Raw genomic sequence first — 144,179 nt, forward strand, 5'->3', positions numbered from 1 at the left:
ACCTTACCTGGAAGGATGGGATTTAATCGGAGAACATGTGATCTGGAGGGACGGGATTTAATCGGGGAGTAGCCAATCCAGTGGGACGAGTCTTAATCAGAGAGTAGCTGATCTGGTGGGACGATATTTAACCGGAGATTGGTTGATCCAGTGGCGACGTGTTTTAATTTGATTGCAGCTGATCATGTGGGATAGGATTAAATCGCGGTGTAGCTAATCCGTTGGGAGAGTATTTTATTGGAGTGCAGCTAATCCGGAGTGACGGGATTTAATCAGAGAGTAGCTGAGCCAATGGGATGGGATTTAATCAGAGAGTAGCTGATGAGGTGCGACGGGATTTTATCGGATTGCAGCTGATCCGAACGGACATTATTTAATCGGTGAGTAGCTGATCCTGAAGAATGGGATTAAATCGGAAAGTAGCTGAACCAGAGGGACGGGACATAATTGGAGAGAACATGATCCTGTGGGACGGGATTCAATCGAAGAGTAGCTGCTCCGGAGGGGCAGGATTTAATTTGAGATTAGCTGATCCGGTGAGACAGGATTTAATCGAAGAGTAGCTGATCCAATGGGATGGGATTTAATCGGAGAGTAGCTGATCCAGTGGGATGGGATTTTCTCAGAGTGAAGCTGATCCGGAGTGACGGGATTTAATCGGAGCGTAGCTGAGCCAGTGGGATGGGATTTAATCAGAGGGTAGCTGATCAGGTGCGATGGGATTTAATCGGAGTGTAGCTGATCCAGAGGGGTGGCTTTTATTCGGACAGTAGCTGATCCGGTGAGACTGGATTTAATCAGATACTAGCTGATCCGGTGAGACTGGATTTAATCGGAGATTTTGATCTGCTTGGATGGGATTTAATCACAGAGTAGCAGATCCGGAGGGACGGGATTTAGTTGGAGAGTAGCTGATCCGGTGGGACACTATTTAACAGGAGGGTAGCTGATCTGCTGGCGACAGGATTTAATTTGATTGCAGCTGATGAGGAGTGACGGGATTTAATCGGAGAGTAGATTTTCCAGAGGGTTTGGTTTGAATCTGGGACTATCTGATCAGGAGGGATGGAATTTAATCACAGTGTAGCTGATCCGGAGGGAGGGAATTAATTGAAGTGCAGCTGATCCGGAGGGATGGGATTTAATCGGAGAGTAGCTGATCAGGTGCGACGGGATTTAATTGGAGTGCAGCTGATCCGGAGGGACGGGATTTAATTGGAGTGCTGCTGTGCCGGAGGGACGGTATTGAATCGGAGAGTAGCTGATCCAGTGGGACGGGATTTATACGGAGAGTAGCTGATCTGGTGGGACAGGATTTCACCAGAGAGTAGCTGATCCGGTGGTGACGGGATTTAAATTATGTGCAGCTGATCGGGAGGGACGGGATTTAATCGCAGATGAACTGTTCCGGTGGTACTGGATTTTATGGGAGTGCAGCTGATCAGGAGGGACGGGATTTTATCAGAGTGCAGCTGATCCAGAGAGTCCAGATTTAATTGGAGAGTAGCTGATACAAAGGGACGGGTTTTATTCTGAGTGTAGCAGATCCGGAGGGATCGGATTTAATCGGAGAGTAGCTGATGCTTAGGAACGGTGTTTAACTGGAGACTAGCTTATCTGGATGGTTGGGATTTAATCGGAGGATATGTGATCCGGAGGGATGGGATTTAATTGGAGACTAGCTGATCCGGTGGGACTGGATTTAATCGGAGATTAGATTATCCGGAGGTTTTGGTTTGAATCGGAGTGTATCTGATCAGGAGGGATGGGATTTATTCGCATTGTAGCTGATCTGGTGGGTCGGGATTTGTTCAGAATGTAGCGACAGGATTGAACCGGAGTGCAGCTGATCCGGTGGGACAGTAATTAATCGGAGAGTAGCAGATCCAGAAGGATGGGATTCAATCGGAGTGTAGCTCAACTGGAGGGACGGGACATCATCAGAGAGAACATGATCCGGAGGGATGAGATTCAATCAGAGATTAGATGATCTGTTGCGTTGGGACTTAACCGGAGAGTAGCTGATCTGGTGGCAAAGGGATTTTATAAGATTGCAGCTGATCCAGAGAGGCGGGATTTAACCGTAGAGAAGATCAGCCGGTCGGATGGGATTGAATCAGAGAGTAGCAGATCCGGAAGGACGGGATTTAATTGGAGTGCAGCTGTTCCAAAGGGACCGGATTTAATTGAACAGTAGCTGATCCGGTGGGACACTATTTAACAGGAGGGTAGCTGATCTGCAGACGACAGGATTTAATTTGATTGCAGCTGATGAGGAGTGACGGCATTTAATCGGAGATTAGATTTTCTAGAGGGCTGGTTTGAATCGGAGTGTATCTGATCAGGAGGGATGCACTTAATTACAGTGTAGCTGATCCGGAGGGACAGGAATTAATTGGAGTGCAGCTCATCCGGAGGGACGGGATTTTATTGGAGAGTAGCTGAGCCAGTGGAATGGGATTTAATCAGAGGGTAGCTGATCAGGTGCGATGGGATTTAATCGGAGTGTAGCTGATCCGGAGGGGCGGCTTTTATTCGGACAGTAGCTGATCTGGTGAGACTGGATTTAATCGGATACTAGCTGATCCGGTGAGACTGGATTTAATCAGAGATTTGTGATCCGCTTGGATGGGATTTAATCAGAGAGTAGCAGATCCAGAGGGACGGAATTTAATTGGAGAGAAGCTGATCCGGTGGGACACTATTTAACAGGTGGGTAGCTGATCTGCTGGCGACAGGATTTAATTTGATTGCAGCTGATGAGGAGTGACGGTATTTAATCGGAGAGTAGATTTTCCAGAGGGTTTGGTTTGAATCTGGGAGTATCTGATCAGGAGGGATGGAATTTAATCACAGTGTAGCTGATCCGGAGCGAGGGGAATTAATTGGAGTGCAGCTGATCCGGAGGGATGGGATTTAATCGGAGAGTAGCTGATCAGGTGCGACGGGATTTAATTGGAATGCAGCTGATCCGGAGGGACGGGATTTAATTGGAGTGCTGCTGTTCCAGAGGGACGGGATTTAATTGGAGAGTAGCTGATCCAGTGGGACGGGATTTGTTTGGAGAGTAGCTGATCTGGTGGGACAGGATTGCACCAGAGAGTAGCTGATCCGGTAGTGACGGGATTTAAATTGAGTGCAGCTGATCGGGAGGGACGGGATTTATTCACAGATGAACTGATCCAGTCGTACTGGATTTTATGGGAGTGCAGCTGATCAGGAGGGACGGGATTTTATCAGAGGGATGAGATTCAATCAGAGATTAGCTGATCTGTTGATTTGGGACTTAACCGGAGAGTAGCTGTTCTGGTGGCGAAGGGATTTTATAGGATTGCAGCTGATCCACAGAGGCGGGATTTAATCATAGAGAAGATCAGCCGGTCGGATGGGAATGAATCAGAGAGTAGCAGATCCAGAAGGACGGGATTTAATTGGAGTGCAGCTGTTCCAGAGGGACCGGATTTAATTGAACAGTAGCTGATCCGGTGGGACACTATTTAACAGGAGGGTAGCTAATGTGCTGGTGATGGGATTTAATTGGATTGCAGCTAATGAGGAGTGACGGGATTTAATCGAAGAGTAGACTTTCGAGAGGGTATGGTTTGAATCGGAGTGTATCTGATTAGGAGGGATCGAATTTAATCACAGTGTAGCTGATCCAGAGGGACGTGAATTAATTGGAGTGCAGCTGATCCAGAGGGAGGGGATTTAATCGGAGAGTAGCTGATCCTATGGGATAGGATTTAATCAGAGAGTAGCTGATCTGGTGGGATGGGATTTAATGGGAGAGTAGATTATCCGGAGGGTTCGATTTGAATCGGAATGTATCTAATCCGGAGTGACGGGATTTATTCAGATAGCAACTGATCTGGAGGATCCGGCTTTATTCGGATAGTAGCTGAACCGGAGGGATGTGTTTTCATCGGAGAGTAGCAGACCCAGAGAGACTGGAATTAATCGGAGAGTAGCTGATCCTTAGGGAAATTGTTTAACTGGAGAATACCTTACCTGGAAGGATGGGATTGAATCAGAGAATATGAGATCTGGAAGGACGGGATTTAATCGGGGAGCAGCTGATACAGTGGGACGGGATTTAATTGGAGAGTAGCTGATCCGATGGGACGGGTCTTAATCAGAGAGTAGCTGATCTGGTGGGAAGAGATTTAACTGGAGATTAGTTGATCCAGTGGTGACGTGTTTTAATTTGAGTGCAGCTGATCGTGTGGGACGGGATTAAATCGCAGAGTAGCTGATCCGGTGGGACGGTATTTTATTGGAGTGCAGCTAATCCATAGTGACGGGATTTAATATGAGAGTCGCTGAGCCAATGGGATGGGATTTAATCAGAGAGTAGCAGATCCGGAGGGACGGGATTTAATTGGAGTGCAGCTATTCCAGAGAGACTGGATTTAATTGAACAGTAGCTGATCCGTTTGGACACTTTTTAACAGGAGGGTAGCTGATGTGCTGGCGACGGGATTTAATTGGATTGCAGCTGATGAAGAGTGATGGGATTTAATCGAAGAGTAGAATTTCGAGAGCGTGTTGTTTGAATCGGAGTGTATCTGATCAGGAGGGATGGAATTTAATCACAGTGTAGCTGATCAGGAGTTGGGAATTAATCGGAGGTTAGCTGATCTGGAGGGACGCAATTCAATCAGAGAGCAGCTGATCCAAATGGGAAGGTATTCAATCAGAGAGAAGCTGATCCAGAAGGACCAGATTTATTCGGAGAGTAGCTGATCAGGATGCACCAAATTGAATCCGGGTGCGGCTGATTCAGAGGGACTGGTTACAATCAGAGAGTAGCTGATCCGGAGGGAAGGGATTCAATCAGATAGTTGCTGATCAGGATGGAAGAGATTTAATCAGAGAGTAGTTGATCCAGAGGGATGGAATTTAATCAGCGTGCAAGTTATCTGGAGGGGGAGGATTTACTCAGAAAGTTGCTGATCAGGAGGGATGAAACTCAATCGGGGAGCAGCTGATCCATACGGGAAGGTATTCAAACTGAGATTAGCTGATCCAGAAGGACGGGATTTATTCGGAGAGTATCTGATCAGGATGTGCCAAATTTATTCTGGGTGCAGATGATTTGGAGGGACGGGCTTTAATCGGAGAGTAGCTGATCTGAAGGGAATGGATTCCATCAGATAGTAGCTGATCAGGATGGAAGGGATTTAATCAGAGAGTAGCTGATCCGGAGTGATGGGAATTAATCCATGAGTAGATGATCTGGATGGGTTTGAATCAGAGAGCAACTGATCAGGAGGGAATTAACTTAACCGGAGTGCCGCTGATTCGGATCGGAGATTAGCTGATCCGGATGGCACGAGATTCAATCAGAGCGTAGCTGATCCAGAGGTACAGTAGGTAATCGTAGTGTAGCTGATCCGAAGGTAGAGGATTCAATGGAGTGTAGCTGATCCAGAGAGATGGGCTTGAATCGGAGAGTAGCTGATCAGGAGGGACGGAGATTAATCAGATTGTAACTTATCTCGATGGAGGGGATTTACTCAGAGAGTAGCTGATCTGGAGGGATGAGACTCAATTAGAGAGCAGCTGCTCCAGACGGGAAGGTATTCAAACAGAGAGTGGCTGATCCAGAAGAACAGGATTTATTCGGAGAGTATCTGATCAGGATGTGCCAAATTTAATCTGGGTGCAGATGATTTGGAGGGATGGTTTTCAATCAGAACGTAGCTGATCTGGAGGGTACAGAATCAATCAGACAGTAGCTGATCAGATTTGAAGGGACTTAATCAGGGAGTAGATGATCTAGAGCGATGGGATTTATTTCGTGAGTAGCTGATCCGGAGGAATGGGTTTGAATCGGAGAGTAGCTGATCAGGAGGGATGGAATTTAATCAGAGTGTAACTTATCTGGAGGGAGGGGATTTACTCAGAGAGCAGCTGATCCGAAGGGAAGAGATTCAATTAGAGAGCAGCTGGTCCAGACGGGAAGATATTCAAACAGAGAGTAGCTGATCCAGAAGGACGGGATTTATTCGGAGACTATCTGATCAGGATGTGCCAAATTTAATCTGGGTGCAGATAATTTGGAGGGATGGGTTTCAATCGGGGAGTAGCTGATCTGGAGGGACTGGATTCCATCTGATAGTAGCTGATCAGGATGGAAGGGATTTAATCAGAGAGTAGCTGATCCAGAGCGATGGGATTTAATTCATGAGAAGCTGATCCGGAGGAATGGGTTTGAATCGGAGAGTAACTGATCAGGAGTGATGGTATTTAATCACAATGTAGCTGATCTGGAGGGAAGGGACTTATATGGAGAATAGGTGTTTCGGAGGGATGGGTTTCAATTGGAAAGCAGCTGGTCCAGAGGGAAGGGTTTCAATCAGAGAGTAGCTGATCAGGAGGGATGGGAGTCAATTGGCGAGTGGGTGATCCAGAAGGACGGGATTTAATCGGAGAGTAGCTGATCCAGAGAGGTGTGATTCAGTTGGAGAGCAGCTGATCCGGAGGGACGTGATTCAATCGGAGATTAGCTGATCCGGATGGCACTGGATTCAATCAGAGCGTCGCTGATCCAGAGGTACAGTATGTAATCGGAGTGTAGCTGATCCGAAGGTAGAGGATTCAGTGGAGAGTGGCTGATCTGGAGGGATGGGTTTGAATTGGAGAGTAGCTGATCAGGAGGGAAGGAATTTAATTGGAGTGCAATCGGGACTTTAATTGGGATTCAATCGGAGCGTAGCTGATCCAGAGGGCGAATTTTAAATCAGAGAGCTGGTCAGGGGGATGAGAATTTAATGAGAATCTAGCTGATCCAGAGGTATGGGATGCAATCGGACTGTAGGTGATCCAGAGGATGGGATTTAATCAGAGAGTAGCTGCTCCGGAGGTATGGGATTTAATCGGAGAATAGCTGATCCTGAGGGAACAGATTCAATCAGAGAGTAGCTGATCAAGAGGGTTGGGAATTAATCGGAGAGTAGCTGATCCAGAGGGATGGGATATAAACAGGGAGTAGCTGATCTGGAGGGACGGGTTTCAATTGGAGATTAGCTGATCCGGAGGGATGGGATTCAATCAGATAGTTGTTTATCCGGATGGATATGACTTAATCCGAGAGTACCTGCTCCAGAGGGATCAGCTGATTCGGAGGGATTGGTTGCAATCAGAGAGTAGCTGATCCGGAGGGAAGGGTTTCAATCAGATAGTAGCTGATCAGGATGGAAGGGATTTAATCAAAGAGTAGCTGATCCAGACTGATGGGATTTAATTCGTGAGTAGATGATCCAGAGGAATGGGTTTGAATCGGAGAGCAACAGACCAGGAGGGATTGTATTTAATCTGAGTGTAGCTGATCTGGAGGGATGGGATTTAAATGTAGAATAGCTGTTCCAGAGTGTTGTGTTTCAATCGGAGAGCAGCTAGTCCAAAAGGAAGGGATACAATCAGAGAGTAGCTGATCAGGAGCGATGGAATTTAATCAGAGTGCAACTTATCTGGAGGGAGGGGATTTAGTCAGAGAGTTGCTAATCCGGTGGGATGAAACTCAATCGGAGAGCAGCTGATCCAGACGGGAAGTTATTCAAACAGAGAGTAGCTGATCCAGAAGGATGGGATTTATTCGGAGAGTATATGATCAGGATGTGCCAAATTTAATCTGGGTGCTGATGATTTGGAGGGACGGGCTTCAATCGGAGAGTAGCTGATCCAGAGGCAATGGATTCAATCAGATAGTAGCTGATCAGGATTGAAGGGATTTAATCAGAGAGTAGCTGATCCGGAGTGATGGGATTTAATTCATGAGTAGATGATGCGGAGGAATTGGTTTGAATCGGAGAGTAACTGATCAGGAGGGATGGTATTTAATCAGAGTGTAGCTGATCTGGAGGGATGGGATTTAATTGAGTGTTAATAATCTGGAAGGAGGGGATTTAATCAGTGAGCAGCTGATCCGGAGGGATGAGACTCATTCGGAGAGCAGCTGATCCAGACTGGAATGTATTCAAACAGAGTAGCTGATGCAGAAGGATGGGATTTATTCGGAGAGTATCTGATCAGGCTGTGCCAAATTTAATCTGGGTGCAGATGACTAGGAGGGACGGGTTTCAATCTGAGAGTAGCTGATCCAGAGGGAACGGATTCAATCAGATAGTAGCTGATCAGGATGGAAGGGACTTAATCAGAGAGTAGCTGATCTGGAGTGATGGGATTTAATCCGTGAGTAGATGATCCGGATGGGTTTGAAACAGAGAGTAACTGATCAGGAGGGACGTAACTTGATTGGAGTGCTGCTGATTCGGATGGATGTGATTAAATGAGAAAGTAGCTGATCCGGAGGGTCTGCTTTCAGTTGGATTGTAGTTGAACCGGAGCGATGGGATTTAATTCGATGTTAGCTGGAGCAGAGGGACGGGATTCAATCGGAGCGTAGCTGATCCAGAGGGCGAGTTTTAAAGTGGAGAGCAGCTGGTCAGGGGGATGAGAATTTAATTAGAATCTAGCTGATCCAGAGGTATGGGATGCAATCGGACTCTAGGTGATCCAGAGGATGGGATTTAATCAGAGAGTAGCTGCCCAGGAGGGATGGGATTCAATCGGAGATAGGCTGATCCTGAGGGAACAGATTCAATCAGAGAGTAGCTGATCAGGAGGGTTGGGAATTAATCAGAGAGTAGCTGATCCGGAGGGACAGAATTTATTCAGAGAGTTGGTGACCAAAGGGATGAGATTAAATCAGAGAGCAGCTGAACAGGAGGGACGGGATTTAATTGGAGAGTAGCTCACATGTTGTGATGGGATTTTATCAGTGAGTAGGTGATTTGGAGGGATAATATTTAATTGGAGAGTAGTTGATCCGGTGGGATGGGATTCACTCAGAGAGTTTCTGATGTGGAGGGATCGGATTCAATGAGAGAGTAGTTGATCCACAGGGATGGGATTTAATCAGAGACTAGCTGAACTGGAAGGATCAGATTTAATCGGAGAGTAGCTGATCTGGTGGATGCGATTCAATCGGAGAGTAGGTGATCCAGAGGGAGGGAATTCATTCGGCGAGTAGCTGATCTGGAGAGACGGGATTTAATCGGAGAGCAGTTGACCACAAGGATGGGATTTATTCAAAGACTAGCTGAACTGGAGGAAAAGGATTTAATCGGAGCGTAGCCAAACCGGAGGGACAGGATTTAACCATAGAGTAGGTGATCCGGAGGGACGGGATTTAATCAGAGAGTAGCTGACTTGTTGTGATGGGATATAATCAGAGAGTAGTTGATCTGGAGGGATGGTATTTAATCGGACGGGTTTCAATTGGAGATTAGCTGATCCAGAGGAATGGGATTCAATCAGATAGTTGCTTATCCGGATGGATATGACTTAATCCGAGAGTAATTGATCCAGAGGGATCAGCTGATTCGGAGGGACTGGTTACAATCAGAGAGTAGCTGATCCGGAGGGAAGGGTTTCAATCAGAAAGTAGCTGATCAGGATGGAAGCGATTTAATCAGAGAGTATCTGATCCGTAGGGATGGGTTTGAATCGGAGAGTAGCTGATCAGGAGGGACGGAATTTAATCAGAGTGTAACTATTCTGGAGGGAGGGGATTTACTCAGAGAGTAGCTGAGCCGGAGGTAAGGTATTTAATCGGAGAATAGCTGATCTGGAGGGATGAGACTCAATCGGAGAGCAGCTGATCCAGACGGGAAGGTATTCAAACAGAGTATTTGATCCAGAAGGACGGGATTTATTCGGAGAGTATCTGATCAGGATGTGCCAAATTTAATCTGGGTGCAGAAGATTTGGAGGGGTCGGATTCAATCAGATAGTAGCTGATGAGGATGGAAGGGATTTAAGCAGAGAGTAGCTGATCCGGAGTGATGGTATTTATTCCGTGAGTAGATGATCCGGATGGGTTTGAATCGGAGATTAACTGATAAGGAGGCACGGAACTTAATCGGAGTGCTGCTGATTCGGAGGGATGGGATTAAATGAGAAAGTAACGGATCCAGAGGGTCGGGTTTCAATCAGATCCTAGGTGAACCGGAGGGATGGGATTTACTCTGATGTTAGCTGATCCGAAGGGACAAGATTCAATCAGAGAGTAGCTGATCAGGAGGGTTGAGATTTAATCAGAGAGTAGCTGATCCGGAGGGAAGGTATTCAATCAGAGAGTAACTGATCCAGAAGGACAGGATTTATTCGGAGAGTAGCTGATCAGGATGCAACGAATTTAATCTGGTTGCAGCTGATTCAGAAGGACTGAGTACAATCAGAGAGTAGCTGATCTGGAGGGAAGGGATTCAATCAGATAGTAGCTGATCAGGATGGACCGGATTTAATCAGAGCGTAGCTGATCCATAGTGATGGGATTTAATCCGTGAGTAGATGATCTGGAGGGATGGGATTAAATGAGAAAGTAACTGATCCGGAGGGTCGGGTTTCAATCGGATCATAGGTGAACCAGAGGGATGGGATTTACTCGGAGGTTAGCTGATCCAGAGGGATGGGATTCAATCAGAACGTAGCTGATGCAGAGGGCGAGTTTTAAATTGGAGAGTAGCTGATCAGGGGGGTCAGAAATTAATTGGAACCTTGCTGATCCGGAGGTATGGGATGCAATCGGACTTTAGGTGATTCCGAGGATGGGATTGAATCAGAAAGTAGCTGATTAGGAGGATTGGGAATTAATCGAGTAGACGATTCGGATGGATCGCTTTGAATCAGACAGTAACTGATCAGGAGGGACGGAACTTAGTCGGAGTGCTGCTGATCCGGAGGGATGGGATTTAATCAGAGAGGAGCTGATCTGGAGGGATGGGATTTAATGGGAGAATACCTGATCCGGAGGGTTGGGATTCAATCGGATCATAGGTGATCCAGAGGGATGGGATTTACTCATCAGTTAGCTGCTCCGGAGGGAAGGGATTCAATCGGAGCCTAGGTCATCCGGATGGAGGGATTTAAATCGGAGAGTAGCTGATCAGGGGGGTCAGAATTTAATCGGAAGCTTGCTGTTCCAGAGGTATAGGATGCAATCGGAGAGTAGTTTAACCGGGGGATGGGAGTTAGTTGGAGAGCAGCTGATCTGGAGGGACGGGATTTAATCAGAGAGTAGCTGATCCAGAGGGAGGTGATTCAATCAGAGAGCAGCTGATCCAGATGGGAAGGTATTCAGAGAGTAGCTGATCCAGATGGGAAGGGACTTATTCAGAGAGTAGCTGATCAGGATGGAAAGGATTTAAACAGAGAGTAGCTGATCCGGTGTGATGAGATTTAATCCGTGAGTAGATGATCCGAAGGGATGGGTTTGAATCGGAGAATAAGTGATCAGGAGGAACTGAATTTAATCGGAGTGCAGCTGATAGGGAGGGACGGGATTGAATCTGAGACTAGCTGATCCAGAGGGATGTGATTCAATCAGAGATCAGCTGATCCGGATGGCACGAAATTCAATCAGAGCGTAGCTGATCTAGGAGTACAGTATGTAATTGGAGCGTAGCTGCTCCGAAGGGAGTGGATTCAGTGGAGAGTAGCTGATCCAGAGGGCTGGGTTTGAATCGGAGAATAGCTGATCAGGAGGGATGGAATGTAATCGGAGTGTAACTAATCCGGAGGGAGGGGATTTAATCAGAGAGTAGCTCATCTGGAGGGATGGGATTAATCGGAGAGTAGCTGATTGTGAGGCACGAGACTCAATCGGAGAGCAGCTGATTCAGAATGGAAGGTATTCAATGAGAGAGTAGCTGATCAACAAGGACGGGGTTTATTCGGAGAGCATCTGATCAGGATGCTACAAACTTAATCTGGATGCAGCTGATTTAATCAGAGTGTAGCTGATCCAGAGTAATCGGATTTAATCCGTGAGTAGATGATCCGGAGGGATGGGTATGAATCGGAGAGTAACTGATCAGGAGGAACGGTATTTAATCAGAGTGTAGCTGATCTGGAGGGATGGGAGTTAAATGCAGAGTAGCTGATCCAGAGGGAAGGGATTCAATCAGAGAGCAGCTGATCAGGAGCGATGGGAATTAATCAGAGGGTAGCTGATCTAGAGGGATTGGATTTAATCTCTGAGTAGATGATCCGAAGGGATGGGTTTGAATTGGAGAGAAACTGATTAGGAGCACGGAATTTAAGAGAACTTCAGCTGATTCGGTGCGACTGGATTTAATCAGAGAGTGGCTGATCTGGAGGGATGGGATTTAATCGGAGAGTAGCTGATGCAGATGGTCGGGATTCTATCGGATCGTAGGTGATCAAGAGGGTTTTGGAATTAATCGTGGAGTAGCTGATCTGGACGGACAGGATTTAATCGGAGAGTAGGTGATCCAGAGGGACGCGTTTCAATCAGAGATTAGCTGATCCGGATGGCACGCGATTCAATCAGAGCATAGCTGATCCAGAGGTACAGTATTTAATTGGAGTGTAGCTGATCAAGAGGGAGTGGATTCAGTGCAGAGTAGCTGATTCAGAGGGATGGGTTTGAATCGGAGAGTAGCTGATCTGATATAATCCCATCCCTCCTGATCAGCTACCCTCAGTTTAAAAGCCATCCCTCCTGATCAGATATTCACTGATAAAATCCCATCCCTCTGGATCAGCTACTCTCTGTTTAAATCCCATCGCTGCGGATCATCAACTCTCTGACTAAATCCCGTCCCTCCGGGTCAACTACACTCCGATTAAATTCCGTCGCTCCTGATCAGCTACTCACCAATTCAAATCCATTCCTCCAGATCAGCTACTCTCCGATTATATCTCGTCCCATCCGATCAGCTATTCTCAGATTAAATCCCATCACTTCAGATCTTATACTCTACGACTGAATCCCATTCGGCCAGAACAGCTACTCTCCGATTATATCCCATCCCTCTTGATCACCTACTCTCTGATTATATCGCGTCCCTCAGGATCAACTACTCTCCGATTAAATCCCATCCATCTAGATCAAATACTCTCCGATAAAATCCCATCCCTCCGGATCAGCTAGTCTCCGTTTATATCCCAAAGCTGCAGATCATCTACTCTCCGACTAAATCGCGTCCATCCGGATCAACTACACTCCAATTAAATTCTGTCCCTCCTGATCAGTTGCTCTCCAATTCAAATCCATACCTCAGAATCAGCTACTCTCAGATTATATCCCGTCCCTTCCAATCAGCTATTCTCGGATTAAATCCCATCACTTCAGATCTGATAATTTACGATTGAATCCCATTCGGCCGGTACAGCTACTCTCCGATTATATCCCATCCCTCGGGATCACCTACTCTCCGAATAAATCCCATCCCTCAAGATCAGCTCCTCTCCGATTGAATCCCAGTCCTCCGGATCAACAGCACTCCGATTAACTCCCATCCCTCCGGATCAACTACTCTCCGATTAAATCCCGTCCCTCTGGATCAGGTATTCTCTGATTAAATCCCATCCGTCTGGATCAGCTACTCTCTGATTAAATCCCGTCCATCCGGATCAGCTACACTCCGATTAAATTCCTTCCCTCCTGTTCAGGAACTCTCCAAATCAAACCCATCCCTCCAGATCTGCTACTATCTGATTGAATCGCGTCCCTTCAGTGCAGCTATTTCCGATTAAATCCTTTGTTTCCAGATATGCTACACTCCGATTGAATCCCATTCCTCCGGAATAGCTACTCTCCATTTATATCCCATTCCTCTGGATCACCTACTCTCTGATTTAATCCCATCCCTCCAGATTAGCTACTCTCTGATTCAATCCCATTCTACCGGATCAACTAGTCTCCGATTAACTCCCATTAGTCCAAATCAGCATCTCTCCGATTAAGTCCCATTCCTCTGGATCAACTTCTCTCTGATTGAACTCCATTTCTCTGGATCAGCTACTCTCTGATTAAATCCCATTCCTCCGGAATAGCTACTCTCTGATTATATCCCATCGGTCTGAATCAAATACTCTTCGATTGAAACCCGTCCATCCGGATCCACTACTCTCCGTTTAATTCCCGTCCCTCTGAATCAGCTCCTCTCCAATTAAATCACATCCCTCTGGATCAGCTACTCTCCGAGTAATTCACATCCCTCCTGAGCAGCTACTTTCAGATTGAAACCAGTCCCGCCGGATCAGGTAGTCTCCTTTTAAACCCATCCCTCCAGATCAGATACTTCCTCATTAAATCCCGTCCCTCCAGATCAGCTACTGACCATTTAAATTGCATCGCAATGGATCAGCTACTCTTTGCTTAAATCCCAACCCTCCATATCAGCTACTCTCTGATTGATTCCCGTCCCTCCGGATCAGCTACTCTCTGATTATAGCCTGTTGCTCTGGAAAAGCAACTCTACTTTTAATACCCGTCTCTCTGGATCAGATAATCTCTGATTGAATCCTGTTGATGTGGATCAGCTGCTCTCTGATTAAGTCCCCTTCCTCTGGATCAGCTACTCTCTGATTAAATTCCATCCCTATGGATCTGCTACACTCCGATTATAACCCATCCCTACGGATCATCTACTCTCCGTTTACATCTCATCCCCCCGGAACAGCTACCCTCTGGTTAAATCCCATCCCTCTGGATCAGTTACTCTCTGATTAAATCCCGTCACGCCAGATTGGCTACTGTGTGAGTAAATCCCATCCCTCCGGATCTGCTATGCTATGATTAAATTCCCTCTCCCCATAACAGCTTCTCTCTGATTAAGACCCGTCCCTCTGGATCAACTACTTTTCGATTGAAACCCATTTCCTCCGGATCAGCTACTCTCCGTTTACTTCCCGTCCCTCTGAAACAGCTCCTCTCCATTTAAATACTATCCCTCTGGATCAGCTACTCTCTCATTAAATCCCATTCCTCATAATCAGCTACTCTCCGATTAAATGCCGTCCATCCACAGCAGCAACTCTCCGATTATGTCCCATCCATCTGGATCAACTGCTCTCTGATTCAATCCCAGCACTCTGTATCAGCTACTCTCCGATTAAATCCTTTCACTACGGATCATCTGCTCTCCGATAAAATCCCGTCCCTCCAGATCAGCTACTCTCCGATTGAAAGCCGTCACTCCTGATCAGCTATTCTCTGTTTAAAACGCATCCCTCCTGATCAGATATTTTCTGATTAAATCTGTTCCCTCTGGATCATCTACTCTCCATTTAAAACCCATCCCTATGGATCATCTACTTGCTGATTAAATCCCGTCCCTCCCTATCAGCTAGTCTCCGATTAAATGACATTCCACCGGATCAGCTAGTCTCTGATTAAATCTCATCCCTCCGGATCATATACTCTCAGATTGAATTCCATACCTCTGAATCAGCTACTCTCTCATTAAATTCCGTCCCTCAGAACTGCTTCTCTTCGATTAAACCCATCCCTCAGGTTCAGCTATTCTCTGACTTAATACCCTCCCTCCGATCTGCTACTCTCTGATTAAGACCTTTCCATCCGGATCAGATGCTCTCCAATTTTATCCCATCCCTCCAGATCAGCTACTCTTTGATTGAATCCCGTCAATGCGGATCAGCTGCTCTCTGATTAAATCCCAAACCTTCAGATCAGCTGCGCTCCAATTAAATGCCGACCCTCTGGATCAAATACTCTCCAATTAAATCCCATCCTTCCGGATGTGATACTTTCTGATTAAATCCCGCCCATCTGGATCCGCTCTTCTCCATTTAAATCACATCCTTCCGGATCAGCTACTGTCTGATTGTATCCCCTCCCATCTGAATCAGTTATTCTCTGATTAAATCCCGTCGTTCCAGTTCTGCCACTATCCGATAGAATCCCATCCCTCCAGACCAGCAACTCTCCGTTTACATCTCATTTCCCCGGATTGGCTACCTCTTGTTAAATCCGATGCCTCTGCATCAGTTAATCTCTGTCTAAATCCAGTTCCCCCGGTTCAGCTACTCTGCGAGTAAATCCCATCCCTCCAGATCAGCTACTCTCTGAATGAATTCCGTCCCTCCAGATCAGCTACTCGGCGATCAAATCCCGTTTCTCTGGATCAGATACTCTCTGATTAAATCCCAACTCTCTGATTAAATCCTGTCCCTGCAGATCAGCTACTCTCTGAATAATTCACACCCACTTTATCAGCTAATGTCCTATTACATACAGTCCTACTCTTCTGTTCAATCCTGAACCTCTGGAGCAACTACTCTCCGATTAAATCCCATCCCTCCGTTCAGCTTCTTGCTGTTTAAATACCGTCTCTCCGGATAATCTACTCTCTGATTAAATCCCATTCCTCCATCTCAGCTACTCCCTGAGGATTTCCGTCCCTACAGATCAGCAACTCTCCTTTTAAAACGAGCTCTCCGGATCAGATACTCTCTGATTGAATCCCATCCCTCCAGATCCACTAATTTCTGATATAATCCCGTCCTGCAGATCAGCCACTCTCTGATTACATCCCAAGCCTCAGGATCAGCTACTCTCAGATTGAAGCCCGTCTCTCCAGATCAGCTAGTCTCTGAATAAATCCCGTCCCTCTGGACATGCTACTCGCTGATTAAATTCTGTGCGGATCAGTAAATCTCCGATGAAGTCCCATCCATCTGGATGAACTACTGCCAGATTGAATTCCATCACTCTGGATCGGGTACTCTCTGATTTAATCAGAGGTACTGTCTGATTAAAACCCGCCCCTCTGGATCAGATACTCTCCGATTGACACCCATCCTTCTTGATCATCTACTCTCCAAATAAATCCCGTCCCTCCAAATCATCTACTCTCCGATAAAATCCCGGACCACTGGATCAGCTAGTTTTCAATTGAAACCCGTCCATCTGGAGCAATTATTCTTCGATTAAATCCCATCACTCCAGATCTGCGACTCTCCGATTGAATCCCATGCCTCCGGAAGAGCTACTCTCCGATTATATCCCATCCCTCTGGATAAACTACTTTCTGATTAAATCCCATCCATCCAGATCAGCTATTGTCTGATTGATTCCCATTCCTCCGGATGAGCTAGTCTCAGATTAAATCCCGTCCGTCCAATTCAGCAACACTCCGATTATGTCCCATCCATTGGGATCAACTACTCTCCGATTAAAACTCTTCACTATGGATCATCTGCTCACGGATAAAATCCCATCCCTACGGATCAGCTACTCTCCGAAAGAAACTCGTCCCTCCAGATCAGCTACTCTCCAATTAACACCCAAACCTCCTGATCAGAAACTTTCTGATTAAATCCCATTCCTCTGGATCAGCTACTCTCCGTTTAAATCCTATCCCTATGGATCACTTCCTCTCCGATTAAATCCATTCCCTCCAGATCAGCTAGTCTACAAATGAATGCCATTCCTCCGGATCAGCTACTCTCTGATTAAATCCCGTCCCTCTGGATCAACTTCTCTCTGATTAAGTCCTGTCCCTCTGGATCAGATACTCTCCGATTCAATTCAATACCTCCGGATCATCTATTCTCCAATTAAATCCTCTCCCTCTGGTTCTTCTACTCTCTGATTAAATGCCATCCCCGCGGAACAGCTTCTCTCTGATTAAGACACTTCCCTCCGGAGTATACGCTCTCCAATTTTATCCCATCCCTCCGGATCACCTACTCTCCGATTGAATAACATCGATTTGGAGCAGCTGCTCTCTGATTAAATCCCCTCCATCTGGATCAGATGCGCTACGATTAATTGCGGACCCTCTGGATTAGCTACTTACCGATTTAATCGCCTCCCTCCGGATCTGCTACTGTCTGATTAATTCACGTCCCTCCGGAGCAGCTAATCATGGTTTAAATCCCATCCCTCCTGATGTGATACTTTCTGATTAAATCCCGTCCGTCTGGATCAGCTGCTCTCCATTTAAATCCCATCCCTCCGGATCAGCTTCTCTCTGATTAAATGCCATCCCTCTGGATCAGCTAGTATCCAATTAAATCCCGTCGCTCCTGATCAGCGACTCTCCGATTAAATCCCATCCCTATGGATCTGCTACACTCCGATTAAAACCCGTCCCTCCAGATCAGCTACTCTGCATTTACTTCTCATCCCTCCGGATCGGTTACCCTCCAGTTAAATACCATGCCTCTGGATCAGTTACTCTCTGATTAAATCCCGTCCTCCCGGATCAGCTACTCTGCGAGTAGATCCCATCCCTCCGGATCAGCCACTCTGTGAATAAATTCCGTCCCTCCAGATCAGCTACTCTCCGATTAAATCCCGTCTCTCTGGAACACATACTCTTTGATTAAATCACAACTCTCTGATTAAATCCTGTCCATGCAGATCAGCTACTCTCCGAATAATTCAAAACCTCTGCATCAGCTCCTCCCTGATTGAATCGCACCCCTCAATTTCCGCTACTCTCTTAAATCCCGTCCTTACAGATCATCTATTCTCCGATTAAATTGCGTCCCTCCAGATCTGCTAATGTCCTATTAAATACAGTCCTCTGAGTCAGCTACTCTGCTATTGAATCCTGACACTGCGGATCAACTACTCTCAGATTAAATCCTGTCCTTCAATTCAGCTACTCTCCAATTAAATCCCCTCCCTTGGATCAGCTATGCTCCGATTAAATGCCGAACCTATGGATCAGGTAATCCATGTTTAAAGCCCATCCCTCTGAACGTGATAGTTTCTGATTAAATCCCATCCATCTGGATCAGCTACTTTCCAATTGAAACCCGTCCCTGCAGATCAACTACTCTCCTTTTTAAACCCATCACTCCAGATCAGATATTTTCTCATTAAATCCTAACCCTCCAGATTTAAATTGCATCTCACATCAGCTGCTCTTTGATTAAATCCCTTCCCTCCAGATCAGCTACTCTCTGATTGAATCCCGTCCCTCCGGATCAGCTCCGCTCCGATTTAATCCTTTCCTTCTGGATCATCAACTCTCTGATTGAATCCCTTCCCATCCGGATCAGCTATTATCTGAGTGTATCGCTTGCCTCCGGATCAGCTAAACTGCAATTAAATCCCGACCCTACAGATCAGCTACTCTCCGCTTGAATCCCATTCCTCCACATCAGCTAGTCTCTAATTAAATGCCGTCGCTCTGGATCAGCTACTCTCTGTTTACTTCTCATCCGCCCAGATCGGCTACCCTCTGGTTAAATCAAATGTCTCCGGATCAGTTACTCTCTGATTAAGTCCCATCCCCCTGGATCAGCTACTCTGCGAGTAAATCCCATCCCTCTGGATAGCTACACTCTGAATAAATTCCGCCCCTGCAGATCAGCTACTCTCCGCATAATTCACATCCTTTGGATCAGCTACTCCCTGACAGAATCCCACCCCTCTGGTCCAGCTACTCTCTTAATAAATCACGTCCTTACAGATCAGCAACTCTCCTTCTAAAACCAGCTCTCCAGATCAGATACTCTCTGATTGAATCCCATCACTCCGGATCAGCTACTCTCTGATATAGTCCCGTCCTGCAGATCAGCTACTCTCTGATTACGTCCCAAGCCACAGGATCAGCTACTCTCAGATTGAAACCTGTCTCTCCAGATCAGCTAGTCTCTGAATAAATCCCGTCTAACTGGACCTGCTGCTCTCCGATTAAATTCTGTACGGATCAGTAACTCTCCGATAAAGTCCCATCCCTCTGGATGAACTACTGCCAGATTGAATTCCATCACTCTGGATCGGGTACTCTCTGATTTAATCAGAGGTACTCTCTGATTTAAACCCGTCCCTCTGGATCAGATACTCTCCGATTGACACCCATCCTTCTTGATCGTCTACTCTCCAAATAAATCCCGTCCCTCCAAATCATCTACTTTCCGATAAATTCCCGGACCTCTGGATCAGCTAGTTTTCAATTGAAACCCATCCATCCGGATCAATTATTCTTTGATTGAATCCCATCACTCCAGATCTGCAACTCTCTGATTGAATCCCATGCCTCCGGAAGAGCTACTCTCCGATTATATCCCATCCCTCTGGATCAACTACTTTCCGATTAAATCCCATCCATCCAGATCAGCTACTGTCTGATTGATTCCCATTCCTCCGGATGAGCTAGTCTCAGATTAAATCCCGTCCGTCCAATTCAGCAACAGTCCGATCATGTCCCATCCATCGGGATCAACTACTCTCCGATTAAAACCCTTCACTATGGATCATCTGCTCTCCGATAAAATCCCATCCCTACGGATCAGCTTCTCTCCGATTGAAACTCGTCCCTCCAGGTCAGCTACTCTCCAATTAAAACCCAACCCTCCTGATCAGAAACTTTCTGATTAAATCCCATTCTTCTGGATCAGCTGCTCTCCGTTTAAAACCCATCGCTATGGATCACTTCCTCTCCGATTAAATCCATTCCCTCCAGATCAGCTATTCTACGAATGAATGCCATTCCTCCGGATCCGCTACTCTCCGATTAAATCCCAACCCTCTGGATCAACTACTCTCTGATTAAATCCTGTCCCTCCGGATCAGATACTCTCCGATTCAATTCCATACATCCGGATCATCTACTCAGCGATTAAATCCTCTCCCTCTGGTTCTTCTACTCTCTGATTAAATGCCATCCCCGCGGAACAGCTTCTCTCTGATTAAGACACTTCCCTCCGGAACATACGCTCTCCAATTTTATCCCATCCCTCCGGATCAGCTACTCTCCGATTGAATAACGTCGATTTGGAGCAGCTGCTCTCTGATTAAATTATCTCCATCTGGATCAGATGCGCTACGATTAACTGCGGATCCTCCGGATTAACTACTTACCAATTTAATCGCCAACCTCTGGATCAGCTACTCTCTGATTAATTCCCGTCCCTCCGGATCAGCTAATCATGGTTTAAATCCCATCCGTCCTGATGTGATGCTTTCTGATTAAATCCGGTCCATCTGGATCAGCTGCTCTCCATTTAAATCCCATCCCTCCAGATCACCTACTCTCCGATTAATCCCGACCCTGCAGATCAGCTACTCTCCGATTGAATCCCATTCCTCTGCATCAGCTAGTCTCCAATTTAATCCCGTCGCTCCTGATCAGCGACTCTCTGATTAAATCCCATCCCTATGGATCTGCTACACTCCTATTAAAACCCGTCCCTCCAGATCAACTACTCTCCATTTACTTCTCATCCCCCCGGATCGGTCACCCTCCGGTTAAGTACCATGTCTCTGGATCAGTTACTCTCTGATTAAATCCCGTCCTCCCGGATCAGCTACTCTGTGAATAAATTCCGTCCCTCCAGATCAGCTACTCTCCGATAAAATCCCGTCTCTCTGGAACACTTCCTCTCTGATTAAATCCCAACTCTCTGATTAAATCCTGTCCCTGCAGATCAGCTACTCTCCGAATAATTCAAAACCTCTGGATCAGCTCCTCCCTGATTGAATCCCACCCCTCCATTTCAGCTACTCTCTTAAATCCCGTCCTTACAGATCATCTATTCTCCGATTAATTCCCGTCCCTCCAGATCAGCTAATGTCCTATTAAATACAGTACTCTGGATCAGCTACTCTCCTATTGAATCCTGACCCTCTGGATCAACTACTCTCCGATTAAATCCTGTCCCTCCATTCAGCTATTCTCCGATTAAATCCCCTCCCTTGGATCAGCTCTGCTCCGATTAAATGCCAATCGTATGGATCAGGTAATCCATGTTTAAATCCCATCCCTCCGAAAGTGATACTTTCTGATTAAATCCCATCCATCTGGATCAGCTACTTTCAAATTGAAAACCGTCCCTCCAGATCAACTACTCACCTTTTAAAACCCATCACTCCAGATCCGATATTTTCTCATTAAATCCCAACCCTCCAGATTTAAATTTCATCACATTAGCTGCACTTTGATTAAATCCCTTCCCTCCAGATCAGCTACTCTCCGATTGAATCCTGTCCCTCCGGATCAGCTCCTCTCTGATTTAATCCTTTCCTTCTGGATCATCAACTCTCTGATTGCATCCCTTCCTATCCGGATCAGCTATTATCTGATTGTATCGCTTGCCTCCGGATCAGCTAAACTCCAATTAAATCCCGACCGTACAGATCAGCTACTCTCCGCTTGAATCCCATTCCTCCACATCAGCTAGTCTCTAATTAAATCCCATCGCTCTGGATCAGCTACTCTCCGTTTACTTCTCATCCGCCCAGATCGGCTACCCACCGGTTAAATCAAATGTCTCCGGATCAGTTACTCTCTGATTAAGTCCCATCCCCCTGGATCAGCTACTCTGCGAGTAAATCCCATCCCTCTGGATAGCTACACTCCGAATAAATTCCGTCCCTGCAGATGAGCTACTCTCCACATAATTCACATCCTCTGGATCAGCTACTCCCTGACAGAATCCCACCCCTCTGGTCCAGCTACTCTCTTAATAAATCCCGTCCTTACAGATCAGCAACTCTCCGATTAAATCCAGTCCCTCCAGATCAGCTAATGTCCTACTAAATACAGTTCCTCCGGATCAGCTACTCTCCTATTGATACCTGACCCTCCGGATCAAATACTCTCCAATTAAATCCCGTCCCTCCGTTCATCTAGTCTCCGATTAAATACCGTCTCTCCGGATCAGCTACTCTCTGATTGAATCCCATCCCTCCATATCAGCTACTCACTGAATGATTTCCGTCCCCACGTATCAGCAACTCTATGTTTAATACCCTTCTCTCCGGATCAGATAATCTCTCATTGAATCCTGTTGATGTGGATCAGCTGGTCTCTAATTAAATCCCCTTCCTCTCGATCAGCTACGCTCCGATTTAATGCCATCCTGCCGGATCAGCAACTCTCCAATTAAATACCGTCCCTCCGGATCAGCTAATCACCGTTTAAATCCCATCCCTTCGGATGTGATACTTTCTGATTAAATCCCATCCATCTGGAACAGTTCCTCTCCATTTAAATCCCATCTCTCCGGATCAGCTACTCTCTGATTATATCCCATCACTATGGATCCACTACATTCCGTTTAAAACCCGTCCCACCGGATCAACCACTCTCCATTTACTTCTTATACCCCCGCATTGGCTACACTCCAATTAAATCCCATGCCTCTGGATCAGTTACTCTCCAATTAAATCCCTTCCCTCCTGAGCAGCTACTTTGCGATTGAAAACATTCCAGGTCAGCTACTGTACTTTTAAAACCCATCTCTCTGGATGTAATATTTTATCATTAAATCCCATCCCTCCAGATCAGCTACTCTCTGAATGAATTCCATCCCTCCAGATCAGCTACTCTGCGATCAAATCCCGTTTCTCTGGATCAGAAACTCTCTGATTAAATCCCAACTCTCTGATTAAATCCTGTCCCTGCAGATCAGCTACTCTCCGAATAATTCACATCCACTTTATCAGCTAATGTCCTATTAAATACAGTCCTAATCTCCTGTTCAATCCTGAACCTCTGGAGCAACTACTCTCCGATTAAATCCCATCACTCCGTTCAGCTCCTTGCTGTTTAAATACCGTCTCTCCGGATAATCTGCTCTCTGATTAAATCCCATTCCTCCATCTCAGCTACTCCCTGAGGATTTCCGTCCCTACAGATCAGCAACTCTCCTTTTAAAACCAGCTCTCTGGATCAGATACTCTCTGTTTGAATCCCATCCCTCCGGATCCGCTACTCTCTGATATAATCCCGTCCTGCAGATCAGCTAGTCTTTGATTACATCCCAAGCCTCAGGATCAGCTACTCTCAGATTGAAACCTGTCTCTGCAGATCAGCTAGTCTCTGAATAAATCCCGTCCCTCTGGACCTGCTATTCTCCGATTAAATTCTGTACGGATCAGTAACTCTCCAATGATGTCCCATCCCTCTGGATGAACTACTGCCAGATTGAATACCATCACTCTGGATTGGGTACTCTCTGATTTAATCAGAGGTACTGTCTGATTAAAACCCGTCCCTCTGGATCAGATACTCTCCGATTGACACCCATCCTTCTTGATCATCTACTCTCCAAATAAATCCCATCCCTCCAAATCATCTACTCTCCGATAAAATCCCGGACCACTGGATCGGCTAGTTTTCAATTGAAACCCGTCCATCTGGAGCAATTATTCTTCGATTAAATCCCATCACTCCAGATCGGCAACTCTCCGATTGATTCCCATGCCTCTGGAAGAGCTACTCTCCGATTATATCCCATCCCTCTGGATAAACTACTTTCTGATTAAATCCCATCCGTCCAGATCAGCTACTGTCTGATTGATTCCCATTCCTCCGGATGAGCTAGTCTCAGATTAAATCCCCTCCGTCCAATTCAGCAACACTCCGATTATGTCCCATCAATCGGGATCAACTTCTCTCTGATTAAAACCCTTCACTATGGATCATCTGCTCTCTGATAAAATCCCATCCCTATGGATCAGCTACTCTCCGATTGAAACCCATCCCTCTGATCATCTACTCTCCAATTAAAACCCAACCCTCCTGATCAGAAACTTTCTGATTAAATCCCATTCCTCTGGATCAGCTACTCTCCGTTTAAATCCTATCCCTATGGATCACTTCCTCTCCGATTAAATCCATTCCCTCCAGATCAGCTAATCTACGAATGAATGCCATTCCTCCGGATCAGCTACTCTCTGATTAAATCCCATCCCTCTGGATCAACTACTCTCTGCTTAAATCCTGTCCCTCCGGATCAGATACTCTCCGATTCAATTCCATACCTCCGGATCATCTACTCTCCAATTAAATCCTCTCCCTCTGGATCTTCTACTCTCTGATTAAATGCCATCGCCGTGGAACAGCTTCTCTCTAATTAAGACACTTCCGTCCGGAACATACGCTCTCCAATTTTATCCCATCCCTCCGGATCAGCTACTCTCCGATTGAATAACGTCGATTTGGAGCAGCTGCTCTCTGATTAAATCCCCTCCATCTGGATCAGATGCGCTACGATTAATTGCGGGCCCTCCGGATTAGCTACTTACAGATTTAATCGCCTCCCTCTGGGTCAGCTACTCTCTGATTAATTCCCGTCCCACCGGATCAGCTAATCACGGTGTAAATCACATCCCTCCTGATGTGATACTTTCTGATTAAATCCCGTCCATCTGGATCAGCTGCTCTCCATTTAAATCCCATCCCTCCGGATCAGCTTCTCTCTGATTAAATGCCATCCCTCTGGATCAGCTATTCTCCGATAGAATCCCATCCCTCCAGAACACCTACTCTCCGATTAATCCCGACCCTCCAGATCAGCTACTCTCCGATTGAATCCCATTCCTCTGCATCAGCTAGTCTCTAATTAAATCCCGTCGCTCCTGATCAGCTACTCTCCAATTACATCCCATCCCTATGGATCTGCTACACTCCGATTAAAACCCGTCCCTCCAGATCAGCTACTCTCCATTTACTTCTCATCCCCCCGGATCGGTCACCCTCCGATTAAATACCATGCCTCTGGATCAGTCATTCTCTGATTAAATCCCGTCCTCCCGGATCAGCTACTCTGCGAGTAAATCCCATCCCTCCGGATCAGCTACTCTGTGAATAAATTCCGTCCCTCCAGATCAGCTACTCTCCGATTAAATCCCGTCTCTCTGGAACACATACTCTCTGATTAAATCCCAACTCTCTGATTAAATCCTGTCCCTGCAGATCAGCTGCTCTCCGAATAATTCAAAACCTCTGGATCAGCTCCTCCCTGATTGAATCCCACCCCTCCATTTCAGCTACTCTCTTAAATCCCGTCCTTACAGATCATCTATTCTCCGATTAAATCCCGTCCCTCCAGATCAGCTAATGTCCTATTAAGTACAGTCGTCTGGATCAGCTACTCTCCTACTGAATCCTGACCCTCCGGATCAACTACTCTCCGATTAAATCCTGTCCCTCGATTCAGCTACTCTCCGATTAAATCCCCTCCCTTGGATCAGCTATGCTCCGATTAAATGCCGACCATATAGATCAGGTAATCCCTGTTTAAAGCCCATCCCTCCGGACGTGATACTTTCTGATTAAATCCCATCCATCTGGATAAGCTAATTTCCAATTGAAACCCGTCCCTCCAGACCAAGCTACTCACCTTTTAAAACTCATCACTCCAGATCAGATATTTTCTCATTAAATCCCAACCCTCCAGATTTAAATTGCATCACATCAGCTGCTCTTTGATTAAATCCCTTCCCTCCAGATCAGCTATCCTCCGATTGAATCCCGTCCCTCCGGATCAGCTCCTCTCTGATTTAATCCTTTCCTTCTGGATCATCAACTCTCTGATTGAATCCCTTCCCATCCGGATCAGCTATTATCTGATTGTATCGCTTGCCTCCGGATCAGCTAAACTCCAATTCAATCCCGACCCTACAGATCAGCTGCTCTTCGCTTGAATCCTATTCCTCCACATCAGCTAGTCTCTAATTAAATCCCGTCGCTCTGGATCAGCTACTCTCCGTTTACTTCTCATCCGCCCACATCAGCAACCCTCCGGTTAAATCAAATGTCTCCGGATCAGTTATTCTCTGATTAAGTCTCATCCCCCCGGATCAGCTACTCTGCGTGTAAATCCCATCCCTCTGGATAGCTACTCTCTGAATAAAGTCCGTCCCTGCAGATCAACTACTCTCCGCATAATTCACATCCTCTGGATCAGCTACTCCCTGACAGAATCCAACCCCTCTGGTTCAGCTACTGTCTTACAAAATCCCTTCCTTACAGATCAGCTACTCTCCGATTAAATCCAGTCCCTCCAGATCAGCTAATGCCCTATTACATACAGTTCCTCCGGATCAGCTACTCTCCTATTGATACCTGACCCTCCAGATCAAATACTCTCCAATTAAATCCCGTCCCTCCGTTCATTTAGTCTCCGATTAAATACCGTCTCTCCAGATCAGCTACTCTCTGATTGAATCCCATCCCTCCATATCAGCTACTCACTGAATGATTTCCGTCCTCACATTTCAGCAACTCTACGTTTAATATCCGTCTCTCCGGATCAGATAATCTCTCATTGAATCCTGTTGATGTGGATCAGCTGCTCTCTAATTAAATCCCCTTCCTCTGGATCAGCTACGTCCGATTTAATTCCAACCTGCCGGATCAGCGACTCTCCAATTAAATCCTGTCCCTCCGGATCGGCTAATCACCATTTAAATGCCATCCCTTCGGATGTGATACTTTCTGATTAAATCCCGTCCATCTGGAACAGCTCCTCTCCATTTAAATCCCATCTCTCCGGATCAGCTACTCTCTGATTAAATCCCATCCCTCAGGATCATTTACTCTCTGATTAAATCCCATCACTATGGATCCACTACACTCCGTTTAAAACCCGTCCCACCGGATCAACCACTCTCCATTTACTTCTTATACCCCCGCATTGGCTACACTCCAGTTAAATCCCATGCCTCTGGATCAGTTACTCTCCAATTAAATCCCATCACCCCAAGCAGCTACTTTGCGATTGAAAACATCGCAGGTCCTTTTAAAACCCATCTCTCTGGATGTAATATTTTATCATTAAATCCCATCCCTCCAGATCAGCTACTCTCTGAATGAATTCCGTCTGTCCAGATCAGCTACTCTGGGATCAAATCCTGTTTCTCTGGATCAGATACTCTCTGATTGAATCCCAACTCTCTGATTAAATCCTGTCCCAGCAGATCAGCTACTCTCCGAATAATTCACATCCACTTTATCAGCTAATGTCCTATTAAATATAGTCCTACTCTCCTGTTCAATCTTGAACCTCTGGAGCAACTACTCTCCGATTAAATCCCATCCCTCCGTTCAGCTCCTTGCTGTTTAAATACCGTCTCTCCGGATAATCTACTCTCTGATTAAATCCCATTCCTCCATCTCAGCTACTCCCTGAGGATTTCCGTCCCTACAGATCAGCAAATCTCCTTTTAAAACCAGCTCTCCGGATCAGATACTCTCTGATTGAATCCCATCCCTCCGGATCCGCTAATCTCTGATATAATCCCGTCCTGCAGATCAGCTAGTCTCTGATTACATCCCAAGCCTCAGGATCAGCTACTCTCAGATTGAAGCCCGTCTCTCCAGATCAGCTAGTCACTGAATAAATCCCGTCCCTCTGGACCTGCTACTCTCCGATTAAATTCTGTACGGATCAGTAACTCTCCGATGAAGTCCCAATGCTCTGGATGAACTACTGCCAGATTGAATCCAATCACTCTGGATCGGGTACTCTCTGATTTAATCAGAGGTACTCTCTGATTAAAACCCGTCCCTCTGGATCAGATACTCTCCGATTGATACCCATCCTTCTTGATCATCTACTCGCCAAATAAATCCCGTCCCTCCAAATCATCTACTCTCCGATAAAATCCCGGACCTCTGGATCAGCTAGTTTTCAACTGAAACCCATCCATCCGGATCAATTATTCTTCGATTAAATCCCATCACTCCAGATCTGCAACTCTCTGATTGAATCCCATGCCTCCGGAAGAACTACTCTCCGATTATATCCCATCCCTCTGGATCAACTAATTTCCGATTAAATCCCATCTGTCCAGATCAGCTACTGTCTGATTGATTTCCATTCCTCCGGATGAGCTAGACTCAGATTAAATCCCGTCCATCCAATTCAGCAACACTCCGATTATGTCCCATCCATCGGGATCAACTACTCTCTGATTAAAACCCTTCGCTATGGATCATCTGCTCTCCGATAAAATCCCATCCCTACGGATCAGCTACTCTCCGATTGAAACTCGTCCCTCCAGGTCAGCTACTCTCCAATTAACACCCAACCCTCATGATCAGAAACTTTCCGATTAAATCCCATTCCTCTGGATCAGCTACTCTCCATTTAAATCCCAGCCCTATGGATCACTTCCTCTCCGATTAAATCCATTCCCTCCAGATCAGCTAGTCTACGAATGAATACCATTCCTCCGGATCAGCTACTCTCTGATTAAATCCCAACCCTCTGGATCAACTACTCTCTGAATAAATCCTGTCCCTCCGGATCAGATACTCTCCGATTCAATTCCATACCTCCGGATCATCTACTCTCCAATTAAATCCTCTCCCTCTGGATCTTCTACTCTCTGATTAAATACCATCCCCGCGGAACAGCTTCTCTCTCATTAAGACACTTCCCTCCGGAACATACGCTCTCCAATTTTATCCCATCCCTCCGGATCAGCTACTCTCCGATTGAATAACTTCGATCTGGAGCAGCTGCTCTCTGATTAAATCCCCTCCATCTGGATCAGATGCGCTACGATTAATTGCGGGCCCTCTGGATTAGCTACTTACCGATTTAATCGCCTCCCTCCGGATCAGCAACTCTCTGATTAATTCCCGTCCCTCCGGATCAGCTAATCACGGTTTAAATCTCATCCCTCCTGATGTGATACTTTCTGATTAAATCCCGTCCATTTGGATCACCTGCTCTCCATTTAAATCCCATCCCTCCGGATCAGCTTCTCTCTGATTAAATGCCATCCCTCTGGATCAGCTACTCTCCGATAGAATCCCATCCCTCCAGATCACCTACTCTCCGATTAAAACCCGTCCCTCCAGATCAGCTACTCTCCATTTACTTCTCATCCCCCCGGATCGGGCACCCTCTGGTTAAATACCATGCCTCTGGATCAGTTATTCTCTGATTAAATCCCGTCCTCCCGGATCAGCTACTCTGCGAGAAAATCCCATCCCTCCGGATCAGCTACTCTCCAATTTAATCCTGCCCTTCTGGATCATCAACTCTCGGATTGAATCCCTTCCCATCTGGATGAGCTACTATCTGATTGTATCGCTTCCCTCCGCATCAGCTATTCATTGATTAAATCCCCTCACTCCAGATCAGCTACTCTCCGATTAAATCCCATCCCTACGGATCTGCAACACTCCAATTTAAATCCGTCCCTCTGGATCAGCTACTCTCCGTTTACTTCTCATCCCCCCAAATCAGCTACCGTCCGGTTAAATCCCATGTCTCCGGATCAGTTACTCTCTAATTAAATCCCGTCCCCCCGCATCAGCTACTCTGTGTTTAAATCACATCCCTCCGGATTAGCTGCTCTCTGAATAAATTCCGTCCCTCCAGCTCAGCTACTCTCTGATTAAATCCCGTATCTCTGGAACAGATACTCTCTGATTAAATCCCAACTCTCTGATTAAATCCTGTCCCTGCAGATCAGCTACTATCCGAATAGTTCACATCCTCTGGATCAGCTACTCCCTGATTGAATCCCAACCATCCGGTTCAGCTACTCTCGTATTAAATCTCATCCTTACAGATCAGCTACTCTCCGATTAAATCCCGTCCCTCCAGATCAGCTAATTTCCTATTAAATACAGTCCCTCCGGATCAGCTACTCTCTGATCAAATCCCATCCCTCCATATCAGCTAATCACTGAATGATTTCCGTCCTGACAGATCAGCAACTCTGCTTTAAAATCGCGTCTCACTGGATAAGATACTCTCTGATTGAATCCCAATCCTCTGGATCAGCCAATCTCTGATTTAATCCCGTCCCTGCAGATGAGCTACTCTCGGATTACATCCCATGCCTCTGGATCAGCTACTCTCAGACTGAATACTGTGTCTCCAGATCAGCTGGTCTCTGAATAAATCCCATCCCTCTGGATCTACTACTCTATGATTAAATTCCGTCCCGACCAGCAGCTCTCCGATGAAGTCCCATCCATCTGGATGAACTACTCTCTGATTGAATCCCATAACTCTGGATCAAGTACTCTCTGATTAAATTGCATCCCCCCAGATCAGCAACTCTCTGATTAAATCCCGTCCCTCTGGATCAGATAATCTCCAATTGACACCCATCCCGTCTGATCATCTACTGTCCAAATAAATCCCTTCCCTCCCGATCATCTACACTCTGATAAAATCCCGGACCTCTGGATCAGCTAGTTTTCAATTGAAACCCGTCCCTCCTGATCAGTTATTCTCTGATTAAATCCCATCACTCCAGATCTGCCACACTCTGTTTGAATCCCATCCCTCCGGAACAGCTACTCTCCGATTATATCCCATCCTTCTGGATCACCTACTCTCTGATTAAATCCCATCCCTCCAGATCAGCTACTATCTGATTGAATGCCATTCCTCTGGATAAACGTGTCTCCGATTAAATCCCGTCCGTCCGGATCAGCAACACTCTGATTATGTCCCGTCCATCTGGTTCAACTACTCTCTGATTGAATCCCATCACTCTGTATCAGCTACTCTCTGATTAAATCCCATCACTATGGATCATCTGTTCTCCGATAAAATCCCGTCCCTCCAGATCTGCTACTCTACGATTGAAACCCATCCCTCCTGATCAGCTACTCACGGTTTAAAACCCATCCCTCTTGATCAGATACTTTCTGATGAAATCCAATTCATCTGCTCTCTCATTTTATCCCCACCCTCCAGATCAGCTGTGCTCCGATTAAATGCCGACCCTCCGGATTAGCTAATCACCGATTAAATCCCGTCCCCCGGATCAGCTAATCTCTGTTTAAATCGCATCCCTCGGGATGTGACGCTTTATGCTTAAATCCAGTCCCTCTAGATCAGCTGCTATCTGATTAATACCGTCCCTCCGCATCAGCTAATCTCTGATTAAATCCCCTCACTCCGGATCAGCTACTCTCCGATTAAATCCCATCCCTATGTATCTGCTACAGTCCGATTAAAATCCTTCCCTCCGGTTCAGCGTCTCTCTGGATCAGATACTCTCTGAGTAAATCCAAACTCTCTGATTAAATCCTGTCCCTGCGGACCAGTTACTCTCCGAATAATTCACATCCTCTGGATCAGCTATGCTCCGATTGATTTCCATCCCTCCGGTTCAGATACTCTCTGATTAAATCCCGTCCCTCCTAATCAGATAATGTCCTAATTAAAACAGTCCCTCCGGATCAGCTGCTTTGCGATTGAATCGCGACCCTCCGTTCTGCTAATTTCTGATTAAATACCATCTCTCCGGAGCAGCTACTCTCTGAATAAATCCCATCCGTCCATATCAGCTACTCCTGGAATGATTTCCTTCCCTACGGATCAGCAACTCTCTGTTTAAAACACGTCTCTCCGGATCAGATACTCTCTGATTGAATCCCATCCCTCCGATTCAGCTACTCTCTGATTAAATCCTGTCCCTACGGATCCTCTACTCTCTGATTAAATCCCTTCCCTCCAGATCAGCTAATGTCCTAATTAATACAATCCCTCCGGATCAGCTGCTTTCCGATTGAATCGTGCCCCTATATTCCGCTAACTTCCGATTAAGTACTGTCTCTCCGGAGCAGCTACTCTCTGAATAAACCCCATCCCTCCATATCAGCTACTCCTGGAATGATTTCTGTCCATACAGATCAGCAACTTTCTGTTTAAAACCCGTCTCTCCAGATCAGATATTCTCTGATTGAATTCCATCCCTCTGGGTCAGCTAATCTCTGATTTAATCCCGCCCCTGCAGATCAGCTACTCTCTGATTACATCCTGTGCCTCCGGATCAGCTTCTCTCGGATTGAGTCCGGTCTCTCCAGATCAGCTACTCTCCATTTAAATCAAATCACTCCAGATCAGCTGCTCTCTGCTTAAATCCCGTCCCTCCAGATCAGCTACTCTCTGATTGAATCCCCTCCCATCCGGATCAGCTACTATCTGATTAAATGCCGTCCCTCCAGATCTGCTACTCTCCAATAGAAACCCATTCCTCCAGATCACCTAATCTCCGAATAAATCCTGACCGTCCAGATCAGCTACTCTCTGATTGAATCCCATTCCTCCGTATCAGCTAATCCCTGATTAAATCTCGTCGCTCCGGATCAGCTACTCTCTGATTTAATCCCATCCCTATCTTTCTGCTACACTCCGATTAAATTCCATCCCTCCGGATCAGCTACTCTCCGTTTACATCTTATCCCCCCCCCAGATCGGCTACCCTCCAGTTAATCCCATCCCTCCGGATTAGTTACTCTCTGATTAAATCCTGTGACCCCGGATCGGCTACTTTGCGAGTAAATCCCATCCCTCCGGATATGCTAGGCTATGATTAAATCCATTCCCCCCATACAGCTTCTCTCTGATTAAAACCCAACCCTCTGGATTAACCACTCTTCGATTGAAACCAGTCCCTCCAGATCAGCTAGTCTCCGTTTAATTCCCATCCCTCTGAATCAGCTCCTCTCCATTTAAATCCTATCCCTCTGGATCAGCTACTCTCAGTTGAAATCTCATTACTCATAATGTGCTACTCTCCAATTAAATCCCATCCATAAGTATCTGCTACAGTCTGAATAAAACCCTTCACTCCGGATCAGTGACTCTCCATTTACATCTCATCCCCCCGATCAGCTACCCTCCAGTTAAATCCCATCCCTCCAGATCAGTTACTCTCTGAATAAAACCCATCCCCCCGAATCGCCTACTCTGTGAGTGAATCCCTCCCTCCTGATCAGCTTCTCTCTGAATAAATTCCGTCCCTGCAGAACAGCTACACTCCGATTAAATCCTGTCTCTGTGAATCAGATACTCTCTGATTATAACCCAAATCGCTAATTAAATCCTGCCCCTGCAGATCAGCTACTCTACGATTAAATCCTGTCCCTCCAGATAAGCTAATCTCCTATTAAATACAGTCCCTGTGGATCAGCTACTCTACGATTAAATTGCGTCCCTCTGTTCCACTACTCTCTGATTAAATAGCGTCTCTCCGCATAAATGAGATCCTCTGGATCAGCTACTCCCTGATTGTATCCCATCCCTCCAGTTCAGCTACTCTCTGAATGAATCGCGTCCCTCCGGATCAGCAACTCTCTGTTTAAAACCCGTCTCTCCAGATCAGCACTCTCTGATTGAATCCCATCCCTCCCGATCAGCTAATCTCTGAGTTAATCCCGTCCCTGCAGATCAGCTACTCTCTGATTACATCCCGTGCCTCCGGATCAGCTACTCGTGGATTGCATCCCGTCTCTCCAGATCAGCTAGTCTCCGAATAAATCCCGTCCCTCCGATCTGCTACTCTCCGTTTAAATCACATCACTCCAGATCAGCTGCTCTCTGATTAAATCCCGTCCACCCGGATTGGCTACTCAGCGATTAAATCCCATCCCTCCAGATCAGCTACTCTCCGATTAAATCCTGTCACTCTGGATCAGCCACTCTCATTGAATCCCCTCCCATCCGGATCAGCTTCTATCTGATGGAATTGCCTCCCTCCGGATCAGCTATTCTCTGGTTAAATCCAATCCTGCCAGATCTGCTATTCTCCGATAGAATACCCTCCCTCCGGATGACCTACTCTCCGATTAAATCCTGACCCTCCAGATCAGCTACTCTCCGATTGAATCCCATTCCTCCGCATCAGCTAATCTCTGATTAAATCCCGTCGCGCCGGATCAGCTACTCTCCGATTTAATCCCGTCCCTATCTTTCTGCTACAGTCCGATTAAATTCCATCCCTCCGGATCAGCTACTCTCCATTTACATCTCATCCCCCCCAGATCAGCTACCCTCCAGTTAATCCCATTCCTCCGGATTAGTTACTCTCTGAATAAATCCTTCCTCCCGGATTGGCTACTCTGTGAGTAAATCCCATCCCTCCAGATCTGATAGGCTATGATTAAATCCCTTCCCCCCATAACAGCTTCTCTCTGATTAAAACCCAACCCTCTGGATTAACTACTCTTCGATTAAGACCAGTCCCTCCAGATCGGCTACTCTCCATTTAAATCGCATCGCTCCAGATCAGCTGTTCTCTGATTAAATCCCGTCCACCCGTATTGGCTGCTCGGTGATTAAATCCCATCCCTCCGAATCAACTACTCTCCAATTAAATCTGTCACTCTGGATCAGCCACTCTCTGTTTGAATCCCCTCACATCCGGATCAGCTACTATCTGATGGAATTGCGTCCCTCTGGATCAGCTATTCTCTGGTTAAATCCCGTCCTTCCAGATCTGCTATTCTCTGATAGAATCCCCTCCCTCCGGCTGACCTACTTTCCGATTAAATCCTGACCCTCCAGATCAGCTACTTTCCGATTCAATCCCATTCTTCCGCATCAGCTAATCTCTGATTAAATCCCATCACTCCGGATCAGCTACATTCTGATTAAATCCCAACCCTATGTTTCTGCTATACTCCGATTAAATTCCATCCCTCCGGATCTGCTACCCTCCAGTTAAATCCCATCCCTCCGGATTAGTTACTCTATGATTAAATCCCATCCCCCCAGAGCGGATACTCTGTGAGTAAATCCTGTCACTCTGGATCAGCTACTCTCTGTATAAAGTCCGTCTCTCCAGAACAGCTACTCTCCAATTAAATCCTGTCTCTCTGGATCAGATACTTTGAGTAAATCGCAACTATCTGATTAAGTCCTGTCCTTGTGGATCAGTTTCTCTCCGAATAATTCACATCATCTGGATCAGCTACTCTCCGATTCATTCCCATCCCACCGGTTCAGCTACACTCTGATTAAATCCTGTCCCTATGGATCAGCTACCCACCGATTAAACCCCGTCCCTCCAGATCAGCTAATGTCCTATTTAATACATTCCCTCCAGATCAGCTGCTTTCCGATTGAATCGCATCCCTCCATTCCACTAATTTCCGATTAAATACCATCTCTCGGGAGCAGCTACTCTCTGATTAAATCCCATCCATCCATATCAGCTACTCCCAGAATGATTTCCATCCCTACAGATCAGCAACTCTCTGCTTAAAACCCGTGCTTCTGGATCAGCTCCTCTCGGATTGAGTCCTGATTAAATCCTGTCCCTATGAACTACTTTCTGATTGAATCCCCTCCCATCCGAATCAGCTACTATCTGATCGAATCGCGTCCCTCCAGATCAGCTATTTGCTGATTAAATGCCGTCCCTCCAGATCTGCGACTGTTCGATAGAATATCATTCCTCCAGATCAGCTAATGTCCTATTAAATACAGTCACTCCGGATCAGCTACTCACCGCGTCCATCCATTCCACCACTCTCCGATTAAATACCATCTCTCCGATGCAGCTACTTTCTGATTAACTCTCATCCCTCCATATCAGCTACTCCTTGAATGCTTTCCGTCCCTACAGATCAGCAACTCCCCATTTAAAACCCATCTCTCCGGATCAGATACTCTCTGATTTAATCCCGTCCCTGCAGATCAGCAACTCTATGATTACATCCCATGCCTCTGGATCAGCTACGCCCTGATTGAATCCCATCTCTCTGGTTCAGCTACTCCCTGATTCAATCCCATTCCTTCGGATCAGCTACTCTCCGATTAAATCCCTTCCATCCAGATCACCTAATGTCCTATTAAATACAGTCCCTCCAGATCAGCTACTCACCGATTGAATCCCGAGCATCCGGATCAGCTACTCTCCGATTAATTCCTGTCTATCTGGATCAGATACTCCCTGATTAAATCCCAACTCTCTGATTAAATCCTGTCCCTGCAGTTCAGTTACTCTCTGACTCATTCACATCCTCTGCATTAGCTACTCCATGATTGAATCCCATCCCTCTGGTTCAGCTACTCTCTGATTCAATCCCATTCCTTCAGGTCAGCTACTCTCCAATTAATCCCGTCCCTCTGGATCAGCTAATGTCCTATTAAATACAGTCCCTCCAGATCAGCTACTCTCCGATTAAACCACGTCCCTCCATTCCACTACTTTCCGATTAAATACCACCTCTCTGGAGCAGCTACTTCCTGATTAACCCCCATCCCTCCATATCAGCTACTCCTAGAATGATTTCCATCCCTACAGATCAGCAACTCTGTGTTTAAAAACCGGCTCTCCGGATCAGATGCACTTGAATTGAATCCCATTGCTCCGGATCAGCTAATCATTGATTTAATCCCGTCCCTGCAGATCAGCTACTCTCTGATTACATCCTGTGCCTCTGGATCCGCTACTCTCGGATTGGATCCTGACTCTCCAGATCAGCTAGTCTCTGATTAAATCCCGACCCTCTGGATCTGCTACTCTATGATTAAATTCCATCCAGATCAGCAACTCTCGGATGAAGTTCCATACCTCTGGCTGAACTACTCTCAGATTGAATCCCATCACTCTGGATCAGGTACTCTCCGATTAAATTGCATCCCTCCGGATCAGTGACTGTCTGATTAAATACAGTCCCTCCAGATAAGATACTCTCTGATTGAAACCCATTCCTCCGGATCATCTACTCTCCAAATAAATCCTGTCCCTCCCAATCTACTCCAATAAAATTCCCGATCCCCTGGATCAGCTACTCTTTGATTGAAAGTCATCCCTCTGGATCAGCTACTCTCCTTTTAAACACATCTCGCTGGATCAGATATTTGTTCATTAAATCCCGTCCCTCCAGATCAGCTACTCACAATTTAAATTGCATCGCTCCGGATCAGCTACTCTCTGCTTAAATCCCGTCCCTCCATATCAGCTACTCTCCGATTGAATAACTTCCCTCCGTATCAGCTACTCTCCAATTAAATCCTATCCCTCTGGATCAGCTACTCTTTGATTGAATCCCCTCACATCTGGATCAGCTACTATCTGATCGAATCGCATCAGTCCGGATAAGCTACAGTCTGATTGAATCCCATCTCTCTGGATCAGCTACTTTCCGATTTAAACCCGTCCCTCCAGATCAGCTATGCTCCAATCAAATCCTGTCCCTCAGGATCAGCTATACCTCGAGTAAAACACCTCGCTCCAGATCAGCTAATCTCTGATTGAATAACTTGCGCCGGATCACCTAATCTCTGATTAAATCCCAACCCTCCAGATCAGCTACTCCCCGATTAAAACCCATTCCTCTGGATCAGCTAGTCTTCAATTAAATCCTGTCCCTCTGGATCAGCTACTCTCCGTTTGAACCTCATCACCTCCAGATCAGCTACTATACGATTGAATAGCGCCCCTCCGGAACAGCTACTCTCCGGTTAAATTCCGTCCCTCCAGATCAGCTACTCTCCAATTGAATCACATTCCACCAGATCATTTAGTCTCCAACTAAGTCCCGTCCGTCCAGGTCAACAACTCTCCAATTGTTACCCATCCCTCTGGATCAACTAATCTTCGACTGAAACCCGTCCCTCCAGATCTGCTGCTCTCCAATTAAATTCCGTCCGGGTCAGAAACTCTCCAATGAAGTCCCATCCCTCTGGATGAACTACTCTCAGATTGAATCCCATCACTCTGGATCAGGTACGCTCCGATTAAATTGCATCCCTCCGGATCAGATACTTTCTCATTAAACCCCATCCCTCCAGATCAGCTACTCACAATTTAAATCGAATCGCTCCGGATCAACAACACACTGATTAAATACAGTCGCTCCGGATAAGATACCATTCCTCCAGATCATCTAATCTCCGATAAAATCCCGGACCTCTGGATCAGCTACTCTTCGATTGAAAGCCGTCCCTCTGGATCTGCTACTCTCTGTTTAATTCCCATCCCTCTGTATCAGCTACTCTCCGATTAATTCTTATCCCTCCTGAGCAGTTACTTTCCAATTGAAACCCGTCCCTCCAGATCAGCTACTCTCCTTTTAAATATATCCCTCTGGATCAGATACTTTCTAATTAAATCCCATCCCTCCAGATCAGCTACTCACAATTTAATTCGAATCGCTCCGGATCAGCTACTCTCTGCTTAAATCCCCTCCCTCCAGATCAGCTACCCTCCGATTGTATCCCTTCCCTCCAGATCAGCCACTCTCCGATTAAATCCTGTCCTTCAGGATCAGCAACTCTCTGATTGAATTCCCCCCAATATGGATCAGCTACTATCTGATTAAATCGCTTCGATCCGGATCAGCTACTCTCAGCTTAAATCCCGTCCCTCCAGATCAGCTACTCTCCGATTGAATCCCATCCATCCAGATCATCTAAAATCTGATAAAATCCCGGACCTCTGGATCAGCTACTCTTCGATTGAAAGTCGTCCCTTTGGAGCTGCTACTCTCTGTTTAATTCCCGTCCCTCTGAGTCAACCCCTCTCCATTTAAATCCCATCCATCTGGATCAGCTACACTCCAATTAATTCACATCCCTACAGATCAGCTACTATCCGATTAATTCCCATCCCTCCTTAGCAGTTAGTTTCCAATTGAAATACGACCCTCCAGATCAGCTACTTTCCGATTGAATCCCATTCCTCCGGATCACCTACTCTCCGATTAAATCCCACTCCTCCAGATCAGCTACTCTCCAATTGAATCCCATTCCTCAGGATCAGCTACTCTCTGAGTAAATTACATTCCTCTGGATCATCTACACTCTGATTAAATCCCGTCCCTACAGATTAGATACTCTACGATTGAAACCCTTACCTCTGGATCAGCTACTCTCCGAATAAATCCCTTCTGTACGGATTATCCACTCTCCGATAAAATCCCGAAACTCTGCATCAGCTACTCTCCGATTGAAGCCCATTCATCCTGATCAGATATTCTCCATTTAAAACCCATCCCGCCTGATCGGATACTTTCTGACTAAATTCCGTCCCTACGGATCATCTACTCTCCGATTAAATCCTGTCCCTCCGGATCAACTATACTCTGATTAAATTCCACCCCTCCTGATCATCAACTCTCTGATTCAAACCCATACCTCCGGATCAGCTACTTTCCGATTAAAGCCTATCCTTCCGGATCTGCTACTCACCGATTAAATCCTGTCCGTCCAGCTCAGCAGCTCTTCGATTGAAAAGCTCTCTCCGGATCATCTACTCTCTAATTTATTCCCGTCCCTCCTGATCAGCTACACTCCGATTCAAATCCGTCCCTCCTGTTCAGCTACTCTCCCATTCAAACGCATCCCTCCGGATCAGCTGCTATCCAATTGAATTGCGTCCCTTCAGATCATATTTACGAATAAATCCCGTCCCTCCAGACTTGTCACTCTCCGATTGAATCCCATCCCTCTGGAACAGCTATTCTCCGATTACATCCCTTCTCTCTGGATCATCTGCTCTCCAGATTAAATTACCCATCCCTACAGATCAGCTTCTCTCTGATTGAATCCCATTTCTCTGGATCAGCTCATCTCGGATTGAATCCTGTCAGTCCAGATCAGCAACTCACTGATTAAGTCACATCCCTTTGGATCAAAAACTCTCTGACTGAATCCCATCACTCAGGATCAGCAACTCTCCCATTAAATCGCATCCCTCCGGATCAGCTACTCTCTGATTAAATCCCGTCCCTCCCAGATCAGATACGCCCTGGTTGAAACCCATCCCTCCCAATCAGCTACTCGCCCAATAAATCCCTTCCCTACGATCAGCTACTCTCCGATTGAAATTCGTCCCTCCTCATCAGCATTCCTCCGGATCAACTAGTCTCCGATTAAATTCTGTCCCTCCGGATCAGCTACTCTCCAATTGAATACCATCCCTCCGATCTGCTACTCTCCGATTATTTCCCATTCCACTGGATCAACAATTTCTCTGATTAAATCCCATCACTCTGGTTCAGCTACTCTCCGATTAAATTGCATTCCTCCGGATCATCTACTCTCTGATTCAATCCCGTTGCTCCAGATCAGATAATCTCTGACTGAAACTCATCACTCCGGATCAGCTACTCTCCGATTAAATCCCTTCCCAACAGATCAGCTACACTCCGATTGAAACTCGTCCCTCCTCATCAGCTACTCTCCATTTAAAAACCATCCCTCCTGATCAGATACATTCTAATTAAATTCCATCCATCCTGATCATCTACTCTATGATTCAAACCCATTCCTCCAATTAAATCACATTCCTGCGGCTCTGCTACTCTCTAATTAAATCCTGTCCCTCCGGATAAGCCACTGTCTGATTAAGTCCCCTCCCTCTGGATCAACAACTCTCTGATTGAATCCCATCACTCTGGATCAGCTATTCTACGAGTAAATCACATCCCCCTGGATCAGATACTCTCTGAATAAATCCTGGCCCTCCGGAACAGATACTCTATGATTCATACTCATCCCTCCAGATCAGCTACTCTACAATTAAATCCCATCCGTCCGGATCATCTACTCTCTGATACAATCTCGGCACTCTGGATCAGCTACTCTCCGATTTAAAACCGTTCCTCCGGATAGGCTACTCTCTGTTTAATTTCTGTCCCTCTGAATCAGCTCCTCTACATTCACATTCTACCCCTCCGGATCAGCTACTCTCTGATTACATCCCGCCCCTCTGGATCAGCTACTCTCTGATTGAAACCCGTCCCTCCTGATCAGATATTCTGCAGTTAAAACCCATCCCGCCTGATCAGATATTTTCTGACTAAATCCCGTCCCACCTGATCAGCTACTCTCTGATTAAATCCAGTCCCTCTGGATCTGCCACTCACTGACTAAATCTCATCCCTACAGATCAGCTACTCTCCGATTGAATCTCATTCCGCCGGATCAGCTCATTTCGGATTGAATCCTGTCCGTCCAGATGAGCAACTCTCCAATTAAGTCCCATCCCTCTGGATCAAAAAATCTCTGATTGAATCCCATCACTCTGGATCAGTTACTCTCCGATTAAATTGGATCCCTCCTGATCAGCTATTCTCTGATTAAATCGCGTCCCTCCAGATCAGATACTCCCTGATTGAAACCCATCCCTCCAGATCAGATACTTTCTGATTAAATTCTTTCCCTCCTTATCATCTAATCTATGATTCAAAACCATCCCTCCTGATTAGCTAATCTCCAATTGAATCCCATCCATTCCGATCATCTACTCTCGGATTAAAGCCTTCTCCCCAGATCGCCTACTCTCCGATTAAATCCTGTCCCTCCGGATCAGCTACTCTCCGATTGAATACCATCCCCCAGGATCTTGTACCCTCCAATTAATTCCCATTCCTCTGGATCAACAACTCTCGAATTTAATCACAATTTTCTGGATCTTCTACTCTCCGAGTTAATCACATCCCTCCGCATCAGATACTCTCCAATTAATCCCGTCCTTCCTGATCAGCTACTCTCTGATTCAAGCCCATTCCACCAGATTGGCTACTCTCTGTTTAATTCCTGTCCATCTGAATCAGCTCCTCTCCGTTTAAATCTCACCCCTCCGCATCATCTGCTCTCTGATAAAATCTCGGCCCTCTGGATCAGCTACTCTCTGATAAAATCCTGTCCCTCCGCATCAGCTACTCTCCGTTTGAAACCCATCCCACCTGATCAGATAGTTTCTAAGTAAATCCCATCACTCCGGATGTGCTACTCTCTGATTAAATCATGTCCCACTGGATCAGCTACTCTCAGTTTAAATCAAATCCCAACGGATCATCTACGCTCCGATTAAATTCCTTCCCTCTCTGATTCAAACCCATCCCTCTGGATGAGCTACTTTACGATTGAATCTCGTCCCTTTGCATCAGATATAATTGAATTAAATCCTCTCTCTCCAGATCTGCTACTCTACAGCTGAATCCCATCCATCTGGATCAGCTACTTTCCGATTAAATTCCATCCCTGCGGATCACCTACTCTCCAATTAATTCCCGTCCCTCCTGATCATCTACTCTCCGATTCAAACCCATCCCAACGGATTTGCTAGTCTCCGATTAAGTCTCGTCCCATCCGATCAGATATAATCGGATTAAATCCCGTCCCTCCAGATCTGCTACTCTACAATTGAATCCTATCCCTCCTGATAAGCTTCACTCCGATTGAATGCCATTCCTCCGGATCAGCTATTCTCCGATTAAATCCCGTCACTACTGATCAGCTAAGCTCTGATTAAATCCGGTCACTCCGGATATGCTACTCACTGATTAAATCGTGTCCATCTGGATAAGAAGCTCTTCGATTGAAAAGCCTCCCTCCGGATCAGCTCCTCCTCATTTAAAACCCATCCCTCTGCATCAACTACTCTGCGATGAAATCCCATACCTCCTGATCAGCTCCTCTCCGATTGAGACCGATTCCTCCTGATCATCTACTTTTTGATTGAAACCCGTCCCTTCTGATCAGATACTTTCTGATTAAATCCCATCCCTCTGCATCAGATACTTTCTGAGTAATTCCCGTCCCTCCGGATCAGCTACACGCTGATTAAATTCTGTCCCTCCTGTTCAGCTACTCTCCCATTCAAACTCATCCCTCCGGACCAGCTACTATCCATTTGAAGCACATCCCTTCAGATTATCTATTCTCCGAATAAATCCCGTCCCTCCAGATTTGTTACTCTCCACTTGAAACCCATCCCTCCGGAACAGCTGGTCTCTGATTATATCCTGTCCCTCTGGATCAGCTAATCTACGATTGAATACCCTCCCTGCAGATCTGCTACTCTCCGATTAATTCCCATTCCTCCAGATCAACTACTCTCTGATTGAATCCCTATTTTCTGGATCAGCTACTCTCCTGGTAAATCACATCCCTCCGATCAGATACTCTCCAATTAAATCCCGTCCCTCCTGATCAGCTACCCTGCGATTCAAACCCATTCCTCCAGATCAGCTACTCTCTGTTTAATTTCTGTCCCTCTGAATCAGCTCCTCTCCATTTAAATCTCACCCCTCCGCATCGTCTACTTTCCGAAAAAATCATGGCCCTCTGTATCAGCTACTCTCCAATAAAATCCTGTCCCTCCGCATGAGCTGCTCTCCATTTCAAACCAATCCCACCTAATCAGATACTTTCTGAATAAATCCCGTCACTCCGGATGAGATGCTCTCCGACTAAATCCCGTCCATCCGGATCAACTACACTCCAATTAAATTCCGTCTCTCCTGATCAACTACTCTCTGATTCAAACCCATCCCTCTGGATAAGCTACTTTACGATTGAAGCATGTCCCTTCAGATCAGGTATTCTCTGAATAACTCCCTTCCCTCCAGATTTGTCACTCTCCGATTGAAACCCATCCTTCCAGAACAGCTGCTCTCTGATTATATCTCTTCTCTCTGGATCATGTACTCTCCAATTAAATCCCATCACTACAGATCTGCCACTCTCCGATTGAATGCCATTCCTTCGGATTAGCTTGTCTCCGATTAAATCCTGTCCCTCTGGATCAGCTACTCTACAATTGAATACCATCTCTCCAGATCTGCTACTCTCCGATTAATTCCCATTCCTCCGGATCAAGTACTCTCTGATTGAATCCCTATTTTCTGGATCAGCTACTCTCCGAGTAAGTCACATCCCTCCGATCAGATACTTCCAATTAAATCCCGTCCCTCCTGATCAGCGACTCTGCAATTCAAACCCATCCCTTCGGATAAGCTACTCTGTGTAATTCCTGTCCCTCTGAATCAGCTCCTCTCCATTTAAATCTCTCCCCTCCGCATCATCTACTCTCCAATAAAATCACGGCCCTCTGGATCAGCTACTGTCCAATAAAATCCTGTCCCTCCACATCAGCTGCTCTCCGTTTAAAACCCATCCCACCTGATCAGATCCTTTCTGATTAAATCCCGTCCCTCCGGATCAACTACACTCTGATTAAATACCCTCTCTCCTGATCAACTACTATCTGATTCAACCCCATCCCTCTGGATAAGCTACTTTACGATTGAAGCATGTCCCTTCAGATCAGGTATTCTCTGAATAAATCCCTTCCCTCCAGATTTGTCACTCTCCAATTGAAACCTATCCTTCCAGAACAGCTATTCTCTGATTATATCTCTTCTCTCTGGATCACCTGCTCTCCAATTAAATCCCATCCCTAAAGATCAGCTACTCTCCGATTGAATCCCATTCCTCCGGATCAGCTCGTCTCGAATTGAATCCTGTCTATCAGGGTCAGCAACTCCCTGATTAAGTCCCATCCTTCTGGAACAAAAACTCTCTGACTGAATCCCATCAATCTGGATCAGCTACTGTCTGATTAAATCGCATCCCTCCAGATCATCTACTCTCTGATTAAATCCCATCTTTCCAGATCAGATACTCCCTGACTGAATCCCATCCCTCCAGATCAGATACTGTCCAATTAAATCACTTCCCTACGGATCAGCTACTCTCCGACTGAAACCCGTCTCTCCTGATCAGCTACTCTCCGTTTAAAAACCTTCCCTCCTGATCAGATATTTATTGATTAAATCCTGTAACTCCTGATCAGCTACTCTATGATTCAAACCCATCGCACCAGATTAGCTACTCTCCAATTGAATCCAGTCCATTCCGATCAGCTATTCTCGGATTAAAGCCTGTCCCTCTAGATCTGCTACTCTATGAATGAATCCCATCCCTCCGGATCAGCTACTCTCTAATTAAATTCCATCCCGCCGGATCGCCTACTCTCCAATTAAATCCCATCCCTCTAGATCAGCTACTCTCCAATTGAATGCCGTTCCTCCAGATCAACTAGTTCTCGTTTAAATCCCGTCCATCCTGATCAGCTACTCTCCGATTGAATATCGTACCTCCGGATCTACTACTCTCTGACTAATTCACATTCCTCTGGATCAAATACTCACTGATCGAATCCCAAAATTCTGGATCAGATACTCTCCAAAAAAAATCACATCCCTCTGGATCAGATACTCTCCAATTAAATCCCGTCCCTCCAGATCAACTGCACTCCGATTAAATTCTGTCCCTCCTGATCAGCTAGTCTCCGATTCAAATCTGTCCCTCCGGATCATCTACTCTCTGATAAAATCCCAGCCCTGTGGATCAGCTGCTCTCCGACTGAAACCCGTCCCTTCGGATCAGCTACTCTCCATTTTATTTGCGTCCCTCTGAATCAGCTCCTTTCCATATAAATCCCATCCATACAGATGAGTTACTCTCTGATTAAATCCAATTCCTCCGAATCATCTACTCTCTGATTAAACCACATCCCTCCTGATCAGCTACTCTCCGATTGAAACACATCCCTCTGGATCAGCTGTTCTCCATTTAAATCCCATCACTTCAGATCAGATACTTTCTGATTAATCCATTCCCTCCGAATCAGCTGCACTCTGAATTAATACCATCCCTAATGGTCAGCTATTTTCCAATTCAATCTCATCCCTCCGGATCTGCAACTCTCCGATTAAATCCTGTCCCTCTGAATCAGCAACTCCCTGATTGAATCCCAACCCTTCCGGATTAGCTAGTCTCCGCTTAAATACCGTACGTCCAAATCCGCATCTCTCCGATTAAGTGCCATCCATCTGGATCAAATACTCTTCCATTGAGATACTTTCTGATTATTCCTGCCCCTCCGGATCAGCTACACTTCGAATTAATTCCATCCCTTCTGTTCAGCTACTCTCCGATTCAAACTCATCCCTTCAGATTGGCTACTCTCCGTTTTATTCGCGTCCCTCTGAATCAGCTCCTCCCCACATAAATCCCATCCCTCCGGATCAGCTACTCTTTGATTAAATCCAATTCCTCCGGATCAGCTACTCTCCGATTAAATGATATCCCTCCTGATCAGCTACTCTCCGATTGAAACCCGTCCCTCTGGATCAGCTTCTCTCTGATTGAATCCCATCCCTTCCGGATCAACTACTCTCCAAGTAAATCCCCTCCCTCCGGATCAGCTATTCTCAAATTAAATCCTGTCCCTCTGGATCAGCTACTCTCTGCTTGAATCCCATCCCTTCTGGATCAGATACTTTCCGAATGAATCGCGTCCCTCCAGATCAGCTACTCTCCGACTGGATCCCATTCCTCCGGATCAGCTAGGCTCCTTTTAAATACCTTATGTCCGGATCAGCATCTCTCCGATTAAGTCCCATCCATCTGGATCAAGTACTCTTCGATTGAAACCCATCCCTCCGGATTGGCTACTCTCCGTTCAATTCCCGTCCCTCTGAATCAGCTACTCTCTGATTCAAACCCATTCTTCCGGATCCGTTACTCTCCGATTGAATCTCGTCCCTTCCAGTCAGCTCTAATCGGATTAAATCCCGTCCCTCCAGATCTGCTACTCTACGGTTGAATCCCTCCCCTCCAGATAAGCTTCGTTCCAATTGAATGCCATTCCTCCTGATCAGTTAATCTCTGATTAAAGCCTCTCTCTCCGGAACAGTGATTCAAAAATTAAATCCTGTTCGCCCGGATCAGCAACTCTCCTTTTAAATCCCGTCCCTCCGGATCATCTACACTCCGATAAAAACCCTGGCCCTTTGGATCAGCTAACTCTAATTGAAACCCGTCCCTTCGGATTGGCTATTCTCTGTTAAATCCCTTCCCAACGGATCATCTACTCTCCGATTGAAACTTGTCCCTCCTCATCAGCTACTCTCCATTTAAAAAAACATCCCTCCTGATCAGATACTTTCTGATCAAATTCCATCTATCCTGATCAGCTACTCTATGATTCAAACCCATTCCTACGGATCAGCTAGTCTCCGAATAAATCCCGTCCCTGCGGATCTTCTCTCCAATTAAATCCTGTCCCTCCGGATAAGCCACTCTCCAATTATGTCCCATCCCTCTGGATCAACTACTCTGATTAAATCGCATCACTCTGGATCAGCAACTCTACGAGTAAATCACATCCCTCCGGATCAGATACTGTCTGATTAAATCCTGTCCCTCCGGTTCAGATACTATATGATTCAAACTCAGCCATTCAGATCAGGTACTCTACGATTAAATCCCGACCGTCCGGATCATCTACTCTCTGAAAAAATCTCGGCCCTCTGGATCAGCTACTCTCCGATTTAAACCCGTTCCTCTGGATCGGCTACTCTCTGTTTAATTCCTGTCCCTCTGAATCAGCTCCTCTACAATTGAATCTCGTCCCTTGGCATCAGCTATAATCGAATTAAACCCCATCCCTCCAGATCTGCTACTCTACAGGTGAATCCTATCCATCCAGATCAGCTACTCTCCAATTAAATCCCGCCCCTCCTAATCAGCCGCTCTCCGATTCAAACCCATCCCTCTGGATCAGCTAGTCTCCGATTGAGTCTTCTGCCTTCCGATCAGCTATAATCAGATTAAATCCCATCCCTCCAGATCTGCTACTCAACAGCTGAATCCTGTCCCTCCAGATAACCTTCGGTCCGATTGAATGCCATTCCTCCGGATCAGCTAGTCTCCAATTAAATCCAGTCCCTCCACATCAGCTACGTTCCGATTAAAACCCGTCCCTCCTGATCAGCTACTGTCCACTTAAAACCCATCCCTTCTGATCAGATACTTTCTGATTAAATCCCATCTCTCTGGATCAGCTACTCTCCGTTTAAATCCCATCCCACCGGATCATCTATTCTCTGATTAATTCCCGTCCCTCCAGATCAGCTACACTCCGATTAAATTCCGTCCCTCCTGTTCAGCTACTCTCCCATTCAAACCCATCCCTATGGATCAGCTGCTATCCGAATGAAGCACGTCCCTTCAGATCAGCTATTCTCCAAATAAATTCCGTACCTCCATATTTGTCACTCTCCAATTGAATCCCATCCCTCCGGATTCGCTACTCTCCAATTTTATCCCTTCTCTCTGGATCACCTGCTCTCCAGATTAAATCCCATCCCTACAGATCAGCTACTATCCGATTGAATCCCATTCCTCCGGATCAGCTCATTTTGGATTGAATCCTGTCTGTCCATATCTGCAAATTATCTGATTCAGTCACATCCCTCTGGATCAAAAACTCTCTGATTAAATCACGTCCCTCCAGATCAGCTACTCTCCGATTAAATCCCTTCCCTACGGATCAGCTACTCTCCGATTGAAATCCGTCCCTCCTGATCAGCTACTCCCCATTTAAAACCCGTCCCTCCTGATCAGTTACATTCTGATTAAATTCTTTCCGTCCTGATCAGCTACTCTATGATTCAAACCCATCCCTTGAGATTAGCTACTCTCCCATGGAATCCCATCCATTCTATTCTGCTATTCTGGAATTAAAGCCTGTCCATCCAGATCTGCTACTCTATAATTGAATCCCATCCCTCCCGATCAGCTACTATCTAATTAAATTCCATCCCGCCGGATCGCCTACTCTCCGATTAAATCCCGTCGCTCCAGATCAGCTACTCTCTGACTGAATGCCATTCCTCCGGATCAGCTAGCCTCCGATTAAATCCCATCCATCTGGATCAGCTACTCTCCGATTGAATACCACCCCTCTGGATCTGCTACTCGCCGATTAATTCCCATTCCTCTGGTTCAACTACTTTCTGATTGAATCCCAATTTTCTGGATCAGATACTCTCCAATTAAATCCCGTCCCTCCTGATCAGCAACTCTCTGATTCAAACCCATCCCTCCGGATCAGCTACACTCTGTTTAATTCCTGTCCCTCTGAAGCAGCTCCTCTCCATTTAAATCCCACCCCTCCGCATCATCTGCTTTCTATTAAAATCCCGTCCCTCCGCATCAGCTACTCTCCGTTTAAAATCCATCCCACCTGATCAGATACTTTCTGATTAAATCCCATCTCTCCGGATCAGCTAATCTCTGAGTCAAACCCATACCTCCGGATCAGCTACTATCCAATTGAATCTCATCCTTTGCTTCAGCTATAATCGAATTAAATCCCGTCCCTCCAGATCTGCTACTCTACAGTTGAATCCCATCCATCTGAATCTCCTACTCTCCAATTAAATCCCGTCCCTCCTGAGCAGCTACTCTCCAATTCAAACCCATCCCAATGGATCAGCTAGTCTCCGATTGAGTCTCCTCCCTTCCGATCAGCTATAATCGGATTAAATCCCGTCCCTCCAGATCTGCTACACTACAGTTGAATCCTGTCCCTCCAGATAAGCTTCGCTATGATCGAATGCCAATCCTATGGATCAGCTATTCTCCGATTAAATCCTGTCCCTCCGGAACAGCTATTATCTGATTAAATCCAGTCCCTCCGGATCTGCTACTCACCATTTAAATCCTGTCCGTCCGGATCAGCAGCTATTCGATTGACAATTGTCCCTCCAGATCAGCTACTCTCCATTTAAATCCTATCCTTCCGCATCAGCTACTCTGTGATTGAAACCCATCCCCCCTGATCAGCTACTCGCCGATTGAGACCCATCCCCCCTGATCAGCTACTCTCCGATTGAAACCCGTCGCTCCGGATCAGCTACTGTCCATTTAAAACTCATCCCACCTGATCAGATACTTCCTTATTAAATCCCATCTCTCCGGATCACCTAATCTCTGAGTCAAACCCATAACTCCGGATCAGCTACTATCCAATTGAATCTCATCCTTTGCTTCAGCTATAATCGAATTAAATCCCGTCCCTCCAGATCTGCTACTCTACAGTTGAATCCCATCCATCTGAATCACCTACTCTCCAATTAAATCCCGTCCCTCCTGATCAGCTACTCTCCGATTCAAACCCATCCCAATGGATCAGCTAGTCTCCGAATGAGTCTCCTCCCTTCCGATCAGCTATAATCGGATTAAATCCCGTCCCTCCAGATATGCTACACTACAGTTGAATCCTGTCCCTCCAGATAAGCTTCGCTATGATTGAATGCCAATCCTATGGATCAGCTATTCTCCGATTTAATCCTGTCCCTCCGGAACAGCTATTATCTGATTAAATCCAGTCCCTCCGGATCTGCTACTCACCGATTAAATCCTGTCCATCCGGATCAGCAGCTATTCGATTGACAATGGTCCCTCCAGATCAGCTACTCTCCATTTAAATCCTATCCTTCCGCATCAGCTACTCTGCGATTGAAACTCATCCCCCCTGATCAGCTACTCGCCGATTGAGACCCATTCCTCCTGATCAGCTACTCTCCGATTGAAACCCGTCGCTCCGGATCAGCTACTCTCCATTTAAAACTCATCCCTACTGATCAGATACTTTCTTATTAAATCCCATCTCTCTGGATAGGCTACTCTCCAGTTAAATCCCATTCCTCCGGATCAGCTACACTCTGATTAGGTTCCGCCCTCCTGTTCAGCTACTCTCCCATTCAAACCCATCCCTCCGGATCAGCTACTATCCAATTGAAGCGCGTCCCTTCAGATCAGCTATTCTCTGAATAAATCCCTTCGTTCCAGACTTGTCACTCTCCGATTGAAACCTATCCCACCGCAACAGCTGCTCTCTGATTATATCCCTTCTCTCTGGATCACCTACTCTCCAAATAAATCCCATCCGTACAGATCAGCTACGCTCCGATTGCATCCCACTCCTCCAGATCAGCTCATCTCGGATTGAATCCTGTCCATCTGGATCAGCAAGTCTCTGATTAAGTCCCATCCCTCTGGATCAAAAACTCTATGATTCAAACCCATCCCTCTAGATTAGCTACTCTCCAATTGAATCCCTTCCATTCCTATCAGCTATTCTTGGATTAAAGCCTGTCCCTCTAGATCTGCTACTCTACGATTAAATGCCATTCCTACTCTCTAATTAAATTCCATCCCGACGGTTTGCCTACTCTCCGATTAAATACTGTCCTTCAAGATCAGCTACTCTCCAATGGAATGCCATTCCTCCGAATCTGCTACTCTCTGATTAATTCCCATTCCTCTGGATGAAGTACACTCTGATTGAAGCCCAAAATTCTGGCTCAGATACTCTCCGATTAAATCACATCATTCCGGATCAGATACTCTCCAATTAAATCCCGTCCATCTGGATCAGCTACCCTCCGATTGAATACCGTCCGTCCAGATCAGCTACTCTCCAATTCAAACCCACCCCTTCGGATCAGCTACTCTCCAATTCAAACCCAACCCTTCGGATCAGCTACTCTCCAATTCAAACTCACCCCTTCGGATCAGCTACTCTCCAATTCAAACCCACCCCTTCGGATCAGCTACTCTCCAATTCAAACCCACCCCTTCGGATCAGCTACTCTCCAATTCAAACCCACCCCTTCGGATCAGCTACTCTCCAATTCAAACCCACCCCTTCGGATCAGCTACTCTCCAATTCAAACCCACCCCTTCGGATCAGCTACTCTCCAATTCAAACCCACCCCTTCGGATCAGCTACTCTCCAATTCAAACCCACCCCTTCGGATCAGCTACTCTCCAATTCAAACCCAACCCTTCGGATCAGCTACTCTCCAATTCAAACCCACCCCTTCGGATCAGCTACTCTCCAATTCAAACCCACCCCTTCGGATCAGCTACTCTCCAATTCAAACCCACCCCTTCGGATCAGCTACTCTCCAATTCAAACCCACCCCTTCGGATCAGCTACTCTCCAATTCAAACCCACCCCTTCGGATCAGCTACTCTCCAATTCAAACCCACCCCTTCGGATCAGCTACTCTCCAATTCAAACCCACCCCTTCGGATCAGCTACTCTCCAATTCAAACCCACCCCTTCGGATCAGCTACTCTCCAATTCAAACCCACCCCTTCGGATCAGCTACTCTCCAATTCAAACCCACCCCTTCGGATCAGCTACTCTCCAATTCAAATCCACCCCTTCGGATCAGCTACTCTCCAATTCAAACCCACCCCTTCGGATCAGCTACTCTCCAATTCAAACCCACCCCTTCGGATCAGCTACTCTCCAATTCAAACCCACCCCTTCGGATCAGCTACTCTCCAATTCAAACCCACCCCTTCGGATCAGCTACTCTCCAATTCAAACCCACCCCTTCGGATCAGCTACTCTCCAATTCAAACCCACCCCTTCGGATCAGCTACTCTCCAATTCAAACCCACCCCTTCGGATCAGCTACTCTCCAATTCAAACCCAGCCCTTCGGATCAGCTACTCTCCAATTCAAACCCACCCCTTCGGATCAGCTACTCTCCAATTCAAACCCACCCCTTCGGATCAGCTACTCTCCAATTCAAACCCACCCCTTCAGATCAGCTACTCTCCAATTCAAACCCACCCCTTCGGATCAGCTACTCTCCAATTCAAACCCAACCCTTCGGATCAGCTACTCTCCAATTCAAACCCACCCCTTCGGATCAGCTACTCTCCAATTCAAACCCACCCCTTCGGATCAGCTACTCTCCAATTCAAACCCACCCCTTCGGATCAGCTACTCTCCAATTCAAACCCACCCCTTCGGATCAGCTACACTCCAATTCAAACCCACCCCTTCCAGATCAGCGACTCTCCGATTAAATCCCATTCCTCTGCATCGGCTAATCTCCGACTAAATCCCGACCCTCTGTTTCAGCTACTCTGATTAACTCCTGTATCTCCTTCCTCAGTTACTCTCCGAATGAATCCCGTCCATCCAGATCAGCTAATATCCAATTAAGTCCCATCCCAACCCATCAGCTGCTCTCTGATTTCATCACTTCCCTCCGCATCAGCTACTCTCCAATTCAATTCCGTCCATTTGGATCAGTTAATATCTGATTAAATCCCATCCCTCTTGTTCAGCTACTCTCCCATTTAATCCCGTGCCTCTGGTTCTGCTATTCTCCGATATTATACCATCACTCCAGTACAGCTACTCTCTGATTGAATCCCATCCATCTGGTTCAGATATTCTCTGAAAAAAACCCTTCCCTCCGTTTCAGTTACTCTCTGATTAAATACCATCCCTCTGGATCAGATAATTTCCGATTAAGTCCTGTCCCACCTGTTGTGCTAATCTCCGATTGAATCCAATCCCTCTGTATCAGCTACTCTCTTATTTAATCCCTTCCATTCGATTCAGCTCCTGTCTGATTAAATCCCTCTACCCCAGTTTCACTTTTCTGCAATTGAATCCCGTCCCTCCATTTCTGCTACTCACCAAATAAATCACATCCCTCCAGATCAGCTGCTCTTCAATTGAATTGTGTCGCTCCAGTTCTGCTGCTCTCTGAATTAAGGCTATTCCTCTGGATCAGCTACATTCCAATTAATTCCCATCCCTCCGGGTCACCTACTCTCTGATTAAATCCCGTCCCTCCGGATCAGCTACGCGCTGATGAAATCCCAGCCCTCTGTATCAGCATTTATCCGATTAAATCCCATCCCTCCCTTTCAGCCACTCCCTGATTAAATTCCATGAATAATACCCCTCCATCCGGTTCAACAAATCTCTCATTAAATACCGCCTCTCGGGATCAGCTAATCTCCGATTAATTCCCGTCTCTCCAGATCAGCTACTTTCCGATTCAACCTCATTCCTCCGGTTCAGCTGCTCTCCGATTAAATCCCATTCCTCCGGATTCCCTACTCTCTGATTAAATCTCGTCCCTCTGGATCAGCTTCTCTCCGATTAAATCCCATCCCTCTGTTTCAACAATTCTCTTATTAAATTCAATCCCTCGGCAGTAGCTACTCTCAGACTAAGTCCCAAACTAACTCTGGATCAGCGGCTCTCCATATAACTCCCGTCTCTCCAGATCAGCTAATCTCCAATTGAATCCCGTCCCTCTGGATCAGCTATTATCCAATTAAATCCCATTCCGCTGAATCAGCTACTCTCTGATTAAATCCTGTCCCTCCAGATCCGCTACTCCTATTAAATCCCATTCATCCAGATCTGCTAATCTCCAATTGAATCCCGTCCCTCCGGTTCAGCTACTCTCCAATTATATCCCATCCCACTGGATCCGCTACTCTCTCATTTAATCCCTTCCCTCCACATTAGCTACTCTCCGATTCAATCCCATCCATCCGGATCAGATAATCTCGGATTAAATCCCGTCCCTCCATTTCAGCTGCTCTCCGATTGAATCCCGTCGCTCTGGTTCTGCAACTCTCCAATTCTATACCATCACTCTGGATCAGCTACTCTCCAATTGAATCCCATCCAACTGTTTCAGCTATTCTCTGATTAAATCCCGTCCATCCATTTCAGCCACTCACTGATTAAATACCATCCCACCGGATCAGCTACTCTCCGATTGAATCCCGTCTCTCCAGATCAGTTACTCTCTGATTAAATCCCATCCCTCCGGATCTGATAATCTCTAAATAAAGCCCATCCCTCCACTTGAGGTACTCTCCGATTAAATCCAATGCCTCCGGATCAGCTAATATCTGATTAAATCCCCTCCATCCGGATCAGCTACTGTCTGATTAAATCACTCCCGCCAGTTCAGCTACTCTCCGATTGAATCCCATCCCTCTGGTTCTGCTGTTCACTGATTGAAACCCATCCCTCCGGATCATCTGCTCTCCAATTGAATCATGTCCCTCCGGTTCTGCTACTCTCTGAATTAAGCTTATTCCTCCAGAGCAGCAATATTCTGATTAATTCCCATCCCTCTGGATCAGCTACTCTATGATTAATTCCCATCCCTATGGGTCAGTTACTCTCTGATTAAATCCCTTACGTCTGGATCAGCTTCTCTCCTGTTAAATCCCTTTCATCTGTTTCAGCTACTCTCTGATTAAATCCTATTCCTCCGCTTAGCTACTCTCCGACTAAATCCCAAACCTCCAGATCAGCTACTCTCTAATTAACTCCCTTCTCTCCAGATCAGCTACACTCCAATTGAATCCTGTCCCACCGGATCAGTTACTGTCTGATTAATTCCCATTCCTCCAGATCAGATACTCACCGATTAAACCCATCCAGCCGGATCAGCTACTCTCCAATTGAATCCCGTCCGTCTGGATCAGCTACTCTCCGAGTTAATCCCATCTCCGGATCTGCTACTCTCTGACTAATTCACCTCCCTCTGGACCAGCAGTTCTCCGATCAAATCCCGTCCCTCAGTATCATCTGCGCATCGATTAAATCCCTTCCCTGCAGATCAGCTACTCTCCAATTGAATCCCGTCCCTCCAGTTCTGCTACTCACTACATCTCATCTCTCCAGATCAACTAATCTCCATTTAAATCCCATCCCTCCAGCTCCGTTACTCTCTGATTAAATACCATCCCTCAGGATCAGCATTTCTACGATTAAATCCCATGCCTCCGTTTTAGCTACCTCTGATTAAAACCCAACCCTGCGTTTCAGATACTCTATGATTAAGTACCATCCCACCGGATCAGCTACTATCCTATTGAATCCCATCCCTCCGGATCAAACAATCTCTGATTAAATCCCATCCCTCCGGATCAGATAATGTCCGATTAAATCCTGTCCCTCCGCTTGCAATACTCCCCAATTAAATCCAATCCCTCTGGATCAGCTAATCTCTGATTAAATCCCCTTCATCCAGATCAGCTGATCTCTGATTAAATCCCTCCTGCCAGTTCAGCTACTCTCCAATTGAATCCCGTCCCTCCAGTTCTGCTACTCACTAATTGAAACCTGGGTCAGTCACTCTCTGATTAAATCCCTTACGTCTGGATCAGCTTCTCTCCTACTAACACCCTTCCGTCTGTCTCAGCTACTCTCTGATTAAATCCCATTCATCCGGGTCAGCTACTCTCCGATTAAATCCCAGCCCTCCAATCATCCACTCTCCGATTATATCCCGTCTCTCCGGATCCTCTACTCTCTGATTAAGCCTGGTCTCTCCAGATCTGCTACTCTCTGATTAAATACCATCCCTCTGGATCAGTTACTGTCCGAATAAATCGCGTCCCTCTGGATCATCTACAATCCGATTAAGTCCCATCTCTCCGGATCTGCTAATCTCTGATTAAATCATGTCCCTCCAGATCAGCTACTCTCCGATTAAATCCCGACACTCCAGTCAGCTACTCTCCGATTAAATCCCGTACCTCCAGATGAGCTACTCTCCGATTAACTCCCATCCCTCCAGATCAGCTACTCACAGATTAAATTCCCTCTTTCCGCAGCCTCTACTCTCTAATTACGTCCGGTCTCTCCAGATCAGCTATTCACTGATTAAATACTATCCCTCCTGATCAGCTACTCTCCGAATAGATCCCGTCCCTCTGGATCATCTACTCTCTGATTAAATCCCTATGCTCCTGATCAGCTACTCTCTGATTAAATCTCATCTCTCCGGATCCACTACTCTCCGATTGAATCGCATCTATCTGGATCAGCTAGTCTCCTATTCAATCCCCTTCCTCTGAAAACCTACTCTCCAATTACATCCCGCCCCTATGGTCAGCTACTCCAATTAAATCCCCTACCGGCGGATCAGCTACTCTCCGATTTAATCCCATCCCTCCAGATCAGCTATTCTCTGATAAAATCCCGTCTGTCGGATCCTCTACTCTCTAATCTCCGATTAAATCTCATCTCTCCAGATCAGTTACTCTCTGACTGAATCCCGCCCCTCTGGATCAGCTACAATCCATTTGAATCCCATCCCTCTGGATCAGCTACACCCCAACTCAATCTCATGTAACTGGATCAGCTACCCTCCTATTCAATTCCTTCGCTCCTGATCAGCTACTCTCCGATTAAATCTCATCTCACCGGATCAGCTACTCTCTGATTAAGGCCAGTGCCTCCAGGCCAGCTACTCTCTGATCAAATCCCGTCCCTCAGTATCAGCTATGCATCGATTAAATGCCTTCCCTCCAGATCAGCTACTCTCCAATTACATCTCATTTCTCCGGATCAGCTACTCTCTTATTAAATGTGCTCCCTCCGGATAACCTACTCCCCAATTAAATCCCAACACTCCAGTCAGCTACTCTCTGATTAAATCCCGTCTCTCCGGCTCCCCTACTTTCTGATTAAGTCCGGTCTCTCCGGATCAGCTATTCTCGGATTAAATACCATCCCTCCGGGTCAGCTACTCTCCGAATAAATCCCGTCCCTCTGGATCATCTGCTCTCCGATTAAATCCCTACGCTCCTGATCAGCTACTCTCCGATTGAATCTCATCTATCTGGATCAGCTAATTTCCTATTCAATCCCATCCATCCGAAAACCTACTATCCAATTAAATCCCGACCCTCTGGTCAGCTACTCCAATTAAATCGTGTACCGGCGGATCAGCTACTCTCCGATTAAATCCCATCCCTGCAGATCAGCTACTCTCTGATTAAGTCCCAGCCCTCCAGATCAGCTACTCTCTGATTAAATCCTGTCTCTCGGATCCTCTACTCTCTGATTAAGTCCGGTCTCTCCGGATCAGCTACTCTCCGATTTAATACCTCCCTCCGTATCAGCTGCTCTCCGATTAAGTCCCATCTCTCCAGATCTGCTATTCTCTGATTAAATCATGTCCCTCCATATCAGCTACTCTCCGAATAAGTCCCTTCGTGCCTGAACAGCTACCCTCCGATTAAATCTCATCTCTCCGGATCAGCTACTCTCTGATTGAATCCGCCCCGTCTGGATCAGCTACATTCCCTTTGAATCCCATCCCTCCGGATCAGCTACTCTCCGATTGAATCTCATCTACCTGGATCAGCTGCTCTCTGATTTAATCCCGTCCCTCTGATGACCTAATCTCCAATTAAATCCCGACACTCTGGTCAGCTACTCTCCAATTAAATCCCGTACCTCCGGATCAGCTACTCTTCAATTAAATCCCATCCCTCTGGGTCAGCTACTCTCTGATTAAATTCCAACAGTCTGGATCACCTACTCTCCAATTAAATCCCTCCCGCCAGTTCAGCTGGTCTCTGATTAAATCCTATTCCACCAGATCACCTACCCTATGATTAAATCCCGTCCTTCTGGATCAGCTTCTCTCCGATTAAATCCCATCACTCCATTCAGCTACTCTCTGATTAAATCCCATTCCTCGGCATTAGCTACTCTCCAACTAAATCCCGAACCTCCGGATCAGCTATTCACTGAATAACTGCTGTCTCTCCGGAACAGCTACTCTCTGATTAAATCCGATCCAACTGTATAAGCTATTCTCTAATTAAATCCCATTCATCTGGTTCAGCATTTCTCCGAGTAAATCCCATCCCTCCGTTTCAGCTAATCTCCAATCAAATCCCGTCCCTCAGTATCCACTACGCATCGATTAAATGCCTTCCCTCTAGATCAGCTACTCTCCAATTACATCTCATATCTCCAGATCAGCTACTCTCCGATTAAATACGCTCCCTTTGGATAACCTACTCCCCAATTAAATCCCAACACTCCGGTCAGCTACTCTTCAATTAAATCCTGTCTCTCTGGATCCCCTACTTTATGATTAAGTCCGGCCTCTCCGGATCAGCTATTCTCTGATTAAATACCATCCCTCCGGATCAGCTACTCTCCGAATAAATCCCATCCCTCTGGATCATCTACTCTCCGATTAAATCCCTACGCTCCTGATCATCTACTCTCCGATTGAATCTCATCTATCTGGATCAGCTACTCTCCTATTCAATCCCGTTCCTCCAAAAACCTACTATCCGATTAAATCCCGACCCTCTGGTCAGCTACTCCAGTTAAATCCCATATCGGCGGATCAGCTACTCTCCGATTAAATCCCATCCCTCCAGATCAGCTACTCTCTGATTAAGTCCCAGCCATCCAGATCATCTACTCTCCGATTAAATCCTGTCTCTCGGATCCCCTACTTTCTGATTAAATCCGCTCTCTCCGGATCAGCTACTCTCTGATTAACTACCATCCCTCTGTATCAACTAATCTCCGATTAAGCCCCATCTCTCCGGATCTGCCATTCTCTGATTAAGTCCCCCCCGTCTGGATCAGCTACATTCCCTTTGTATCCCATCCCTCCGGATCAGCTACTCTCCGATTGAATCTCATCTACCTGGATCAGCTACTCTCCAATTTAATCCCGTCCCTCCGATAACCTACTCTCCAATTAAATCCCGACCCTCTGGTCAGCTACTCTCCAATTAAATCCTGTAACTCCGGATCAGCTACTCTCTGATGTAATCCCAACAATCCGGATCATGTACACTCCGATTAAATCCCTCCCACCAATTCAGCTTCTCTCTGATTAAATCCCATCCCTGCATTCAACTACTCTCTAATTAAATCCCATTCCTCGGCATTAGCTACCCTCTGACTAAATCCCGAACCACCGCATCAGCTATTCACTGAATAATTCCTGTCTCTCCGGACCAGCTACACTCTGATTAAATCCCATCCATCCGTATCAGCTATTCTCTAATAAATCCCATTCCTCCAGGTCAGCCACTCGGTGCTTAAATCCCATCTCTCAGGGTCAGCATTTCTCCGGGTAAATCCCATCCCTCCGTTTCAGCTACTGTTTGATTAAATCCCATCCCTCCGGTTCAACAAATCTCTTATTAAATACTATCCCTCCGGATCAGCCAATCTCCAATTAATTGTTGTCTCTCCGGATCAGCTACTCTCCGATTGAACCTCATTCCTCCGGTTCAGCTGCTCTCCGATTAAATCCCGAACCTCCAATTCAGCTACTCTCCAATTAAATCCCATCCATCCGAATCAGACACTGTCCGATTAAATCCCATCCCGCCGGATCAGTGACTCCTGATTAACTCCCATCCCTTGAGATCAGCTACTCTCAGATTAAATCCCATCCCTAAGGTTCATCTATTCTCTGCTTAATTCCCATCACTCCGGTTCATCTACTCTCTTATTAAATACCAGCCATCTGGATCAGCTACTCTCTGATTAAATTCCATCCCTTCGGATCAGCATTTCTCTGATTAAATCCCTACACTCCTGATCAGCTACTCTCCGATTAAATCACATCTCTCTGGATCAGCTACTCTCTGATTGAATCCCGCCCCTCTGGATCAGCTCCTCTCCTATTCAATCCCGTCCCTCCGAAAACCTACTCTCCAATTAAATCCCGACCCTCCGGTCAGCTACTCCAATTAAATCCCATACCAGTGGATCAGCTACTCTCTGATTAAATCCCAACCCTCCAGATCAGCCACTCTGATTAAATCCAGGGCCTCTAGATAAACTGCTCACCAATTAAATCCCGTCTCTCGGATCCTCTACTCTCTGATTAAGTCCGGACTCTCCCGATCAGCTACTCTCCGATTAAATACCATCCCTCCGTATCAGCTAATCTCCGATTAAGTCCTATCTCTCCGGATCTGCTAATCTCTGACTAAATCATGTCCCACCGGATCAGCTACTCTCCGATTAAATCCCTTCGCTCCTGATCAGCTACTCTCCGATTAAATCTCATTACTCTGGATCAGCTACTCTTTGATTGATTCCCGCCCACATGTTTCAGCTACATTCCGTTTGAATCTCATCCCTCCGGATCATCTACTCTCCTATTTAATCTCATCTCTCTGGTTCAGTTACTCACCGATTTAATCCCGTCCCTCCAATAACCTACTCTCCAATTAAATCCCGACCCTCTGGTCAGCTACTCCCCAATTAAATCCCATACCTTCGGATCAGCTACTCTCCGATTAAATCCCATCCTTCCAGATTCGATACTTTCTGATTAAATCCAGTGTCTCCAGATCCGATATTCTCTGATTAAGTCCGGTCCCTCCGGACCATCTACTCTCTGATCACATCCCGTCCCTCAGTATCAGCTATGAATCAACTAAATGCCTTCCCTCCAGATCAGCTACTCTCCGACTACATCTCATCTCTCCGGATCAGCTACCCTCCGATTAAATGCGCTCCCTCCGGATAACCTACTCCCCAATTAAATCCTGACACTCCGGTCAGCTACTCTCCGATCAAATCCTGTCTCTCCGGATCTTCTACACTCTGATTAAGTCCGGTCTCTCCGGATCAGCTATTCTCGGATTAAATACCATCCCTCTGGATCAGCTACACTCCGAATAAATCCCATCCCTCTGGATCATCTACCTTCTGATTAAATCCCTACGCTCCTAATCAGCTACTCTCCAATTGAATCTCATCTATCTGGATCAGCTACTCTCCTATTCAATCCCGTCCCTCTGAAAACCTACTATCCAATTAAATCCCGACCCTCTGGTCAGCTACTCCAATTAAATCCCGTATCGGCGGATCAGCTACTCTCCGACTAAATCCCATCCTTCCAGAACAGCTACTCCCTGATTAAATCCCAGCCCTCCAGATCAGATACTCTCCAATTAAATCCTGTCTCTCGGATCCTCTAATCTCTGATTAAGTCCGATCTCTCCGGATCAGCTACTCTCCAATTAAATACTGTCCCTCCGTATCAGCTACTCTCCAATTAAGTCTTATCTCTCCAGATCAGCTACTCTCCGATTAAATCATGTCCCTCCGGATCAGCTACTCTCCGATTAAATCTATTCGCTCCTGATCAGCTACTCTCCGATTAAATCTCATCTCTCCGGATCAGCTACTCTCTGATTGAATACGTCCTGTCTGGATCACCTACATTCCCTTTGAATCCCATCCCTCCGGATCAGCTACTCTCTGATTGAATCCCATCTACCTGGATCAGCTAATTTCCAATTTATTCCCGACCTTGCGATAACCTACTCTCCAATTAAATCCCGACCTTCTAGTCAGCTACTCTCCAATTAAATCCCGTACCTCCAGAACAGGTACTCTCCGATTAAATCTCATCTGTCCGGATCAGCTACTCTCTGATTCAATCCAACCCTTCTGGATCAGCTACATTCCATTTGAATCCCATCCATCTGGATCAGCTACTCTCCAATTGAATCTTTTCTCTCTGGATCAGCTACTCTCCTATTAAATCCCGTCCCTCCGAAAACCTACTCTCCAATTGAATCCCGACCATCTGGTTAGCTACTCCAATTAAATCCCGTACCTGCGGAACAGCTACTCTCCAATTAAATCCCCTCCCTCCAGATCAGCTACTCTCCGATTAAATTCTGTCTCTCCAGATCCGTTACTCTCTGATTAACTCCGGTCCGTCCAGACCAGCTAGTCTCTGATTAAACCCCATCAATCTGGAGCAGCTACTGTCCGAATAAATCGCGGCCCTCTGGATCAGCTACTCTCCAATTAAGTTCCATCTCTCCAGATCTGCTAATATCTGATTAAATCATTTCCATTCGGAGCAGCTACTCTCCGCTTGACTTCTGCCCCTCCTTTTCAGGCACTCTTGGAATGAATCACATCACTCCATGTCAGGTACTTTTGATTGAATCCTGTCCTTCTGTTTCAGGTACTCTGTGATTAAATCCCATACCTCCGGATCAGTTACGGTGTGATTGAATCCCATCTCTCTGGATCAGCTACTCTCCGATTAAATCGCGTCCCTCCGGATCAGCTACTCTCAAATTGAACCTCGTTTCTCCGGACCAGTTAATCTTCGATTAACTCCTATGCCTCTGGATCAGCTACTCTATGATTAAATCACGTCCGCCCATTTCAACTACTCTCCGATTATATCCCGCTCCTCCGTTTCTGCTAGTCTCTGATTGAATACCATCCCAACAGCTCAACTATTCTCTGATTTAATCCCGTCCCTCCATTTCAGGTATTCTCAGATGAATCGCGTCCCTCCGGATCAATTACGCTCTGATGGAATCTCGTCCCTCCATTTTTGGTACTCTCTGATTAAATCCCATCCCTCCAGATCAACAAATCTCTGATTAAATCCCAATAACTAAGGATCAGGTACTCTTCGATTATATCCCATCTCTATGGATCAGATACTCCCAGAGTGAATCCCATCCCTCCTGGTCAGCTACTCCACTATTTAATCTCGCCCTTCCTTTCTACTACTCTCCGATTAAATCCCGTTCCTCCCTTATATCTACTCTCTGATTAAATCCTGTCCCTCCAGATCAGCAACTCTCCGATTAATACCCATCCATCCAGATCAGCTACTCGCTGATTGAATCCCGTCCCACTGGATCAGATACTCTATGATGAACTCACATCCCTCTGGATCAGCTACTCTCCGAATAAATCCCGTCCCTCTGGATCATTTACTGTCCGATTAAGTCCCATCTCTCCGGATCTGCTAATCTCTGATTAAATCATGTCCCTCCGGATCAGCTACTCTCTGATTAAATTCCGTCACTCCTGATCAGCTAAACTCCAATTAAATCTCATCTCTCTGGATCAGCTCCTCTCTGATTGAATCCCGGCCCTCTGGAACAGCTACATTCCGTTTGAATCCCATCCCTCCGGATCAGCTACTCTCCGATTAAATATCTTCTATCTGGATCAGCTACTCACCTATTAAATCCCGTCCCTTTGAAAACCTACTCTCCAATTAAATCCCGACCCTCTGGCCAGCTACTACAATTAAAGCTCGAACCTGCAGATCAGCTACTCTCCGATTAAATCCCATCCCTCCAGACCAGCTACTCTCCGATTAAATCCCATCTCTCCAGATCCTCTACTCTCTGATTAAGTCCGGTCCATCCCGACCAGCTACTCTCCGATTAAATCCCATCCTTCCGAATCAGCTACTCTCTGAATAAATCCCGCCTCTCTGGTCAGCTACTCTCCAGTTAAATACCGTTCCTCTGGTTCAGCTATTCTCTAATTAAATTCCCTCCCACAAGATCTGTTACTCTCCAAATAAATCCCATCGCTCTTTTTCAGCTACTCTCTGAGTAATTTCCATTTCTCTGGATCCGCTACTCTCCAATTAAATCCCGTGCCTATGGATCAGCCAATCTCCGAATGTATCCCTTTCCTCCAAAACAGATACTCTACGACAGAAACCGATCCCTCCGGATCAGCTACTATCTGATTAAACCCGTACCGCCAGTTCAGCTACTCTCCGCTTGATTCAGTCCCTCCGGATCAGATACTCCCCAATTTATTACCGTCCCTCTGAATCAGCTAACCTCTGATTAGATCCCGTCCCTCTGGTTCAGCTAATCTCCGATTAAATGCCATCCCTTCGGATCAGCTACTCTGCAATCATATCCCATCCGTCTGGATCAGCTACTCTCCAATTAAATCCCTTCCGGCCATTTCAACTACTCTCTAATTAAATCCCGTCCCTCAGTTTCAGCTAGTCTCTGATTGAATCCCATCCTTCCAGATCAGCTACTCTCCAAATAAATCCCGTCCCTCTGATTGATTCCTGTCCCTCCAATTCAGATCCTGTCCGATTGAATCGCGTCCCTCTGGATCAGCTACACTCCGATTAAATCCCGTCCGTACAGGTCAGATACTCTCTGATTGAATCCACTCACTCTTGGTCACCTACTCCCCGATTAAACCCCTCCCTCCGTTTCATCTACGCTCTGATTAAATCCTGTCCTTCCACTTCAGCAAGTCCGTGATTAAATTCCATCCCTCCAAATCAGTTACTCGCTGATTTAATCACATCCCACTGGATCAGCGAATCTATGATAAAATCCCGTCCCTCTGGATCAGCTAATCTCCGATTGAATCCCATCACTCTGGATCAGCTGCTCCCGGATTAAATCCCATCCAGCCGGAGCAGCTACTCACCGATTAATTCCCAGCCATCTGGGTCAGCTACTCTCTGATTAAAACCCATCGCGCCAGATCAACTGCTCTCTGACTAAGTCCCGTCGCTCCAGCTCAGCTACTCTCAGATTAAGTCCGATTCCTCCAGATCATCTACTCACTGTTTGAATATCATTACTGCGGATCAGCTATTCTCTGATTGAATCCCGTCCCTCCGGTTCAACTACTCTCCGATTGAATCTCATTACTCCGCATCAGCTATTCCCTCATTGAATCCTGTCCCTCCGGATCGGCTGCACTCTGATTGAATCCCATCTGTCCGGATCAGCTACTCTCTGATTTATTCCCATCCCTCAGGATCAGTTACACTCCAATTAACTCTGATCCCGCTGGATCAACTATTCTCTTATTAAAGCCAGTCCCCCCGGATCAGCTACTTTCTGATTAATTGCCATCTCTCCGGATCAGCTATTCTCCCATTAGATCGCGTCCGTCTGGATCAGCTAATACAGATTCAATCTGGTCCCTCCAGATGTGCTGCTCTCCGATTAAATCCTCTTCCTCCGGTTCAGCTACTCTCCGATTAAATCCTGTCTCTCGGATCATCTAATCTCCGATTAAATGCCGTCCCTCCAGATCAGCTACTGTCCGATGAAATCCCGTCCCTCCAGATCAGCTACGCTCCAATCAAATTCCATCCCTCAGGATCAGCTACACATTGATTAAATCTCTTCCCTCTAGATCAGCAACTAACTGATTAAATCCCATCCCCCGGATCAGCTACTCTCCAAATAAATCCCGTCCCTCTGGATCAGCTACTCTCCGATTAAGTCTCATCTCTCTGGATCTGCTAATCTCTGATTAAAACATGTCTCTCCGGATCAGTTAGTCTCGGATTAATCCTGTCCCTCCAAATCAGCAACGCTCTGAATAAATCCAGTCACTCCGGATCAGCTACACTCAGATCGAATCCTCTCCCTCTGGATCAGCTACTTTCCAATTAAATCCCTTCCCTTCGTATCAGATATTCACCGATTGAATCGCTTCCGCCGGAGCAGCTACTCACCGATTAGTTCCCATCCATCTGGGTCAGCTGCTCTCTGATTAAATCCAGTCGCACCGGATCAGCTGCTTTCTGACTAATTCCCGTCGCTCCAGCTCAGCCACTCTCTGATTAAGTCCCATCACTCCGGACCATCTACTCTCTGATTGGGTATCATTACTGCGGATCAGTTATTCTCTGATTGAATCCTGTCCCTCCGGATCAGCTACTCTCCGACTGAATCTCATTAATCCGCATCAGCTATTCTCTGATTGAATCTTGTCCCTCCGGATCAGCTGCACTCTGATTGAATCCCATCTGTCTGGATCTGCTACTCTCCAATTTATTCCCATCCCTCAGGATCAGATACACTCCAATTAAATCCAATCCCGCCGGATCCACTACTCTCTTATTGAAGCCAGTCCCCCCAGATCAGCCACTTCATGATTAAGCGCCATCCCTCAGGAACAGCTATTGTCCCATTAGATCACGTCTGTTTGGTTCAGCTAATCTCAGATTCAATCTGGTCGCTCCGGATGTGCTGCTCTCCCATTAAATCCTCTCCCTCCAGATCAGCTAATCTCAAATTTAATCCTGTCTCTCGGATCATCTAATCTCCGATTAAATCCCGTCCCTCCAAATCAGATACTTTCTAATTCAATCTCGTTCCTCCGGACCAGCTCGTCTCCGATTAACTCCGATCCTTCTGGATTAGCTACTCTATGATAAAATTGCGTTCGTCCATGTCAACTAATCTCCAATTTTATCCTGTTCCACTGTTTCAGCTAGTCTCTGATTGAATCCCTTCCTTCCGTGTCAGCTACTCCCTGATTGAATTCCATCTCTCAGTTTCAGGTACTGTCCGATTGAATTGCATCCCTCTGGTTCAGTTACTCTCCGATGGAATTGCATACCTCATTTTTGGTACTCTCTGAATAAATTCCATCCCTCCAGATCAGCTACTTTCTGAATAAATCCCGTCCCTCTGGATAATCTACTCTCCGATTAAAGAATCGGAAAGTCCCTCAGAATCAGCTACTCTCTGATTAAATTCCTTCACTACAGATCAGCTGCTCTCTGATAAAAACTCATCTCTTCAGAACAGCTACTCTCTGATTGAATCTAGTCCCTCTGGATCAGCCACATTCCAATTGAATCACATCCCTCCGGATCAGATACTCACCGATTGAATCCCATCCCTTCGGATCAGTTACTCTCAGATTAAATCCCTTCCCTCAGTTTCAGCTACTCTACGATTAAATACCCTCCCTCCCGTTTCAGCTAGCGTCTGATTGAATAATGGCCCTCCAGATCAACTATTCTCCAATTGAATCCCGCCCCTCCATTTCAGGTATTCTCGGATTGATTCACGTCCCTCCATGTCAGTTACTCTCCAATTGAATCCCATCCCTCTGTTTCAGCTACTCTCTGATTGAATCGAATTCCTCTGGATCAGCTACCCTGAGATTAACACCTATTCCTCTGGATCAGCTAATCTCCGATTAATTCCCCTCCATCCATTTCAACAAGTCTCCAATTAAATCCCATCCCTCCATTTTAGCTAGTCTATGATTGAATCCCCTCCCTCCAGATCACCTAATCTCTGATGGAATCCCTCCCCTAAGTTTCAGGTACTATCAGATCGAATCGCGTCCCATCAATTAAGCTACTCTCTGATTGAATCTCGTCCCTCTCTTTTAGGTACTCTCTGATTAAATCCCATACCTCCAGATCAGCTATATTCTGATTGAATCCCTTCTGTCTGGATCAGCTTCTCTCCAATAAAATCCCTTCCCTCCAGATCAGCTACAGTCCGATTAACTCTCATCTCTCCGGATCAGCTACTCTCTGATTAAATCCCGTTCAGCCGGATAAGCAACTCTCCAATTAAATCCCGACCCTCCGGTCAGCTACTTTCTGATTAAATCCCATTCTTCCAGATCAGCTACTCTAAGATTAAATCCTGTCTCTCCGGACCCTCAGCTCTCTGATTAAGTCCAGTCCCTCCAGATCAGCTACTCTCCGATTAAATCCCATCCCTCTGGATGAGCTACTCTCTGAATAAATCCCGTCTTTCAGGATCCTCTACTCTCTCATTAAGTCCCATCTCTCCAGATCTGCTAGTCTCCAATTAAATCATGTCGCTCCAGATCAGCTACTCTCTGATTAAGTCCGGTCCCTCCGGATCAGATACTCTCCTATTAAATCACATCCCTCCGGATCTGCTACTGTGTGAATAAATCCTGTCCGTCTGTATCAGCTACTCTATAATTAAGTGCCGTCTCTCCGGATCTGCTAATCTCCGATTAAATCCCGTACCTCCGGATCAGCTACTCTCTGAGTAATTCCCGTCTCCCTGATTCAGCGGCTCTCCGATTGAATCTCATTTTACTGGATCAGCTACTATCTGATTGAATCCCATCCCTCCAAATCAGCTACTTTCTAATTCAATCTCGTTCCTCCTGACAAGCTCGTCTCCGATTAACTCCGATCCCTCTGGATTAGCTAATCTATGATAAAATTGCGTTCGTCCATGTCCATTTCAACTAATCTTCAATTTTATCCTGTCCCACTGTTTCAGCTAGTCTCTGATTGAATCCCTTCCCTCCGTGTCAGCTACTCCCTGAGTGAATTCTGTCCCTCAGTTTCAGGTACTGTCCGATTGAATTGCATCCCCCGGTTCAGTTACTCTCCGATGGAATCGTACACATCATTTTTGGTACTCTCTGAATAAATTCCATCCCTCCAGATCAGCTACTCTCTGAATAAATCCTGTCCCTCTGGATATTCTACTCGCCGATTAAATCATGTCCCTCAGAATCAGCTACTCTCCGATTAAACCCCTTTGCTACAGATCAGCTGCTCTCTGATAAGAACCCATCTCTCCAGAAAAGTTACTCTCTGATTGAATCTAGTCCCTCTGGATCAGCTACATTCCAATTGAATCCCATCCCTCCGGATCAGTTACTCACCGATTGAATCCCTTCCCTCTGGATCAGCTACTCTCAGATTAAATCCCTTCCCTCAGTTTCAGCTACACTACGATTAACTCCCCTCCTTCCCATTTCAGATGGCGTCTGATTGAATAATGGCCCTCCAGATCAGCTATTCTCCAATTGAATCCCGCTCCTCCATTTCAAGTATTCTCAGATTGATTTGCGACCCTCCTTGTCAGTTACTCTCCAATTGAATCCCATCCCACTGTTTCAGCTACTCTCTGACTGAATCGAATTCCTTTGGCTCAGCTACTCTCCGATTAACACCTATTCCTCCGGATCAGCTAATCTCCGAATAATTCGCCTCCATCCGTTTCAACTATTCTACAATTATATCCCGTCCCTCCGTTTCAGCTAGACTCTGATTGAATCCCGTCCCTCCAAATCACCTATTCTCCGATAGAATCCCGCCCCTATATTTCAGGTTTGAATCGCTTCCCATCAATTCAGCTAGTCTCATATTGAAACTTGTCGCTCCGTGTCAGCTACTCCCTGATTGAATTCCATCCCTCAGTTTTGGGTACTCTCCGATTGAATCGCATCGCTCCATTTCTCGTACTCTCTGATTAAAACCCATTCCTCCAGACCAGCTACTCTCTGAATAAATCCCGTCCTTCTCGATATGCTACTCTCCGATTAAATCATGTCCCTCAGAATCAGCCACTCTCCGATTAAACCCATTTGCTACAGATCAGCTGCTCTCCGATAAAAACTCATCTCTCCAGAGCAGTTACTGTCTGATTGAATCTAGTCCATGTGGATCAGCTACATTCCAATTGAATCCCATCCCTCCGGATCAGCTACTCACCGATTGAATCCCATCCCTCCGGATCAGCAACTCTCAGATTAAATCCCTTCCCTCAGTTTCAGTTACTCTACGATTAAATCCCCTCCCTCCCGTTTCAGCTAGAGTCTGATTGAATAATGGCACTCTGGATCAGCTATTCTATGATTGAAACCCGCCCCTACATTTCAGGTATTCTCTGACTGAATCATGTCCCTCCATGTCAGCTAATCTCCAATTGAATCCCATGCCTCTCTTTCAGCTACTCTCTGACTGAATCGAATTTCTCCAGATCAGCTACACTCGGATTAATTCCCCTCCATCCATTTCAACTACTCGCCAATTAAATCCTGTCCCTCCATTTCAGCTGGTCTCTGATTGAATCCCGCTCCTCTATTTCAGGTATTCTCGGAGTGATTTGCGACCCTCCATGTCAGTTACTCTCCAATTGAATCCCATCCCACCGTTTCAGCTACTCTCCGATTGAATCGAATTCCTCTGGCTCATCTACCCTCCGATTAATTCCCCTCCATCCATTTCAACTACTCTCCGATTAAATCCCGTCCCTCCGTTTCAGCTGGTCTCATCTGAATCCCGTCCCTCCAGATCGCCTGTTCACCGATTGAATCCCGCCCCTAAGTTTCAGGTACTATCGGATTGAATCGTGACCCTCCATGTCAGCTACGCTCTGATTGAATCCCATCCCTCTGTTTCATGTACTCTCTGATTAAATCCCATACCTCTGGATCAGCTATTCTCTGATTAAATCCCATCTCTCTGGATCAGCTAATCTCCAATTAAATCCCGTCCCTCCAGATAAGCTATGCTCTGATCAAATCCGGTCACTCAAGGTCAACGACTCATTGATTAAATCCCTTCCCTCCAGATCAGCTACATTCTGATGAAGTCTCAATTCTCCAATTAAATCCCGTCCCTGCGGAAAAGCAAGTCTCCAATTTAATCCGACCATCCTGTCAGCTACTCTCTGATTAAATCCCATCCCTCCAGATCAGCTGCTCTCCGATTAAATCCTGTCTCTCCGTAACCTCAACTCTCTGATTAAGTCCGCTCCTTCCGGATCAGCTACTCTCCGATTAAAACCCATCCCTAAGGATCAGCTACTCTCTCAATAAATCCCATCTTTCCGGATCCTCTACTCTCTGATTAAGTCCCATCTCTCCAGATCTGCTAGTCTCCATTTAAATCATGCCTCTCCGGATCAGATACTCACTGAATAAATCCCGTCCCTTTGAAAACCTACTCTCCAATTAAATCCCGACCCTCTGGTCAGCTACTACAATTAAAGCTCGAACCTGCAGATCAGCTACTCTCCGATTAAATCCCATCCCTCCAGATCAGCTACTCTCCGATTAAATCCCATCTCTCCAGATCCTCTACTCTCTGATTAAGTCCGGTCCATCCCGACCAGCTACTCTCCGATTAAATCCCATCCTTCCGAATCAGCTACTCTCTGAATAAATCCCGCCTCTCTGGTCAGCTACTCTCCAGTTAAATACCGTTCCTCTGGTTCAGCTATTCTCTAATTAAATTCTCTCCCACAAGATCTGTTACTCTCCAAATAAATCCCATCGCTCTTTTTCAGCTACTCTCTGAGTAATTTCCATTTCTCTGGATCCGCTACTCTCCAATTAAATCCCGTGCCTATGGATCAGCCAATCTCCGAATGTATCCCTTTCCTCCAAAACAGATACTCTACGACAGAAACCGATCCCTCCGGATCAGCTACTATCTGATTAAACCCGTACCGCCAGTTCAGCTACTCTCCGCTTGATTCAGTCCCTCCGGATCAGATACTCCCCAATTTATTACCGTCCCTCTGAATCAGCTAACCTCTGATTAGATCCCGTCCCTCTGGTTCAGCTAATCTCCGATTAAATGCCATCCCTTCGGATCAGCTACTCTGCAATCATATCCCATCCGTCTGGATCAGCTACTCTCCAATTAAATCCCTTCCGGCCATTTCAACTACTCTCTAATTAAATCCCGTCCCTCAGTTTCAGCTAGTCTCTGATTGAATCCCATCCCTCCAGATCAGCTACTCTCCAAATAAATCCCGTCCCTCTGATTGATTCCTGTCCCTCCAATTCAGATCCTGTCCGATTGAATCGCGTCCCTCTGGATCAGCTACACTCCGATTAAATCCCGTCCGTACAGATCAGATACTCTCTGATTGAATCCCCTCACTCTTGGTCACCTACTCCCCGATTAAACCCCTCCCTCCGTTTCATCTACGCTCTGATTAAATCCTGTCCTTCCACTTCAGCAAGTCCGTGATTAAATTCCATCCCTCCAAATCAGTTACTCGCTGATTTAATCACATCCCACTGGATCAGCGAATCTATGATAAAATCCCGTCCCTCTGGATCAGCTAATCTCCGATTGAATCCCATCACTCTGGATCAGCTGCTCCCGGATTAAATCCCATCCAGCCGGAGCAGCTACTCACCGATTAATTCCCAGCCATCTGGGTCAGCTACTCTCTGATTAAAACCCATCGCGCCAGATCAACTGCTCTCTGACTAAGTCCCGTCGCTCCAGCTCAGCTACTCTCAGATTAAGTCCCATTCCTCCAGATCATCTACTCACTGTTTGAATATCATTACTGCGGATCAGCTATTCTCTGATTGAATCCCGTCCCTCCGGTTCAACTACTCTCCGATTGAATCTCATTACTCCGCATCAGCTATTCCCTCATTGAATCCTGTCCCCCCGGATCGGCTGCACTCTGATTGAATCCCATCTGTCCGGATCAGCTACTCTCTGATTTATTCCCATCCCTCAGGATCAGTTACACTCCAATTAAATCTGATCCCGCTGGATCAACTATTCTCTTATTAAAGCCAGTCCCCCCGGATCAGCTACTTTCTGATTAATTGCCATCTCTCCGGATCAGCTATTCTCCCATTAGATCGCGTCCGTCTGGATCAGCTAATACAGATTCAATCTGGTCCCTCCAGATGTGCTGCTCTCCGATTAAATCCTCTTCCTCCGGTTCAGCTACTCTCCGATTAAATCCTGTCTCTCGGATCATCTAATCTCCGATTAAATGCCGTCCCTCCAGATCAGCTACTGTCCGATGAAATCCCGTCCCTCCAGATCAGCTACGCTCCAATCAAATTCCATCCCTCAGGATCAGCTACACATTGATTAAATCTCTTCCCTCTAGATCAGCAACTAACTGATTAAATCCCATCCCCCGGATCAGCTACTCTCCAAATAAATCCCGTCCCTCTGGATCAGCTACTCTCCGATTAAGTCTCATCTCTCTGGATCTGCTAATCTCTGATTAAAACATGTCTCTCCGGATCAGTTAGTCTCGGATTAATCCTGTCCCTCCAAATCAGCAACGCTCTGAATAAATCCAGTCACTCCGGATCAGCTACACTCAGATCGAATCCTCTCCCTCAGGATCAGCTACACATTGATTAAATCTCTTCCCTCTAGATCAGCAACTAACCGATTAAATCCCATCCCCCGGATCAGCTACTCTCCAAATAAATCCCGTCCCTCTGGATCAGCTACTCTCCGATTAAGTCTCATCTCTCTGGATCTGCTAATCTCTGATTAAAACATGTCTCTCCGGATCAGTTAGTCTCGGATTAATCCTGTCCCTCCAGATCAGCAACGCTCTGAATAAATCCAGTCACTCCGGATCAGCTAAACTCAGATCGAATCCTCTCCCTCTGGATCAGCTACTTTCCAATTAAATCCCTTCCTTTCGTATCAGATATTCACCGATTGAATCGCTTCCGCCGGAGCAGCTACTCACCGATTAATTCCCATCCATCTGGGTCAGCTGCTCTCTGATTAAATCCAGTCGCACCAGATCAGCTGCTTTCTGACTAATTCCCGTCGCTCCAGCTCAGCCACTCTCTGATTAAGTCCCATCACTCCGGACCATCTACTCTCTGATTGGGTATCATTACTGCGGATCAGTTATTCTCTGATTGAATCCTGTCCCTCCGGATCAGCTACTCTCCGACTGAATCTCATTAATCCGCATCAGCTATTCTCTGATTGAATACTCTCTGATTAAATTCCATACCTCCGGATCAGCTATGCTCTGATGGAATCCCATCTCTCTGGATCAGCTAATCTCCGATTAAATCCCATTCCTCCAGTACGGTATGCTCTGATCAAATCCCATCACTCAGGTTCAACGACGCATCGATTAAATCCCTTCCCTCCAGGTCAGCTACATTCTGATTAAATCTCATCTCTCCGTATCAGCTACTCTCCGATTAAATCCCGTCCCTCCGGATAAGCATGTCTCCAGTTTAATCCGACCCTCCTTTCAGCTACTCTCTGATTAAATCACATCCCTAAGGATGAGCTACTCTCTCAATAAATCCCGTCTTTCCGGATCCTCTACTCTCTGATTAAGTCCCATCTATCCGGATCTGCTAGTCTCCAATTAAAGCATGTCTCTCCGGATCAGCTACGCTCTGATTCAGTCCGATCCCTCTGGATCAGCTACGCTCCAAGTAAATCCCATCCCTCTGGATCAGCTACACTCCGATTAGGGCCCATCTCTCCGGATCTACTAATCTCCGACTAAACCTGTACCTGTGGATCAGCTGCTCTCAGATTAAATCCCATCCTTCTAGATCAGCTATTCTCCATTGAATTCCCATCTCACTGGATCAGCTGCTCTCCGATTAAATCTCATTCCTCTGGATCAGCTACTAACTGATTGAATCCCGTCCCTCCAAATCAGCTACTCTCCAATTCAATCTCGTTTCTCCAGACTGACCCATCTCCGATTAACTCCCAACATTCTGGATCAGCTCCTCTACGATTAAATTGCGTCTGTCCAATTCTTCTACTCTCCGATTATATCCTCTCATTCCGTTTCAGCTAGTCTCTGAATGAATCCCTTCCCTCCGTGTCAGCTTCTCCCTGATTGAATTCCATCCTTCATTTTTGGATAATCTCCGATTGAATCGCATCCCTCCATTTTTCGTACTCTCTGATTAAATCCCATCCCTCCAGATCAGCTACTGTCTGAATAAATCCCATCTCTCTGGATATGCTGCTCGCCGATTAAATCATTTCCCTCAGAATTTGCCACTCCCCGATTAAACCCCTTTGCTACAGATCAGTTGCTCTCCGATAAAAAACCATCTCTTCAGAACAGTTACACTCCGATTAAATCCCGTCCCTCCATTTCAGCTGGTCTCCGATTGAATCCCGTCCCTCCAGATCGCCTATTCTCTGATTGAATCCCGCCCCTAAGTTTCAAGTACTATTGGATTGAATCGTGTCCCTCTATGTCAGCTACGGTCTGATTGAATCCCGTCCCTCTGTTTCAGCTGGTCACTCATTGAATCCCATCGCTCCAGATCGCCTATTCTCTGAATGAATCCCGCCCCTAAGTTTCAGGTACTATCGGATTGAATCGTGTCCCTCCACGTCAGCTACAGTCTGATTGAATCCCGTCCCTCTGTTCCATGTACTCTCTGATTAAATCCCATACCTCTGGATCAGCTATGCTCTGATTGAATCCCATCTCGCTGTTTCATGTACTCTCTGATTAAATCCCATACCTCTGGATTAGCTATGCTCTTATTGAATTCCATCTCTCTGGATCAGCTAATCTCCGATTAACTCCCATCCCTCCAGATAAGCTATGCTCTGATCAAATCCCGTCACTCAGGGTCAACGACGCATCGATTAAATTTCTTCTCTCCAGATCAGCTACATTCTGATTAAATCTCATCTCTCCGGATCAGCTACTGTCCGATTAAATCCCATCCCTACAGATAAACAAGTCTCCAATTAAATCCGACCATCTTGTCAGCTACTCTCTGTTTAAATCCCATCCCTCCAGATCAGCTGCACTCCGATTAAATCCTGTCTGTCCGTATGCTCAACTCCCTGATTAAGTCCGCTCCCTCCGGATCAACTACTCTCCGATTAAATCCCATCCCTAAGGATCAGCTACTCTCTCAATAAATCCAGTCTTTCCTGATCCTCTACTCTCTGATTAAGTCCCATCTCTCCGGATCTTCTAGTCTCCAATTAAATCATGTCTCTCCGGATCAGCTACTCTCTGATTAAGTCCAATCCCTCTGGATCAACTACGTTCCAAGTAAATCCCATTCTTCGGTATCAGCTACTCTCCGAATAAATCCCATCCCTTTGGATCAGCTACACTCCGATTAGGTCCCATCACTCCGGGTCTACTAATCTACGCCTAAACCCGTACCTGCGGGTCAGCAGCTCTCAGATTAAATCCCATCCTTCTAGATCAGCTATTCTCCAAGTAATTCCCATCTCACTGGATCAGCTGCTCTCCGATTGAATCTCATTCCTCTGGATCAGCTATTAACTGATTGAATCCCGTCCCTCCAAATCAGCTACTCTCTAATTCAATCTCGTTTCTCCAGACCGATTCATCTCCGATTAACTACCATCATTCTGGATCAGCTGCTCTACGATTAAATTGCGTCTGTCCATTTCATCTACTCTCCGATTATATCCACTCCCTCCGTTTAAGCTGTCTCTCACTGAATCCCGTCCCTCCGTTTCAGCTGCTCCCCGATTGAATTCCATCCCTCAGTTTCGGATACTCTCCGATTGAATCACATCCCTCCATTATTCGTACTTTCTGATTAAATACCATCTCTCCAGACCAGCTACTCTCTGAATAAATCCCGTCCCTCTCGATATGCTACTCTCCGAATAAATAATGTCCCTCAGAATCAGCTACTCTCCGATTAAACGTTTTGCTACAGTTCAGCTGCTTTCCGATAAAAAACCATCTCTCCAGAACAGTTACTCTCTGATTGAATCTAGTCCCTCTGGATCAGCTATATTCCAATTGAATCCCATCCCTCCGGATCAGCTACATTCCAATTGAATCCCTTCCCTCCGGATCAGCTACTCTCAGATTAAATCCCTTCCCTCAGTTTCAGTGACACTACGATTAAATCCCGTCCCTCCCGTTTCAGCTAGAGTCTGATTGAATAATGGCCCTCCAGATCAGCTATTCTCTGATTGAATCCCGCTCCTCCGTTTCAGGTATTCTCGGAGTGATTTGCGACCCTCCATGTCAGTTACTCTCCAGTTGAATCCCATCCCAACGTTCCAGGTACTCTCCGATTGTATCGAATTCCTCTGTCTCAGCTACTCTCCGATTAATTCCCCTCCATCCATTTCAACTACTCTCCGATTAAATCCCGTCCCTCCGTTTCAGCTGGTCTCTCATTGAATCCCGTCCCTCTAGATCGCCTATTCTCTGTTTGAATCCCGCCCCTAAGCTTCAAGTACTATTGGATTGAATCGTGTCCCTCCATTCAGCTACGCTCTGATTGAATCCCGTCCCTCTGTTTCATGTACTCTCTGATTAAATCCCATACCTCTGGATCAGCTATGCTCTGATTGAATCCCATCTCTCTGGATCAGCTAATCTCTGATTAAACCCCATCCCTCCAGATAAGCTATGCTCTGACCAAATCCAGTCACTCAAGGTCAACGACTCATTGATTAAATCCCTTCCCTCCAGATCAGCTACATTCTGATTAAGTCTCATCTCTCTGGATCAGCTACTCTACGATTAAATCCCATCCATCCGGATAAGCAAGTCTCCAATTAAATCCGACCCTCCTGTCAGCTACTCTCTGATTAAATCCCATCCCTCCAGATCAGCTGCTCTCCGATTAAATCCTGTCTGTCCGTGACCTCAACTCTCTGATTAAGTCCGCTCCTTCCATATCAGCTATTCTCCGATTAAATCCCATCCCAAAGGATCAGCTACTCTCTCAATAAATCCCATCTTTCCGGATCCTCTACTCTCTGATTAAGTCCCATCTCTCCGGAACTGCTAGTCTCCAATTAAATCATGTCTCTCCAGATCAGCTACGCTGTGATTAAGTCCGATCCCTCTGGATCAGCTACACTCCAAGTAAATTCCATCCATCTGGATCAGCTACACTCCGATTAGGTCCCATCTCTCCGGATCTACTAATCTCCGACTAAACCCATACCTGCGGATGAGCTTGCTCTCAGATTAAATACCAACCCTCTAGACCAGCTATTCTCCAATTAATTCCCATCTCACTGGATCAGATGCTCTCCGATTGAATCTCATTCCTCTGGATCAGCTACTAACTTATTGAATACCGCCCCTCCAAATCAGCTACTCTCCAATTCAATCTCGTTTCTCCAGACCGACCCATCTCCGATTAACTCCCATCATTCTGGATCAGCTGCTCTACGATTAAATTGCCTCTGTCCATTCATCTACACTCCGATTATATCCTCTCCCTCCGTTTCAGCTAGTCTCTGACAGAATCCCTTCCCTCCGTGTCAGCTACTCCCCGAATGAATTCCATCCCTCAGTTTCGGATACTCTCCGATTGATTCGCATCCCTCCATTTTTCGTAATCTCTGATTAAATACAATTCCATAGATCAGCTACTCTCTGAATAAATCCCGTCCCTCTGGATATGCTGCTCTCCGATTAAATCATTTCCCTCAGAATCAGCTAGTCTCCAATTAAACGTTTTGCTACTTTCAGCTGCTTTCCGATAAAAAACCATCTCTCCAGAACAGTTACTCTCTGATTGAATCTAGTCCCTCCGGATCAGCTACATTCCAATTGAATCCCATCCCTCCAGTTCAGCTACTCACCAATTGAATCCCTTCCCTCTGGATCAGCTACTCTCAGATTAAATCCCTTCCCTCAGTTTCAGTTACACTACGATTAAATCCCGTCCCTCCCGTTTCAGCTAGAGTCTGATTGAATAATGGCCCTCCAGATCAGCTATTCTCTGATTGAATCCCGCTCCTCCGTTTCAGGTATTCTCGGAGTGATTTGCGACCCTCCATGTCAGTTACTCTCCAATTGAATCCCATCCCAACGTTCCAGCTACTCTCCGATTGTATCGAATTCCTCTGTCTCAGCTACTCTGCGATTAATTCCCCTCCATCCATTTCAACTACTCTCCGATTAAATCCTGTCCCTCCGTTTCAGCTGGTCTCTCAGTGAATCCCGTCGCTCCAGATTACCTATTCTCCGATTGAATCCCGCCCCTACGTTTTAGGTACTATCGGATTGAATCGTGTCGCTCCATGTCAGCTACGCTCTGATTGAATCCCGTCCCTCTGTTTCACGTACTCTCTGATTAAATCCATACCTCTGGATCAGCTATGCTCTGATCAAATGCCGTCACTCAGGGTCAACGATGCATCGATTAAGTCCCTTCCCTCCAGATCAGCTACATTCTGATTAAATCTCATCTCTCCGGATCAGCTACTCTCTGATTACTTCCCATCCCTCCAGATCAGCTGCTCTCCAATTAAATCCTGTCTCTCCGTAACCTAAACTCTCTGATTAAGCCGCTCCTTCCGGATCAGCTACTCTCCAATTGAATCCCATCCCTAAGGATCAGCTTCTCTCTCAATAAATCCTGTCTTTCCGAATCCTCTACTCTCTGATTAAGTCCCATCTCTCCGGATCTGCTAGTCTCCAAATAAATCATGTCTCTCCGTATCAGCTACGCTCTGATTAAGTCCGATCCCTCTGGATGAGCTACACTCCGATTAGGTCCCATCTCTCCGGATCTACTAATCTCCAACTAAACCCATACCTGTGGATCAGCTGCTGTCAGATTGAATCCCATCCCTCTAGATCAGCTATTCTCAAAGTAATTCCCATCTCCCTGGATCAGCTGCTCTCCGATTGAATCTCATTCCTCTGGATCAGCTACTAACTGATTGAATCCCGTCCCTCCAAATCAGCTACTCTCCAATTCAATCTCTTTTCTCCGGACCAACTCACCTCCGATTAACTCCTATCATTCTGGAACAGCTGCTCTACGATTAACTTGCGTCTGTCCATTTCAACTACTCTCCGATTATATCCTCTCCCTCCGTTTCAGCTAGTCTCTGACTGAATCCCGTCCCTCCATGTCAGCTACTCCCTGATTGACTTCCATCCCTCAGTTTCGGGTACTCTCCAATTGAATCGCATCCCTCCATTTTTCGTACTCTCTGATTAAATACCATCCCTCCAGATCAGCTACTCTCTGAATAAATCGTGTCCCTCTGGATATGCTGTTCTCCGATTGAATCATGTCCCTCAGAATCAGCTCATCTCCGATTAAAACCCTTTGCTACAGATCAGCTGCTCTCTGATAAAAAAACATCTCTCCAGAACAGTTACTCTCTGATTGAATCTAGTCCCTCCGGATCAGCTACATTCCAATTGAATCCCATCCCTCCGGATCAGCTGCTCACCAATTGTATCCCTTCCCTCCGGATCAGCTCCTCTCAGAATAAATCCCTTCCCTCAGTTTCAGTTACACTACGATTAAATCCCGTCCCTCCCGTTTCAGCTAGAGTCTGATTGAATAATGGCCCTCCAGATCAGCTATTGTCTGATTGAATCCCGCTCCTCTTTTTCAGGTATTCTCGGAGTGATTTGCGACCCTCCATGTCCGTTACTCTCCAATTGAATCCCATCCCAACGTTCCAGCTACTCTCCGATTGTATCGAATTCCTCTGTCTCAGCTACTCTCCGATTAATTCACCTCCATCCATTTCACCTACTCTCCGATTAAATCCCGTCCCTCCGTTTCAGCTGGTCTGTCATTGAATCCCGTCCCTCCAGATCGCCTATTCTCCGATTGAATCCCGCCCCTAAGTTTCAGCTACTATCGGATTGAATCTTGTCCCTCCATGTCAGCTATGGTCTGATTGAATTCCGTCCCTCTGTTTCATGTACTCTCTGATTAAATCCCATACCTCTGGATCAGCTATACTCTGATTGAATCCCATCTCTCTGGATCAGCTACTCTCCGATCAAACCCCATCCCTCCAGATCAGCTATGCTCTGATCAAATCCCGTCACTCAGGGTCAACGACGCATCGATTAAATCCCTTCCCTCCAGATCAACTACATTCTGATTAAATCTCATCTCTCCGGATCAGCTGCTCTCCCGATTAAATCCCATCCCTCCGGATAAGCAGGTCTCCAATTAAATCCGACCCTCTTGTCAGCTACTCTCTGAATAAATCCCGTTCCTGCAGATCCGATGCTCTCCAATTAATTCCTGTCTCTCCGTATCCTCAACTCTCTGATTAGACTACGATTAAATCCCATCCCTATGGATCAGCTACTCTCTCTATAAATCCCGTCTTTCCGGATCCTCTACTCTCTGATTAAGTCCCATTTCTCCGGATCTGCTAGTCTCCAATTTTATCATCTCTCTCCGGTTCAGCTACTCTCTGATTAAGTCCGATGCCTCTGGATCTACTATGCTCCAAGTAAATCCCATTCCTCGGTATCAGCTACTCTCCGAATGAATCCGATATCTCTGGATCAGCTACACTCAGATTAGGTCCCATCACTCCCGATCTACTAATCTCCGACTAAACCCGTACCTGCTGGTCAGCAGCTCTCAGATTTAATCCCATCCCTCTAGATCAGCTAGACTCCAAGTAATTCCCATCTCACTGGAACAGCTGCTCTCCGTTTGAATCTCATTCCTCTGGATCAGCTACTAACTGACTGAATCCCGTCCCTCCAAATCAGCTACTCTTCAATTCAATCTCGTTTCTCCGGACCGACTCATCTCCGATTAACTCCCAACATTCTGGATCAGCTGCTCTATGATTAAATTGCATCTGTCCATTTCATCTACTCTCCGATTATATCCTCTCACTCCGTTTCAGCTAGTCTCTGACTGATCCCTTCCCTCCGTGTCAGCTACTCCCCGATTGAATTCCATCCCTCAGTTTTGGATAATCTCCGATTGAATCGCATCCCTCCATTTTTCGTACTCTCTGATTAAATACCATCCCTCCAGATCAGCTACTCGCTGAATAAATCCCGTCCCTCTGGATATGCTACTCTCTGAATAAATCATGTCCCTCAGAATCAGCTACTCTCCGATTAAAGCCCTTTGCTACAGATCAGCTGCTTTCCGATAAAAACCCTCTCTCCAGAACAGTTACTCTCTGATTGAATCTAGTCCCTCTGGATCAGCTACATTCCAATTGAATCCTAAAATCTCTGGATCAGCTACATTCCAATTGAATCACGTCCCTCCAATCAGCTACTCTCAGATTAAATCCCTTACCTCAGTTTCAGCTGCTCTGCGATTAAATCCCCTCCCTCTTCAGCCACAATCTGATTGAATAATGGCCCTCCAGATCAGCTATTCTCTGATTGAATCCCGCTCCTCCGTTTCAGGTATTCTCGGAGTGATTTGCGACCCTCCATGTCTGTTACTCTCCAATTGAATCCGATCCCAACGTTCCAGCTACTCTCTGATTGTATCGAATTCCTCTGTCTCAGCTACTCTCTGATTAATTCCCCTCCATCCTTTTCAACTACTCTCCGATTAAATCCTGTCCCTCCATTTCAGCTGGTCTCTCATTGAATCCCGTCGCTCCAGATCGCCTATTCTCCGATTGAATCCCGCCCCTAAGTTTCAGCTACTATCGGATTGAATCATGTCCCTCCATGTCAGCTACGCTCTGATTGAATCCCGTCCCTTTGTTTCACCTGGTTTCTGATGAAATCCCGTCACTCAAGGTCAACGATGCATTGATTAAATCCCTTCCCTCCAGATCAGCTACATTCTGATTAAATCTCATATCTCCGGATCAGCTACTCTCCGATTGAATCTCATTCCTCTGGATCAGCTATTAACTGATTGAATCCCGTCCCTCCAAATCAGCTACTCTCCATTTCAATCTCGTTTCTCCTGACCGGCTCATCTCTGATTCACACCCATCATTCTGGATCAGCTGCTCTATGATTAAATTGCGTCTGTCCATTTCATCTACTCTCCGATTATATCCTCTCCCTTCGTTTCAGCTAGTCGCTGACTGAATCCCGTCCCTCCGTTTCAGCTATTCCCTGATTGAATTCCATCCCTCAATTTTGGATACTCTCCGATTGAATCGCATCCCTCCATTTTTCGTAATCTCCGATTAATTCCCCTCCATCCATTTCAACTACTCTCCGATTAAATCCCGTTCCTCCATTTCATCAGGTCTCTGGTTGAATCCCGTCCCTCCAGATCGCCTATTCTCCGATTGAATCCCGCCCCTACGTTTCAGGTACTATCGGATTGAATCGTGGCCCTCCATGTCAGCTACGCTCTGATTGAATCCCGTCCCACTGTTTCATGTACTCTCTGATTAAATTCCATACCTCTGGATCAGCTATGCTCTGATTGAATCCCATCTCTCTGGATCAACTACTCTCCGATTAAATCCCATCCCTCCATATCAGCTATGCTCTGATCAAATCCCGTCACCCATGGTCAACGACGCTTCGATTAAATCCCTTCCCTCCAGATCAACTACATTCTGATTAAATGTCACTCTCCGGATCAGCTACTCTCCGATTAAATCCCGTCCAACCGGTTAAGCAAGTCTCCAATTAAATCCGACCCTCTTGTCAGCTACTCTCTGATTAAATCCCAACCCTCCAGATCAGCTGCTCTCCGATTAAATCCTGTCTCTCCGTATCCTCAATTCTAAGATTAAGTCTGCTCCCTCCGGAACAACTACTCTCCGATTAAATCCCATCCCTATGGATCAGCTACTCTCTCAATAAATCCCGTCTTTCCGGATCCTCTACTCACTGATTAAGTCCCCTCTCTCCGGATCAGCTAGTCTCCAATTAAATCATGTCTCTCCGGATCAGCTACTCTCTGAGCCCTCTGGATCAACTACGCTCGGAGTAAATCCCATTCTTCAGTATCAGCTGCTCTCCGAATAAATCCCATCCCTTTGGATCAGCTACACTCCGATTAGGTCCCATCACTCCGGATCTACCATTCTCCGACTAAACCCGGACCTGCGGATCAGCTGCTCTCAGATTAAATCCCACCCCTCTAGATCATCTATTCTCCAAGTAATTCCCATCTCACTGGATCAGCTGCTCTCTGATTGAATCTCATTCCTCTGGATCAACTAGTAACTGATTGAATCCCGTTCCTCCAAATCAGCCACTCTCCAATTGAATCTTGTTTCTCCGGAGCGACTCATCTCCAATTAACTCCCATCAATCTGGATCAGCTGCTCCAAGCTTAAATTGCGTCTGTCCATTTCATCTACTCTCCGATTATATCCTCTCACTCCGTTTCAGCTAGTCTCTGACTGAATCCCATCCCTCCGTGTCAGCTACTCCCCGATTGAATTCCATCCCTCAGTTTTGGGTACTCTCCGATTGAATCGCATCCCTCCATTTATCGTACTCTCTGATTAAATACCATCTCACCAGATCAGCTACTCGCTGAATAAATCCCGTCCCTCTCGATATGCTACTCTCCGATTAAATCATGTCCCTCAGAATCAGCTACTCTCCGATTAAACCCCTTTGCTACAGGTCAGCTTCTCTCCGATAAAAACCCATCTCTCCAGAACAGTTACTCTCTGATTGAATCTAGTCCCTCTGGATCAGCTACATTCCAATTGAATCCCATCCCTCCGGATCAGCTCCTCTCAGATTAAATCCCTTCCCTCCGTTTCAGCTACTCTACGATTAAATCCCCTCACTCTCGTTTCAGCTAGAGTCTGATTGAATAATGACCCTCCAGATCAGCTATTCTCCGATTGAATCCCGCCTCTCCATTTCAGGTTTTCTCGGATTGAATTGCGTCCCTCCATGTAAGTTACTCTTCAATTGAATCCCATCCCACCGTTTCAGCTATTCTCTGATTGAATCGAATTCCTCTGGATCAGCTACCCTCTGATTAACACCTATTCCTCTACATCAGCTACTCTCCGATTAATTCCCCTCCATCCATTTCAACAAGTCTCCAATTAAATCCTGTCCCTCCATTTCATCTAGTCTCTGATTCAATCCCGCCCCTCCAGGTCACCTAAGCTCCGATGGAATCCCGCCCCTATGTGTCAGGTCCTATCGGATCAAATTGCGTCCCATCAATTCAGCTACTCTCTGATTGAATCTCGTCCCTCTGTTTTAGGTACTCTGTGATTAAATCCCATCCCTCCAGATCAGCTACTCTACTATTAAATCCTGTCTCTCTGGAAACTCAACTCTCTGAATAATTCTCGTCCCTCCGGATCAGCTACTCTCCGATTAAATCCCATCCATCCGGATCAGCTGCTCTCTGAATAAATTCCATCTCTCTGGATCCTCTACTCTCTGATAAAGTCCCATCTCTCTGGATCTGCTAGTCTCCGTATAAATCCTGTCCCTCTGGACCAGCTACTCGCCGATTAAGTCCCATCTCTCCGGATCTGCTAATCACTGATTAAATATCGTACCTCCAGATCAACTGCTCTCAGATTAAATCCCATCCCTCCAGATTAGCTACTCTCTGAGTAATACCGATCTCCCAGGAACTGCTGCTCTCCGATAGAATCTCATTCCTCTGGATCAGCTACTATCTGATTGAATCCTGTCCCTTCAAAACTGCTACTCTCCAATTGAATCTCCTTCCACCGGAGCAGCTCATTTCCGATTAACTCCAACTCCTCAGGATCGGCTACTCTCCGATTAATTCCCCTCCATCCATTTCAACTACTCTCCGATTAAATCTCATTCCTCTGGATCAGCTACTAACTGATTGAATACCGTCCCTCCAAATCAGCTACTCTCCAATTCAATCTCGTTTCTCCGGACCGACTCATCTCTGATTCACACCCATCATTCTGGATCAGCTGCTCTATGATTAAATTGCATCTGTCCATTTCATCTACTCTCCGATTATATCCTCTCCCTCCGTTTCAGCTAGTCGCTGACTGAATCTCGTCCCTCCGTGTCATGCTATTCCCTGATTGAATTCCATCCCTCAGTTTCGGATACTCTCCGATTGAATCACATCCCTCCATTTTTCGTACTCTCTTATTAATTCCCCTCCATCCATTTCAACAACTCTCCGATTAAATCCCGTCCCTCCATTTCATCTGGTCTCTGATTGAATCCCGTCACTCCAGATCACCTATTCTCCGATTTAATCCCGCCCCTAAGTTTCAGGTACTATCGGATTGAATCGTGTCCATCCATGTCAGCTACGCTCTGATTGAATCCCGTCCCACTGTTTCATGTACTCTCTGATTAAATTCCATACCTCTGGATCAGCTATGCTCTGATTGAATCCCATCTCTCTGGATCAGCTACTCACCGATTAAATCCCGTCCCTCCAGATCAGCTATGCTCTGATCAAATCCCGTCACTCAGGATCAACAACGCATCGCTTAAATCCCTTCCCTCCAGATCAGCTACATTCTGATTAAATCTCATCTCTCAGATCAGCTACTCTCCGATTAAATCCCGTCCCTCCGGATAAGCAAGTCTGCAATTAAATCTGACCCTCCTGTCAGCTACTCTCTGATTAAATCCCATCCCTCCAGATCAGCTGCTCTCCGATTAAATCCTGTCTCTCCGTAACCTCAACTCTCTCATTAAGACCGCTCCATCCGGATCAGCTACTCTCTGATTAAATCCTATCCATATGGATCAGCTTCTCGCTCAATAAATCCCGTCTTTCCGGATCCTCTACTCTCTGATTAAGTCCCATCTCTCCAGATCTGCTAATCTCCAATTAAATCAGGTCTCTCCTGATCAGCTACTCTCTGATTAAGTCCTATCCCTCTGGATCAGATACGCTCCAAGTAAATCCCATTCCTCGGTATGAGCTACTGTCCAAATAAATCCCATCCCTCAGGATCAGCTACACTCCGATTAGGTCCCATCACTCCGGATCTACTGATCTCCAACTAAACTCGTACCTGCGGATCAGCTGCTCTCAGATTAAATCCCATCCCTCTAGATCACCTATTCTCCAAGTAATTTCCATCTCTCTGGATCAGCTGCTCTCCGATTGAATCTCATTCCTCTGGATCAGTTACTAACTGATTGAATCCGGTCCCTCCAAATCAGCTACTCTCCAATTCAATCTCGGTTCTCCGGACCGACTCATCTCCGATTAACTCCCATCATTCTGGATCAGCTGCTCTACGATTAAATTGCGTCTGTCCATTTCATCTACTCTCCGATTATATCATCTCCCTCCGTTTCAGCTAGTCTCTGACTGAATCCCGTCCCTCCGTGTCAGCTACTCCCTGATTGATTTCCATCCCTCAGGTTCGGGTACTCTCTGATTGAATCGCATCCCTCCATTTTTCGTACTCTCTGAGTAAATACTATCCCTCCAAATCAGCTACTCTCTGAATAAAACCCGTCCCACTCGATATGCTACTTTCCGATTAAATCATGTCCCTCAGAATCAGCTACTCTCCGATTAAACGCCTTTGCTACAGATCAGCTGCTCTCCGATAAAAACCCATCTCTCCAGAACAGTTACTCTATGATTGAATCTAGTCCATCTGGATCAGCTACATTCCAATTGAATCCCATCCTTCCGGATCAGCTAGTCACCGATTGTACCATTTCCCTCCGGATCAGCTCCTCTCAGATTAAATCCCTTCCCTCAGTTTCAGCTACTCTACGATTAAATCCCCTCCCTCCCATTTCAGCTAGAGTCTGATTGAATAATGGCCCTCCAGATCAGCTATTCTCTGATTGAATCCCGCTCCTCCATTTCAGGTATTCTCGGATTGATTTGCGACCCTCCATGTCAGTTACACTCCAATTGAATCCCATCCCACCGTTTCAGCTACTCTCCGATTGAATCGAATTTGTCTGGCTCAGCTAGCCTCCGATTAATACCTATTCCTCCGGATCAGCTACTCTCCGATTAATTCACCTCCAACCGTTTCAACTACTCTCCCATTAAATCCCGTCCCTCTGTTTCAGCTAGTCTCTGATTGAATTCCGTCCCTCAGTTTCGGCTACTCTCCGATTGAATTGCATCGCTCAATTTTTCGTACTCTCTGATTAAATCCCATCCCTCCAGACCAGCTACTCTCTGAATAAATCCCGTCCCTCTCGATATGCTACTCTCCGACTAAATCATGTCCCTCAGAATCAGCTACTCTCTGATTAAATCCCTTCGCTACTGATCAGCTGCTCTCTGATAAAAACTCTTCTCTCCAGAACAGTTACTCTCTGATTGAATCTAGACCCTCTGGATCAGCTACATTCCAATTGAATCCCTTCCCTCCGGATCAGTTACTCTCAGATTAAATCCCTTCCCTCAGTTTCAGAAACTCTACGATTAAATCCCCTCCCTCCCGTTTCAGCTAAAGTCTGATTGAATAATGGCCCTCCTGATCAGCTATTCACTGATTGAATCCCGCTCCTCCATTTCAGTTATTCTCGGATTGATTTGCGACCCTCCATGTCTGTTACTCTCCAATTGAATCCCATCCCAATGTTCCAGCTACTCTCCGCATGAATCGAATTCCTCTGTCTCAGCTACTCTCCGATTAATTCCCCTCCATCCATTTCAACTACTCTCCGATTAAATACCGTCCGTCCGTTTCAGCTAGTCTCTGATTGAATCCCGTCCCTCCAGATCGCCTATTCTCCGATTGAATCCCGCCCCTAAGTTTCAAGTACTATCGGATTGAATCGTGTCCCTCCATGTCAGCTACGCTCTGATTGAATCCCGTCCCTCTGTTTCATGTACTCTCTGATTAAATCCCATACATCTGGATCAGCTATGCTCTGATTGAATCCCATCTCTCTGGATCAGCTACTCTCCGATTAAATCCCGTCCATCCAGATCAACTATGCTCTGATCAAATCCCGTCACTGAGGGTCAACGACGCATTGATTAAATCCCGTCCCTCCAGATCAGCTGCTCTCCGATTAAATCTTGTCTCTCCATAACCTCAACTCTCTGATAAAGTCCGCTTCCTCCGGATCAGCTACTCTCCGATTAAATTCCAGCCCTATGGATCAGCTACTCTCTCAATAAATCCCGTCTTTCTGGATCCTCTACTCTCTGATTAAGTCCCATTTCTTCGGATCTGCTAGCCTCCAATTAAATCATGTCTCTCCAGATCAGCTACTCTCTGATTAACTCCAATCCCTCTGGATCAGCTACGCTCCAAGTAAATCCCATTCCTCGGTATCAGCTAATCTCCGAATAAATCCCATCCCTCTGGATCAGCTACACTCCGATTAGGTCCCATCACTCCCGATCTACTAATCTCCGACTAAACCCGGACCTGCTGATTAGCTGCTCTCAGATTAAATCCCATCCCTCTAGATTAGCTATTCTCCAAGTAATTCCCATCTCACTGGATCAGCTGCTCTCCGATTGAATCTCATTCCTCTGGATCAGCTACTAACTGATTGAATCCCGTCCCTCCAAATCAGCTACTCTCCAATTGAATCTTGTTTCTCCGGACCGACTCATCTCCGATTAACTCCCATCATTCTGGATCAGCTGCTCTACGATTAAATTGCGTCTGTCCATTTCATCTACTCTCCGATTATATCCTCTCACTCCGTTTCAGCTAGTCTCTGACTGAATCCCTTCCATCCGTGTCAGCTACTCCCTGATTGAATTCCATCCCTCAGTTTCGGGTACTCTCCGATTGAATCGCATCCCTCCATTATTCGTACTCTCTGATTAAATACCATCCCTCCAGATCAGCTACTCTCTGAATAAATCCCGTCCTTCTGGATATGCTACTCTCCGATAAAATCATGTCCCTCAGAATCATCTACTCTCCAATTAAACCCCTTTGCTACAGATCACCTGCTCTCCGATAAAAAACATTTTCCCAGATCAGTTACTCTCTGATGGAATCTAGTCCCTCTGGATCAGCTACATTCCAATTGAATCCCTTCCCTCCGGATCAGCTACTCTCAGATTAAATCCCTTCCCTCAGTTTCAGCTACACTACGATTAAATCCCCTCCCTCCCGTTTCAGCGAGAGTCTGATTGAATAATGGCCCTCCAGATCAGCTATTCTCTGATTGAATCCCCTCCTCCATTACACGTATTCTCGGATTGATTTGCGACCCTCCATGTCAGTTACTCTCCAACTGAATCCCATCCCACCATTTCAGCTACTCTCCAATTGAATCGAATTCCTCCAGATCAGCTACTCTCCGATTAAATACCAATCCCTCCGGAGCAGCTCCAATCTGATTGAATCCCATCCCTCTGGATTAGCTACCCTCCAATTGAATCCCATCCCTCCGGATGAGCAACTCTCCGATTAATCCCGTTCCTCCATTTCAACTGCTCTCAAATTAAATCCTGTCGCACCTTTCAGCTAGAATCAGTCTGAATCATGCTCCTCCGGATCAGCTATTCTCTTACTGAAAGCCACCCCTCTGTTTCAGGTAATCTCGGATTAAATCACGTCCCTCCTTGTCAGCTACTATCCGATTGAATCCCATCCCTCCATTTCAGGTACACTCCGCTTAAATCTCATACCTCCGGATCAGCTATGGACTGATCAACTACTCTCTGATTAAATTCAGTCCCTCCGGATCAGCTATGTGACAATTAAATCCTGTCTCTCAGGATCAGCTACGCTCTGATTAAATTCCGTTCCTCCTGATGAGCTACTCTCCAACTAAATCCCATCTCTCAGATTCAGCTACTCTCAAATTAAAACCTGTCCCTACAGATCAGCTACTCTCCGATTGGATCCCATCCCTCCGGTTCAGCTACTCTCTACTTAAATCCCATCCCTCCTCATCAGCTATGCACTAACTAAATTCCATACCTCCGGATAAGCTCATGTCCGATTTAATCCCGTCACTCCGGATCTGCTACTCTCCGATTAAGTTCCATCCCTCCAGATCAGCTACTCTCCAATTAAATACCAATGCCTCCGGATCAGCTACCCTCTGATTGAATCCCATCCCTCTGGAACAACAGCTCTCATATTAATCCCGTCCATGCATTTCAACTACGCTCTGATTAAATCATGTCCCCCCCTTTCAGCAAGACTCTGATTGAATCAAGTCCCTCCGGCACCCTCCGATTCAGATATTCTCGTATGAATCGCGACCCTCCATGTCAGCTAATTTCTGATTGAGTCCCATTCCTCCATTTCAGCTACTCTACGAGAGTATCGAGTGCCTCTGGAACAGTTACTCTCCAATTGAATCCCGTTCCTCCCCATCAGATACTCTCCGAGCAAATCCCATCTCTCCGGATCAGCTACTCTCTGATTGAATCACATCCCTCTGGATCAGCTACTCTCCGATTGTATCCCATCACTCTAGATCAGCTACTTTATGATTAAATCCCATCCCTCCAGAGTAGCTAATCTACGAATAGATCCCATCTCTCTGGATCAGCTACTCTCTAACTAAGTACCCTCCCTGCAGAACAGATACACGCCAAATAAATCCATCACTCCGCATCAGCTACTTTCTGAATGAACCCCGAGCCTCCGGATCACCTACATTTTGATTCAATCCCATTCTGCGGAATCGGTTACACTCTGATTTACTTCCATCCCTTTGTTTCAGCTTCTCTGTGATCTAATCCCGTTTCTCCAGATCATCTACTCTCCAATTAAATCCCGTCCCCCTGGACGAGCTATAGTCCGGTTGAATCCCATCCCTCTGGATCAGCTAATCTCCGATTGAAACTCGTCTCTCCGTTTCAGGTTCTCTCCAATTGATTTGTGCCAATCCGGATCAGATACAGACCGATTGAATCCCGTCCCTCCAGATCAGCTACTCTATGATTGAATCCCATCCCTCTGGATCAGCTACGCTCCAAATAAATCCCATTACACCTTATCAGCTACCCTCCAATTAAATCCCATCCCTCCGATTCAGCTATTCTCCACTTAAATCCCATCCATCCGCATCAGCTACTCGCTAACTAAATCCCATCCCTCCGGATAAGCTCATATCCGAATGAATCCCGTCACTCCGGAGCAGCTACTCTCGATTAAATACCAATCCCTCTGGATCAGCTACTCTCTGATCGAATCCCATCCCTCTGGAACAGCAGCTCTCATATTAATCCCGTCTCTCCATTTCAACTACTCTCCGATTAAATCCCGCCCACACCCCCTTTCAGCTAGACTCTGATTGAATCATGTCCCTCCGGATCAGCTATTCTCTGACTGCATCTGGCACCGTCCGATTCAAATATTTTTGTATGAATTGCGTCCCTCCGTGTCAGCTACTATCTGACTGATTCCACCATTTCAGCTAAACTACGAGTGTATCGAGTGCCTCTGGAACAGCTACTCCAATTGAATCCCATGACTCCGCATCAGCTTCTCTTCAAGCAAATCCCATCCCTCCGGATTAGCTACTCTCAGATTAAATCCCATCCCTCTGGATCTGCTACATTCTGATTAAAACCCATCTTTCCGGGCAGCTAATCTACGAATAGATCCCATCTCTCTGGCTCAGCAACTCTCTGATTGAAGCCCTTGACTCCAGATCAGCTACTCTCAGATTAATCCCGTTCCTCCATTTCAACTGCTCTCCAATTAAATCCTGTCCCCCACTTTCAGCTAGACTCTGATTGAATCATGCCCCTCAGGATCAGCTATTCTCTCATTGAATGCAGCCCCTCCGTTTCAGGTAATCTTGAATTGAATCGTGTCCCTCCTTATCAGCTAATATCCGATTGAATCCCGACCCTCTGTTTCAGGTACATTCTGCTTAAATCTCATACCTCCGGATCAGATATGGACTGATTGAATCCCATCCCTCCGGATCAGCTACACTCCGATCAAATTCAGTCCCTGCGGATCAGCTATTCGCCGATTAAATCCCGTCTCTCAGGATGAGCTAGGCACTGATTAAATCCCATTCCTCCTGATGAGCTACTCTCCAACTAAATCCCATCTCGCAGATTCAGCTGCACTCCAATTAAAACCTGTCCCTACAGATTAGCTACTCGATGAACAAATCACAACCCTCCGGATCAGCCACTCTCCGAGCAAATCCCATCCCTCTGGATCAGCTACTCTCCGATTGAAACCCATTCCTCCGCATCAGCTACTCTTCGATTGAATCCCATCCCTCTAGATCAGCTACCTTATGATTAAATCCATTCCCTCCAGAGCAGCTAATCTACGAATAGATGCCATCCCTCTGGATCAACTACTCTCTAATTTAATACCATCCCTGCAGAACAGATACTCTCCAATCAAACCCATCACTCCAGAATCGGTTACACTCTGGTTTACTTCCATCCCTTTGTTTCAGCTTCTCTATGATCGATTCCCGTTTCTCCAGATCAGCTACTCTCCAATTTAATCCCATCCCTCTGGACCAGCTACACTCCGATTGAATCCCATCCCTCTGGATCAGCTACTCTCTGATTGAATCTCGTCTCTCCGTTTCACGTTCTCTCCAATTGATTTGTGCCAATCCGGATCAGATACAGACTGATTGAATCCCGTCCCTCCATTTCAGGTCCTCTCTGATTAAATCCCATCCCTCCAGATCAGCTACTCTATGATTGAAACCTCTCCCTCGGGATCAGTTACTCTCTGAATAAATCCCATCCCTCCGGTTCAGCTATTCTCCGCTTAAATCCCATCCATCCGCATCAGCTACTCGCTAACTAAATCCCATCCCTCCGGATAAGCTCATATCCAATTGAATCCCCTCACTCTGGAACAGCTACTCTGTAACTAAATACCATCCCTGCAGAACAGATACTCTCCAATTAAACCCATCACTCCGGATCAGCTACTTTCTGACTGAACACCGTAATTCCGGATCAACTCAATTCTGATTCAATCCTATCCCTCGGAATCGGTTACACTCTGATTTACTTCCATCCCTTTGTTTCAGCTTCTCTGTGATCGTATACCGTTCCTCCAGGTCAGCTAATCTCCAATTAAATCCCGTTCCTCTGGATCAGCTACACTCTGATTGAATCCCATCCCTCTGGATCAGCTAGTCTCCGATTGAAACTCGTCTCACCATTTCAGGTACTCTCCTTTTGATTTGTGACAATCCGAATCAGATACAGACCGATTGAATCCCGTCCCTCCATTTCCACTACTCTCAGCTTTAATACCGTCCCCCCCTTTCAGCTAGACTCTGATTGTATCATGTCCCTCTGGATCAGCTATTCTCTGATTGAATCCAGCACCCTCCGATTCAGATAATCTCGCATGAATGGCATCCCTCCATGTCAGCTACTATCTGATTGAATCCCGTTCCTCCATTTCAGCTACTCTACGAGTGTACTGAGTGCCTCTGGAACATCTACTCTCCAAATGAAACCCCTTCCACCGCATCAGCTCCTCTCCAAGCAAATCCCATCCTTCCGGATTAGCTACTCTCTGATTGAATCCCATCCCTCTGGACCAGTGACTCTCTGATTGAATCCCATCCCTCTGGATCAGCTACCTTCCAATTAAATCCCATCCCTCCAGAGCAGCTAATCTATGAATGGATCCCATCACTCCGGATCAGCTACTCTCTAACTAAATACCGTCTCTGCAGAACAGATACTATACGATTAAATCCAATCTCTCCGGATCAGCTAAGCTCTGATTGAAAACCATGCCTCCAAATCAGCTGCATTCCGATTCAATCCAATCCCATGAAATCGGCTACGCTCTGACTGAACCTCATCCCTTTGTTTCAGCTACTCTCAGATTGAATCAGGTCCCTCCAAATCAGCTATTCTCCCCGTTTCAGGTACTCTCTGATTAAATCCCATTCCTCCAGATCAGCTACTCGAGATTCAAACCCGTATCTCTGGATCAGCTACTCTCCGACTAAATCCCATCCCTCCGGATCAGCTAATTTCCAATTAAAACCTGTCCCAACAGATGAGCAACTCGCTGAATAAATCCCATCTCTCCGGTTCTGCTACTCTCTGATTGAATCCCATCACTCTGGATCTTCTACTATCCGATTAAATCCCATCCCTCTGAATCATCTAATCTCTGATTAAAACCCATCCCACAGATCACATACTCTACGATTAGATCGCATCCATCTGGATCAACTAATCTACGAATAGATCCCATCCCTCCGGATCAGCTACTCTCCCACTAAATCCCGTCCGTCCAGAACAGATACTATCCAATTAAATCCCATTTCTCCGGATCAGCTACACTCTGTTAGAATCCCTTGCCTCCGGCTCAGCAACATTCAGATACATTCCCATCCCATCGTTTCAGCTACACTCTGATTGGATCACGTTCCTCCATATCAGCTACTCTCCGATTAACTCCCATCCGTCCAGATCAGCTACTGTCCAATTAAATCCCGTCCCACCTTTTCAACTACTCTCCGATTTAAAGCGGTCCTTCCATTTCAGCTAATCTCTGATTGAATCACGCCAAGCCGAATCAGCTATTCTCTGATTCAAACCCCTCTCTCCATTTCAGGTGCTCTCTGATTGAATCACGTCCCTCTTGATCAGGTACTCTCTGATTGAATCGCATCCCTCCGGATCAGTTACATTCCGATTAAAACCCAACACTCTGGATCAGGTAATCTCTGATTAAATCCCATCCCCCTGAATCAGATACTCTCCAATTAAATCCCATCCCTCCGGATCAGCTAATCTATGAATAGATCCCATCCCTGTGGAACAGCTACTCGCTAACTAAATCCTGTCCCTCACGAAAAGATAAACTCCAATTAAATCCCATCCCTCTTGATCAGCTACACTCTGATTGAATCCAGTCCCTTCAGATCAGCTACATTATGATTCAATCCCATCCCTCGGAATCGGCTACACTCTAATTGATTGCCATCCATTTGTTTCAACAACTCTCTGATTGAAGCCCGTAGCTCCGGATCAACTACTCTCTGATTGAATCCCGGACCACTGTTTCAACTACTCTCTGATTCAAAACCGTCCCTCCATTTCAGCTAGTCTCTGATTAAATTGCGTCCCACCAAATCACCTATTCTCCAATTGAAACCCCTCTCTCCATTTTAGGTACACTCTGATTGAATCACATACTCCGGATCAGATACAGTCTGATTGATTCCATCCGACCATTTCAGGTACTCTCTGATCAAATCCCATTCCTCTGGTTGAGCCACATTATGATTAAACTTTATCCCTCTGGATCAGCTATGTGCCAATTAAATCCCTACCTCAGGAACAGCTACGCTCTGATTAAACCCCATCCCTCTGGATCAGCTACTCTCTAAATAATTTCAGTCTCTCAAGATCAGCTACTCACCGACTAAATGCCTCCGCATCAGTTAGTCACTAATTAATTCCCATCCATACGGATCAGCTCATATCCGATTGAATCTTGTCCCTCCGGATCTGCTACTTTCTGATTCCATCCCATCCCTCTCGATCAGCTACCCACCAATTAAATACCAATCCTTCCGGATCAGCTGCTCTCCAATTAATCCCGTTCCTCCATTTCAACTGCTCTCCGATTAAATCCTGTCCCCCTCTTTCAGCTAGACTCTGATTGAATCATGCTCCTTCAGATCTGCTATTCTCTGATTGAATGCAGCCCCTCCGTTTCTGGTAATCTCGAATTGAATTGCTTCCATCCTTGTCAGCTACTATCCGATTGAATCCCGCCCTCCGTTTCAGGTACACTCTGCTTAAATCTCATACCTCCGGATCAGCTGTGGTCTGATTGAATCCCATCCCTCCGGATCAGCTACTCTCGAATTAAATTCCATCCCTCCGGATCAGCGAATCTCCGATTAAATTCGAACCATCCAGATAAGCTATGCCCCGATTAAATCCCATCTCTCAGGATCAGCTACGCTCTGGTTAAATCCCATTCCTCCTGATGAGCTACGCTCCAACTAAATCCGATCTCTCTGATTCAGCTACGCTCCAATTAAAACCTGTCCTTACAGTTCAGCTACTCGATGAATAAAGCACAACCCTTCAGATCAGCTATTCTCCGGTTGAATCCCTTTTCTCCGCATCAGCTACTCTCCGAGCAAATCCCATCTCTCTGGATTAGCTACTCTCTGATTGAACCCCATCCCTCTAGATATGCTACTTTACGATTAAATCCCATCCCTCCAGAGCAGATAACCTATGAATAGATCCCATCCCTCTGGATCAGCTACTTTCTAACTAAATACAATCCCTGCAGAACAGATACTCTATGATTAAACCCATCGCTCCGGATCAGCTACTTTCTGATTGAACCTTGTGCCTCCGGATCAGCTACATTCTGAATCAATCCCATCCCTCAGAATCGCTTACACTCTGATTTACTTCCATCCCTTTGTTTCAGCTACTCTCTGATCGAATCCTGTTCGTCCAGATCAGCTACTCTCCAATTAAATCCCGTCCCTCTAGATCAGTTACTCTCTGATTGAAACTCGTCTCTCCGTTTCAGGTACTCACAGATTGATTTGTGCCAATCCGGATCAGATACAGACCGATTGAATCCCGTCCCTCCTTTTCAGGTACTCTCTGATTAAATCCCATCCCTCCAGATCAGCTTCTCTATGATTGAATCCCGTCCCTCTGGAGCAGCTACACTCCAAATAAATCCCATTACACCTTATCAGCTACTCTCCATTTAAATCCCATCCCTCCACATCAGCTACTCGCTAATTAAATCCCATCCCTCCGGAAAAGCCAATATCGGATTGAATCCCATCACTCCGGATCTGCTACTCTCCGATTAAATCCCATCCCTCCTGATCAGCTACTCTCCGATTAAATACCAATCCCTCCGGATAAGCTACCCTATGATTGAATCCCATCCTTCTGGAGCAGCAACACTCACATTAAGCCCGTCCCTCCTTTTTAACTAATCTCCAATTAAATCCCATGTCCCACTTTCAGCTAGACTCTGATGGAATCATGTTCCTCCCGATCAGCTACTCTCTGATTGAATCCGGTGCGTCCGGATCAGGTACATTCTGATTCAATCCAATCCCTCGAAATCGGCTACACTCTGATTAACTCTCATCCGTTTGTTTCAGCAACTCTCTGATTGAATCACGTCCCTGCAAATCAGCTAATCTCCGATTGAAACCCTTCTGTCCATTTCAGGTACTCTCTGATAGAATCCCATCCCTCTGGATCAGCTACTTTCTGATTGAATTCCATCCCTTTAGACCAGCTAATCTATGATTCAATCCCTTATCTCTGGATCAGCTACTCTCCGACTAAATCACATCTCTCTAGATCAGCTACTCTTCAATTAAAACCTATCCCATCTGATCAGCTACTCGCTGAATAAACCCCAACTCTGCGGATGAGCTGCTCACTGAATAAAACCCATCTCTCCGGATCTGCTACTCTCCAATTGAATCCCATCTGTCTGGATCTGCTACTCTCCAATCAAATCCCATTCTTCTGATTAAAACCCATCCCCCAGATCACATTCTCTCCAGTTAAATTGCATCGATCCGGATCAGCTAATCTCCGAATAGATCCCATCCCTCCAGATCAGCTACCCTCTGATTGAATCCCTTGCCTCCGGATCAGCTACATTCTGATTCATTCCCATCCCTAGGCATCGGCTACTCTCCAATTGAATTCCATCCCTTCGTTTCAGCTACTCGCTGATTGGATCACGTTCCTCCAGATCTTCTAATCTCCGAATAACTCCCATCCGTCCAGATCAGGCCGTCCCTCCATTTCAGCTCTTCTCTGATTGAATCACGCCCGGCCGAATCAGCTATTCGCCGATTCAAACCACTCTCTCCGTTTCAGGTGCTCTCTGATTGAATCGCGTCCCTCTAGATCAGATACTCGCTGATTGAATCCCATCCCTCCGGATCAGATACATTCCGATTAAATCCCAACACTCTGGATTAGCTAATCTCTGATTAAATCCAATTCCCCTGATTCAGATACTCTCTAATTAAATCCCATCCCTCCAGATCAGCAAATCTATGAATAGATCCCATCCCTGTGGAACAGCTACTTGCTAACGAAATGCCGTCCCACCAGAAAAGATACCCCCAAATTAAATCTCATCCCTCTGTATCAGCAACTCTCTGATTGAATCCCGTACCTCCGGATCAGCTACACTCCAATTAAATCTCGTCACTCCAGATCAGCTACTCACTGATTGAAATTCGTCCCTCCATTTCAACTACTGTCCAATTCAAAACTGTCCCTCAATTTCAACTAGTCTCTGATTAAATTGCATCCCATCGAATCACCTATTCTCTGATTGAAAACCGTCTCCCCTTTTAGGTTCACTCTGATTGAATCGTGTCCCTCCAGATCAGATACAGTCTGATTGATTCCCGTCCGACCGTTTCAGGTACTCTGATTAAATCCCATCCCTCCAGTTCAGCGACATTACGATTAAACCTTATCCCTCTGGATCAACTATGTGCAAATTAAATCCCATACTACAGTAACAGCTATGCTTCAAGTAAATCTCAATCCTCCCGATCAGCTACTTTCCAATTAAATTCCATTCCTCCAGAGCAGCTACTCACTGAATAAATCCCATCCCTCCGGATCAGCTACCGTCCGATTAAATCCCAGCTCTCTGGATCAGCTACTTTCCGATTAAGCCGCATCCCTCTGGATCTGCTAATCTCTGATTAAATCCAGTTTCTCCGGGACAGCTACTCTCCAATTAAATCCAATCCCTCCCGATCAGCTCCTCTCTAAATAAATCCCGTCCCTCCATATCAGCTACTCTCCAATTAATCCCATTCCTTCAGATCAGCTACTCTCCGATTATACCCCATCCCTCTGGATCTGCTACTCTCCAATTAACTCCACTCACTTCGGATTAGCTACACTCTGACGAAATCCCATCCCCCTGAATCAGATACTCTCCAATTAAATCCAATCCCTCCAGATCAGCTAATCTATGAATAGATCCCATCCCTCTGGATCAGCTACTCGCTAACTAAATGCCGTCCCTCCAGAAAAGATTTTCTCTGATTAAATCCCATCCCACAGGATCAGCTACTCTCTAAATAATTCCCGTCATTCTGGATTAGCTACTCTCCAATTAAATCCCATCCCTCCGGATCAGCTATGCGTCAATTATATCCCGTCTCTCAGGATCAGCTACGCTCTGATTAAATCCCATTCCTCCTGATGAGCTACTCTCCAACTAAATCCCATCTCTCAGATTCAGCTACTAACCAATTAAAACCTGATGAATAAATCACCACCCTCTGGATAAGCGACTTTCCGATTGAATCCCATCCCTCCGGACCAGCTACTCTCCGAGCTAATCCCATCCCTCTGGATCAGCTACTCTCTGATTGTATCCCATCCTTCTGGTTCAGCTACTTTACGATTAAATCCCATGTCTCCAGAGCAGCTAATCTACGAATAATTCCCATCCCTCTGGATTAGCTACTCTCTAACTAAATACCATCCCTGCAGAACAGATACTCTCCGTTTAAACCCATCACTCCGGATCAGCTACTTTCTGATTGAACCCCGTGCCACCGGATCACCTACATTCAGATTCAATCCCCTACCTCAGAATCGGTTACACTGTGATTTACTTCCATCCCTTTGTTTCAGCTGCTGTCTGATCGAATCCCGTTCCACCAGATCAGCTACTCTCCGATTGAATCCCATCCCTCTGGATCAGCTACACTCCGATTGAATCCCATCCCTCTGGATCAGCTACTCTCCGACTGAAACTTGTCTCTCCATTTCAGGTACTCTCCGATTGATTTGTGCCAATCCGGAAAAGATACAGACCGATTGAATCCCATCCTTCCATTTCAGGTACTCTCTGATTAAATCCCAGCCCGCCAGATCAGCTACACTATGTTTGAAACCCGTCCCTCTGGATCAGCTACACTCCAAATAAGTACCATTACAGCTAATCAGCTAATCACTAGTTAAAACCCATCCCTCCGGATAAGCTCATATCCGATTGTATCCCGTCACTCCGGATCAGCTACTCTCCGATTAAATACCAATCCCTCTGGATCAGCTAACCTCTGTTTGAATCCCATCCCTCTGGAACAGCAACTCTCATATTAATCCCGCCCTCCATTTTAACTACTCTCCGATTAAATCCCGTCCCCCCCTTTCAGCTAGACTCTGATTGAACCATGTCCCTCCGGATCAGCTATACTCTGATTGAATCCGGCACACTCCGATTCAGATAATCTCATATGAATCGCGTCCCTCCGTGTCAGCTACTATCTGATTGAATCCCGTTCCTCCATTTCAGCTACTCTACGAGTGTATCGAGTGCCTCTGGAACAGCTACTATCCAATTGAATCCCATTCCTCTGCAGCAGCTACTCTCTTAGCAAATTCCATCCTTCTAGGTCAGCTACTCTCTGAGTGAATCCCATCCCTCTGGATCAGCTACTTTCTGATTAAATCCCATCCCTCCAGAGCAGCTAATCTAAGGAAAGATCCCATCCCTCCGGAGCAGATACTGTCTAACTAAATACAGTCACTGCAGAATAGAGACTCTCCGATTCAATCCCATCTCTCCGGATCAGCTAATCTCTGATTGAACCCCGTGCCTCCGGATCAGCTACATTCCGATTCAATCCAATCCCTCGAAATCGGCTACAGTCTGATTGACTCTCATCCCTTTGTTTCAGCTACTCTCTGATTGAATCAATTCCCTAACCAAATCAGCTATTGTCCGATTGAAACCCTTCTCTCCATATTTGGTACTCTCTGATTAAATCCCATTCCTCCAGATCAGCTACTCTATGATTATATCCCGTATATCTGGATAAGCTACTCTCCGACTAAATCCCATTCCCCCAGATCAGCTACTCTTCAATTAAAACCCATCCCAACAGATCAGCTACTCACTGAATAAAACCCATCTCTCCGGATCTGCTACTCTCCGATTGAATCCCATTCCTCTGGATCCTCTACTCTCCGATTAAATCGCATCCATCTGGATCAGCTAATCTATGAATAGATCCCATCCCTCCGGATCAACTACTGTCTAACTAAATCCCGTCCCTCCAGAACAGACACTTTAGACTTCAGTCCCACCTCTACGGATCAGCGACTGTCTGATTGAATCCCGTGCCTCCAGATAAGCTACATTCTGATTTATTCCCATCCCTCAGAATCGGCTACTCTCTAATTTAATCCCATCCGTTCGTTTCAGCTACTCTCTGATTGGATCACGTTCTTCCAGATCAGCTATTCTCCGATTAACTCCCATCCGTCGAGATCAGCTACTGTCCAATTAAATCCCGTCCCACCTTTACAACTACTCTCTGATTTAAAGCCATCCCATTTCAGCTAATCTCTGATTGAATAATGCTGCGCCGTATCAGCTAATAGCTGATTCAAACCACTCTCTCCGTTTCAGGTGGTCTCTGATTGAATCGCGTCCCTCTTGATCAGATACTCTCTGATTGAATCCCATCCCTCCGGATCAGCTAAATTCCAATTAAATCCCAACACTGCGGATCAGCTAATCTCTGGTAAAACCCATCCCCCTAAATCAGATACTCTCCAATTAAATCCCATCCCTCCGGATCAGCTAATCTATGTATAGATCCCATCCCTGTGGAACAGCTACTCGCTAACTAAATCCCGTCCCTCCAGAAAATATATTCCCCAATCAAATCCCATCCGTCTGGATCAGCAACTCTCTGACTGAATCCCTTCCCTCCGCATCAGCTACATTATGATTCAATCCCATCCCTCGGAATCGACAACTCTCTTATTGATTGGCATCCGTTTGTTTCAGCCACTCTCTGATTTAATCCCGTACAACTGTTTCAACTACTCTCCGATTCAAAACCGTCCTTCCGTTTCAGCTAGTCTCTGACTAAATTGGATCCCACCGAATCACCTATTCTTCAATTGAAAACCGTCTCCCCATTTTAGTTTCACTCTGACTAAATCGTGTCCTGCCGGATCAGATACAGTCTGATTGATTCCCATCCGACCGTTTCAGGTACTCTCTGATTAAATCCCATCCCTCCGGTTCAGTGACATTGCGATTAAACCTTATCCCTCTGCATCAGCTATGTGCCAATTAAATACGTACCAGAGGAACAGCTACGCTTCAAGTAAAACTGATTAAATTGCGTTTCTCCGGGACAGCTACTCTCCAATTAAATCCAATCCCTCTGGATCAGCTCCTCTCTATATAAATCCCGTCCCACCAGTTCAGCTACTCACCAATTAATCCCTTCCCTTCAGATCAGCTACTCTCCGATTATACCCCATCCCTCTGGATCAGCTACTCTCTAAATAAATTCTGTCCCTCAAGATCAGCTACTCACCACTTAAATGCCATCCCTCCACATCAGCTACTCTCTAAATAACTCCCGTCCCTCCAGATCTGCTACTCTCCAATTAAATCCAATCTCTCCCGATCAGCTAATCTATGAATAGATCCCATCCCTCTGGATCAACTACTCACTAACTAAATCCCGTCCCTCCAGAAAAGATACTCACCGACTAAATCCCAACCCACCAGATCAGCTACTCTCTAAATAAATCCCGTCACTCCAGATTAACTACTCTCCAATTAAATCCAGTCCCTCCAGATCAGCTGTGCGCCAATAAAATCCAGTCTCTCAGGATCATCTATGCTCTGATTAAATCCCATTCCTCCTGATGAGCTACTCTCCAACTAAATCCCATCTCTCAGATTCAGCTACTATCCAATTAAAACACGTCCCTACAGATCAGTTACTCGATGAATAAATCACAACCCTCCGGATCAGCTACACTCCAATTGAATCCCATCCCTCCAGATCCGGTATTCTCCAAGGAAATCCCATCCCTCTGGATCAGCAACTCTCTGATTGAATCCCATCCTTCTGGGTCAGCTACTCTCCGATTGAATCCCATCCCTTTAGATCAGCTACTTTATGATTAAATACCATCCCTCCAGAGCAGCTAATCTACAATTAGTTCCCATCCCTCTGGATCAGCTACTCTCTAACTAAATACCATCCCTGCAGAACTGATACTCTCCGATTAAACCCATCACTCCATATCAGCTAATTTCTGATTGAACCCCGTGCAACCGCATCACCTACATTCTCATTCAATCCCATACCTCGGAATCGGCTACTCTCTGATTGATTGCCATCCATTTGTTTCAGCAACTCTCTGATTGAATCCCGTACCTCCAGATCAGCTGCACTTCGATTAACTCCCATCCCTCCAGCTCAGCTGCTCACTGATTGAATCTCGTCCCTCTGTTTCAACTACTCTCTGATTCAAAGCCATCCCTCAATTTCAGCTAGTCTCTGATTAAATTGTGTCGCACCGAATCACCTATTCTCCGATTTAAACCTGTCTCTACATTTTAGGTTCACTCTGGTTGAATTGCTTCCCTCCGGATTAGATAAAGTCTGATTGATTCCCGTCCGACCGTTTCAAGTACTCTCAATTAAATCCCATCCCTCCGGATCAGCTACTCTCCAGTTAAATCCCATCCCTCCGCATCAGCTACTCGCTAATTAAATCCCATCCCTCCGGATGAGCTCATATCCAATTGAATCCCGTCACTCCGGATCTGCTACTCTCCGATTACATCCCATCTCTCCGTATCAGCTACTCTCTGATTGAAGCCTGGGCCTCCAGATCAGCTACCTTCTGATTCAATCCAAACCTTCGAAATCGGCTACACTCTGATTGACTCTCATCCCTTTGTTTCAGCTACTCTCTGATCCAATCACGTCCCTCCAAATCAGCTAATCTCTGATTGAAACCCTTCTCTCCGTTTCAGCTGCTCTCTGATTAAATGCCGTTCCTCCAGATCAGCTATTCTATTATTCAATCCCGTATCTCTGGACCAGCTACTCTCGGACTAAATGCCATCATTCTGGATCAGCTACTCTCCAATTGAAATCCATCCCAACAGATCAGCTACTCGGTGAATAAAACCGAAATCTGCAGATGAGCTACTCACTGAATAAATCCCATCTCTCCAGAAATGCTACTGTCCGATTGAATCCCATCCCTCTGGACCTGCTACTCTCCGATTATATCCCATCCCTCTGGATCAGCTAATCAATGATTAAAACCCATCCCCCAGATCACATACTATCTGATTAAATCAAATCCATCCGGATCAGCTAATCTATGAATAGATCCCATCCCTCAGGATCAGCCACTCTCTAACCAAATCCCATCCCTCTAGAACAGTTACTCTCCGATTAAATCCCATCTCACCGGATCAGCTACTCTCTGATTGAATCCCTTGCCTCTGGATCAGCTACTCTCCGATGAACTCCCATCCGTCCCGATCAGCTACTGTCCAATTAAATCCCGTCCCACCTTTTCAACTACTATCCGATTTAAAGCCGTCCCTCCAGTTCAGCTAATCTCTGAATCATGCCCGGCCGAATCAGTTATTCTCCGATTCAAACCACTCTCTCCGTTTCAGGTGCTCTCTGATTGAATCGCGTCCCTCTAGACCAGATACTCTCTGATTGAATCCCATCCCTCCAGATCAGCTACATTCCAATTAAATCCCAACACTCTGGATCAGCTAATCTCTGATTAAATCCCATCCCCCTGAATCAGATACTCTCCAATTAAATCCCAACACTCTGGATCAGCTAATCTCTGATTAAATCCCATCGCCCTGAATCAGATACTCTCCAATTAAATCCCATCCCTCCAGAATCAGCTAATCTATGAATAGATCCCATCCCTGTGGAACAGCTACTCACTAAATAAATATCGTCCCTCCAGAAAAGATACTCCCCAATTAAATCCCATCCATCTGGATCAGCTAATCTCTGATTGAATCCTGTGCCTCCGCATCAGCTACATTATGATTCAATCCCATCTCTCGGAATCAGCTACTCTCTGATTGATTGCCATCCATTTGTTTCAGTAATTGTCTGATTGAATCCCGTACCTCTGGATCAGCTACACTCCAATTAAGGCCCGTCCCTCCATCTCAGCCACTCACTGACTGAACCTCGTCACTCCGTTTCAACTACTCTCTGATTCAAAACTGTAGGCTCCATTTCAGCTAGTCCCTGAATAAATTGCGTCCCACAAAATAACCTATTCTCTAATTGAAACCTGTCTCTGTGTTTCACGTGCTCTCTGCTTGAATCGCGCCCCGCTTGATCAGATACTCTCTGATTGAATCCCATCCCTCCGGATCAGCTACATTCTGATTAAATAGCATTTCTCCAGATCAGCTACTCTCTGATTGAACCCCGTGCCTCTGGATCAGCTACATTCTGATTCAATCCAATCCCTCAAAATCGCCTACACTCTGATTGACTCTCATCCCTTTGTTTCAGCTATTCTCGGATGGAATCATATCCCTCCAAATCAACTAATCTCCGATTGAAACCCTTCTCTCCGTTTCAGCTGCTCTCTGATTAAATGCCATTCCTCCAGATAAACTACTCTATTATTCAATCCCGTATCTCTGGACCAGCTACTCTCAGACTAAATGCCATCATTCTGGATCAGCTACTCTCCAATTAAAACGCATCCAAACAGATCAGCTACACGGTGAATGAAACCCAAATCTGCAGATGAGCTACTAACTGAATAAATCCCATCTCTCCAGATCTGCTACTCTCTGATTGAATCCCGTACCTCTGGATTAGCTACACTACAATTAACTCCCATCCCTCCAACTCAGCTACTCACTGATTGAATCTCGTCACTCCGTTTCATCGACTCTGCGATTCAAAACCGTCCCTCCATTTCAGCTTGTCTCTGATTAAATTGCGTCCCACAGAATCACCTATTCTCCGATTGAAACCCGTCTCTCCATTTTAGGTACACTCTGATTGAATCACGCCCCTCTAGATCAGATGCAGTCTGATTGATTCCCATCCGACTGTTTCAGGTACTCTCTGATTAAATCCCATCCCTCCGGTTCAGCTACATTACGATTAACCCTATCCCTCTGGATCCGCTATGTGCCAATTAAATCCCATACCTCAGGAACAGCTATGCCCCAATTAAATCTCATTCCTTCTGATCAGCTACTCTCCGATTAAATGCCATCCCTCCAGAGCAGCTATTTGCTGAATAAATCCCGTCCCACCAAATCAGCTACTGTCCGATTAAATCCCATCGCTCTGGATTAGCTTTTCTCTGTTTAAGTCCCATCCATCTGGATCAGCTACACTCCGATTAAATCCCATCCCCCTGAATCAGGTACTCTCCAATTAAATCCCATTGCTCCGAATCAGCTAATCTATGAATAGATCCCATCCATCTGGATCAGCTACTTGCTAACTAAATCCCATCCCTCCAGAAATGTTACTCTCCGATTAAGTCCCATCCCTCCGGATCAGCTACTCTCTAAATAAATCCCGTCCCTCCAGATCAGCTACTCTACAATTAAATCCCATCCCTCCGGATGAGCTACTCTCTGATTGAATCCCATCCCTCCAGATCAGCTACTCTCCAATTAAACCCCATCCCTCTGGAGCAGCTACTCTCTAAATAACCTCCGTCCCTCAAGATCAGCTACTGACTGATTAAACAACATCCCTCCGGATGAGCTACTTTCTGAATAAATCCCTTCACTCCAGATCAGCTAATCTCCAATTAAATCCAATCACTCCAGATCAGCTACGCTCCGTTTGAATATAGTCTCTCCGTTTCACGTATTCTCTGATTGATTCATGCCGATCTGAATCAGATACATACCGATTGAATCCCGTCCATCCGTTTCAGGTACTCTCTCATTAACTCCCATCCCTCCACATCAGCTACTCTATAATTGATTTACGACCCTCTGGCTCAGCTACGCTCCGAATAAATCCCATTCCACCTTATCAGCTACTCTCCGATTAAATCCCATCCCTCCAGATCAGCTACTCTCCAATTGAATCCCTCCCTCCGCATCAGCTACTCACTAATTAAATCCCATCCATCCAGATCAGCTTATATCCGATTGAATCCTGTCCATCCAGATCTGCTACTCTCCGATTAAATCTTGTCCCTCCGGATCCTCTATCCACCAATTAGATACCAATCCATCCGTATCAGCTCCAATCTGATTGAATCCTATCCCTCTGGATCATCTACCCTCCAATTGAATCCCATCCCTCCGGATCAGCTACTCTCTGATTAATCCTGTTCCTCCATTTCAACTGTTCTCCGATTAATTCCTGTCCCCCCCTTTCAGATAGACTCTGATTGAATCATGCCCCTCTGGATCAGCTATTCTCTGATTGAATGCGGCCCTTCTTTTACACGTAATCTCGGATTGAATCGCTTCCCTCCTTGTCAGCTACTATCCGATTGAATCCCATCCCTCCGCTTCAGGTATACTCTGCTTAAATCTCATACCTCTGAATCAGCTATGGTCTGATTGAATGCCATCCCTCTAGTTCAGCTAGTCTCCCATTAAAGTCCGTCCCTCTGGATCAGCTACTCTCCGATTAAATTCCATCCCTCCAGATCAGCTATGCGCCGATTAAATCTCGTCCCTCAGGATCAGCTACGTTCTGATTAAATCCAATCCTCCTGATGAGCTACACTGCAACTAAATCCCATCTCTCAGATTCAGCCATGCTCCAATTAAAACCTGTCCCTACAGATCAGCTACTTGATGAATAAGTCACAACCCTCTGGATCAGCTACTCTCAGAGCAAATCCCATCCCTCCGGATCAGCTACTCTCCAATTGAATCCCATCCCTCTGGATCAGCTACTCTCCGATTGAATCCCATCCCTCTAGATCAGCTACTTTACGATTAAATCCCATCCCTCCATAGCAGCTAATCTACGAATAGATCCCATCACTCTGGATCAGCTACTCTCTAACTAAATACCATCCCTGCAGAACAGATACTCTCCGATTAAACCCATCAATCCAGTCAGCTACTTTCTGATTGAACCCGTGCCTCCGGACCTGCTACATTTTGATTCAATCGCATCCCACAGAATCGGTTACACTCTGACTTACTTCCGTACATTTGTTTCAGCTACTCTCTGTTTGAATCCCGTTCCTCCAGATCAGCTACTCTCCAATAAAACCCCATCCCCCTGGATCAGCTATACTCTGATTCCCATCCCTCCGGATCACCTACTCTATAAATTAACACCATCCCTCTGGATCGGGTACTCTCCACTTAAATCACTTCCCATCACATCAGCTAAACAACGATTAAATACCAATCCCTCTGGATCAGTTACCCTCTGATTGAATCCAATCCCTCTGGAACAGCAACTCTCATATTTTTCTGTCCCTCTATTTCAACTACTCTCTGATTAAATCCCGTCCCCCCCACTTTCAGCTAGAATCTGATTGAATCATGTCCCTCCAGATCAGCTATTCTTGGATTGAAGTCCGCCCCTCTGGATCAGCTACTCTCCGAATAAATTCCATCCTTCCAGATCAGCTATGCGCCGATTAAATCTTGTCCCTCAGGATCAGCTAAGCTCTAATTAAATCCATTCCTCCTGATGATCTACACTGCAAATAATTCCCATCTCTCAGATTCAGATGCGCTCCAATTACAACCTCTCCCTACAGATCAGCTACTTGATGAATAAATCACAACCCTCCGGATCAGCTACTCTCCGAACAAATCCCATCCCTCTGGATCAGCTACTCTCCAATTGAATCCCTTTCCTCTGCATCAGCTATTCTCCGAGCAAATCGCATCCCTCTGGATCAGCTACTCTCTGATTCAATCCCTTCCCTCTGGATCAGCTACTCTCCGATTAAATCACCATGCCTCTAGATCAGCTACTTTACGATTAAATCCCATCCCTCCATAGCAGCTAATCTACGAATTGTTCCCATCAGTCTGGATCAGCTACTCTCTAACTAAATACCATCCCTGCAGAACAAATACTCTCTGATTAAACCCATCAATCCGGTCAGCTACTTTCTGATTGAACCCCGTGCCTCCGGATCAGGTACATTCTGATTCAATCACATCCCACAGAATCGGTTACACTCTGACTTACTTCCGTACATTTGTAATCATGTCCCTCCAGATCAGCTATTCTCGGATTGAATCCGGCACCCTCCGATTCAGATAATCTCGTATGAATTGCGTTCCTCCGTGTCAGCTAGTTTCTGACTGAATCCCGTTACTGCATTTCAGCGACTCTACGAGTGTTTGGAGTGCCTCTGGAAAAACTACTCTCCAATTGAATCCCATTCCTCCGCATCAGCTACTCTCCAAGCAAATGCCATCCCTCCAGATTAGCTACTCTCTGATTGAATCCCATCCCTCTGGATCAGCTACTATCCAATTAAATCCCATCTCTCCGGATCAGCTACTCGCTGATTGAACGCCGTGCCTCTGGATCAGCTACATTCCGATTCAATCCAATCCCTCAAAATCAGCTACACTCTGATTGAATCTCATCCCTTTGTGTCAGCCACTCTCTTATTGAATCACGTCCCACCAAATCAGCTATTCTCCGATTGAAACCCAGTCCCTGCGTTTCTGGTACTCTCTGACTAACTCCCATTCCTCCAGATCAGCTACTCTATGATTCAATCCCGTTTCTCGGGATCAGCTACTCTCCGACTAAATCCCATCCCTCCAGATCAGCTAATCTCTAATTAAAACCCATCCCAACTGATCAGCTTCTCGCACAATAATTCCAAAATCTGCGGATGAGCTACTCGCTGAATAAATCCCATCCCTCTGGATCTGCTACTCTCCGATTAAATCCTATCCCTCTGGACCAGTTAATCTCTGATTAAAACCCATCACCCAGATCAAATAATCTCCGATTAAATCACATCCATCTGGATCAGCTAATCTATGAATAGATCCCTTCCCTCAGGATCAGCTATTCTCTAACGCTTTCCCGTCCCTCCAGAACAGATACTCTCCAACTAAATCGACATCCCTCCGGAACAGCTATTCTCTAATTAAAACCCATCCCAACAGATCAACTACTTGCGGAATAATTCCAAAATCTGTGGATGAGCTACTCGCTGAATAAATCCTATCTCTCCGGATCTGCTACTCTTCGATTGAATCCCATCCCTCTAGATCTGCTACTCTCCGATTAAATCCTATCCCTCTGGATCAGTTAATCTCTGATTAAAACCCATCCCCCAGATCAAATACTCTCTGATTAAATCGCATCCATCTGGATCAGCTAATCTACTAATAGATCCCTTCCCTCAGGATCAGCTACTCTCTAACTAAATCCTGTCCCTCCAGAACAGATACTATCTAACTCAATTCCGTCCCTCCAGAACAGATACTCTCCGACTAAATCCCATCCCTCCGGATCAGCTAATCTCTAATTTAAACCCATCCCAACAGATCAGTTACTTGCGGAATAATTCCAAAATCTGTGGATGAGCTACTCGCTGAATAAATCATATCTCTCTGGATCTGCTACTCTCCGATTAAATGCCATCCCTCTGGATCAGTTAATCTCTGATTAAAACCCATCCCCCAGATCAAATACTCTCCAATTAAATCGCATCCATCTGGATCAGCTAATCTACGAATAGATCCCTTCCCTCAGGATCAGCTACTCTGCAAGTAAATCCCCTCCCTACAGAACAGATACTTTATAACTCAACCCCGTCCCTCCAGAACAGATACTCTCTGATTAAATCCCATCTCTCTGGATCAGCCACTCTCCGATTGAATCCCTTGCCTCCGGATCAGGTACATTCTCATTCATTCCCATCCCACAGAATCGCCTACTCTCTGATTGAATCCCATCCCTTCGTTTCAGCTACTCTCTGATTGGATCACGTTCCTCCAGATCACCTACTCTCTGAATAACTCCCATCCGTCCAGATCAGCTACTGTCCAATTAAATCCCGTCCCACCTTTTCAACTACTCTCTGATTTAAAGCCGTCCCTCCATTTCAGCTAGTCTCTGATTGAATCCCATTCCTCAGTTTCAGCTACTCTCTGATGCAAATCCCTCACTCTGTTTCAGATACTCTCTGATTGCATCCCATCCCTCCGGTTTAGCTACATTCCAATTAAATCCCAACACTCTGAATCAGCTAGTCTCTGATTAAATCCCATCACCCTGTATCTGATACTCTCCAATTAAATCCCATCCCTTTGAATCAGCTAATCTATGAATAGATCCCATCCCTGTGGAACAGCTACTCGCTAAATAAATCCCGTCCCTCACGAAAAGATACTCTCCAATTAAATCCCATCCCTCTTGGTCAGCTACTCTCTGAACAAATCCATTGCCTCTGGATCAGCTACATTACAATTCAGTCCCATCCCTCGGTATCGGCTACTCGCTGATTGATTGCCATCCATTTGTTTCAGCAACTCTCTGATTGAATCCCGTACCTCTGGATCAGCTACACTCCGATTATCTCCCATCCCTCCAGCGCAGCTACTCACTGATTGAAACTCATCCCTCCGTTTCAACTACTCTCCGATTCAAAACCGTCCCGCCATTTCAGATAGTCTCTGATTAAATTGCGTCCCACCGAATCACCTATTCTCTGATTGAAACCCGTCTCTCCTGTTTAGGTGCACTCTGATTGAATCGCGCCCTTCCGGATTAGATACAGTGTGATTGATTTCCGTCCGACCCTTTCAGGTACTCTCTGATTAAATCCCCTCCCACCGGATCAACTACTGTACGATTAAATCCCATCCCTCTGGATCAGCTTTTCTCTGATTAAGTCCCATCCCTCTGGATCAGCTAATCTCTGATTAAATCCCGTTTCTCTGGGACGGCTAATCTCCAATTAAGTACCCTCACTACGGATCAGCTTCACTCCGATTAATTCCCATCCCCCTGAATCAGATACTCTCCAATTAAATCCATTCCTCCGGATCAGCTAATTTATGAATAGGTCCCATCCCTCTGGATCAGCTACTCGCTAACTAAATCCCATCCCTCCAGAAAAGATACTCTCCGATTAAATCCCATCCCTCTGGATCAGCTACGCTCTAAATAAATCCCATACCTCCAGATCAGCTACTCTCTAATTAAATCCCATCCTCCCGGATCAGCTACTCTCTGATTGAATCCCATTCCTCTGGATCAGCTACTCTCCATTTAAAACCCATCCCTCTGGATCAGCTACTCTCTAAGTAAATTCCATCCATCCACATCAGCTCATATCTGATTGAATCCTGTCCCTCTGAATCTGCTACTCACCGATTAAATCCCGTCCCTCCAGAACAGCTACCCACCAATTAAATACCAATCCTTCCATATCAGCTCCACTCTGATTGGATCCTGTCCCTCTGGATCAGCTACCCTCCAATTGAATCTCATCTCTCCGGATCAGCTACTCTCTGATTAATCCTGTTCCTCCATTTCCACTGCTCTCCGATTAAATCCTCTCCCCCCCCTTTCAGATAGACTCTCATTGAATCATGCGCCTCCTGATCAGCAATTCTCTGATTGAATGCGGCCCCTCCGTTTCAGGTAATCTCAGATTGAATCGCGTCCCTCCTTGTCAGCTACAATCTGATTGAATCCCATCCCTCCGCTCCAGGTACACTCTGATTAAATGTCATACCTCTGGATCAGCTATCGTCTGATTGAATCCCATCCCTACGCATCAGCTGCTCTCAGATTAAATCCCGTCCCTCTGGATCAGCTGCTCTCTGATTGAATCCCGTCCCTCCATTTCAGGTACTCACTGATTAAGTCCCATCCCTCCACATCAGCTTCTCTATGACTGAATCCAGACCCTCTGGCTCAGCTATGCTCCGAATAAATCCCATTCCACCTTATCAGCTACTGTCCGATTAAATCCCATCACTCCGGATCTGTTTCTCTCGAGTTAATTCCCATCCCTCCTCATCAGCTACACACTAATTAAATCCCATCCACCTGGATCGGCACATATCCAATTGAATCCTGTCCCTCCTGGTCTGCTACTCTCTAATTAATACCCGTCCCTCCGGATCAGCTACTCACCGATTGAATCCCATTCCTACGCTCTGATTAAATCCCATTCCTCCTGATGAGCTACTCTCCAACTAAGTCCGATCTATTAGATTCAGCTACGATCCAATTAAGACCTATCCATACTGATCAGCTGCTCGATGAATAAATCACAACCCTCCGGATCAGCTACTCTCCAAGCAAATCCCATCCCTCCGGATCAGCTACTCTCCAATTGAATCCCATTCCTCCTCATCAGCTACTCTCTGAGCAAATCCCATCCCTCTGGATTAGCAACTCTCTGATTGAATCCCTTCCCTCTGGATCAGCTACTCTCCGATTGAATCCCATACCTCTAGATCAGCTACTTTACGATTAAATCCCATCCCTCCAGAGCAGCTAATCTACAAATAGATCCCATCACTCTGGATCAGCTACTCTCTAACTAAATACCATCTCTGCAGAACAGATACTCTCTGATTAAACCCATCACTCCGGATCAGCTACTTTTGGATTGAAACCCGTCCCTCCAGATCAGCTACATTCTGATTCAATCGCATCCCTCGGAATCGGTTACACTCTGATTTACTTCCATCCCTTTGTTTCAGCTGCTCTCTGAATGAATCCCATTCCTCTAGATCAGCTACTCTCCAATTAAATCCTGTCCCTCTGGATCAGCTGCACTCTGATTGAAACACATCCCTCCGGATCAGCTACTCTCCAATTAAACGAATCCATCTGGTTCAGATACTCTCTAAATAAATTCCATCCCTCAAGATCAGCTACTCACCAATTAAACTCCATCCCCCTGGATGAGCTACGCTCTAAATTAATCCCGTCCTTCCAGATCAGATAATCTCCAATTAAATACCATCATTCTGGATCAGCTACAGTCCGATTGTATCTCATCCCTCTGGATCAGCTACTCTCCGATTGAATCCCATTCCTCCATATCAGGTACTCACTGACTAAATCCCATCCCTCCACATCAGCTTCTCTATGATTGAATCCCCACACTCTGTCTCAGCTATGCTCCGAATAAATCCCATTCTTCCTTATCAGCTACTCTCTGATTAAATCCCATCCCTCCGGATCAGTTACTCTCCAGTTAAATCCCATCCCTCCTCATCAGCTACACACTAATTAAATCCCATCATTCTGGATCAGCTCATATCGCATTGAATCCTGTCCCTCCAGATGTGCTATTCTCTGATTGAATGCGGCCCCTCTATTTCAGGTAATCTTGGTTTGGATCCCGTCCCTCCGGCTCAGCTGCACTCTGATTAATTTCTGTCCCTCCGGATCAGCTATGCGCCGGTTAAATCCCATCTCTCAGGATCAGCTACATTCTGATTAAATCACATTGCTCCTGATGAGCTACTCTCCAACTAAATCCCAACTCACAGATTCAGCTACTCTCCAATTAAAACCTGTCCGTACAGATCAGCTACTCGATGAATAAATCACAACCCTCCGGATCAGCTACTCTCCAATTGAATCCCATCCCTCTGGATCAGCTACTCTCCGATTGAATCCGATCCCTCTAGATCATCTACTTTACGATTAAATCCCATTCTTCCAGAGCAGCAAATCTACGAATAGATCCCAGCCCTATGAATCAGCAACTCTCTAACTAAATACCATCCCTGCAGAACAGGGATTTCTCCGATTAAACACATCACTTCGGACCAGCTTCTTTCTGATTCAATCCCATCACTCAGATTCGGTTACACTCTGATTTACTTCCATCCCTTTGTTTCAGCTACTCTCTGATCGAATCCCGTTCCACCAGATCAGCTACTCCCGAATTAAATCCCGTCTCTGCGGATCAGCTACACTCCGATTGGATCCCATCCCTCTGGATCTGGTACTCTACGATTGAAACTCGTCTCTCCGTTTCAGGTACTCTCCGATTGATTTGTGCCAATCCGGATCAGATACAGACCGATTGAATCCCATCCCTCCATTTCAGGTACTTTCTGATTAAATCCCATCCCTCCAGATCAGTTACTCAATGATTCAATCCCGTCCCTCTGGATCAGCTATGCTCCAGCTAAATTCCATTACACCTTATCAGCTTCTCTCCAATTAAATCCCATCCCTCCGGATCAGTTACTAACTAGTTAAATCCCATCCATCCGGATCAGCTCATATCTGATTGAATCCTGTCCCTCCAGATCAGCTAATTTATGAATAGATCCCATTCCTCTGGATCAGCTACACGCTAACTAAATCCCATCCCTCCAGAAAAGATACTCTCCGATTAAATCCCATCCCTCTGGATCAGCTACCCTCTAAATAAATCCGGTCACTCCTGATTAGCTACTCTCCAGTTAAAGCTCATCCCTCTGGATCAGCTACTCACCAATTAAATGCCATCTCTCTGGATCAGCTACTCTCTAAATAAATCGCATTCCTCCAGATCAAATAATCTCCAATTAATCCTCTCACTCTGGATCAGCTAGACTCCGATTGACTCCCATCCCTCTGGATCAGCTACTCTCCAATTCAAACACGTCTCTCCGTTTCACGTACTCTCTAATTGATTTGTTCCAATCTGAATCAGATACAGACCGATTGAATCCCGTCCCACCGTTTCAGGTACTCTCTGATTAAATCCCATCCCTCCACATCAGCTACTCTATGATTGAATCCCGACCCTCTGGCTCAGCTACGCTCCGAATAAATCCCATTCCACCTTATCAGCTACTCTACGACTAAATCCCATCCATCCGGATCAGCTACTCTCCAATTAAATCCCATCCCTCCGCATCAGCTACTAACTAATTAAATTCCATCCATCCGGATCAGCTCACATCTGATTGAATCATGTCCTTCCGGATCTGCTACTCTCTGATTAAATCCCGTCCCTCCGGATCAGCTACTCTCCGATTAAATACCATTCCCTCCGGATCAGCACCACTCTGATTGAATCCCCTCCCTCTGGATCAGCTACGCTCCAATTGAATCCCATCCCTCCGGATGAACTACTCCTCGATTAATACCGTTCCTCCATTTCAACTGCTCTCCAATTAACTCCCGTGCCCCAATTGCAGCTATTCTCTGATTGAATCCGGCAGCCTCTGATTCAGATAATCTCGTATCAATCGCGCCCTTCGTGTCAGCTACTATCTGATTGAATCCCGTTCCTCAGTTTCAGCTACTCTATGAATGTATCGAGTGCCTCTGGAACAGCTACTCTCCAATTGAATCCCATTCCTCCGGATTAGCGACTCTCTGATTGAATCCCATCCCTCTGGCTCAGCTACTCTCTGTTTCAATCCCATCCCTCTGGATCAGGAACATTCTGATTAAATCCCAACACTCTGGATCAGCTAATCTCTGATTAAATCCCATCCCCCTGAATCAGATACTCTCCAAGTAAATCCCATCCCTCCGGATCAGCTAATCTATGAATAGATTCCATCACTGTGGAACAGCTACTCGCTAACTAAATCCTGTCCCTCCAGAAAAGATACTCTCCAATTAAATCCCATTACAGTGGATCAGCTACTCTCTAATTAAATCCCGTCCCTCCAGATCAGATAAACTCTGATTCAATCCCATCCCTCTGGCTCAGCTAATCTCCGATTGAAACTCGTTTCTCCGTTTCAGGTACTCTTCAATTGATTTGTGCCAATCCGGATCAGATACAGACTGACTGAATCCCGTCCCTCCATTTCAGGTACTCTCTGATTAACTCCCATCCCTTCAGATCAGCTACACTATGATTGAATCCCGTCCCTCTGGATCAGCTACACTCCAAATAAATCCTATTACACCTTATCAGCTATTCTCTGATTAAATCCCATCCCTCCGGATCAGCTACTCTCCACTTAAATCACTTCCCTCCGCATCAGCTACTCGCTAATTAAATCCCATCCCTCCGGATAAGTTCGTATCCAATTGAATCCTGTCACTCCGGATCTGCTACTCTCCGTTTAAATCTCGTCCCTCCAGATCAGCAACTCTCCAATTAAATACCAATCCCTCCAAATCAGCTACACTCTGATTGAATCCCATCCCTCTGGAACAGCAACTCTCATATTAATCCCGTCCCTCCAGTTCAACTACTCGCTGATTAAATCCCGTCCCCCCCTTTCAGCTAGACTCTGATTGAATCATGTCCCTACGGATCAGCTATTATCTGATTGAATCCGGCACCCTCCGATTCAGATAATCTCGTATGAATTGCGTCCCTCCGTGTCAGCTACAACCTCATTGAATCCCATTTCTCTGTTCCAGCTACTCTTCGAGTGTATCATTTTCCTCTGGAACAGCTATTCTCCAATTGAATCCCATTCCTCCGCATCAGCTACTCTCCGAGCAAATCCCATCCCTCCAGATTAGCTACTCCCTGATTGATTCACATCCCTCTGGTCAGCTACTTTCTGATTAAATCCCATGCCTCCAGAGCACCTAATCCACTAATAGATCCCATCCCTCCAGATCAGCTACTCTCTAACTAAATTCCGTCCCTGAGGAACAGAAACTCTCCGATTAAATCCCATCTCTCAAGATCAGCTACTCTCTGATTGAACCCCATGCCTCCGGATCAGCTATATTCTGATTCAATCCAATCCCTCGAAATCGGCTACACTCTGATTGACTCTCATCCCTTTGTTTCACCTACTCTCTGATTGAATCACGTCCCTCCAATCAGCTAATCTCCGACTGAAAACCTTCTCTCCATTTCAGGTAATCAGCTACTCTATGATTCAATCCCGCATCTCTGGATCAGCTACTCTCTGACTAAATCCCATTCCTCCAGATCAGCTACTCTCCAATTAAAACCCATCCCAACAGATCAACTACTCACTGAATAAATCCCAACTCTGCAGATGAGCTACTCGCTGAGTAAATCTCATCACTCCGGATCTGCTACTCTCCGATTGAATCCAATCCCTCTGGATCTGCAACTCTCCGATTAAATCCCATCCCTCTGGATCAGCTAATCTCTGATTAAAACCCATCCCCTAGATCACATACTCTCCGATTAAATCACATCAATTTGGATTCAGCTAATCTACGAATAGATCCCATCCTTCCGGATCAACTACTCTCTAACTAAATCCCGTCCCTCCAGAACAGATACTCTCCAATTAAATCCCATCTCCCCGGATCAGCTGCTCTCTGAATGAATCCCTTGGCTCCGGATCAGCTACATTCTGATACATTCCCATCCCTCGGAATCGGCTACCTTCTTTTTGACTCTCATCGCTTTGTTTCAGCTACTCTCTGATTGAATCACGTGCCTCCGGATCAGCTACACTCCGATTAACTCCCATCCTTCCAGATCAGCTACTCACTGATTGAATCTCGTCCCTCCGTTGCAACTACTCTCCAGTATAATCCCGTCCCTCTGTTTCAGCTAGTCTCTGATTGAATCACGTCGCACCGAATTACGTATTCTCCGATTGGAACTCGTCTCTCCATTTCAGGTACACTCTGTTTGGATTGCATCCCTCTGGATCTGATACAGTCAATTGATTCCCATCCGAACATTTCAGGTACTCTCTGATTAAATCCCATCCCTCCGGTTCAGCTACATTAATATTAAACCTTATCCCTCTGAATCAGCTATGGTCTGACTGGATCCCATCCCTCCTGATCAGCTACTTGCTGATTAAATAATGTCCCTGCAGCTCAGCGATGCACCATTTAAATCCCGTCCCTCAGGATCAGCTATGCTCCGATTAAATCCCAATCCTCCAGATGAGCGACTCTCCAACTAAATCCCATCTCTCAGATTCAGCTACTCTCCAATTGAAACCTGTCCCTACAGATGAGCTCCTCGATGAACAAATCCCAACCATCCGGATCAGCTACACTCCGAGCAAATCCCATCCCTCTGGATTAGCTACTCTCTTATTGAATCCCTTCCCTCCGGATCAGCTACTCTCCAACTAAATACCATCCCTGCAGAACAGATACTCTCCGATTAAAATCATCACTCCGGATCAGCTACTGTCTGATGGAACCCCGTGCCTCTGGATCAGTAACATTCCGAGTCATTCCCATCCCTCGGAATCGGTTACACTGTGATTTACACCCATCCCTTTGTTTCAGCTACTCTCTGATTGAATCCCGTTCCTCCATATCAGCTACTCTCTAATTAAATCCCGTCCCTCCAGATCAGCTACACTTCGATTGAATCCCATCCCTCTGAATCAGCAACTCTCCAATTGAAACTCGTCTTTCCGTTTCAAGTACTCTCCGATTGATTTGTGCCAATCCGGATCAGATGGAGACTGATTGAATCCTGTCCCTCCATTGCAGGCACTCTTTGATTAAATCCCATCCCTGCAGATAAGCTAATCTATGATTGAATTCCGTCCCTCTGGATCAGCTACACTCCGAATAAATCCCATAACACCTTATCAGCTACTCTCCGATTAAATCCCATCCCTCCGGATCAGATACTCTCCAATTAAATCCCATCCCTTCGCATCAGTAACTTGCTAATTATATCCCATCCCTCCTAATAAGCTGATATCTGATTAAATCCCGACCCTCCGGATCATCTACTCTCCGATTAAATACCAATCCCTCCGGATCAGCTATTCTCTGATTGAATCCGGCACCCACCGATTCAGATAATCACGGACTGGATCGCGTCCCTACATATCAGCTACTATCCGATTGAATCCCGTCCCTCCATTTCCGCTACTCTACAATTGTATTGAGCGCCTCTCGAACAGCTACTCTCCGATCGAATCGCATTTCTCCGCATCAGCTACTCTCCAAGCAAATGCCATCCCTCCAGATTAGCTACTCTCTTATTGAATTCCATCCCTCTGGATCAGCTACTCTCTGATTGAATCCAGTCCCTCTGGATCAGTTACTCTCTGATTAAATCCCGACCCTCCGGATCATCTACTCTCTGATTAAATACCAATCCCTCCGGATCAGCTATTCTCTGATTGAATCCGGCACCCACCGATTCAGATAATCACGGACTGGATCGCGTCCCTACTTATCAGCTACTATCCGATTGAATCCCGTCCCTCCATTTCCGCTACTCTACAATTGTATTGAGCGCCTCTTGAACAGCTACTCTCCAATCGAATCGCATTTCTCCGCATCATCTACTCTCCGAGCAAATGCCATCCCTCCAGATTAGCTACTCTCTTATTGAATTCCATCCCTCTGGATCAGCTACTCTCTGATTGAATCCAGTCCCTCTGGATCAGTTACTCTCTGATTAAATCCCATCCCTCTGGATCAGCTACTCGCTAATTAAATCCCATCCGTCCTGATAAGCTCATATCTGAATGAATCCCGTCGCTCCAGATCAGTTACTCTGATTAAATCCCATCCTTCCGGATCAGCTACTCTCCACTTAAATCCCATCCCTTCGCATCACATACTCGCTAATTACATCCCATCCCTCCTGATAAGCTCATGTCCGATTGAATCCAATCGCGCTGGATCTGCTACTCTCTGAGTAAATCCCATCCCTCCAGATCAGCTACTCTATGATTGAATCCCGACACTCTGGATTAGCTGCGCTCTGAATAAATCCCATTCCACCTTATCTTCTACTCTCTGATTAAGTCCCATCTCTCCGGATCAGCTACTCTCCAATTAAATCCCATCCCTCTGCATCAGCTACTCACTAATTAAATCCCATCCCTTCGGATCAGCTACTCTCCAATTAAATACCAATCCCTGCGTATCAGCTCCACTCTGATTGAATCCCTTCCCTCTGGATCGGCTACCCTCCAATTGAATCCCATCCCTCCGGATCAGCTAATCTCCGATTACTTCCATTCCTCCATTTCAACTACTCTCCGATTAAATCCTGCCTCCCCCCACCTTTCAGCTAGTCTCTGCTTGAATCATGCACCTCTTGTTCAGCTATTCTCTGATTGAATGCGGCCCCTCCATTTCAGGTAAGCTCGGATTGAATCTCGTGCCTCCTTGTCAGCTACTATGTAATTGAATCCCGTCCCTCCTTTTCAGGTACACTCTAATTAAATCTCACACCTCCAAATCAGCTATGGTTTGATTGGATCCCATCCCTCCGGATCAGCAACTCTCTGATTAAATAATGTCCCTCAGGCTCAGCTATTCACCGTTTAAATCCCGTCTCTCAGGATCAGCTACGCTATGATTAAATCCCATTCCTCCAGATGAGAAACTCTCCAACTAAATCCCGTGTCTCAGATTCAGTTACTCTCCAATTAAAACCTGTCCCTATAGATCAGCTATTCGATGAACAAATCCCAACCATCCGGATCAGCTACTCTCTGAGCAAATGCCGTCCCTCCGGATTAGCTACTCAATTATTGAATCCAGGTCCCATCCCTCCAGATTGGCTACTCTCTTACTAAATACCGTCCCCTGCAGAACAGATACTCTTCGATTAAATCCCATTTCTCCGGATCAGCTACTCTCTGATTGAACGCCGTGCCTCCGGATCAGCTATATTCCGAATCAATCCCATCCCTCAGAATCGGCTACACTCTGATCGACTCCTATCCCTTTTTTTCAGCTACCCTCTGATTGAATCCCGTTCCTCCGGATAACCTACTCTCCGATTAACTCCCGTCCCTCTAGATCAGCAACTTTCCGCTTAAATCTCGTCCCTCCATTTCACCTATACTCTGATTTAATCCTGTCCCTCTGTTTCAGCTAGTCCCTGATTGAATCACCTCCCTCCAAAGCAGCTATTCTCCAATTCAAACCCGTCTCTCCATTACAGGTACGTGCTGATTGAATCCCATCCCTCCGGATCAGATACTCTATGATTGAATCCTGTCCCTCTGGATCAGCTACGCTCCGAATAAATCCCATTCCACCTTATCAGCTACTCTCCGATTAAATCACATCCCTCCGGATCAGCTACTCTCCAATTAAATCACATCCCTCCACATCAGCTACTCGATAATTAAATCCCACCCCTCTGGATCAGCTCATCTCCAATTGAATCAAATCCCTCCAGATCTGCTGCTCTCGGATTACATCCCATCCCTCCAGATCACCTACTCTCTGATTAAATCCCATCCCTCTGCATCAGCTATTTGCTAATTGAATCCTATCGCTCCAGATCAGCTACTCTCAGATTAATCCCCTCCCTCCATTTCAAAAACTCTCTGATTAAATCGCATCCCCCCCTTTCAGCTATTCTATGATTGAAACCAGCCACTCCATTTCACGTAATCTCGGATTGAAATGCATCCCTCCCTGTCAGCTACTATCCAACTGAATCCCGTCCCTCCTTTTCAGCTACTCTGCGATTGTATCGAGTGCCTCTGCAACAGCTACTCTCCGATTGTCACCCATTCAGTTTCTGATTGAATCACCTCCCTCCAAAGTAGCTATTCTCTGATTGAAACCTGTCTCGCCATTTCAGGTACGCGCTGATTGAATCCCATCCCTCCGGATCAGATACTCTCTGATTGAATCCCATCACTCCGGATCAGCTACATTCCGAGTAAATCCGATCCCTTTGGATCAGCTAATCTCTGATTAAATCCCGTCCCCCCGGATCAGATACCTTGTGATTAAATCCCAACCCTCCAGATCAGCAAATCTATGAATGTATACCATCCCTCTGGATCAGCTACTCTCTAAATAAATCCCGTCCCTCCAGATCATCTACTCTCCAATTAAATCCCAACACTCCAAATCAGCTACTCTCCGATTAAACCCCATCCCTCTGGATCAGCTAATCTCTAAATAAAGTCCTTCCCTCAAGATCAGCTACTCACCGATTAACTCTCCTCACTCTGGATCAGCTACACTCCGATTGAATGTCGTGCCTCCGGATCAGCTACATTCTGATTCAATCCCATCCCTCAGAATCGTCTACACTCTGATTGACTCTCATCCCTTTGTTTCAGCTACTCTCTGATTGAATCCCGTTCCTCCGGCTAAGCTACTCTCCGATTCACTCCCATCCCTCCATATCAGCTGCTGTCCGCTTAAATCCCGTCCCTCCATTTCAACTACTCTCCAATTTAATCCCATCCCTCTGTTTCAGCTAGTCTCTTATTGAATCATGTCCCTCCAAATCAACTATTCTTCGATTGAAACCCTTCTCTCCATCTCAGGTAATCTCTGATTAAATCCCATCCATCCAGATCAACGACTCTATGATTGAATCCCGTATCTCTGGTTCAGCTATGCTCCGAATAAATCCCATTCCACCTTATCAGCTACTCTCTGATTAAAACCAATGCCTTGGGATCAGCTACCCTCCGATTAAATCCCATCCATCTGCATCAGCTATTCGCTAATTAAATCCCATCCCTCCAGATCTTCTCATCTCCGATTGAATCCCGCTCTCCAGATCTGCTGCTCTCCGATTAAATCCCGTCCCTCCAGATCAGCTACTCACTGATTAAATACCAATCCCTGTGGATGAGCTACACTCTGAATGAATCACTTCTGTCTGGATCAGCTACCCTCCGATTGAATCCCATCCCTCTGGATCAGCTGCGCACCAATTGAATCCCGTCCCTCAGGATCAACTATGCTCTGATTAAATCCCATTCCTCCAGATCAGCTACTTTCCAACTACATCCCATCTCTCCGATTCATCTACTCTCCAATTAAAATACGTCCCTACAGATCAGCTACTTGATTAATAAATCCCAACCCTCTGTATAAGCTACTCTCTGAGCAAATCCCATCCCTCCGGATCAGCTACACTCTGATTGAATCCCATTCCGCCGCATCAGCTATTCTCCAAGCAAATCCCATCCCTCCGGATCAGCTACTCTCTGATTGAATCCCATCGCTCTCGATCAGCTACTTTCTGATTAAATCCCAGCCCTCAAGAGCAGCTAATCTACGAATAGATCCCATTCCTTTGGATCAGCTATTCTCTAACTAAATGACGTCCCTGCAGAACAGATACTCTCTATTAAATCCCATCTCTCTGGATAAGTTTCTCTCTGATTCAACACCATCCCTCGGAATCGGCTATACTCTGACTTACTCCCATTCACGTAATCTCGGATTGAAATGCATCCCTCCGTGCCAGCTATTATCCGACTGAATCCCGTCCCTCCTTTTCAGCTACTCTGCGATTATATCGAGTGCCTCTGCAACAGCTACTCTCCGATTACCACCCATTCCTCCGGATCAGCTACTCTCCGATTAAATCCCCTCCCTCCGTTTCAACTACACTGCAATTAAATCCCATCCCTCTGTTTCAGCTAGTCTTTGATTGAATACCGTCACTCTGGATCAGCTGTGCTCCGTTTGAATCCCACCCCTATGTTTCAGGTAATATCGGATTGAATCACGTCCCTCCATGTCAGCTGCTCTCTGATTGAATCCAGTCCCTCCATTTCAGTAACACTCTTATTAAATCTCATACCTCCGTATCAGCTATGGTCTGATTGAATTCCATGCCTCCAGATCAGCTGCTCTCCAATTATATTCCATCCCTCCGGATCAGTTACGGTCCGATTATTTCCTTTCCCTCAGGATCAGCTACGCTCCAATTTAACCCCATTCCTCCAGATCAGCTACTCTCCCACTAAATCCCATCTTTCCAATTCAGCTACTCTCCTATTAAAACCCATCCCTACAGATCAGCTATTCGATGAATAAATCCCAACCCTCTGGATCAGCTACTCTCCGAGCAAATCCCATCCCCCCCCCGGATCACCTACTCTCCAAATGAGTCCCATTCATCTGCATCAGTTACTCTCTGAGCAAATTCCATCCCTCTGGATTAGCTACTCTCTGATTGAATCCCATCCCTCTGCATCAGCTACTCTCTGATTGAATCCCATCCGTCTGGATCAGCTACATTCCGATTAAATCCAATCCATCCACAGCAGCTAATCTAAAAACAGGTCCCATCCCTCCGGATCAGCTACTCTCTAACTAAATACCGTCCCTGCAGAACAGACACTCTTCGATTAAATCCCATTTCTCCAGATCAGCTACTCTCTCATTGAACGCCGTGCCTCCGGATCAGCTACATTCCGAATCAATCCCATTCCTCAGATTCACCTACACTCTGATCGACTCCCATCCCTTTGTTTCAGCTACTCTCTGTTTGAATCCCGTTCCTCCAGAACCGACTCTCCAATTAACTCCCATCCCTCCAGATCAGCTACTTTCCACTTAAATCCCGTCCCTCCATTTCACCTATAATCCGATTTAATCCTGTCCCTCTGTTTCAGCTAGTCTCCGATTAAATCCCGTCCCTCCGGATCAGCTACTCTCCAATTAAATACCAATACCACCGGATCAGCTACACTCTGATTGAATCCCGTCCCTCTGGATTAGCTACTCTCCGATTAAGTCCCCTCACTCCGGATCAGCTAAATTCCGATTAAATCCGATCCCTCTGAATCAGCGAATCTCTGATTAAATCCCGTCCCCCCGGATCAGATACCCTCCGATTAAATCCCAACCCTCCAGATCAGCTAATCTATGAATAGATCCCATCCATCTGTATCAGCTACTCTCTAACTAAATCCCGTCCCTCCAGAACAGATACTGTCTGATTAAATCCCATCCCTCCGGATCGGCTACTCTCTCATTGAATACTGTGCCTCCGGATCAGATAGATTCCAATTCAATCCCTTCCCACGGAATCAGCTACTCTCTGAATGAATCCCATCCCTTCGTTTCAGCTATTCTCTGCTGAATCCCGTTCCTCCAGATCAGCTACACTCCCATTAAATCCTGCCCCTACGTTTCAACTACAATCTGATTTAATCCTATCCCTTCATTTCAACTAGTTTCTGATTGAATCACGTCCCACTGAACCAGCTACTTTCCGATTGAAACCCGTCTCTCAGTTTCTGGTTCTCTCTGATTTAATCGCATCCCTCCGGATCAGATAGAATCTGATTGAATCCTGTCTGACCCTTTCAGGAACTCACTGATCCAATAATCTCTTATTGAATCCCATCCCTCTGCATCAGGTAGTCGCTGATTAAATCCTATCCCTCCAGATCAGCTGCTCTCCAATTGAATCCCATCCCTCTTGATCTGCTATCCTCCGATTAAATCCCTTCTCTTTGGATCCGATACTCACCAACTAAATCCCATCCTGCCGGATAAACTACTCTCTGATTAATTCCCATTCCTCCGATCAGCTACTCTCTAACTAAATCCTGTCCCTCTGGAACAGCTACTCTCTGATTTAATCCCGTTTCTCGGATCATCTAGTCTCCGATTATATCCCATCCCTCCGGATCCGCTACAATCTGATAAAATCCCGTGCCTCCGGATAAGCTACTTTCTGATTCCATCCCATCCCTCGGGATTGGCTCCTCTCTGATTGACTCCCATCCCTTTGTTTCAGCTAATGTCTGATTAAATCCCATCCCTCCATTTCAACTTCTCCCGGACTTAATCCCATCCCTCTGTTTCAGCTGGTCTCTGATTGAATCGCGTCCCTACAGATCAGGTACAGTCCGATTGATTCCCGTCTGACTGTTTCAGATACTCTCTGATTAACTCCCATCCCTCCGGATCAGATACTCTCTGATTGAATCCGATCCCTCTGGATCAGCTACATTCCGCTTAAATCCCATCCCTCTGGATCAGCTAATTTCTGATTATCACCCGTCCCCCCAGATCAGATATACCCCGATTAATTCCCAACCCTCCGGATCAATTAATCTATGAATAGATCCCATCCCTTCGGATCAGTTACTCTCTAACTAAATCCTGTCCGTCCGGAACAGATACTCTTCGATGAAATCCCTTCCCTCCAGATCAGCTAGTCTCTGATTGAATACTGTGCCTCCGGATCAGCTATATTCCGATTCAATCCCATCCCTTGGAATCAGCTACTCTCTGATTGACTCCCTTCCATTCGTTTCATCTATTCTCTAATTGAATCCCATTCCTCCAGATCAGCTACTGTCCAATTAAATCCCATCCCTCCAATTCAACTACTCTCCGATGAAATCCCATACCTCTGTTTCAGCGAGACTATGATTGAATCATGTAACTCCCGATCAGCTATTCTACAATTTAAACCTGCCTCTCCATTTCAGGTACTCTCTGATTGAATCGCATCCCTCAGGATCAGATGCAGTCTGATTGAATCCCCTCTTTCCATTTCAGCTACTCTCGGATTAAATCCAATCCCTCCAGATTAGCTTGTCTATGATTGAATCCCATGTCTTCAGATGAGCAGTGCTCCAAATAAATCCCATTCCTCCAGATACGCAACTCTCAGATTAAATCCAATCCTGCTGGATCAGATACTTGATGATTAAAGCCCATCCCTATGGCGCTGCGCCTCACCAATTAAATCCAATCCCTCTGGATTAGCATGCTCTGATTAAATCTTGTCACTCCAGATCAGCTACTCTACGATTAAATGCTGTCCCTCCAGATCAGCGACTCTCCGATTGAATACCAACCCTCTGGTTCAACTAATCTATGATTAAACCCCACCACTATGGATCAGCTACTCTCTGATTGAATCTCGTCTCTCCATTTCAGGTACTCTCCAATTGATTCGGGCCAATCCGGATCAGATACAGACCGTTTGAATAACGTCCCTACGTTTCAGGTACTCTCTGATTAAATCACATCCCTCCAGATCACCTACTCTATGATTAAATCCATCCCTCCGGATCAGCTTCGCTACGATTGAATCCCATCTCTCTTGTCTGCTATTCTCCGATTGAATCCCTTCTCTTCGGATCAGATACTCACCAATTAAATTCCATTCCGCCGGATAAACTAATCTCCGATTAATTCCCATTCCTCCGATCAGCTACTCTCTGATTAAATCCCATCCCTCTGGATCAGCCAATCTCTGATTAAATCCCATCCCTCCGGTTCAGCTAATGTCTGAAACAATCTGGTTTTTCCACATCAACTACTCTCCAATTAAATCACGTCCCTCCGGAACAGCTAGTCCCTGATTTAATCCCGCCCTCCGGATCATCTACTCTCCGACTATATCCCCTCCTCCGGATCAGCTACTCTCCAAATAAATCCCATTTCTCCGGATCAGCTAATCTTATATTAAATCTCGTCCCTCTGGATCAGCTACTCTCTGATTAAATCCTGTCCCTCTGGATCAGATACACGCCAATTGAATCCCATCCCTACAGATCAGCTACTCTCTGATTGAATCCCATCCCTCCAGATCAGCTAGTCTCAGATTGAGTCCTGTCACTCCATTTCAACTACTCTCCGATGAAATCCCGTACCTCGGTTTCAGCGAGACACTGATTGAATCATGTAACCCTGGATCAGCTATTGTACGATTTAAACCTGTCTCTCCATTTCAGGTACTCTCTGATTGACTCACGTCCCTCTGGATCAGATGCAGTCTGATTGAATCCCCTCCCTCCGTTTCAGGTACTCTTTGATTGAATCCCATCCATCCAGGTCAGATAATCTATGATTGAATCCCATCCCTCCGGAACATCTATGCTCCAAAACAAATCCCATCCCTCTGGATCAGCTACACTAAGATTAAATCCCATCCTTCTGGATCAGCTACTTGCTGATTAAATCCCATCCCTACGGACCAGCATCTCTCCAATTAAATCCAATCCCTCCGGATTAGCATGCTCTGATTAAAACCCATCCCAACTGAATAAATCCTGACTTGCTGAATAAATCCTGACTCTCCGGATCAGCTACTCACTGAATAAATCCAATCTCTCCGGATCTGCTACTGCCCAATTGAATCCCATCCCTCTGGATCAGCTACGCTCCGATTAAATCCCATCCCTCTAGATCAGCTAATCTCTGATTAAAACCCATCACCCAGATTACATACTCTCCGCTTAAATTGCATCCATCTGGATCAGATAATCTATGAATAGATCCCTTCCCTCCGGATCAGCTACTCTCTACCTAAATCCCGTCCCTCCAGAACAGATACTCTCCGATTAAATCCCATCTCTCCGGATCAGCTACTCTCTGATTGAATCGCTTGCCTTCGGATCAGCTACATTCACATTCATTCCCATCCCTTCGTTTCAGCTACTCTCTGATTGGATCACGTTCCTCCAGATCAGCTGCTTTCCGATTAATTCCCATCCGTCCAGATCAGCCAATGCCCAATTAAATTCCGTCCCACCTGTTCAACTACTCTCCAATTTAAAGCCATCCCTCCATTTCAGCTAATCTCTGATTGAATCAAGCCCCGCAGAATCAGCTATTCTCCGATTCAAACCCCTCTCTCCGTTTCAGTTGCTCTCTGTCTGAATCGCGTCCCGCTTGATCAGATACTCTCTGATTGAATCCCATCCCTCCGGATCAGCTACATTCTGATTAACTCCCAACCCTCTGGATCAGCTAATCTCTGATTAAACCCCATCCCCCTAAATCAGATACTCTCCAACTAAATCCCATCCCTATGGATCAGCTGCTGTCCGATTAAATCCCAAACCTCTGGATCAGCTACCATCCTTTTGAATCCCATCACTCCGGATCAGCTACTCTCCGATTAAGTCCCATCTCTCTGGATCAGCTAATCTCTGATTAAATCCCATCCCTCTGTTTCAGCTAATCTATGATTAAATCCCAGCCCTCTCGATCAGCCACTCTCTAAATAAATCCCATCTCTCCAGATCAGTTACTCTCCAATTAAATCCCATTCCTCTGGTTCAGCTACTCTCTGATTGAATCCTGTCACTCTGGATCAGCTGCACTCCGATTGAATCCCATCCCTCTGGATCAGCTGCTCTCCATTTGAAACTCGTCTCTCTGTTCCTGTTACTCCCCGATTGAGTTATGCCAATCCGAATCAGATACAGACCGACTGAATCCCGTCCCTCCGTTTGAGGTGCTCTCTGACTAAATCCCATCCCTCCAGATCAGCTACACTCCGATTGAATCCCATCCCTCTGGATCACCTACACTATGATTGAATCCCGTCCCTCTGCTTCAGCTACACTCCGAATAAATCCCATTCCACCTTATCAGCTACTCTCTGATTAAATCCCATCACTGCAGATCAGCTAATCTCCGATTAAATACCAATCCCTCCAGTTCAGCTACCCTCTGATTGAATCCCATCCCTCCGGATCAGCTACTTTCCGACTGAATCCCGTCCCTCTGGATGACCTACACTATAATTGAATCCCGTCCCTCTGCTTCAGCTACACTCTGAATGAATCCCATTCCACCTTATCAGTTATTCTCCGATTAAGTCCCTTGTCTTCGGATCAGATACTCAACAATTAAATCCCATTCCGCCGGATAAACTAATCTCCGATTCCCATCCATCCGATCAGCTACTCTCTGATTAAATCCCGTCCTTCCGGATCAGATAATGTCTGAAACAATCTGTTTTGTCCACATCAGCTACTCTCCAATTAAATCCCGTCCCTCCAGAACAGCTACTTTCTGATTTAATCCCACCCTCCGGATCAGCTACTCTCCGAATATATCCCGCCCTCCGGATCAGATACTCTCCAAAAAAATCCCATATCTCTGGATCAGCTAATCTTAGATTAAATCTCGTCCCTCTGGATCAGCTACTCTCTGATTAAACCCTGTCCCTCTGGATCAGCTATACTCTGATTGAATCCATCCCTCCGGATCAGATACACTTCGATTGAATCCCATCCCTCCAGATCAGCTACTCTCAGATTAAATCCTGTCACTCCGTTTCAACTACTCTCCGGTTAAATCCCGTACCTCAGTTTCAGTGAGACTCTGATTGAATCATGTAACCCTGGATCAGCGATTGTACGATTTAAACCTGTCTCTCCATTTCAGGTACTCTCTGATTGACTCACGTCCCTCTGGATCAGATGCAGTCTGATTGAATCCCCTCCCTCCGTTTCAGGAACTCTCTGATTGAATCCCATCCGTCCAGGTCAGCTACTCTATGATTGACTTCCATCCCTCCGGAGCAGCTGTGCTCCAAACAAAATCCCATTCCTCCGGATCAGCTACTGTAAGATTAAATCCCATCCCTCTGGATCAGCTACTTGCTGAATAAATCCCATCCCTCTGGATCAGCTACTTGTTGAATAAATCCCATCTCTACGGACCAGCATCTCTCCAATTAAATCCAATCCCTCCGGTTTAGCATGCTCTGATTAAAACCCGTCCCATCTGATCAGCTACTTGCTGAATAAATCCTGACTCTCTGGATCAGCTACTCACTGAATAAATCCCATCTCTCCGGATCTGCTACTGTCCGATTGAATCTCATCCCTCTGGATCAGCTATACTCTGATTAAATCCCATCCCTCTGGATCAGCTAATCTCTGATTAAAACCCATCCCCCAGATTACATACTCTTCGCTTAAATTGCATCCATCCGGATCAGCTAATCTATGAATAGATCCCTTCCTTCCAGATCAGCTACTCTCTAACTAAATCCCGTCCCTCCAGAACAGATACTCTCCGGATCAGCTACACTCCAATTGAATCCCATCACTCTGGATCAGCTACTCTCCAATTGAAACTCGTCTCTCCGTTTCAGATACACCCCATTGATTTGTGCCAATCCGGATCAGATACAGACCGACTGAATCCTGTCCCTTGCTATGAGGTACTCTCCGATTAAATCCCATCCCTCCTGATCAGCTACACTCTGATTGAATCCCGTCCCTATGGATCAGCTACCCTCTGATTGAATCTCATCCCTCCGGATCAGCTACTCTCCGATTAAGTCCGCTTCGTCTGGATCAGCTAATCTCTGATTAAATCCCATCCCTCCGATTCAGCTAATCTACGATTAAACCCCATGCCTCCGGCGCAGCTACTCTCTGATTGAATCCTGTCCCTCCAGACCAGCTACACTCCGATTGAATCCCATCCCTCTGGATCAGCTTCTCTCCGATTGAAACACCTCTCTCCATTTCAGATACTCCCTGATTGATTCGTGCCAATATGGATCAGATTCCGACCAATTGAATCCAGTCCCTCTGTTTCAGCTGCTCCCTGATTAAATCCCATCCCTCCAGATCAGCTACATTCCGATGGAATCCATCCCTCTGGATCAGCTACTCCATGATTGAACCCCGTCCTTCTGCTTCAGCTACATTCCGAATAAATCCATTTCCACGTCATCAGCTACTCTTTGATTAAATCAAGTCCCTCCAGATCAGCTTATCTCCGATTAAATACCAATCCCTCCATATCAGCTATACGCTGATTGAATCCCGTCCCTCTGGATCAGCTACCCTCCGATTGAATCCCATCCCTCTGGATCCGCTACTCTCAGATTAATCCCGTCCCTCTATTTCAACAACTCTCCGATTAAATCACATCCCACCGTTTCAGCTAGACTCTGATTGAATCATGTCCCTCTGGATCAGCTAATCTCTGATTGAATCCGGCCCCTCCGTTTCAGGTAATCTCAGATTTAATCCCGTCCCTCCATTTCAGCTACTCTAGGATTGTATCGAGTTCCTCTGGAACAAATACTCTCCAATTAACACCCATTCCTCCCGATCAGCTACTCTCCGATTCAATCACCTCCCTCCATTTCAAGTTCACTCCAATTAAATCCCGTCCCACTGTCTCAGCTAGTCTCTGATTGAATCCCATCACTCCGGATCAGCTGTACTCTGATTGAATCCTGCCCCTATGTTTCATGCACTGTCGGATTGAATCGCATCCCTCCGTTTCCGGTACACTCTCTTTAAAGCTCATACCGCCGGATCAGCCATGGTCTGATTGAATCCCACCCTTCCGGATCAGCTGCTCTCTGATAAAAATTCCGTCTCTCCAGATCAGCTACGCACCGATTAAATCCCATTCGTCCAGATCACCTACTCTCAAACTAAATCCCATCCCTCCGATGTAGCTACTCTCCAATTAAAACCCATACCTACAGATCAGCTACTCTCTTGCTAAATCCCGTCCCTCCATAACAGATACTCTCTGATTAAATCCCATCTCTCCGGATCAGCTACTCTCTGATTGAAACCCGTGCCACTGGCTCAGCTACATTCCAATTCTATCCCATCCCTCGGAATCGGCTACTCTCTGATTGACGCCCATCCCTACGTTTCAGCCAGTCTCCGATTAAATCCCGTCCCTCCAGATCAGCTACTCGCTGATTAAATCCCATCCCTCCAGATCAGCTGCTGTCCGAATAAATCCCGACCCTCTGGATCAGCTACCATCCTATTGAATCCCATCCCTCCGGATCAGCTACTCTCTGATTAAGTCCCATCCCTCTGGATCAGCTAATCTCTGATTAAATCCCATCCCTCTGTTTCAGCTAATCTACGATTAAATCCCACCCCTGTGGATCAGACACTCTCTAAATAAATACCGTCCCTCCAGATCATTCACTCTCCAATTAAATCCAATTCCTCTGGTTCAGCTACTCTCTGATAGAATGCTGTCACTCCGGATCAGATACACTCCGATTGAAACTCGTCTCTCTGTTCCTGTTACTCCCCGATTGATTCGTGCCAATCCGGATCAGATACAGACCGACTGAATCACGTCACTCCGTTTCAGGTGCTCTCTGATTAAATCCCATCCCTCCAGATCAGCTACTCTATGATTGAAACCCGTCCCTCTGGATCAGCAACGCTCCGAACAAATCCCATTCCAACATATCAGCTACTCACCGATTAATTTACGTCCCTCCGGATCAGCTACTCTCTGATTAAAAACCAATTCCATCGGATTAGCTACACTCTGATTGAATCCTGTCCCTCTGGATCAGCTACTCTCCGATTGAATCCCATCCCTCCGGATTAGCTACTCTCCGATTAAGTCCCCTCCCTCTGGTTCGGCTAATCTCTGATTAAATCCCATCCTTCTGGTTCAGCTAACCTACGATTAAACTCCATCCCTCCCGATCAGCTGCTCTACAAATAAACCCCATCCCGCCAGATCAGCTACTCTCCAATTAAATCCCCTCCCTCTGGTTCAGCTAATCTCTGATTGAATCCTGTCCCTCCAAATCAGCTACACTCTGATTGAATCCCATCCCTCCGGATCAACTACTCTCCGATTAAATCCCATCCCTCCAGAGCAGCTAATCAATGAATAGATCGCATCCCTCCGGATCAGCTACTCTCTTACTAAATCCCGTCCCTACATAACAGATACTCTCTGACTAAATCCCATCTCTCTGGATCAGCTACTCTCTGATTGAAACCCGTGCCTTTGGATCAGCTACATTCCGATTCTATCCCATCCCTCGGAATCGGCTACTCTCTGATTGACTCCCATTCCTACGTTTCAGCCAGACTCCGATTAAATCCCATCCCTCCAGATCAGCTACTCGCTGATTAAATCCCATCCCTCCAGATCAGCTGCTGTCCGAATAAATCCCAAACCTCTGGATCAGCTACCATCCTATTGAATCCCATCACTCCGGATCAGCTACTCTCCGATTAAGTCCCATCCCTCTGGATCAGCTAATCTCTGATTAATTCCCATCCCTCTGTTTCAGCTAATCCACGATTAAATCCCACCCCTCTGGATCAGCCACTCTCTAAATAAATCCCATCTCTCCAGATCAGTTACTCCCAAATTAAATCCCATTCCTCTGGTTCCGCTACTCTCTGATTGAATCCTGTCCATCTGCTTCAGCGACGCTCCGAATAAATCCCATTCCAATTTATCAGCTACTCTCAGATTAAATCCCGTCCCTCTGGATCAGCTACCCTCTGACTGAATCCCATCCCTCCGGATCAGCTACTCTCCGATTGAAACACATCCCTCCGTATCAGCTACTCTCAGATTAATCCCGTCCCTCCATTTCAACAACTCTGCAATTAAATCCCTTCCCAACGTTTCAGCTAGACTCTGATTGAATCATGTCCCTCTAGATCAGCTAATCTCTGATTGAATCCGGCCCCACCGTTTCAGGTAATCTCGGATTGAATCCCGTCCCTCCATTTCAGGTACCCTACGATTGAATCAAGTTCCTCTGGAACAGCTAGTCTCCGATAAACTCCCATTCTTCTGGATCAGCTACTCTCCAATTAAATCCCCTCCCTCCACCTCAGCTAGTCTCTGGTTGAAACCCATCTCTCCGGATCAGATAAACTCCAATTAAATTCCGTCCCTCCAGAGCAGCTAATCTATGAATAGATCGCATCCCTCCGGATCAGCTATTCTCTTACTAAATCCGGTCCCTGTTTAACAGATAGTCTCCGATTAAATCTCATCTCTCCGGATCACCTACTCTCTGATTGAATCCCGTGCCTCCGGATCAGCTACATTCCGATTCTATCCCATCTCTCGGAATCGGCTACTCTCTGATTGACTCCCATCCCTACGTTTCAGCCAGTCTCCGATTAAATCCTGTCCCTCCAGATCAGCTGCTGTCCAATTAAATCCCGACACTTTGGATCAGCTACTCTCTGATTGATTCCTGTCACTCTGGATCAGCTACACTCAGATTGAATCTCATCCCTCCGGATCAGCTACTCCCCAATTGATTCGTGCCAATCCAGATCAGATACAGACCGACTGAACCCCGTCCCTCCGTTTCAGTGCTACTCTATGATTGAATCCCGTCCCTCTGGATCAGCTTTGCACCGAATAAATCCCATTCCATCTTATCAGCTACTTACCAATTAAACCTCGTCCCTCCAGATCACCTACTCTCTGATTAAATACCAATCTCTCCGGATCAGCTACACTCTGATTGAATCACTTCCTTCTGGATCAGCTACTCTCCGATTGAATCCCATCCCTCCGGATCAGCTACTCTCCGATTAAGTCCCCACCCTCTGGATCAGCTAATCTCTCATTATATCCCATCCATATGGTTCAGCTAATCTACGATTAAACCCCATCCCTCCCGATCAGCTATTTTCTAAATAAATCCCATCCTGCCAGATCAGCTATTCGCCAATTAAATCCCATCCCTCTGGTTCAGCTAATCTCTGATTGAATCCTGTCCCTCCAAATCAGCTACACTCTGATTTAACCCCATCCCTCTCGATCAGCTACTCTCCGACTGAAACTCGTCTCTCCGGTTCAGATACTCCCCGATTGAATCGTGCCAATCCGGATCAGATATAGACTGATTGAATCCAGTCCCTCTCTTTCAGGTACTCTATGATTAAATCCCATCCCTCCAGATCGGCTACACTTCGACTGAATCCCATCGCTCTGGAACACCTACACTATGATTGAATCCCGTCGCTCTGCTTTAGCTACACCCCGAATAAATCCATTTCCACCTTATCAGCTACTCTCTGATTAAATCCCATTCCTCCGGATCAGCTAATCTCTGATTAAATATCAATCCCTCCAGATCAGCTATACTCTGATTGAATCCCGTCCCTCTGTTTCAGTACTCTCTGATTAAATAACATCAATCCAGATCAGCTACTCTATGATTGAATCCCGTCCCTCTGGATCAGCTGCACTCCAATTGAATCCCATCCCTCTGGGTCAGCTACTCTCTGATTGAAGCTCATCTCTCCGTTTCTGATACTCCCCGATTAATTTATGCCAATCTGGATCAGATACAGAACGACTGAATCCCGTCTCTCCATTTCAGGTGCTCTCTGATTAAATCCCATCCCTCCAGATCAGCTACTCTCCGATTGAATCCCCACCCTCCGGATTTGCTACTCTCCGATTAAGTCCTCTCCCTCTGGATCAGCTAATCTCTGATTAAATCCCATCCTTCTGGTTCAGCTAATCTACGATTAAACCACATCCCTCCCGATCAGCTACTCTCTAAATAAATCCCATCCCGCCAGATCAGCTGCTCTACAATTAAATCCCATCTCACTGTTTCAGCTAATCTCTGATTTAAACCTGTCCCTCCAAGTCAGCTACACTCTGATTGAATCCCATCCCTCTGGATCAGCTACTCTCCGATTGAAACTTGTCTCTCCATTTGAGATACTCCCTGATTGATTTGTGCCAATCCGGAGCAGTTACAGACCAATTCAATTCAGTCCGTCTGTTTCAGGTACTCTCTGATTAAATCCCATCCCTCCAGGTCAGCTACACTCCGATTGAATCCCATCCCTCTGGATCATCTACTCTATGATGGAATCCCGTCCATCTGCTTCAGCTACGCTCTGAATAAATCCCATTCCAATTTATCAGCTACTCTCAGATTAAATCCCGCCCCTCTGGATCAGCTACGCTCTGACTGAATCCCATCTCTCCGGATCAGCTATGCTCCGATCGAATCCCGGCCCTATGTTTCAGGTACTCTCGGATTGAATCGCATCATTCCATGTCAGCTACTCTCCGATTGAATCGCGTCCCTCCGTTTCGGGTGCACTCTGCTTAAATCTCATACCGCTGGAACAGCTATGGTCTGATTGAATCCCATCCCTCCGGATCAGCTGCTGTCCGATTAAATCCCGACACTCTGGATCAGCTACTCTCTGATTGAATCCTGTCACTCTGGATCAGCTACACTCAGATTGAATCCCATCCCTCCGGATCAGCTACTCCCCGATTGATTCATGCCAATCCGGATCAGATACAGACCGACTGAACCCCGTCCCTCCGTTTCAGTATTCTCTGATTAAAATCCCATCCCTCCAGATCAGCTACTCTATGATTGAATCCCGTCCCTCTGGATCAGATACGCACTGAATAAATCTCATTCCACCTTATCAGCTGCTTACCAATTAAATCCCGTCCCTCTGGATCAGCTACTCTCCGATTAAATACCAATCCCTCCGGATCAGCTACACTCTGATTGAATCACTTCCTTCTGGATCAGCTACTCTCCGCTTGAATACCATCGCTCTGCATCAGCTGCTGTCCGATTAAGTCCCCACCCTCTGGATCAGCTAATCTCTGATTATAGCCCATTCGTATGGTCCAGCTAATCTACGATTAAATCCCTTCCCTCCCAAACAGCTACTCTCTAAATAAATCCCATCCTGCAAGATCAGCTACTCTCCACTTAAATCCCATCCCTCTGGTTCAGCTAATCTCTGATTGAATCCTGTCCCTCCAAATCAGCTACACTCTGATTTAACCCCATCCCTCTCGATCAGCTACTGTCCGATTGAAACTCGTCTCTCCGGTTCAGATACACCCCGATTGATTCATGCGAATCCGGATCAGGTATAGACTGATTAAATCCAGTCCCTCTCTTTCAGGTACTCTCTGATTAAATCCCATCCCTCTGGATCAGCTACAGTTCGATTGAATCCCATCGCTCTGGATCACCTACACTATGATTGAATCCCGTCGCTCTGCTTCAGCTACACCCCGAATAAATCCATTTCCATCTTTTCAGCTACTCTCTGATTAAATCCCATTCCTCCAGATCAGCTAATCTCTGATTAAATACCAATCCCTCCAGATCAGCTACACTCTGATTGAATCCCGTCCCTCTGTTTCAGTACTCTCTGATTAAATAACATCAATCCAGATCAGCTACTCTATGATTGAATCCCGTCCCTCTGGATCAGCTACCCACCGAATAAATCCCAGTCCACATTATCAGCTACTTACCAATTCAATCCCGCCCTCCGGATCAGCTACTCTCCGATTAAATACCAATCCCTCTGGATCAGCTACTGTCTAATTAAGTCCCCTCTATCTGGATCAGCTAATCTCTGATTAAATCCCATCCCTCCGGTTCAGCTAAGTCACGATTAAACCCCATCCCTCCAGATCAGCTGCTCTCTAAATAAATCCCGTCCCTCTAGTTCAGCTAATCTCTGAATGAATCCTGTCCCTCCAAATCAGCTACACTCTGATTGAATCCCATCCCTCCAAATCAGCTACTCTCCGATTGAAACTCGTCTCTCCGCCTCAGATACTAACCGATTGATTCGTGCCAATCCGGTTCAAGTACAGACCAATTGAATCCAATCCCTCTGTTTCATGTACTCTCTGATTAAATCCCATCCCGCCAGATCAGCTACTCTCCAATTAAATCCCATCCCTCTGGTTCAGCTAATCTCTGATTGAATCCTGTCCTTCCAAATCAGCTACACTCTGATTGAACCCCATCCCTCTCGATCAGCTACTGTCCGATTGAAATTCGTCTCTCCGGTTCATATACTCCCCGATTGATTCGTGCCAAGCCGGATCAGATATAGACTGATTGAATGCAGTCCCTCTCTTTCAGGTACTCTCTGATTAAATCCCATCCCTCCAGATCAGCTACACGTCGATTGAATCCCATCGCTCTGGATCACCTACACTATGATTGATTCCCGTCACTCTGCTTCAGCTACACTCCGAATAAATCCATTTCCACCTTATCAGCTACTCTCTGATTAAATCCCATCCCTTCAGATCAGCTAATCTCTGATTAAGTACCAATCCCTCCAGATCAGCTGCTCTCTAAATAAATCCCGTCCCTCTGGTTCAGCTAATCTCTGAATGAATCCTGTCCCTCCAAATCAGCTACACTCTGATTGAATCTCATCCCTCTCGATCAGCTACTCTCCGATTGAAACTCGTCTCTCCGCTTCAGATACTAACCGATTGATTCTTGCCAATCCGGATCAGGTACAGACCAATTGAATCCAGTCCCTCTCTTTCAGTTACTCTCTGATTGAATCCCATCCCTCCAGATCAGCTACACTCCGGTTGAACCCATCCCACTGGATCACCTACTCTATGATTGAATACCGTCCCTGTGCTTCAGCTACGCTCCGAATAAATCCCATTCCACATTATCAGCTACTCTCTGATTGAATCCTGTTCCTCTGGACTAGCTAATATTCGATTAAATACCAATCCCTCCAGATCAGCTACATTCTGATTGCATCCTGTCCCTCTGGATCAGCTAACCTCTGATAGAATCCCATCCGTCCGGATCAGCTACTCTCAGATTAATCCCGTCCCTCCATTTCAACAACTCTCCAATTAAATCCCGTCCCACCGTTTCAGCTAGACTCTGATTGAATCATGTCCCTCTGGATCAGCTAATCTCTGATTGAATCCGGCCCCTCCATTTCAGGTAATCTCGGATTGAATCCCGTCCCTCCATTTCAGGTACTCTACGATTGTATCGAGTTCCTCTGGAACAGTTACTCTCCAACTAACTCCCATACTTCCAGATCAGCTACTCTCCATTTAAATCCCCTCCCATCATTTCAACTACACTCCAATTAAATCCCATCCCTCCGTCTCAGCTTGTCTCTGGTTGATTCCCATCTCTCCGGATCAGCTATGCTCTGATCGAATCCTGGCCCTATGTTCCAGGTACTCTCGGATTGAATCGCATCCTTCCGTGTCAGCTACTCTCTGATTGAATCGTGTCCCTCCGTTTCAGGTGCACTCTGATTAAATCTCATGCTGCCGGATCAGCTATGCTCTGATTGAATCCCATCCCTCCGGAACAGGTACTCTCCAATTCAATTCCGTCCTTCCTGATCAGCTACGCTCCGATTAAATTCAATTCCTCCAGATCAGCTACTGTCTAACTAAATCCCATCTCTCCGATTCAGCTACTTTCCAATTAAAACCCATCCCTACAAATCAGCTGCTCAATGAATAAATCCCGACACTTCGGATCAGCTACTCTCCAAGCAAATCCCCTTCCTCCGGATCATCTACTCTCTGAATAAATCCCATCCCTCCAAAGCAGCTAATCTACGAATAGATCCCATCCCTTCGGATCAGCTACTCTCTTACTAAATCCCGTCTCTCCAAATTAAATACTCCCAAATTAAATTCAATCTCTGGATAAGCTACTTTCTGATTCAATCCCTTCCTTTGGAATCGGCTGCTCTCTGATTGACGCCCATCCCTTTGTTTCAGCTAATGTCTGATTAAATCCCGTCCCTCCGTTTCAACTACTCCCCAGTATAATCCCGTCCCTCTGTTTCAGCTAGTCTCTGATTGAATCACGTCCCTCCGAATTAGCTATTCTCCGACTGAAACCCGTTTCTCCATTTCAGGTACTCTCTGATTGAATTGCGTCCCTCTGGATCAGATGCAGTCCGATTGATTCCCGTCCGACTGTTTCAGATACTCTCTGATTAAATCCCATCCCTCCAGATCAGATACTCTCTGATTGAATCCCATCCCTCGGATCAGCTACATTCTGCTTAAATACCATCCCTCCAGATAAGCTACTCTATGATTGATTCCTATCCCTCCGGATCAGCTGCACTTCAAATAAATCCCATTCCTCCAGATAAGCAGCTCTCAGGTAAAATCCCGTCCTGCCGGATCAGCTACAATCTGATTAAATCCCATCCCTCTGGATCAGCTAATCTTTGATTAAATCCCGTCCCCCTGGATCAGATAAACTCCGATTAAAGCCCATCCCTCCGGATCAGTTAATCTATGAATAGATCCCATCCCTCCAGATCAGCTACTCTCTAACTAAATCCCATCCATCAAGAACAGATACTCTTCAATGAAATCCCATCCCTCCAGATCAGCTAGTTTCTGATTGAATACTGTGCCTCCGGATCAGCTACATTCCGATTCAATCCCATCCCTCGGAATCAGCTACTGTCTGATTGACTCCCATCCAATCATTTCAGCTACTCTCCAAATAAATCCCTTCCCTCCAGATCAGATACTAACTGATTGAATCCCATCCATCTGGATCAGATACTCTCAGATTAAATCCCGTCCCTGCGGATCATCTACTCTCCGATTAACTCCCATCCCGCCGGAACAGGTGCTCTCTGTTTAAATCCCGTCCTTCTTATTCAACTAATCTCCAATTAAATCCTGTCCTTCCATTTCAGCTAGCCTCTGATTGAATATCAGCCCTCTGGATCAGCTATTCTATGATTGAATCCCGCCCGTCCATTTCAAGTACTCTCTGATTAAATGCCCCCCGTCTGGATCAGATACTCTCCGATTAAATCCCGTCCTTCTGGATCAGCTACACTCTGATTAAATCCCATCCATCCGGATCAGCTATCTTCGATTAAATCCCGTCCCTGCGGATCATCTACTCGCTGATTAAATCGCATCCTTCCGGTTCAGCTACTCTCCGAGCAAATCCCATCCCTCTGGATCAGCTAATCTCTGAGTACATCCCTCCGTTTCAGCTAGACTCTGATTGAAACATGTCGCTCCAGATTAGCTATTCTCCGATTGAATCCCGTCTCTCCATTTCATGTTGTCTCCGATTGAATCGTGTCCCTCTGGATCAGAAACAGTCCAATTGAATCCTGTCCCACCAATTCAGATACTTTCTGATTAAAGCCCATCCCTCCTGACCAGCTACACTAAAATTGAATCCTATCCCTCCGGATCAGCTAATCTCAAAATAAATTACATCCTTCCGGATGAGATGCTCTCTGATTGACACCCATCCCTCCATTTCAGCTACTCTCCGATTGAATCCCGTTACTCCAGAGCAGCTACTCTCCGATCCACTCCCATCCCTCCAGAACGGGTACTGTCCAATTAACTCCCATCCCTCCAGAACAGGTACCCACTGTTTAAATCCCGTCCTTCTATTTCAACTACTCTCCAATTAAATCCCATCCCTCCGTTTCAGCTAGCCTCTGATTGAATACCTTCCCTCTGGATCAGCTATTCTCTGATTGACTCCCGCCCCTCAGTTTCAAGTTCTCTCTGATTAAATTCCGTCCCTCTGGTTCAGTTACTCTCCGAGTAAATCCCATCCTTCTGGATCAGCTACACTCCAATTAAATACCATCCCACCGAAGCAGCTACTCTCCGATTAAATCCCTTACCTCCAGATCAGCTACACACTGATTAAATCCCATCCCTCCGGATCACCTACTTTCTGATTGAATCCTTTCCCTCCAGATCAGATACTCACTGATTGAATCCCATCCCTGCGGATCAGCTACAGTCCGATTGAATCACATCCATCCAGATCAGATACTCTCTGATTAAATCCCTTCCCTCCCGATCACCAACTCGCTGATTAAATCCCATCCCTCCGGTTCAGCTACTCTCCGAGCAAATCCCATCCCTCCAGCTCAGCTACACTCCCATTGAATCCCATCCCTCTGGATCAGTTAATCTCCGATTGTATCCCATCCCTCTGGATCAGCTAATTTCCTATTAAATCACTTCCCTCCAGTTCAGCTACTCTCTGATTGAAACCCATCCCTCCGGATCAGCTACACACTGATTAAATCCCATCCCTCCAGATCACCTACTCTCCGAGCAAATCCCATCCCTCCGGATCAGCTACTCTCCGATTGAATCCCATGCCTCTGGATCAGCTACTCTTCGATTAAATCCCTTCCCTCCAGATCAGTTACTCACTGATTGAATCCCGTCCCTGCAGATCAGCGACACTCCGATTGAATCACATCCATCCGGATCAGATACTCTCTGATTAAATCCCTTCCCTCCATATCACCAACTCGCTGATTAAATCCCATCCCTCCGGTTCAGCTACTCTCCGAGCAAATCCCATACCTCCTGATCATCCACTTTCCGATTGATTCTCATCCTTCTGGATCAGCTAATCTCCAATTAAATCACTTCCCTCCAGTTCAGCTACTATCTGAAGGCCATCCCTCTGGATCAGCTGCACTCTGATTGAAACCCACCCCTCTAGATCAGCTACTCTCTAACTGACTGCTATCCCTTCCTTTCAGTTACTCTCCAATTGAATCCTGTTCCTCAGGATCAGCTACTCTACGATTAACTCCCATCCATCCGGATCAGCTACTCTCCGATTAAATCCCGTCCCTCCGTTTCACCTACTCTCCGAGTAAATCCTGTCCTCATTTGCAGCTAGACTATGATGGAATCAGGGCCTTCCGAATCAGCTATTCTATGAATTAAACCCGTCTCTCCATTTCAGGTACTCTCTGAATTGGATCAGCTAACATTGCATTTAAATCCCGTCCCTCCAGATCAGCTATGCTCTGAATAAATCAAATTCTTCAGGATCAACTACTCTGCGATTAAATCCGTTCCTTACACATCAGCTACTCACTGATTAAATCCCATCGCTCTGGATCAGCTACTCTCCGAGCAAATCCCATCCCTCCAGCTCAGCTACTCACCCATTGAATCCCATCCCTCTGGATCAGCTAATCTCCGACTGAATACTATCCCTCTGGATCAGCTAATGTCCAATTAAATCACTTCCCTCCAGTTCAGCTACTCTCTGATTGAAACCCATCCCTCTATTTCAGCTACTCTCCGATTGAATCCCCTTACTCCAGAGCAGCTACACACTGATTAACTCACATCCCTCTGGATCACCTACTCTCCGAGCAAATCCCAGCCCTCCGGATCAGCTACTCTCTGATTGAATCCCATCCCTCTATTTC

This window comes from Carcharodon carcharias, chromosome 12 (genome assembly GCF_017639515.1).
Source record: "Carcharodon carcharias isolate sCarCar2 chromosome 12, sCarCar2.pri, whole genome shotgun sequence".
NCBI classification, from domain to species: domain Eukaryota; kingdom Metazoa; phylum Chordata; class Chondrichthyes; order Lamniformes; family Lamnidae; genus Carcharodon; species Carcharodon carcharias.